This window comes from Chelon labrosus (genome assembly GCF_963514085.1).
Source record: "Chelon labrosus genome assembly, chromosome: 1".
NCBI lineage: Eukaryota > Metazoa > Chordata > Actinopteri > Mugiliformes > Mugilidae > Chelon > Chelon labrosus.
In genome coordinates, this window is record NC_140337.1 from 19,089,026 (window position 1) to 19,214,293 (window position 125,268).

A 125,268-nucleotide genomic window follows, 5' to 3' on the forward strand; every position below is an offset into this window, starting at 1 on the left:
GGAAATTAAATGCGCATCGACAAGTAATAGGATATTACTTTGGAAGATGTTTGCATTTCATTACAGTGCTGCCAGATTCAAAATGTTTCTCACTGTAATGTGTCACCTGCCAACAGTTTCCACATGTCTTATGTATACAGAGGTTTTTGCAGTGTTAAAGAAATTGGATTTGTGTTTCAGTGTGAACTGACAGTACAATCTGTAAAAATACTACATAAACCCAAACTGCAGCCAAAATGACTCATGCTTTTAATGATTAGTATTCCACCACTTCCTTCTTCTTATCGTTGCTAGCGTGAAGCAGGCGTTCCTGTCTCAGATGCCTCCACGTCCTCCAGCTTATCATCCACATACACAGTCACATTGGTGGAAACCATCTCAGCCCAACATGACCTTGGGTGGATGCGGCAGTCTGCACTCTTTGGTACAAATCTTGGATCAGGGTTTCCTCTTTCCCCTGAGTCCTTTACTTCCTCTTGCTGCGGTTCTTTCATCCATGGGCACAACCATGCTGTCCATTATGATGTCATTTAACACGCGCCATATCCCTTAAGGCTCAATAGGTAGAGTGGGTTATCAAAAAAACAGAGGGTTAGTGGCTCGATCCATGGTATATGAACCAAATGCAAAAGTGTAAATGTGACATTGCCAGGAGAACAGTGATCTGTTCAAGCTCCAGGATCTCAGATGTTGTTGCGTCCCCTGCAGAGAAGGGACTGTCGTGCCTTGGTATAACATGACTGACTTCTTCTCTGAAGCTTCTTCCTGTCAGCATCCAGGCCTTTGTGTCTCTGACAGGTAAATAAGCAGGAATCTAATGCTCTATAAGCATAAGCGGCCTCAGCATCATTTTCTGCAACACAGACTCGGTACACAACATTTTGAATCAGCTCACGGAGACACTTTGTTATGATCAAATGTGACATAAATAAGAAAATCGCCCTTTTACATCCACACGGATTACTATGGTAACCGTGTAGCTCTTCTTCTGAGACAGAGGAAGGTCTCATTTTTCAGGCTCCGTAATAAAGTGGTGGGTTTAGGAGAGGTTGAGTCTGAGAGAGTGATAAATAGTTTACAGATGTGTACAAGTAAATGACTGTGCAGTTACCAAAGCATCTCTGACAAGAACTCAGTGATGTTACTTCATGCTTCTTTTTCACTCCACTGACAAGAACTCAGTGATGTTACTTCATGCTTCTTTTTCACTCCACTGTACAAGGGGAAACATTATGAAGTTACTATAACTTAAGTTTGTGAATAAGACCATGCCCCATATCATTCTATTTCCTGCGCTTACCTATCTATGAAGGTGTGCCCTAACCCTCTCTGTCTCTTCATCTCAGTTCTCAACCCCCACCCTCCTCATCCGTCTTTTCTTTGCTTCCTCTTCCACCTTTCATTACTGGGACCAGGGGGACAAGGATCTGAAGCTTCCTGAGAAGTGCCCCCACCCTGAGTGTCACTCCCTGGGTTCCTCTACCATCATCCAGCTACACATTCCTCCCCCTTCATGTCTTTCCTTCAACTCTTCTCATCCCATCTCCTTGACCCTTTTCATCCCGTCTCCTTCGACCCTTTCATCCCATCCCCTCAACCCTTTTCATCTCATCCACTCAACCCTTTTCATCCGCTCCCCTTGACCATTCTTAACCCTTCATTTCCCTATAAACGTCTTTGCATCAGTTAAGGAGTGGTTTTTGTTAGTAAAGTACTTTTACTTCATCCTATCCCCTCAACCCTTTTCATCTCATCCATTCGACCCTTTTCATCCCATCACCTCCGACCCCTTTTCATCCCATCTCCTCGACCCGTTCATCCCATCACCTCAGACCTCTTTCATCCCTTCCCCTTGACCCTTTTCATCCCCTCCCCTTGACCATTCTTAACCCTCCATCATTTCCCTTACGCCCTGTCTACCTATAAACTTCTTTGCATCAATAAATGTGTGGTTTTGTTAGTAAAGTACTTCTGCTTCACTTCATTTGTGTCGATAATTACTTTTCAGATTTTACATGAACACAACAATCTGTGGGTTCGACTCTTTCACTTCCACTTTTTACTTTACATCAATTGTTCCACCTTTAATTAAAAAACACTGAGCGCAGCATTTAGTTTATTAAAGTTTCATAACGCCGGCTCGGCTCCGGTGTTCAGTATTGAATTGTTCTGTATCTTCACAGCAGACTGTCGCTGATTTCCACAGACAGCAGATCCCAACCTGTGATCTTCTGGCGCTCGGGGAGACATTAGCTCTCCTCATGTAAAACAGATGTTCCTCATTCCTCTGCTCTCGCTCCAGCTGCTGCTCCCCACCCGAAGAATACAGAATGGATAGTCTCTCCAGGATATTTATCATTAAGTAATTGCGCGTGAATCCAAGCGAGAGTCATTATGCTGAAAGTGGAAAATAATCTGGGTGATTTGACTCCCCTCCTTTCAGCCCTCCTCTGTCCTCTCTCGCTCATCGCTGGCCCCCTTTCCTCCACCTCTTCTTCATCTGCCACCCCATGCCCTCCTCCTTCACCCTTCTCTCCTCCCTCCACAATGACCAGATGCTGGCAATTTCACGACTGTTGACTTATTTCCATTTCTGCAATCATTGGGAATGCATGAATATTTATGACGCTGGGCTCTCGCTGTGGGGCATCTGCCTATACAGCCTGCTTATCTGGATGTATGCATGTATGTGTGTGCGTGCACATTATCCATGATATATAGTTGGATTGCGAGTATTCACCGATTGATTCTGAGTGTTCATCAGACATACATGTAAAGAAGATGTAAAAGCTTGTCATGGTGTGTGTTTGTGTGTGGTTCCCTGTAGTGCTCACAGATCCCTCGTCTTTCCTCTCTTTTGTGAAGGTGCACGAGCGTCGGGGAAAGACCAGATGAACAAAAGGCCGATCAATATTTTATGAGCGCTAAACCTTCGTGACACGTGCATTCTATCTTTTCTCTCCTGGAACACTGTTTAGAAATGGATTATTTTTGGAGAGCGGTAGTATGTTCAAGGAACGGACTAGAGTGTGTTTGAGGCTATAATAATGTCTGCTTGATAAACGATGGCGAGTACTTTTATGTCTTTAGAGCCTCTGTAATATTCTTTCCGTTATTACCTCATGCTATATTCATGTCTGCGTGTTTTGGTGCAAATGTTTTGTACCCGGGCTTTTCTCAGGCACGCTACGAAGGTGCCCTAGCATTTATTTAAAGATTTTAACCAACCCATGTTAATGTTTTCTGATAAGTGACTTCTTATGTCTCACAGTAAGTACTTTCTTCTGTCTGAAGCTATTGAAATGCAGTAGAAAGATATAATTTTTTTTAATCTTTTACTGGATTTGTTAACCAAAAAAAAAAAAAAAAAAACTCACACATGCAGGCTCCTTAAATCTGGGACCAGACTGCAGAGACCTTTCTTTCTGAATACATTTCTTAAAATTCCATGTTACGGCATCCATATGGGTCATTTTGGAAAAATAATAATAATCCAGTTAAATCAGAAGAAAGTTGACGACCGTGGGGGCCACAACAATTCTCAGTCTTTATCAAATTTCATTTATTTTGTCCACTCCTTAGTTTTTGTGTGCTTGTCCTGTGTTTAGGCTTCCTTTCTACACATCATAACAGGGTGTGGTTTAAATACCACTTTATAGGAGCCATTGCCATCATATAAAATCACTCTTAAGTGAAGTTTCTAGCAAGACGGGGGCCATGTTAACCTTGTGTTTTCTTTTTAACCATCTCTTTTTGCAACATTTTAATAGTTGGATTTTTACTCATGAAGCCAGATTTACGAACCCTAATCCAAGTTAATAACCCGTTAAGCCGGATTTACGAACCCTAGCCCTAGCCCTAACCCAAGTTTCTTACTCGTAAAGCCGGATTTACAAACCTTAACCCTAACCTGTCAGATGCTGCTATAATCTGCAGAATATAACCAGATCTGACACGGTGGTAAACCTCAACTCCATTCAATATAGGCACCAATAGATCGATCTGTCATAGGGAATGCATCTTGACATTTTTTTTGGTGGATGATTATAGGTGGTTTCTAGGTGCTAGCCCCCAGTAGTGGCTACATGAGTTCAGATTTTTTTAAGTTGACTATTATGTGATGAAAGTCAAGTCGATGCCAACTAGCCTCTGATGATGCCACTAATAAAAAACACAGTAATGCTTTACACCAACACAATCTATATTCTTTACCTGAAAACATATGGTGAGAACAGACAGCTCATGCGCTACATACTGTGCGCTGCAGATATGTATAGCCTGTATAACAACAGGCTGCAACTCAGCACCATCTGTAGCGTCTAATAGTACTTTCTGTGTACTGCAGCTAAAGGTCTAATAACTTTGACAATGGAATTCACCAGTGAATTGATGATTTGCAGCCTCATTCTATCCGTTACCGCAGGGCGTTTGGTTTTTCAAAACATGACAGGATTTTTTTTGCAAAACTGCTAATATGAAGGGATGGTTTTTACGTAAATTTGAATGCCTCCTTCAAGGAAACAGCGAGTGGATTTCAACATTTATAGTCGGTAAGATTTTCAAGAGAGTGTGTTTATTGACTTTTACATACTTTTGTATAAGCTCCACTGGGCTGAAGATGGATTTTCCTGCAGTGCAAATTTTGAATTGCCACTCATCACTTTTCTGCAGCATTGCACATGCAAACACAAATATATAGTTAAGTGAACTTTGTACTCCACCTTGATGGGGAAATTGTTGCTAATATTGTTATCTCTGTATATATATTGATTAGCAGAGGGAACAGAACTGTATTGCTTTGATTGGATTAGTATTGTATTTCATCCTCATCCAGTTCCACACTGTTACACATCTCAATAAAAGCTAAACACTATGTGTACATGTGTTTTAGAAAGTGAGAGTGAATAGTGAACTAGTCCTGTCCGGCGAGAGGGCAAGCGCGTCCTCACATGCAGTTCATGCTGTGATGTGATTTAAGACTCTGGTCACCCTCCATCCCCTCTCCAGCATAACTGATCACACACACACAACATGATATACAGACCCTTGCAGCCTGTTGCATGATAGAAACACATGCATCCCTATAGATCCAGTCGCGCACCTACACGCCACGGTAAATAACTCGAGGGGAGGCGCCAAAGTCAACAGAGGTTGACAGTGTGACCGCTCCCACTAGTCATTTGTTTGCTAACAAGCAGCAGATTGACAGGGGTCACCTGCCTCTTCTACCCTTTATTGCCCCTTCAATCACCAAGCTCCCAGCCCTTCCTCTAGCTCCCCATCAACTCCCCCTCAGCGGCTAAGGTTAACACATTATGACTCACAATAAGATGCATGATGTTCCTTTTAGTTTTTACTATAGAACATTATGGCAGCAGCTATGGAGGCCAAAGAATGCCGAATAAATTAAAATTAAAAAATGTGTTTGTCCACATGTGGTACATGGATTTATTTTTATTTTTTTAATAAACTATGATATGACTTAGCATTAAGAATTATTGCTATTTAATTAATACCAGTCTCAAGAAAATCACAGTGACACTGACTTTTCCGTTACAAATTAGCTTACGCATACATACTGGCATGGATTAAAGTAATTCACATACTAATCTAAAAGTCCAACTTTACAATTAATTTTCTGGCTTTGGTTAAACAATAAAAACTTAATTTCCCTGTCTGCCCTTGATATACGAATCACAATTTGTATCCGACTAATTTTCAATTTTTTTCATCATTTGTTTCGGGAGATACAAAATTTTTCAATGAACAAAATTTTCGTGTCAAACACATCTCCAATAAATTAGTGACATTATAATGTATTGGTGTATTTTTAAATATCTGGTTGTACTTTGCTGAACTTTGCATGTTTATGTAAGTTTGGGTGAGTTTCTTGATTTATTAACATTGAACCAAAACCAGAATCCTTCCAGTATACTTCTACTGTCTGAACCTGCCATACATGGGATGCGTACATCTCAAAAATGTATTTAACATACTTTTTCAAATTTGAATCATTATTATGCTCCACACATGTTACTCTTCTGCAATATAAGGACATACACAAGGAATATTGCAGCTTTAAATTTAATAATTTTTTTTTTTATATTGTAATGTTAGCAGCCTTGGACTTCCGTATATCCTGCTGAAACTTGCAGGGAAGCAACATCTACCTACCTGCACACTACTCACTCTCTAATAATACTCCGTACCTCCAGCCAGCCCATGTAGTTCTTCCTAAGCAACGCCCAGATTCTGAAATACACAGTGTATACACTTTATATTTCATCATCATCAGTGTCATCTTTCAGCCGTACTCCTTCTCTGCGGGAGCTTGACTGCCTCTGAGCTTTTCATCATCTCACCATCACAACCCCACCTGCACCTTCAATGGTTTTATTAGCAATATTACAGCCAGGGATTTGGGACTACAAACAAATAAATTAAGTAATTCATCTTAATTCCAAACAAATGAAGCTTTATCTATCGATCCTGAAGATGCTTCTGATCTTGGACTGAATCGGATCTCCAACCAGCCAAGCAACTTTTCCCGAGCTGCAGTTCGCCTCAGGCCACCACCCACACAGTCAGTGTTGTCTCGCAGGACCCAGATGATCAGCTGTCACTCATGCTATATAGAGGATTGTTCCCCCGGCTACTGCCATCAGATTTGTAATCCTCGGCGATAATGGCTAATCCAATTTAACAAATCCTCGCTGTCACAGACTCAACATACAGCGCCTCATCCGCCTCGGAACATATATATATACTGCATATAGAGCGCACATAGGATATCCTGCTGTGTTCCATCATACAGAAAAACAGAACTAATACCATCAAAGGCCGCTCTGCCGTCTCTCTTCATGTGCCAAGCAGGCTGGAATACACTAAACCACATCCTATAGGGCATGATGGGAGCATAGAGCGAAAGGAGAAGAAGAAGAAGAAGAAGAGGAGGCTTCACAGCAGGAAATGTCATAATTGTAGGGATTAGAAAATGAAGACGGGCTGGACAGCAGGGAGACACTTCCACATTTCTAAAAGGGTCTAATTTGCCCAGAGGATGGACTGAGAGGCGTTTCTACTTTGTGAAAGTAACCCAGGGGTGAGATTATGTAGCAGCGCTCTCTGAGGAAAAAACGGAGAGAAAGACAAAGGATGGGACGAAAAGAGGACAGGAATTGATGGAAAAATGGTTGAAAGAGAAAGAGTAGGGAGTGTTTATGTGTTGATACAGTACTTGCGAAATGAGGCCGCAACCAAAGTCCAATTGTGTGAGTAGAGAATGTAAAAAAAAAAAGAAGTTCAGCCCCTCCCAAACTATGAAAGCCGCTCTTCAGCTTTATCTCCGTCTCCCTCTCCATCCCTTGCTTCCTCCTCCATCCCTCTTTTCTCCTGTGTGGATCATGGCAGGCTAATCTCAATCTGTTTTGCTGTGATATCACACAACCCGCTCTGTGCTGCAGCCGTGCCAGCCTATTGGGCTCGCCGCTCTGCAAGCCGGCACCGGCTCGCAGCCCTGGCGCTCCCCACACTCCACAGTTTAGTGGGCCCTTCTTTCTTTTTTTTTTTTTTTGTTTTCCGGCGGCTGTGGCTCCAAACACTCGGCTCAGCGTCTCGCATTGTGCAGCCTGTAATGTCCCTCCCTTTTCCTCCTCCAGAACATTTTCCATGCTGTTCGTTCGTTCATTCAACGCTCCGTTTGGTGACTACTTTGAGAGCAACTAAGAAATCGAGCAGATGTGCAGGCCTTTAAATTTTATAGCTCCAGCCGACATACACCAATCAGCCACACCATTATGACCACTGACAGGTAAAGTTAATACCACTGACCATTTTGTGACAATTCAATGCTCTGCTGGGAAACCTTTGTTACTTAGACATGTAGCACCCACCTAGACCAGACCAGGCACCCCCACCCCATAGCAATGACACTCCTTGATGGCAGCAGCCATCCCCAGCTGGATGCAGCCTGACACAGGAACACACATAAAACTGGTTTATGGACAACTCAAAAAAACATGAAGAACAGCACAAGGTGTTGACCTGGCCTCCAAATTCACTAGATCCCAAACTGATCAAGTATCTGTGGGATGATCCACAGAGGCCCCTCCCCTCAACCCATAGGACCCAAAGCCCCCCACTAACAACATCCTGTAGCCAGACACCACAGGACACCCTCAGAAGGCCCATGTCCATTCTCTGATGAGTCACAACTGTTTTGGAGGCCCAAGGGAGACCTACACAATATTAGGAAGGTGGTCATAATGTTATGCCTGATCGGTGTATATCACCACCGAACCAGGTCTTGACGGGAGCTCCTCTGTGAACAATTTCATAAATGTTTTTAATTGAATGTTACAGTGTGTGTGTGTGCGTGTGTGTGTAACAGCTCCTCTGTTGGATTTCCCAGGTGAACACACCTTCAGTTCTTTCAGTTTTATTGCGCCTTTTTATTACTGTTGGAAGATGCAGACTGCTAATTACACATTAGAGCCTTTTTTTTTTTTTTTAAGGCCCATTAGAGCAAGATCACATCATTATCACGAGTTAATTATTAAAACCGGCCGAACAACTTTTAATATGTCTTATATTGACTTGCAAACAGTTTGGTCTACTGAGACGGCTGCTCCCTGTCCGTTTGTCTTGAGACTCCTTCCACATACGTCTAACATCCAGCATCCTTCTCCCTGGCTCTCTGTCCACAATGAGACACGCCACATGTCTAGATATTGATAGGATCGCTGCACCGTGCACCACCTTCCTTCCTTCCTTCTCACCCAGGAGAAGCCATCAAAAAGCTTTAATTAAAACTCTGGACGTAAAGCTCGTTTGCTTGGATGCGGTGATGTGTGTGTGTGTGTGTGCATGGTACGCAGCCCCACTTCTTTCCACTAGCCCTCAGAAGGGAGTAAAGAAACTTCTAATGAACAGAGCGAAGGCTGAGGAGGCGGTGGAGTCATCGGAGCTCAGTCTTGTGCTGCAGAGAGATTGTCCTCTTTGCTCGACTGGGTGTTGTATCTCCACAAGACAACGGGTCAGTTCTCTTCCTCCTTCCTCGGTCCACTGTGGCTCCTTAAGCATTTAGAGCTGCCAGTTTTTATCCCCCTTCCTCTCCTCTGTCTGTTTGAGTGGGCCTAATGCGCCGTCCCTTGTTGTCAGCTTCCACTCCTCGTCTCTTTGTTTTTTTCCACTCATGTTTTCTTCCCTTTCATCGACATATTCCTGTCAGTGGACATACATGTCAACATCTCTTCTTGTCTCCTTGCTTCTCGTTGCTTTCTGTTGTCTCGTCCTGTCCTGTCTCCTCAATAAAACGTCAATGGCCCCCTCCCCGTCCCCCCCTTCCCAGTTTTTAACCTCAGTTTATGAGTCTAGACTCCCTGTCTGTGTTTGTGCACACGCATGAATATTCATGGTGGCGTCTGCAAAAGAGACACAAGCAAAGTGACAGTGTTTGTGTGTGACTGGTTCACAGATGGAGCAACTGCTGTTCGGCTCAACGCTATTGGACGTACAGTACACTCAGCAGCAGGCGCACACAGCACCGCCGATGAGAGGGAAAGGGCTGTTCCTTGATCCGTGTATTGTTTCAGAGATTGCCAGAGAGTCTTCTGAACTGAGTCACTTTCATTCTGCCGTGAAAAGGGAGGGTTTTGTTGCAGCAGCGGCTGCCGGGATCCGGCCTTAATTGGCTTGATTCTCTGTGTACCTCAACCCCTTTTGTTCTTAAAAGTGTGCGTTTTTACAAGAGAGCAGATCCACAGAGGCGCCAGGATACAAGGCGCTGTCATTTCCTACATGCCCCCTGAACAAAGGCAAAAAGCTTAACTATGGAAACACAAAGTGGGCTCTCATCTACCTGGTTTTATGCACATTTGCACGAAAGTTCAAACACTAAAAAATGGGGAAAAAGGGAAATGTGGTGTTTCAGTCACGGCATAAAGAGGCAAAGTGAATTGAAAAGTACTTGACTTACCATGCGCAATAAAGATCCATTCAAACTTTGACTGAACTGGAGAGAAGGGAAATTGCAACAGATAAAAACTTCCCTGAAGTGTGGAGTGATGGAAACGACTTACTTTCTTTAAAGTGAAAGTTATTGATTTCCACATTGGTCTGTGGTTTAACTGGTGCTCTTTTGCAAAGTTTTAAGGGAAGTTTTCAGATGTACCTTCAACCCTGCCTTGGGCAAATGGCTCTAAGGTAGGATAGACCTCAGTTATGGACACTATAATCATAAACTCAACACAAGTAATTCAGTGAACTTCATCTTAAGGTACCGTTCAGACCTTGTACTATCCCATTGTCACTATAGACTGTATATAAATATGGACAACATCTCACCACTTCCTTGCATCGGCCAAACTGACGCTATTTTTCTGGTAATATGAACATGCATCACAATTATATTAAGTACCTAAAATGACAGAAACCATCTTTGAAAAACAAATGATTTGGCGTTTTTTTTTTAGTGTTTTAGTTTGGCCCAACTCCCATCCACTAACATGGAGGGGGTGGAGCTTATGACCTATACTGCAGCCAGCCACCAGGGGGAGCTCTACTTGCTTTGGCTTCACTTCTGAGGAGCAGTTCCGCTGTACATCTTGATACATTTTAAGAACAGAAAAAAGGTTCTCAGTACTCATGAATACACAACACTTACGGTGATTTTGTGACTTATTGACTTCCAGCTTTTGTGGAACCTACCTTGTAATTTGAAGCAGTTACTTCTGCTGCAACACTGTGATTCAGAGGAACGCTCTTTCTAGATCTCGGACTTCCTCTAAATCGTTAGCGCTGCACTGAATCAGTTCCCGTTAATCCCAGCAGGAGGACGTACCAAAAGAAAAATATTGTATTCAGTGAAGACAGCTGTTGTATCTGACAAAAGATTTTCCCCAACAGTGTCATCCTTTCATTCGCCCTTTGCATTTCCTGCATTAAGCAACCCGATCATTAGCTTGCTGTACAATTAGCCACAATGGCTTCTAGATCCTGAGTTTCTTAGCAGGGGTATTCTCATAAGTTATGGATGATGTTGCCACTTGAACGCCAAGCAGTTGGTGTACACTACTTTTTCACCCATAGCTGTTTAATCACATTTTCTGGTGAGGCTGAGCTGAACATCTAGCTCCAACCAGTCCAGGTAAAATGGTAACTGGTAAAAAGTGGTAGCTCCATTCGTCATTTTACTCTTTTCTTGGAAAAGAAACATCTCCAAAAAAACTATGTTTTATGAGGCAAAAATGTCCAAAAGTCAGATTCTGGCATAAATTTATCCGACTATTATACATTTACTGCATTTCAGCTTTTGAAGGGCAACGCAGGATTCTGTGCCATATTCCGGTGTTGTACTCAGAAATTAATTTCAATCTTTACTTTTCTTTAATGAGACAGGATGAGTAAGAACGCATGCACCGCACAGCTTTCAGCAGTTACAGGCCGGCATATTTATTGTCTTTAAACGAGAGCCAGCACTCTGTCAAGGCAAACAGATAAATACAAGTACAACGGCTATTTCCTGTGATGTGGACAAATCCTAACACAACTACAGACAGTGGAAGATGCATTCTGAAATACGACATTTCATTTCGCGTTCATTTCTTAAACTGAAAGTAATCTGTCACGGATAGCTTGGCCTTATTAAGGCTGCAGAACACGACGCGCCTGCAAGCCTCCCCAATACAGAATGGATTTTTAGTCACAGTTGTTGCTATAGTGTCTTAGTTCATGGTTATTTTTCTCATGTATATGAGTAGAGACAGATGGAGGATGCTGCTGTTTCACTGCTGAGTGATTAGGACCTGTTTCATTTAGCGTCGTGTCCTTTTTTTTTTAGGAAGGTCCTGTATCATTTAATAGCTCCTGTGTCCTGTCCTGTCCTGTGCTGCGTCCGTTCTGTCCTTTCCCTTTCATTCGTGTCTGCTTCCTGAATAACCCAATCACATTGGTAAAAATCCAATCCTTACATCTTGGACCTTAGAAAAGCAGCCTTAAAACATCTTCCATCCTTAGCCCTCATTGGCTTGTTGCGGGACTATTTGCCACAAGCAGAAAAAAAAAAAAAAACAACAACCTTGACCGGACGTCATTATGCCTTCATCTCACGGTAAATATACGGTGTCACAGATACAGACCAAGGCTCTGCTAAGATGAATGGTGACAGACGGAAGTGCAGTATTTATGACAAGAAAATAACTAACAAGTTCTGACAAACCTCAACCCTAATGAAGCTCTTAGTGGTGCACAACTGCCGGCAGTGCATGTCAAATAGTATTGGATCACTATTTCTTGTGTAACCATTCAGATTTTTGCCACAATCTCAATCAGCCAAACATGTTCTTGCTGTCAAGTTTAAATGAACTGCTGTGACCCTCCTCCACCACGTTCACCTCCAGTCTTCACATCCAGGATCTAGGTTTCATCCCATGCAGAGCTCCAGCTTTATCCTCTCACCACCACTGCTACCACTGTCCAGATCCAGGGTGGGTTACTTACACTATATCCAAAAAGCGTTTAAAAAAGGACTTGTAGAGTTTGTTTGAGAAGATGTTTCGCCACACATCAGTTCTAAGGGACTGATGGGAAGTTGAGGTTTAAATAGGAACATCAGCAGGTGTAGCCCATCACAAACTTGCTTGAATTGTTTCTGTTAATGACCAGAAACTGGCACGACTAAAAAAACTCTACAAGTTTAGTTGCCTTCTTTAAACACTTATGGATATACCATGACCTGGATGGCTGTGAACCTTCACAGACATTTCTTACAGTAGCACAAGGGTCGTGGGGGGTGCTGGAGCCTATCCCAGCTGTCCTCGGGCGAGAGGCGGGGTACACCCTGGACAGGTCGCCAGTCTATTGCAGGGCTAAGACAGAGAGACAGACAACCATTCACACTCACATGCACACCTACGCCCAATTCAGACCTAACCAGCATGTCTTTGGACAGTGGGAGGCCAGAGTACCCGGAGAGAACCCACGCAGACACAGGGAGAACATGCAAACTCCACACAGAAAGGCCCAGTCGGCACATGGGTTTGAACACGGAACCTTCTTGCTGTGATGCATCAGTGCTAACCAATTTAACAACATCTTTATAGTTCACTCATAACAAAGTGTCTCCGGATTGACATATTTTATGCATATATTACGTCATGTCTCTCTTTAGACGAAACTAAAGACACCTGCACTTGCGTTAATTGTCATTTTTTGTTCCAGGCTGTGACTCCAAGCTGAGTTTTTTAATGGAATCATTGATGTTTCTCTGTGCGCTTCAGTCTTGTTGCCTGTCTTGTAAATGCACACGGAGAAGGGATGCTTTACTGCACTCATGTAATCACTCTGTGCAGAGAACAAGGCTTTGAACGATACGGAAATAGACACACACAATCTATCCTTGTGTGACTTCTGCTCTGCACCTCGGTGTAATGTGGCGTTATTGCGCTGGTGGCACTGTGAAGCTGGCAAGCTTTGTCCTGGGTATGACAGCGAGGATCTGCTGCCCGTGCTGCCTCTGGCTAGCTGGTGGGGTCCAGGATAAGTAGTGCTTTAGCTGTCTGTTTGGCTGTTTGACCTCTGCTCAAATTGGTGTACGACAGGCATGGCAGTGGCCTCTCGTTAATGCAGTTTTCAGTCTTAAACCTTGCAGAAACAAAACCTCTTCTATGCTCACTTCCTACGGTATTTGCTGAAGTATTACTGTTTTGCAATGGAGCAATAAAATATTAAATAGTTTATAATCATTTAAAGTGATGATTTTAATGCCAGACAATCATCTGCTGACCAGTTTCAGTAATCAAACACTGAGTTAAATAAAATGTCTTAAGGTGCATTTAGGGTACTGCGGGAGATAGACGCCGTAACTTACGTACGTAGTCTACGCCTGTAACAACGCCACCCAAACACTATAGGCGCTGAAGACCCTACCTACCCTTACCCAGACCCTAGCGCCGCAACTGACGTGCACCTCCCCATAGGCGATGCTGCGACGCAGACCACGAGAGCTGTGATCGGTCGACTTGGTAGTAACATGTTTCCGCTTTAGTATTTCTGGCTGCATCTCCATCTCTTTACCTTTCTTCAATGAGACAGGATGAGTAAGAACGCATCCACCACGCAGCTTTTAGCGCAGTCACAATAAAATACATTCCCAAAACATATTTCACAATAAGATAAATGTTCCACCCTTGTTCACCAAAATAATCTCATAGCCTCCAGGCTGAGGATTACCGCTTTACAATATGATTCCTGGTAAATATACGAGGAATTGTCACCACATGTGTGAAGAGGAAGATCGAGTAGAACATGCAAACCAGAGATTAGCATCCTGGTCCAGTCTCCGTCGCTGTCGTGGAGAGTTTTATTTGCAGCGTCTAGGGAGGCCATAGTGACAGATACCTGCATTATGTGTTCATTAAAGTCCCCTGCAGAAAATCCCTCCATATCAATCCCAATTTGGGACCCATTTGTTTCAGTTAACAGGCACTAACTGACACAAAGCGCCGCCGCATTATTGCATTACTTGAGACAGCACGGTGCGCCGAGGCATAATTTACCAGCGTCTAATCCACAGCTGTATCTGGGGAATTTCGAGGTGGGGGGGGTAACACACCGACGGAGGAACTCCTGCAACCACACACACCAACGAACTCATGCACGGTTCATAAAGCACACGAATGATAAACACGCACTTTTCAGCGTCTCGCATCGGCGTTGACGCGGCTCCATTTGTGGCTTTATGGATGCACTGTGTGTGTTTTCTATCTTTATTGGGTATATTTATCTGTGACACTAAAGTCTCGGCAAGACGTAGGTTGAAATATGAAGTCATAATGCATTAGAGCCCTCAGTTCCCTCCATGCAATTGCTGATGTCGAGATGACAAATTCTGAGCTATATGTTGTCTTGATGTCTTTTTTTTCCCACCCTCTATAAGGTGTGGGTGCTTGAGCGCGATAAAGGGAATGCACTCATTCATTGTACATTTTTTACATCCCCAAATTCCCGTCTTCGCTTTCCCCTCCAACATCAGTTGTCTATCTTCATTTATGAATTAGCCCTGGGCTTCCTCTTCTCCATATATACATATACTATATATACAGTTTGTAGGTTGCATCCGCTCCCTCAGATCAGATTGCCCGTCCCAAGCTAATCTATATCACGCAAAGCTGCAGACTCCAACACTCTCCTTTGACTTCTTTCCACACACATCCACCACTCCTCCTCCTCCAGCAGCATGTGTTGTTTCACAGCAGGAGGAGAAAGGGAGTATAGCACGTACCCGTGCACGAATACTGCACATAAGACATGAATTGGTTACCATGAATTTTAATGCTTTTTGATGCTAAATTTACCGCATGCGTTGAACGCGTGTCCAAAACACCTGTGATTGTAACATTTCTGTAGCTGCTTGCCACACAGCAACATTTTACTTTTAGAAGCAGTCAGTTTCCTTGTGTGTGTTATTTTCTGACAATACTGAACAATAGTTCATAACCCCAGCTTGTCTGATGTCAGTCATTCTCGAATACATCTTCTAGGAAAGCTGTCCCACAAGCACTACGGCTAAAATGTATCCCTTGAGGAATCAGGCGTAACATTACGATCACCTTCCTAATGTTGTGTAGGTCTCCCTTGTGCCTCATCAGAGAATGGACATGGGCCTTCTGAGGGTGTCCTGTGGTGTCCGGCTAGAGAATGATGTTAGTGAGAGCCTTTGAGGGGAGGGTCCTCTGTGGATCATCCCACAGACACTTGATCAGTTTGTGATCTCGCGAATTTGGAGGCCGGGTCAACACCTTGTGCTGTTCTTCATGTTTTTTTGAGTTGTTCCTAAAGCGTTTTTGTGTGCTCAAGGAGTGTCATTCCTATGGGGTGGGGGGGCCTGGTCTGGTCTAGGTGGGTGCTACATGTCTAAGTAACATCCACATGAATGAATGCCAGGTCCAAAAGTTTCTCCAGCAGAACATTGAATCGTCACAAGATGGTCAATGTTACTCACTTCTCCTGTCAGTAGTTTCAATGTTATGACTGATCTGTGTAATATCCAATTGTGCACTCATGTGACGTTGAAACAATTAAATTAATGCGGATGCTTAGCCAAGTTGGAACCATTTTGCTAATCTTGCACAGAGCTGGCCGAGCCTTTGCTGTCATGCACGCTGAAACATGGTGGGTGTGAGTAACCCTAACCCAAACTTGGCAAATGTTGCAGCTTTGTCACATGCACGTTCATCTCTTGCAAGAGCCCAACATCATACTTTGGAACAGTATGTTTTTATGAGGCAGGTGCTTTGATGCATGCATGCTTACGTCCTGTATCTATAGGTTAAATCTGTATTTACTTGTACTACGATTGTGGGAGACACAGGCCAGTCTGTCTGATTGTGGAGTGAATGGTGCAAGGATAGTCAGAGGGATGGAAAAGGGGAAGTGGTGGGTGGGGTGGAGAGCAATGTTGTGGCTGCCCTATGGGTGACCTGGCCGGATCATAGCGTCACCCTCGGAGGCATTTACCGATGGAAACTGACTCGCTCAGAAAACAGATTTACGTCCAGCCACCCGTGGATGGCATTGGCACCGGCGCAAATGTGCACTCACGCAGACTCGCACCAAGCATGCTTGCACACACACAGATGTTGTGCCTGCTCGTACGGCCTCCTCTGTCCCTCTCTGTCGGTCTTTGTGTGTCTGTGTCTTGGCCGGCGTTTGTGTTTGTCTCCTTGGCGGTTCTGTTCTCCCTGCTGGCACTCTCTGCGCCGTGTCTTGGCCCCGTCTGTGCAGAATGATGTCTTCATCCCAATCCATCAGCGTCCGCATCTCTATAAACCCATAAACCAAAAATCTCCATACCAATTTCTATCCTCCGCTTGATTGTTGAGACTGTCCTTTAAGCTGCCAGGCCTTTTTCCCCTACCGCCCCGTGGACTGCCTGTCTCATTGCTGGCCCAGTGTGTGATTTAAAGGGTGAGGTTGGAGCTGAATATTGCAGGGGGAAACTTCCAAAACAGTGAGGGATGCCCTTGGACGGTGTGTTTGGGAAAGACAGCCATGGTGCAGTAACAGCAGAATACTGGAAGAGAGAGAGAGAGAGAGAGAGAGAGATAATTACGTTATTTAACAGCTCAGGAAACTGCAATACGGTAGTGATAGGTGTGTGTGTGTGTGTGTGTGTGGGAGGGGGGGAATCCTGCAGGGCTTTCTCTTCTCCTTCCCTACTAGGCCAGCAGAAACAGAGAGGGAGAGACCAGTGGCAGGTCTGCCTACAAATCACAGAATCCCGCTATCATTTTACATTTGCCCCCTCAGGGGAACGCCGAAGGCTGCGGGGGCTGACGGGACTCTTGCTTTGCTGTCATCGCAGTTTAACGCAAACCTTGTAAACAGGAAGGGAATTATTCTTTCCTCTTTTTTTTTTAGCCATTGTGGGCACTTTATCACGGGAACTCCCCTTCGTTGATTCTTCACCTTTAGGGTTTCTAACAGAATGGCTTCTTAATCTAAAACTGACTTTAGATGTTTTACCCTTGTCCTACAATCGGAATTAACTACTATTTTGTTTTCACTTCATTATTTGGCTAAGAATTGTCCCACTGATGTCTGTGTCTGTTAATAGTGAACCACTAGAAGAACATTCAAATTCTTCTGGTGGCATTTTTTTTTTATTCTTCCCAGTTGAAGATGTATTTTTATTTCCCAGCTGATTGGGATTTCTGAATTCCTAATTGTCATCAAATGCAGCATCTGCATCAGTAAACGTTTTGTGTGGCTTCTCCCATTTTCTAACACTGTGAATGAATGGACTTTTAACAACTCTGCAACTCAACCGTTTCAAATAAATAAAATGAGAGTCCGTCAGTAAAAATGTCATTTCTACTTCATTTAACTTTTTTAACAGTCGGTAAAGACGAGATAGCTATTGCTCACAGCCACTTTTCAGTGCCGGATGGATGGAAGGGAGATACATATACTGCACATTTGGCTTGATGCTATTCAATGACAAAGTTTCACAGTCGTGCTACAACTTTGGCCGGGAGAGTGATGCCATGCTGTCAGCTTATCACCGGTGGTATTCAGCCTGGGCATTGATGAATTCACCCTCTTTGACCAGAGTCTGGACTGTGGCCAAGAGAAAAGATATGGAGATGTCAGCCAAAGTCAAAGGCGATACCGGCGCTATCAGAAGATTAAATTTGCTGGTTAAACTCGATGCCGGCGTTGCCACTGGCGGTTCAGGCTCATGGAGTGTTTTACTTGTTGGTCTCCTGAGATTGAAAGTGTGTTTTCTTTTGTCAGTGTGAGATAGTCCTGTCTGAAATGGCAACACAATCACAGGATGTTACGTTAGACAGCACCCAGCTAACATCTGTTAAAAGAACTGTGTGTAATGTGCAATGAGGAGATACTGGTACCAAAACTTACTTTAACTTCACCTCTCTTGAATATGGAAGTTCTCCTGACATTTGCTTTTGGTTGGTCCCCAGCTTCACTTGTGAAATTAATTAATATTCCAAGAAGAAACTCTGAATTCCCAAGATTAAAGTTTTAAATTCATGAGGAAAACTTTTCGATATTGGCTGAGAAACATCCAACTCATCTCGTAACCCCCCCCCCCCAAAAAAACATCTCATCCACTCACTTTATGGTCTTTAACATTCCCTTATTGCTTTATCTGATGTAGTATGAAGTAAAATTTGATGATGTCATCCCCCTGACATATGTCACACATTGTCTTTGGTGTGATGAGGTTAATCGAAACCTGGAAAGTGAAGTTTAAATCAAATAAAGCGTTCTTAAATGCTGTTAAAAATGCAGTTAATAATTTTGTATTATTGAAAGGAATACAAAAAACATACCGGAAGTGGCCCTTTTCTTCATGACTTTATATAAAAAGGGGCGTGTCCGTGTTTGACTGACCACACCTGGACGACTAACGTCAGGTGAGGAAGCCAGAAAATGTAAGCAGAGTTTCACTCTGAGTAACATGAGCGGTGTAATGTGAGCAGAGTGAGCAGCACACCAGCTTCTAGACGGACATCTCCAGGTAAATTCGCGTTCCGGTTAGTGTGCTTCACCTGAGCGGCTAATTAGTTCGTTACGCACAAGGTAAAGCCGTTAGCTGCTAGCAGTGCAGGTTTACCCTGTTAGCGTTTGATTGGTGGCTCGGTTCAAGCAGGACAGGTGCGGGACAGGAGTGGGACGGCTGAGAAGGTGACTTTGACAGGTGAGCAAATGTTAGCTGTTGCTGTTGCAGTTGTGTGTTGAATATGAAAAGACGTGACTGAAAGAAAATACACGTTATATATGTATATACGCCGTCTAGCTGCGTAGATACGTGAGGTTATGCGACACTAGGGGCGCCATCTTGAAAAAATATTTACATTTTTCAAGATTTCCTCCACAAGGAGAAAAACCGTGTAACAAGTAAAGGTAGAAATGATTGAGGATGAGCAATACAGTTATTCCCCAAACTACCTCTTACACTATCCATTGCCATATGACATGTGCCAGTACATTAGGTACACTAGTGAAAATGTATGCACTAATAATAACTGTCCTACACTAAATTTTAGCTTCATGCATTCGTTCAAAAAATCGTGTTGTCATTTCAAGGCTGTGGTTTGTAGTACAGCTGAAGCATAGCCTATTGTGTTTTTTTTTAACAACACATGTTTCTATTATTATGGCAACCCCCATTTTAGCAAAAAAACAAAAAACAAAGAACACACTTTTGTGCAACAGCACCACAAATTACATCCTTTAAACTGACCGTAAAGTTGAGATATCACATTTTTATGCTCTCAGTGAAGTCATTAAGTGGTATGTGGTGCAGGCTTCTTATAGTAGAATGCATTTCTTAGTGTACCTAATATTTTGGATCAGTTTCTTTGATCAGATTAATCTTCTGTGCTTTATATAATGGTTCCTGTACACAATTTAACTGCTTAATTGAACAAAATCTGGCTGCGAACGCTGTTGTTTACAACCTGGCTGCAAGTGCTATGTTCACCCTTCATTGCATGTGCAGGGTGTATGAAGGAGTATACTTTCCATGTGGCAGTTCATTAGGTACACTAGTGAAAAATGTATGTAGTCTAATATAACCGTCCTGCACTAAATTTCATCTTCATGCCAGTATTTAGAGCTGTTGATTCAACTGTGTTTTCAAGGCTGAGGTTTGCAGTATTTTTGAATTTTACTGTGTTGGACCAACACCATGTTTCTATTATTCTGGCCACGCCATTTTTGGCCGGTGGGCTAGGCTAAATAACAGAAACACTTTTGTGTAACAGCACCATGAACTACATCCTCCAAAATGATCATACCGTTGAGTTATCGCCTTTCTTACGCTGTCATGCAATCATTAAGTGGTATGTGGTGCGGGCTTCTTATTCCTGTACAAAATTTTACCGTTTAATTAAACAAAATCTGGCTGCAAACGCCGTTGTTTACAACCTGGCCGCCACCGCTACGCTCACCCTTGGTTGTATGTGCAGGGTGTATGAAGGTTGTTATTCATGTATGCACGATGTGACGGCAGAGATTCTGACTGACTCAGACCGTGTCACAGCATCTATACGTCCTTGTCACAGCCGAGAACGCGCCACTGACAACCTGGCTTCGCGTGTCTCTTTAAGCCCACATCACTTCCTGGCGATGGAGTGGGCGGTGGGGGGTGAGGGGTGGGGGGTGGAGGGGGACACCCCGGCGCTGACCCGTCCCAGCTCGGCCTGGACCGGTACCGTGTATATATATATATATATATATATATTTATATTTATATATTTATATGTGAGAGGTGATAGGGTAGGCATGGGAGGAGGGATCTGAGTGACGGCAGGGGAGGAGGAAAGAGGGAGGAAGAAAGCAGAGCAAAGAGGAGGGTTTAGGGTAATAGATTTGAGAGGGAATGAGGGAGGGAGTGTGTTTGAGAGAGAGAGAGAGAGGGAGGGAGAGACATGTGAAGCACGCTGCCAGCACTCGCTCGGTAATGTACTGTGAACGGGGACAGGCGAGAGTCACACACACACACACACACACACGCCGCCTCTGTCTCACACACACCTTCACACACCACTCCTTTAACGTCTAAGAGGTGCCTTGTTCAGGAGACACTTTTTCGCTGTGCAGCTGGACTCAGCGGAACCAGACCGGACTGCTGTCACCCGCCGGTGGACTCTCGCATGAACGCCGGCAACTAATGTAAGGCACGGCAACCTGCTGGCACACACACACACACACACCTCCTCTTTCTCCCCCCTTCACTTCATGTACTCTCCCTCCCGTCCTCCCTCTCTCTCTCTCCGTCTCCCTCCATTCATTCATCCCTCGTTCCCCCTACTGCGAGGTGGCATGCGTGGCTGAAGGACACAGCGCTGCGCTCTGCTGTGGTGTAGCGCGTTTGCCGCTAGAGTTGGAGAGTCCGCTCCGATAGGGGGGATACATAGACTCACTGCTCTCTCTCTCTCTCTCTCTCTCTCTCTCTCTCTCTCTCTCTCTCTCTCTCTCTCTCTCTCTCTCTCTCTCTCTCTCTCTCTCTCTCTCTCTACACCTCCCTCCCTCCCTCCCTCTCCCCTCTTTCTTTCTGTGTCGCCGTCTGTCTCTCTTTCCCACCGCGCTCTCTCGTTCATGAATGTCACCTCTATCTCTGGGAAATGCTGGGATTTATCAAGCCTCTGTCTCTTTTTTCTTTTTTTTTTCTCCTTCTTCTCCCCCTTCTTCTCCTCAGGGCGCGAGTGAACGCGAAGGGTGATGCCGGGAGAGCTTGAAAGACAGCGAGGAGACAAGCCGCCCTCCGTCCAGCAGCGTCCGCATCCCTCCATCAGCTCGCGGAGCTGATACCTCAGGTCGGACGGTCCCTACTTCGTTCGCCTCCTACTTCCCGTGCGCTCGCTGACATTGTTTCGGATGGAGAGATTTCACAGGTGAGGGGCGGCGAGGAGGGGAGCCGCAGCGTGTCCCGGCAGTGTCACTCCTGTTGTTTCGGGTCGGGACGTTTCCTGTCCCACTGAATCGGATCTTCGGGACTGAGCAGGTTAAGAGGACTTGATGTGATATATATATATATATATATTTTTTTGTTTGTTTGTTTGGGTCCGGTTTCACAATGCGGCGAATGGTTCAGTTCCCTTTCGGACGGGGTAAAGCTGAACTTCACTGGAGCTAGGAGAACTCTCGGACCGGGACAGAGGCATCAGGAGGGTGATTCTGGGTGGATAACAATGACTTGTCCCAACAGCAACAGTGACATGTCAGAGCTAGAGCTGAACCTGACTCCCGACCAGACAACAAACAACCAGAGGGACATTTGAAAGCGAACCAGTCCCAACCTCCCGGAGCGGCAGCTGTCAGATTTGGGTGGGCTTTTTTTGAAGGATCCACCCCTCTTTCCTCCACCTCCTCCTCGCTTCGTCTCCCTTCCTCCCCTCCTCTCCCTGCCCTTCTCCCCGTCGCTCCGGTCCATCCTCAGAAGCCCCCGCCCTCCTCCGCTCTGCACCCCTCCCTCAGCGGTGCTCCGTCGCCCTGGGTGAGCGGGCAGGGGGGTGGCCCACGGTACCCCCCGACACCCGGGCGCCACCGAGCCGCCAGAGGCTGGTGAGGCGGCGGCAGGGTCAGCGCTGGGAAGATGGCCGCTCTCGCCAGCTCCCTTATTCGCCAGCGCAGGGAGGTCAAGGACCCCCAGGCAAACCGGCAGATCGCCAGCAAGCGCAAGCCCTGCCCGAAGAGCAACAAGTCGCTCTGCCAGAAGCAAATCCTTATATTAATATCGAAGGTTCGACTATGTGGCAGTCGAGGGAGAAAAATGGAAAAAAGGCCGGGTGAGTTTCAGAGGCCTTCCTTATTCAGATCTTTCTCTGGTTTTCCCCTTCCCTTCTACACTCTGTCCATCCCCTCTTCTTCTTCTTCTTTGCTCCGTTTTTTATGCCTGCACTGGATAACTGGATTTTTGATGGTTGACTTGCCAGACGGCTGATTAATCCTCAACTGTAAAGCCTCAATAGAGAACATCCGCAGCCTGTAATTTCAGAATTCAGGACTTAATCTGAATCTGGGAAACATCCCAGCCCCGTCTTCCCGGTAGCTGTACACAACATACCCCGTATTTGTGGCGCAGACGCACACACGGGAGTAAATTCCCGATTAACGCGCCCGGGCTCTTTTAACGCTGACCACGGGTACCACCTAGCCTGTTGCGACTGAAGTGATGACTTTGTCGAGGCGCGTGTCAACACGTCCGCTCGGTAATCTGCGAGCCCGCGGTGAACTTGGCTCGCACGCGCGGTGATTTACCGCGATATAAAAATGTCAAGAGGCGCCTCATTTGTGATTCTGGGGGCCATTACTCTCCCCCCCCTCCCCCCGAAGGCGAGTGAAACACAGTGTGGCCTAATTTGCCCTGTGCGTTTGCTTGTTAAATGGGCTTTCAGAATTATTCAGTGGGGGCTAAATGAGACAATGACACCTGATTTGTGCGATGAGCGTGTGACGGCGTGTGCGGTTTCTGAGGCCAAGATTAAATTTACAAGTATGTGGTTATTCAAAGGCTGTGTGTGTGTGTGTTTGTCCTCTTCCACCTCGTTCGGGGCTCTGTGCTGCTGCTGAAAACCTTTTTGGATCTATTAGGAAATACATTTCTAAATTTAGATAAGGAGAGGCAGGACAGAGCATTAAAAACACACACACACACACACACTGTGCTGTGGAGTTGGCCAGAGGTCCACTGACACAATGTGTTTTGGTAGGGCAGACCCATATGTTTTTGGATGACCTATGGAAGTTATAACCCTTTAAAATATTTTCTATATTGCACACGAAAGGCTTTAATGAAACATGTGCTCTTCTCCAACCACGTCTGCGTCCTCACCCCTCCATTGTGCACGTGTCCCCGTCGCCTCTGCGTGTCTTCACTAGCATGTCCAGGCTTCCTGCGTCCTCCTCCTCCTCCTCCTCGTTCAAGCGCGTTAGTGTGTGTGTGTGCGTCCGTTGGTATTTATTACCCCGGCGTGCCAAGTTCATCATGATAATTACGCAGGGAACCTCTAACGCGGGAAGCAGCATCTGCCACCGAAAGGCGGCAGCTCCCTATATTGTAATTACGGTTGTAAAATATGTCGGACAGGTCGCGGCGGTGCCAGTTCTCTTTTTGGAGGAGGGCACGTGTGCGGCGTGCCCGTTGTTTGGAGCCGTTTTCACCCTGATGGCTTCGCCGGTTCTCGCACTCTTATGGATTTATTATGGTAATAGCGGAGGCTGGGTATGGGGGCCGTGCTTCGCGACGCGTTACCGGGCCTCCTCGTTCCATGTTGTGATTTACAGGGGTCTGTGTTAAGTACTCCGGGCGGCAGTGTGCGTCTTCATCATTCCCTTAAGGGGTCTCCCGCACATGTGCCTGTGTGTGTGTTCAACATATGGAGGACGCCGTTGACCCCCCGGCCATTAGAGTGTGCGCTGGCTGGCTGGTGTATACGAGCGCGTCTCCTCATCATGCGTGAGCTTCTCCCTCCCTCTCTGAGCTCCAGCCTGAGGGCACAGTTGACCCCTGGCCAGAAATAAACGACTAGAATATTCTCGATCTGTGGCCTCCACCTCCTCCTCTTCTTCTTCTTCCTCCTCCTGGCAGGACTTCAGTGGCCTGCTTACAGCTCGCCTTCACTTTTCTTGCTTTGCATTGTTTCTGCTGGCTTCATTTGGCTTCTGTTGGCTTGTTCTTGCATCCTGTGGCTTATACTCATGTATTTCCATGTCTTTTGGTTGGTTCCCATTGTTTTCTCATGGCTGCTATTGTCTTACGTCCCCGTCCTTTGGCTCTGGTTAGCTTCTCTTGGCTTGTGTTGGATTTCGACATACACTGATCGTCACACTTTCTCCTAAAAATAAAATCAGGGATGATAAGACTCCAGGAATCACTTGAGGTTGATCTATCCACAGACATATAATTCATATTATACTATAATTTGTAATGTGATGCATCACAGGGACAGTTTGGAACTTAACCCATTCAGACCGGATCACGCATCTGTGCGTGTTTACCTTTAAGACCGGATCACGCATCTATGCGTAGTTACCATGAAGGCCGGCAAACGCGTCTGTGTCATTTTGAGCGTTGTCGTCTTTTTCGAGGCACATGGCCAATTATATGCACTGTGATTGGCTGAAATATTCTTGGGGTGAGTGACAGAGATGCTTAGGGATTTTTTTTTAAACTCATGTGACTAATAAAACGCTTTGTGATTGGTAGAAATAAGCCTACACGTGGAGTATGTTTTGGTCGAAAATTTTAAACACCGTGCTAGCGATCCGTCACGGCTGACTCAAGTGAAGGAAGTGATATTGACGAAGTAATTGAAAAAATAGATCTTTACTGATTTTCAAAATTTTAAAAATGTTTGGTGTTTATTGATTTTTTAAAAAAAATGCATTTGAAGATTATGCCCTAGCAAGTCAGTCAAGTTGAAAGCCAAAGAAGTAAGCTCTCAAATGCTTTTTATCTCATGTTTTTATCTGCTACAGAGCCTGAGAAATTAAGGTTTTAGTAAGCGTTGACATATTTAGACATATTGTTCTGAAGAACCTCAGGTTTTGAGAGGGGGTTTACAGAAGAGTATTTAGGCATAAAAAGGCCTTTTTTAGCAGGCGTTTTAGGCCTAAATGGGTTAAATATGAAATGAAATGTTAGACCGCACGTGCCAGTTCGCCTAAGTTCGGTATTTGTTTGCTGCAGTTTCGTGGCAGTCATACAATTCTTCAGGCAGCAAAGCTATTGTGGGTTTAATGCAAAAGTCAGACAATATATTCGGTAACCTCACAACCAGGCGTTGGTGTGCAGACCTTCATCTAACAGCTCACTGTGATTGTGCCTCCTTGTTCTCATTAATCTGTGCTTTATCTCAAACTGCAAAAAAACAGTTTTTTGTAGACACATTTTTGTCAAATGATAGTGGTTACTGCTCATCTCGCAGACTAAACACGTAGCATTTCAATTGACTTCTTCAATAAAAGAATTCAACTCATATTTTCAATTTAAATGCTGCAGCGGTAGGAAATGTTCAGCTCAGTTGACATTTTAATACGGTTTTATGACCATTTAGCCTTCTGCATTCATATCTGTTTATCGAGCTTCCCAGCAGCGGTAACTTAATACAGTGCAAAAGCTACTAATGAAAACATATAAAACCAAAACAAAACTTCATTGGGCTTCAGTGGGTACTTCAGTGAGTACTTGTTCTGGGTTAAGCACGCCTGACTGGAAAGAAGTCAAAGAAAATTTGCCCCTAAATTTATGCTGAGGTAGAGAAAGTACACTGAAAAGGAGAAGACGCTCTTCAACATTCATACTGTTTCTGCAGCTCTCCTCCATAAATCTCAAGAAGGGAATAACACTAAAAAAAAAACATGATAGGGTCAGGGCCGTACATGACTAGGTTCAAATCCAGTTGGGGATTCTTTGTTAAATGTCAACCCCCTTCACGAAAAAGGCAAAAAATACCACATCCTCCATGGAAGTAGAGAGCAAAATGAAATGTCCAGCGTAAGAGGGACTTGTGAAGCTAACTTAAATATATAAAAAACCAAAACAAAGAAAGTTAACACTCAGGTCAACTCGTCCTTAAAAACACTAAACGCGTGTCCTCATGTTGGGACAGTTTCCACAGAAAAACTGTTTCTCTCAGTGTGTGTGTAGATGTTATCATGCATCGAACACAGTCTGCCTGTTGTGACCGGATAGTTCGGGTTCCCTTTGTGCTGCTGAAGGCCATTTGACACTACTGTACGAGAGGAGGAGGTGTACTTAAAAACAAATATATGTGTGTGTGTTTCGTACCTGTTTGTAATTGACAAATGGCGTGAATGATGCGCGTTGGTGTCCCGGCCTGACCCTCATACCTTTCCCTTTAACTTCTCTCTTATAGTGTCATCCCCTATCCCTGCCCACTATGTCACCTCCTCACCTGTACTCACATAAACACACACACCAATACACACACACACACACATCCTCTAACCCTCACCTAACCCATACTAATGATGCCCCAGCACTACAGCCCACTCAGCTTATAACAAGGTCATCTTGCCTTGCACAAACACACTCTCACACGCCGGCCTGAGCAGATTTCAAGAGCACGCACCGACACGCGTATACATCGAGAATCACCGACGCGCCCGCGCACATTCACACGCTAATAAATAAATCGGCGCACACACGCACAGGAACAAACACAAACAAATGGTGAGATTTCGTGATAATTTCGATAGCGTGTGCAGTAGAGAGATAATTTCACCCCAGCTTTGTGTGTGTGTGCGTGCGGCTCTGATATGATCTAATGAGGATGTTAAGCCGCCTATTGGATATCAAAGCGAAACCAAAATAGCTTGTGTTGTCCTCCGACTGCCTGCTGGAGCTGCTGTGGAAGCCCTCCTCTCTTCTATTAACGGGATGGAATAACATTCAGAGTTGTTGCTGCAGCACAGAGGCCAAGCGTTCATCCAGCGACTGCAGATTGGTGTGTGTGTGTGTGTTTGTGTGTGCGGGAGAGGGAGAAAATAAGTGTGCGTTTATATAAAAGATAAATGACAGCGTGACCGTAGTCGGCAGCCACACTTCGGCCAGAGTCCCAGACTGTGTGTGTGTGTGTGTGTGTGTGTGTGAGGCTCATTGTTGTGTTGTGATTCATCAAGACACATCAGCTCCTCTCATTAACACACACTGATTTATCAATAAAGTGTGGCAGCGTTGGGAGAGCACACACTGAACCGGGCCGATTTACTGCCTCATAGACCGGACGCTCTGGACGGGCCACACCGGGAGGACTATATTTCTCTCTGTCTCTATGTTTGTCTCTTTTTTTTTTAATCAGCTTTCGCCCCCTCCTGCTTTTGTCTCAATCCATCAGCTTTCTCGCCTTCTCTATCTCGCCTCTCTTTCTCCCACAACCTCGATTGGCCCCTTTCCCCTCCTGCGCCGCACGCACGCACCTATCTTCTCAAGGACATCTGGCTTTCTTATAATTGTCTCTCGCTCCCTCTGTGTTTTCCCGTCTTTCGTCACTCGCTGTATTTCCCCCACACTGTCTAATCAACTTGTCTTTGGGCCAACCACTTAGTCACTAGACGCCACAATGGCGGAGCTACTGTAGTTATTGTGTTGCCCTGTTATGTAACTCTGAATCTGTTGTTAATGGATGCACATCTAATGCCAAGCCTGTCCCCTTAAAATGAAGCGTATATTTACAACTAGTAGGCAACAACAAACCAGATTTAGTTGTCCGCTAAAGTAATAAGAAAAAGGTTCTTGAGATACGTCTTTGGCAAGTCCAAATATATTGATATTGCACATCGGTTAATGTGTTGTGTTTGTCAGTCTGTGTATGATATCCACACACAATGTGGAAATGACTAAATGGAACCACAAACAGTCGTCTGGGTAAACCCTACATACTGGGGGAGAACTGTTTGCTTTGTGTGCCCACCATCCACCCCAACCACCTCTACGGTGGAACTCCGCAAGGTAAAATTACAGTTTTTGTCAATGGAGTCAGGTGGCTTTTCCCAGAGACCGTAGATCGATATAAAGGCATCAGTTCCCTGTCAGAAAGGGCTGTCTCACGGCAAATAAATACAGCGTACACTTAAACGGATATTGATTGCTTTAGGTGCGCCTTGTTTTAAGCGGTAAAATAAGTTTTGCTCCGACCCTGACCGCAGCAATTCCTTGCTCTTGGCTTCCATGCCGATTCTCCTATACCACAATGACTATGAATAAGTACCTCATATAACCCCATTACAGACCAGACAAACAGAACTGTAATACCTTTAAACTCAACTTCGCTGCCTCTGCATTGACTCCGTCGGGGCGGTGCAGCCAAAAAATATTGTAAAACGCATCTACTAGGAGCCAACAGTTGTTTAAAAGTGTGTCAGTAAATCAGTGTTTGAGGTCCAGCTTCTGCTCTGATTCTGACCCTTGAATGTCAAGAGAGTTTTTACTGAACCACTTTAAGACTTTTCCTGCTTTTGAAGTATTTTTGGCCAAAATAGGAACTGTTGTGTTGGCTAGTGCGCCACTGGAGATAATTTTCATTAAATGCTGTAGAAAATACCACACTTTTGATGTGTTACAGATAACCACAGATAACCAACCCTTCCGCCATCAATCACTAAAAATAAACACTGCCACGTGCTTTATGCTGCGCATTACCGGCAGAGGACGGGATCCATTGTTTTGTAACGGGCCTCTGCCCTCCCTCTCTCTCTCTCTCTCTCTCTCTGCCAGTGCGGCAGATGTTGTGCATGAAATGGTGCCCAGAATAAATGATTTGGAGATGCTAACATTTGGCCTGTGTGATGATCAATGTGGGCTTTCAGAGCCTCCCCCCTCCCAAACAATTGATTTATGGAGCCAACCACCATTTGTGTTGCCGCAGAGCTTTTTTGGATCGGCATCAATCATCATTATCAGGGAAAATAGAATATTTCTGGCAGATGTGTCCATGTCTGCGTGTGTTTCCTGTTGTCGCGTTTGCCTCTCTCTCTGAACTTGTGTGACTGTTGATGGGGACATGTTCGGTTTATGACAGTTGCAGTGCCCTGGTAGGAATGAGGTGAGCTGCTTGGACTCAGCGTGGCACATTCTTGGCACGGCGCGGCACAGCACGGCGCTGAGTTCACCAAAGTGTAATTGGAGCAGGGCGGTGAAAGCGAAGGGAGGCTTTGCTCTTCAAATGACCTCCAGCTGAGATTGAAGCACACAAGCTCACCTACAGTAAAACACGTCTTCTGCGCGGATGCAAATTTGTTTATTTACTCCAGCGCTCACCGCCTTACTCATCAGACAATTTCCACTCCGCTGGGATTCACGATCTTGAGAGCCCAAGTAACAAATGACAGGGTGCGTGTCGAGTCAGCACCTCGGAACCCCCCCCACCGCCACACACACAACCTTGCCTTCCTCAATGTCACAAATCCCCAAAGAAAGACCGCACTGTCCCTTTAATCAATGCCTGTAGTTTAAATCGCAATATTAACATGCTGAGGACAGTGAAGCCAGCATTAGCATTTTATATGCAATCAATTTGCCGCATGGTTTGTGTGCTGAGCTCGACGTGTGTCACTTGGAGATGCCAATTTAGTGATACAGGACGCACAACAGCGAGAAAACGCAGAGAGAAAGCCTTATGGCGAGATCAAGGCAGCTGAGAGAAACCAACAACTGCCCCAAACACCAACACACACACACACACACACTCGTCCTTGACACGCTTGGAGAATCTGATCTCTCTTTCAGCCCAACCACAGTGTCCCTGACCGAAGTGACACTGTCCAAAAGACAACTCATTCAATCATATGTCATTTTTATCCCCCTTTGTCTTTCATGTGTGTGTGTGCTTGTGTGTGTGTTCAAATTTCACACTCTCACACACACACACACACACACACACACACACACACCAAAGCTCATACTCATTCCTGTGAGTGATGCACAAGAATCAACCAGCCTTACGGGAAAAGTCTGTGTGTGCATGCTTTTCTGCTTGCGTCTGTATCTGATTACGTGTTAATTTACTTTGATCACAGGGACTGTGGCACCCAAGGGTGGTGTAGGATTTACTGACAGGTGCTCCGGACCACAACAGAGCAGCACACGGGACAGACCTTTGTCTGTGTCCATGTCTGTCACTGAATAGCCTAAAACATACACTTTGTATATCTATTATACAAAATACGGAGTAATAAAAAATTACATGAATTTAAATTCACAAATTCTGAAACGCCAGTAAAAAAACAAACAATGAAGATTATTAGCTTCTGAAAGCTGTAAAACTGGATGATTGGTTAGTTTTAATTAGAATAAAACTGCCCGACTTGTTTACTGTGCCACTGAAGTGGACATAATGTGTTTTATCAGACAAAGTCAGTTGTAATTTTTGAGCTAATTGTGTTTTTGTTGAATGAATAGATTGAACTCGGATTACAAAGAAACAAATTTTCTCACGTCTGTAGTACATTTCCTTTGACTGCTTTTTTAAGGAGAGCATTTCTGTGCTACAAACACCACAGATTAAATTCCTTAACCTTCCTTTATGATGGAATGGAGCAAGTGATCTCGGAGGAATCTCTAAAATGTTGGTTGAAGAAGCCGAATACGCACGACTAGATGAGGAATTTTAAGTAAAACGTGCTAATGTGCTTTCACATTTTACTTTAAATATTACGATATTACACCATATTAGCTCTTCTCTTGATAGTCTTTAACATTTGTCCACCTACGTGTTGAGATGTCGTTGCGTAGTTCTTCTTGAACTATACTGCGCTAATTCTGCTTGTCATGGGGAGTACTGTTTAGCATGGGAGGTTAATATCTACACCTCATGAGAGCCGTCTGAAGTCTGAGAAATTATTGATTGCAGTTATAACAGACAGGCAAGAGTGCGGTGTTTGAAACCCAGAAGCATTCACAAGACATGGAGGTTACTATTTGAAGATGATATTAAGATGCATCATGGGATCCAGCTTTTCAAGAGTCTGACCCAGCATCTCCACTAACGTTGCTTTGATTTCAACCCATCTCTCGCAAGCCTCTCAACCTTTTTGAATACTAGTACTAAATGATGATACTAATGGTTGTTTATATTGGGCAGCAACAAAGCATCAACTTAGTCAGTGATATCAATTTGGTTTGCATGCAAATGTGTACACAACAGCACAAGCGTCTCAACAGAGAAGCGCAAATTTACTAGTGTGTCCGGCGTTATGCGGCCAGAGAAACAAGCTCAGGTCAAAACACGAGGATCTTGCCTGTATTTAACACTTGTCATCCTCACCCCCTCAAAGACACGTGGAGCACTTATACATGCATGCTGCATTTACTGTACTTAAAAGGGCTGTTACCCAGCCAGTACATGAATAACACTGAATAATGTAACTTGCGTGCGCTTATAGACAGATAGCGGAAGCGAGCGGCTCCCCTATATAGACGGTTCATTGTGTTGCTGCGTAGATGTCGAACAGATGCGACATTTAAAGCGTTCACGTAACGGACGTGTACACAGTGAGTTAGTAGAAATGCAAACACGGCTGTATTGTTTTTGAAAGGAGTGTGGCAAATCACACGCGCTCGCACTCACACAGGGTGATGATAAAAGGGCTCTGATCTATACTGTAGCAGTCCCCTCCAGGCATGGTGTGTGCGGATGTTGAACAGGAACCTGCAGCACATACAGTGCATGCCTTCTATGTGTAGGGATTTGGCACGTGTTAAAAATATGCAACATATACGAGTCAGATACACTGTGCATTCCCACCTTGCTGATTGCAGCACCCTCTCTGCCAGCGTGCCGTTCTCCTGTGGTACACAAGCACAGGTGTGTGACGTGGCCTTCACTTTAATGTGCCATCAATCTGGAAAGCTGGAGGCAAGCCAGAGCACAACCTCCATAGCTCCACTGTGCGCACAGACAAATCCATACATGTAGGTACATTATATGAGAGAACTTTTATGTGCAAGATACACTGCCTGGCCATAAACAAAAAAAAAAAACAAGACAAAACAAAAAAGATTCTCAATGGGGTTACGGTATGTACTCTGTGGTGGCCAATCCATGTGTGAAGATGATGTCTCATGCTCCCTGAACCACTCTTTCACAATTTGAGCCTCATGAATCCTGGCATTGTCATCTTGGAATATGCCCGTGTCATCAGGGAAGAAGAAAAAAATCCATTGATGGAATAACCTGGTCATTCAGTATATTCAGGTAGTCAGCTGACCTCATTCTTTGGACAACATAATGTTGCTGAACCTAGACCTGAGAAACTGCAGCAACCCCAGATCATAGCACTGCCCCCACAGGCTTGTACAGTAGACACTAGGCATGATGGGTGCATCACTTCATCTGCCTCTCTTCTTACCCTGATGCCCCCATCACTCTGGAACAGGGTAAATCTGGACTCATCAGACCACATGACTTTCTTCCATTGCTCCAGAGTCCAGTCTTTATGCTCCCTAGCAAACTGACTATTGAATTCACTGATCAGTGGTTTTCTTAAGGCTACACAGCTGTTCAGTCCCAATCCCTTGAGTTCTCTTCACATTGTACGTGTAGAAATGCTCTTACTTTCACTATTAAACATAGCCCTGAGTTCTACTGTTGTTTTTCTTCCGCTTGATTTCACCGCCGATTTCATCGCCGATCACGGTCAACCAGGATTTTTCCAACCACATTTCTTCCTCAAAGACGGTGGTTCCCCACTATCCTTTCAGTTTTTAATAATGCCTTGGACAGTTCTTAACCCAATTTTAGTAATTTCTGCAATCTCCTTAGATGTTTTCTCTGCTTGATGCCAACAATTTGACTCTTTGGGAAGACGGGATGTATCTTTCGACATGGTTGTTTTTAGAAATGAGAAGCTACTCATTGCATCAGTTGGGGTTAAATAACTTGTTGCCAGCTGAAAGATAATCACCAATAAAGTGTTTATCCAATAGGAGGCTCGTACCTATTTGCTTAGTTAAATCCACGTTGCGACTTTTTTTTTGGCCAGGCAGTGTATATGAGAATTTCCTCCGTACCTGGGGTTTTCCCCCCTCATGATGGGATTCTTATTTTGCTGAGAGGGACAAAGTCAGAGGAGAGAGCACTTTCTGCCGTCCTTTAAGTCTGCACAGTGTTACAATTTTGTTAAGAAGAACTCCAAATTAAAGACTGATGAACCTTAATTAAGATAACTGTGACTTGCCGACCAACCAAATCGTTGTTGGGAGTCGACATGATCTAAAACCACAAGGTTGGGTTGGCAAGTCGGCTGTGGTCTGAATAGGGACAAACGATGAACCATCTTCAGTGTGATAGTGGATGCGTCTGACAAAGTTCTTCTGCTAAAGACCTGGTGACCGCACCACATCACATCACAAAATCACAGACGATCAGTGGTTTTTAATTGTTCTACAACGTACACAATTTAGCTGTAGTCACTGTCACATTGTTTTAATATGACTCCCTGACATGACGCCAGATGTGTTTGTTGTGTATATCATTCCCAACTCCGGTTCGCTGCTTCCTGCGAGTTGCACGTCTCGAGTCTCCATGGGTAATTGAATTTTCCTTGATATACAACGTAGATAAGTAAATTACAGGGTGCAGCTGCAACGAAATGAAATGCTGACAAAATACTGGCCATATGGGATTTGATATGATGAAAATCTTTTAAACCTTTATGTCTTGAGGTGTTTATTAAAAAAAATAATAATTTGTGGCCTGGAGACATACATTTACTAATCTCTGGTGGCTCAGATTTTTTTAAAGGGAGTTTCACTTTATGTTACTTATCCTGAAGATTAAATTCCTGTAGGTTTTTGGGCAGTCAGTTAAAATAATTTTCGTCTATTTAAGTCAAATTATGTAGCTCAGGGTTGGATGCTGGATTTGGGAATCACACCGGTACTCGCCGACTAAAAGGCAGCAGAGAGCGATAGAGAAAGAAAGAGAGCGGGGCGCTATTTGAAATCTTCGCAACGTTGTAAGCCCCTTAAGGCCGTTGGGCCATGAAGGACACCCATTCACAGATATTTATCATCATTATTTTGAAACCATTTCAGCTTTATTAGACGTTCTGAAGTGGTAAGTGACGGGATAAGGTGGCAGCCGGGTGCCGACATTCACTAAGGTCAGGAGACAAATTCAAACGCGTGATCCCGGCTACACTTCTCTTCCACTACCACGACTCTTATCTCCAACCATCTATCAGTCTCTCTTTTAATTCATGTTTCATGCATTAAAGGAGAAATGGACCTATGTATTTGTGATCGGTATGTTTCATGGGATCCATTTAAAAGGCAGGATGAGATGAAGGGGAGAAGCGCTCAATCCGTATAATGAAACCTGACGATATAACTTATTCAACTCAGTTTTCATCACAAATTCATGGCGCACTCTTAAATCAAGACTTGTCATTTCAACACGTCTTACTGCAGAAGATTTACTGTAATTCTAACCTTAAGAAACTGCTCACATCAGACTTTAAAGGTACATATTGCATACTTTAATGAAACTTATTCATATGAGCCATCATCTTATATGGAGGCTTGACAGAATTAGCTAAAAATATATGTGAAACTTGGTCAGATTCTTACTATAAGACAGAAGTAGACAGATAGTAATGAGATGACAGAGACATAGAAGTACTCAGTCGTTGAAATTGGATGTGACAGATAGCAAGGTGGAATCAGAATCACAATTAGACACATCCGTCACACGTTCATATATGCGTAGGTGGTTTCCTTTCTACTGTTCCGGACCAGTTCAAGTTGCAGCAACGTGTACACTCTGTACCTCATCACACCAGGCAGTTGTTGGCCTCGGCCAGCGCCTTGGCAGCTCGCTCTAGAGAACATGGACTCTGTGGCAGGATGCCATCTTGGTACGGTGACAGGGAGCGAGAGAGTTGGATGATGCGTTCATCCATCAGTCTGTATGTACCTTTGGATTGTTTACCGCATGGCCTGTACATCACTTACCTCTACATTATTATCTTCTCCCAATATGTTTGAAGTAAATTGGTTGAGTTGACAATAATTGCAAGAATAATTTGGAATTTGGAGATTGAAAGGAAGGTGGAATGGAAGGTTTTCCAGTTGGAGAAAGGTCCATTTAGTAGAGGTTTCAACTCCCTACTAAGCTATGAAGTCATAGCTATCTATCATAGCCATCGACCTATTTTCAGTGAAAATAGCAATACGGTAATGGCCAGAAAAATGACATGTGACTGACGCAGCTGTATAGATTAGCTCCACAACGACATGTTAATGTAATCAATTATGTTGATAAAGAAAATATGTCCATTTACATGAAATGTTTAGAGACAGTTTTAACATCCAACCCAAGTAGTCCCCAGTAAAGTGAGTTGAAAAGGCTTGTGGGAATCCTTTGAACGCTTTTCAGAAATGAACTGGCCCACTGGAGCAGCACAACCGCTATGTGCACAAGCACCTCATCAGAGAAGATCAACTGGTTGAATGACCTAAAAAATAATACGACTACAGAGTTTTTCTTTTGGTTTGTTGTCAGAAGTTGTTTAGGAGTTGTTATTGTGTCCTCATCAGTTTTTCAGACAGCAACTCAAAGGCTCCCTAGAGCAGATGATAATGGATATTAAAGCAGTGCTGCTTTCCAGTGCATCTTCAAAACTAAACAACTTGGATTTCCCATTAATGTTACATTCATTGGGTTTAAACTAATTTTGCCAATGAATAATACAGGCGCGTCTCCAATTACAATCTGCACACGTCATTGAAGTTAAGTCCTATGTAAGCGACACTATCGGTGCTAATAAATAGCTGAATATAGTAAAGAGCATCGTCCCTAATTAGGCTTACTTAATGCAAAATTCGTACTTTTTGTGATGATCAAAATACATTTACATTATCATTAGGTAAAAGATTAAAATGCTTTCTTTCATGTTAAAATACTAAATGTTTTTATGAGAAAATGTTAGAGAGATTTTTTTAAAGTAAACTGTTTAAAGTCAATCTGAATATTTCTAATGTACATGAGAGAAATCGGCTAACCTTTTCAGGTAAACAAAGTATCGGACTGAATGAATAATAAAACAACACGGATCTTCAAGTCTTGTCAGGTTGCCACGGCCTGTGTGTTGCAGCTGCTAGACAGATAGAGGCGTCTCACAGCAGCTTTCCTTTGAAAAATTAAGATTTGCATAAAAAAACAACCTCCACACGGGCCCATTTACACAAATATTGGCTTTTCTTTTTTTCAAAGTGTGAATTAAAGAAGCCAGAGATTTTATTTTAGCGCGTGGATGTAAATAATTCACAAAGCACTTTTTGAGACGAATGTGTGTCGTGAAGTGAAGCATCCACTCCCTCGCTCTCTCTCTCTCTCTCTCTCTCTCGCTCTCTCGCTCTCGCTCTCTGAGACTAAAAGTGAATTGGGAGATGGTGTGATTAGAACAGACAAGGACAGACTGAAGTCTGACCTCTAGCTAAGGATAACCGAGAGAAAGGATGAGGAGGGGGAGGATGGAGGGAAAAACAGAGATATTTGTGGGATGCCAGAAGTCAGAAAGTCTAGGGAAGAGGAACATATAATTGACATGATATCATGCTTGTTGTGTTTTTATTGGAATGAGAAGTACGTCCTTTCTTTCCGGTACAGTTTTGAGGAGGCAGTTTTATTTGAGGATTGCCTGACTGAACATGAATTCGATGAAGAAGAATGTCTGTTACAGCTTGCCATGTCTAGATTTTACAGGTGTCTGTTACACAGTGGGAGCTTGTTGGAGGGTATTGACTTGTTGTCAGCTCTTGTCGAACCAGAACAATTTTTGAGTGCTTTAACTTCATACTATTGTGATATGTGAAGATCTCTATTTGGGCTTGGAGAGCCAAATCCGCCTTGAACTTACCTCCTGAATGTTTGGTAACACGTGGTCATTTTAGATGCTGCACTGGGAAACGGGAGGTACACTGAAAACGACGAGTGTCAGGTTCTAGTGTTAGAACGTGGACATATGGTATTGTTGGACGACTGGACGAATGTATCGGCTATCATTCATCTTCTGTAACCGCTTGTTCCTGTGAAGGGTCGCGGGGTCTGCTGGAGCCTATCCCAGCTGTCATCGGGCAAGAGGCGGGGTACACCCTGGACAGGTTGCCAGTCTATCGCAGGACTAACACAGAGAGGCAGACAACCTTTCACACTCATATGCACACCTACGGTCAACTTAGAATCACCAGTGAACCTAACGAGCATGTCTTTGGACGGTGGGAGGAAGCTGGAGTACCCGGAGAGACACAGGGAGAACATGCCGGGACCTTCTTGCTGTGAGGCATCAGTGCTAACCACCTCGCCACTGTGCCGCCCTTCTGGTATTTCATTTTGCTAATTTAAGTATTGGCCTACTTGATAATGGAACACTCGAAAATGGGGTTATGGGGTTAACCTGTGAAATGTCAAAGCCAGCGGAAACCAGAATTGGCAGATACCTTTGCCAAACCCTTGCTGTTTGGTCGATTGGGACTGAAAAGCAACACAGATTCGTAATGTATATCAAATTCATATTTGGAAATGAACCCCAATCTTTTGACGACTGTCAAAAACTGTTGGACAGCTGTTCAACCTGTCCTCAAAGCTTGTTGCTTATCGAATATCTCCAAGTGACTATTCAAGCTGTCACGTGGATAAGGTGAAAGCACATTTCAAATTCAAACTAAATAAAGATTTGGTGACCAAAAATCACAGAATAGTCCGAAGGCAATGGACGATCATTACCTATGACCTAACCATTTAATATGTTGCGCACAACCTTCTCAAATGAACCTGCAAAGTCTGCTTGTTGGGCTGATAGTCTTGAGAAATGTCCTTTGGACAAATGGTTGGTGTTCCATTGTTGAATTATGACACACTGAAGCTGTTCTTCGGGAACATAGTGGTCGAACACCTTACTAGGACACTGCGTTGGTATTTCCTGTCTCAATCATCTGTGCCTGTCTATTCTTTATGTTGCATATACTGTATGTGGGCATCATATTTTGAGCGCTTGGACTTGGCCACGATTGTTTCCTTAAAATGCTAATCTAATTAATTTGTATAGCGTCCGACTGACCAGTATGAAAATACATCTTAAGCCGCATGGATTTATGTTCTGGGGAAGCTGAGGAGATAAGAGGGGTAAGGAGGCAAGGAAGATATATCTTGGAAAGCCAGAGAGAGAGATGGGCAGATAGGGAAGAGGAAGCTAGAACTAAAAGCAGCTCTAAAATGTCGAGGAAGAGATGGTGTGATAGAGAGATAGAAGGATAGAGTGGAGAGGTAGGTAGGTGGGTGGACTCAAGGAGGGAGGTAAGAGTGGTGAGGAGAGATGGAGCAGGAGATAGGGAGAAGACTGAGGAGGCAGAGGAAGAAGGAGGGAATGAATACAAAGATGGCGGGAGAAAGATAACGGGGGGGGGGTAAAGAGGCACGGGGAGGATGATGGAGGAGATAAAGGCGGGCTTGAGAAAGATGAAGAGGGGAAGTGAAGACGAAGAATGAAGCCGAAGTCAATTATGACTCTCATAGGACCTTAAATCAGATAATTTAGTCAGTGATTCAGCGTGTGTGTTTGCAGTGATTTAAGCGCCGGGCAGGAAAGACACACATGTATAAGTCATGGAGTGTGTGAGAAGGGTTTTATGTAAATATGTACATACTGTGTGTGTGTGTGTGTGTGTGTGTGTGTGTGTGTGTGTGTGCGTAGCTAAGCTGAGATTGGAGTCTGGGGGCAGCGCCGGTGCTTTAGGAGAAGATAAGCAGACCTAATTAAGAGGCCATTAATAAATTTGTTAATGAGCACTCCATGTAACAGTGAGAAGGCGGAGAGCGAGATCATGTGTCATCGTGTGCGAGGGATGGGGGGTGGTGAGTGGGGGGTTAGGGAGGCGCGCCCCGCTCTGTGTTCGCCTCTCATACTCCATATCAGGCGTATCTGCTGGCCGAGATAAGTTATCATTATGAGATATGTCCTGCCCGTGACACATACACACTGTCATCTCTGCCCCATTTGCATAAAGAGGGCTTTTAGCGATGCCCTTGTCCCCTCAATGACAGTATCTCTGCATTAGTCAATGCATGCACACGCTCGCGCCTCTCACACGGGCGCCCTCACACATACACATTATGTATTAATTGCTGACCGTATACAGAGTTTATACCAAGAAAGCTAGAGCAAAGGCAACTGGAGCTTTGGTTTAAGGTTAGATTATATTCTTAAAATGATTTTTCCTCAATAAATATGCTGCAGTAGAACAATAACTATAGAAGATATACATGTATTCTCAAATGCTGCATCGTAAAAAAAATGTAAAATACTCAGTTGCAAAAACCTGCGTGTAAAATGTTGAGTATAATTAGAAAAATGGACTGTATAAAATATTAGAAATACTAAATTAATCATGCATGAGCATCCGAGGTTTCGCTAGACTTTTTCGTTGTCTGTCATTTTGACTGACAGGATCATAAAAATACCGTCATAATCTATTTTTACCCGTCACTTTAATTTTTTTTTTTTTTAAATGATAATAAAGACACATTCAATAGCATTTAATTTTCATTAAAGTTTCATTAACTTTAAGTACTTTTTTCAGAACAGTATTTACTTTAAAAAAATAAAAAAATTTCGGCTGCCGACACGTCTTGTCCGTACGGGACTGTTAGCGTAAACAGCTCTTAGACGGTACTGTAGGGTTGAAGTGCTTCGGTGGTATGCAAATTCCATTTTGGTAGCCGTCGTAGACATATGTCTATGGTCTATGGTTAGCCGAGCTCTGACGTGTGCATCAGTATAATCGGTGTACCAGGAAACTGACAAAAGTTCCGCAATGTTTGGCATGAAAACTGCGATGAGAGACAAGAGCCAATTAATAAGGTCACCCGCCACCAAGTGGTCAGAGGTGTGAACTGCAATCTGTCAAAATGACGGATGGCATTCAGATTTTTCCGTAACATTTAAAAAAACAAAAAAAAAAACAAAAAAAAAACAGTCAATGATGGAAAATATTCAGTTAACACGACGCCTGATGAGCATACAACCTTGATTGGACTGATTTGGCACGTCGAGCCCATTTTTGACGTCTTTGTCTAGGACCCCAAATTATAATTTTTTTAAAGATAGGCTGGTTATTACTTTGAAAAATAGTCTAAAATGTGAGGTTGTTTGTTAATATATGAATTAAAATATAAAGCAATAGAGGTAAAGGCTCTTTTAGGTAGACTGGGTCTGAAGGCAATAACCTATATAGCAAAATAAAGTTCCACGACAACATTGATATCTAAGAAATATTATGAATAAAGCAGACAGGTACAGAAAATGAAAATTTTATGGTAAATGTGGGTTGAACAAAAGTCCTTGGTGCCATTTCGGAATAATTTCAAAATAAAAGTCGGTTGTCCGAGCAGCTAGAATCACTATCAGTTTTAAAAAATTGCATATACAGACATATCTCTGTTCCCACAAGCTGGATCCTAATGGGTTGTGTCACATAAAATAAAGCTGCATCACAGCCACACCATTATACAGCAATATAAGCTGGGTGTAGCTTATACAGATAGAGCAGTCCTCCTCCGCCTACATGTCAAGGTAAAGTGAACACTCGAGCCTTAGACGCACCAGCTTCAAATATTAACCACCTCTCACACACACACACACACACACACTGCCCGAGGCTTATGTTGTGTGGCTTTCACAGGAAATGTTAGATTACTGTCAGTCAGGGAGCTGGGGAGTGCTTATGTCGGAGAGGGATGTGACACAGGAAGTTGAGGTGCGTGCGCGCATACGGATCACGGTTTTTACGTTTGAACATGTGTGAAGTTCAGGGAGTGCATCGCCGGGGCAGAGATTGCGTGCGGTGAGTCGCCCTGGGAAACATTAACTGGGTAATAAAGAAACAAGAGTTTGCGGCGGTGGATTTATTCTCCCTATATGGAGAGGGATTGATCCTAGCTGGGTTGCTGGACTTGAGGCACGTGCACCGAGGACCTCAAACACGTGTTTGAAAATGAAATAAAATGTGTTGAAAGCTGGTTCGTTCGGTGCAATCCCTTTAAAAAGGACTGGCGTTCAATTTAAGAATGCTCACAGGTAATACTTATAGCCTCGGACACTTGGGCAACTGCTTTCTTGAAGTCTGAATCTGCGGCGCCCAGACTGTAATCTGAAATGTCAGCATGATGTACAGCCCGCAGGTTGGCTACTGACAATGACTTTGTGGACTCACACAATGTTTGTCCGAATTTATACATCCAAACAGGCTTTTCGCCGTGGTATTGTAATCGGTCCAAGAGCAGGAGTGCTTTTCATCGCCTGCTGAACGCTGCCAGAGTCCTCCTGTCCTGTCCTGTCCTGTCCTGTCCTGTCCTGTCCTGGGCCCAGCTGAGTCCAATGAATAAATGTACTCTGATCATGCTAAATGTGTCTGGGCAACCAACCTACCTCCAAATCCGTTATTTACGTTCTTCTACTCAATTGTCAGAATTGTTTAAGAAATGAGATGATTGTTTTGTGCTGTGCCTAGCAAATAAAGATTTCTTCTCACGCCTTATAGCAACAGTCAATATGTGGTGAGACAGCACTATTGAGTTTAATACAGCTGAAATGGAGATGGTTAAAGGAACACTGTTGTTTAGGTAAAACTGAGGCTCTATTTTTTTTATCTGTAATAATAAGTTCTATTAATTATGATTACGCTGTATCCACAAAGCTTTTTGCAGAGATTATTGAACTATATATCATTGGTACAAGTAAGTCCAAAGTATTTTGGTTACAGATGCAAGGTTTAGCCAAATTTACTATTTTATTCAAAGCACAACTATAATGCAAAACCTTTTCTGTTTGTATAATATTACCCAACAAACAAGTCATTAGCTTTTTGCTTTTTGCATTAGCTTTTTGGACTGTAGCATTTGCAGTAACTAACGGGCTCCATGACCGTAACCCACCACGATAGAACAAATACAATTTGTAATGTTTGCAGTGCCAGCAGGCGGCACAGTGGAGTGGTGGTTAGCACTGATGCCTCACAGCAAGAAGGTTCTGGGTTTGAATCCATGGGCCGACTGAGCCTTTCTGTGTGGAGTTTGAAATGTTCTCTCCGTACTCCAGCTTCCTCCCACCCTCCAAAGACATGCTGGTTAGGTTAATTGGTGATTCTAAATTGGTCGTAGGTGTAAGCGTGAATGGTTGTCTGTCTCTCTGTGTTAGCCCTGCGATGGACTGGCAACCTGTCCAGGGTGTACCCCGCCTCTCGCCCGATGACAGCTGGGATAGGCTTCAGCCCCCCGCGACCCTTCACAGGACAAGCGGTTACAGAAGATGAATGAATGAATGCAATGCCAGCCATAAGGATTTTCTGAAGACTGCATGTAGGTTTGATGCTAGTGCTAGCTACTGTAGACAGAACAGTTGATATTGTGGCTCAGTATCTGCGACCAACATGCTAGGACTTCTTTGAAAGGTTTCTCTTCCACTAAAATACAATTTGTTTTCTTATTTGTGTATAAAGTGGCCGTTAGAGGTTCTTCCATCTTGATTTTGGGTGCAATCTCAAATTTACGCTGGTATATTAACATGTTGGCTAGTTCCCCAGGCGTTAGCTATGTTCAGGTAAAATAAGTGACTCATTAACTTAACACTTTTACTTAGTTAACAGTATTATTATTATTATTAGATATGTACATTTAGGGGGCGGCACAGTGGCGTGGTAGTTAGCACTGATGCCTCATAGCAAGATGGTTCTGGGTTCGAATCCAGGCGGACTAGGGCCTTTCTGTGTGGAGCTCCCTGTGTGTTCGTGGGTTCTCTCCGGGGAACGCTGACTTCCTCCCACCGTCCAAAGACATGCTCCTTGGGTTAATTGGTGATTCTAGCTGGGATAGTCTACAGAACATGAATGAGTGTACATTTAGGGCTGTGTTACAAATGATTCCCTTTTTACCTACAGTGAGCTACATTTACTGTCCTCCCTTTTAATTGAGGCACTGAAATTCTGACAAAAATGGAGCCTCTATGGTATGTGCTTCATGCTGCCTTTACATGTGGTTGTGTTCAACAGGTTCATCAGTAGAGTCTATATTGTGTTGGTCACATCCTTGTAACTGGGAATTTTTGAGATGTGTTTGCTGACTTTTTCATGAATGGCTGTTGTGAGTTTTCTACGTAATTATATGATATGTCATTAAGCTTTTGCTATTTCCACATGACTTCACCCGGTCATTAGCGAGCTAAGCTGTGATTTTAGACAGATCGGTTGCCTAGCAGCACTGTTCTCACAACTTGTGAGCAGTGTCACCGCTTGAGCACCAAGTATTTTGTGTCCACGACTTACTATATCATTACCACAAGCTCCCAAGTTCCATCTGAAGGTAGCATTACTGCCTCACAGCATTTTTTGAATAGCCCATGACTCAACACCTATCAATTGTTATGCAAAATGCTAATAATAAGTCGTCTGAAACCTTAAATTATGACCAACCAGCTCATTATTTAGTCTCTTTAGTCTTTTACAGAGGGTCACACCAGAGGTCGTTACCTTTATGGAGCATTGGGGTTTGCTATGTGAGTTTTGACAGTGCTGCAAAGCTTTTATTTGCCTTTAATTTGAAGCGTTTAATTTCCTTCCCCACTCCCCATCCTCTCTGCTCTCGGTCCTCTGGCAGCCTGAAGGGGCTTTGACTTAAATATAATTACAGAAACTCCCACACTCGCAGCAATTAGATAGACAAAATGGCTGAGGATTCCCTCCACCGCAGCCCCCTGCTCGCCTCACCATGCCTCCAATTAAACCATTGAAAGAGAGAGAAAATGAGGAGTAAAGCTACGCAGGGTAGCTGATCACCTTATTGAAAACCTGCCTCTCAGTCCCGCCCCCCCTCTCCTCACCCCTCTGCTCGCTACCCATCCAGTAGCCATCATTTATGTACAGTAAATCTCCCAGGACCTGAGAAGGAAGCAATTAGTCCTGTTTGGATTCCTGTTGCATGCCAGTAATGATTGGCCTGACGATAGTCATTATGGCATTACATGTTGTGTGAGTCTGCGGGTTGGTTGCCAGATCCTTTACATACTCCTCCTTACTGCAAACAGCAATTGAGTTGTCCGCTAAAGAATCTGCAGCCCTGGAGGATTTTGGAAGATGATCTTAAGTAAGCTGCAGCTAAGCCACCCTGCCGTGGAGGATGTGCTCTACTGAAGTGTCCTTGAGAGTCCTTCAGGATGACAGAAACACGCTGCTTCTTCCAGAGATGGCCCATGGTGGTGACCTTAACCTCTGACTTCCTGGTAGACGGGGGCGAGATGAAAGAGAATTTCTGCCATGTTTATCCATCTTTATGTTTATTTCTGGTAATAGCGCAGTGTTGAGGTGATGAAAACTCACAAATGGAGTAAATATTAGGCTCCGAAACATCTGTGAAAATCATTTGAAAAGTCCATTAAAAATGTGTGCAGCATATGTACTATATACACCGATCAGCCACAACGTTACGACCACTGACAGGAGAAGTGAATAACATGTTGTGACAATTCAATGTTCTGCTGGGAAACTTTTGGACCTGACATTCATTCATGTGGATGTTACTTAGACATGTAGCACCCACCTAGACCAGACCAGGCACCCCCACCCCATAGCAATGACACTCCTTGATGGCAGCAGCCATCCCCAGCACAATGCAGCCTGACACGCGTTATAAATCAATTTTATTATAAAAACAAATTTCAGAAAAGCTCAAACTCAAAAACAAAAAGGGGGTAGGAGTGGGTATTGCTACCGGTTTTATGAACCCATTTGATTCCGATTCACAAGGTCCTGATTTATTTCGAGATCGTTATGAAAGATTTATTTTTTTCAAAAATAATGCCAACCAAATATTTCAGAAATTTGTGGTGTTTCTACAGTATTTCACCTCTAGCATGTACAGCTTTGCTTTTGTCCAGCTCTTCTCTCTCGTCACACATTTTAGATCTAAAATGCTGCCACACATGAGCTTTCAGGCCTGATCTGGTGACTTCTGTCATGTTTTGGATCTCCCTCACGCGTGGACTGATCTCTTGTGAGACTAGTCGTGTTAAACCAGTTTCTTAGGACTGAAGTGAGATAGGAAATGTTTGAAATCAATCCAAAGGTTTCATGAATAGATACCAGACCTTTCAAAGGAACATCAATTCATCCTATAGAACCAAAAACTGTACACGCGTCTTAAATCTGTCGCTTCCGTATTATTGTGATTATGTTGTTGTTACACGGGGGTCAAATGCGAAATGAAATATTTTGATGCGTTTTCTGATTCTTGTCTGCCGCGCGCATCGGCCCGTGACTAACTGCCCCAGCCGAGCGCGCTCAGACATTATGTAGATCGGTGGCGGTGGCGAGCCCGGTTGATTGTCAGACTTCACTTCATCACAGAGGCAATGAAGTGTGTGCATGCGTGAGTGGCTTTATTGTTTTATTTTCGTGCGAGCGGGAGTCCCGTTTTATACCCGCATGTATCATGAGACAATGCGGCGCGGACAGAATTTAATTTGAACCCTGGCTAAATCTTGTTGTGAACCTGAACGCCTCATTAGCTCGGCTCTTCAGCGAGCGTACGCCGTCGCGTTCATCATGTCAGATAAACCCAACAGAAGCTGCGCGTGCCGAGCTTCATCACGTGACTCTGTACGCTTGCAGTGCTGCAGCATAATGGAGACACGTTCAGTAGCAGCGAGCCAGACGGGCTGACCTACCGACAGAAGGGTAGAAGAGAGGTAGTGAAAGGACGGCTGGAAGAAGAAGAACGACGTATAGATGTAAGAGGAGATCACCTGGCTGACTGGAGATGATGGGGTTGCCCGGATGGCTTTTAAAGGGGAGGCCTGTGTCTGTGACGCATAAAGGGAATTATCCACGTCCAGTTCAATAAAGCAGCTTGTATAATTACAGTGCGGTTTACTAGCTGCAGGGAAATTGAATCCCTCAGAACTGGGGTGAGAGCGGTGAGAGAAAGCGGCAGATAAGCAGGTGAAATTCTAAAGAGCAGGAAAGAGAGAGCGTTTTCTGTTATCTCCGTGCGGCAAATTAGACTCGGAGGCACAGGAGCTACTGTACAAACTGCGTGTGCTTTCTCTTTTTGTTTGGTTTGATTAGCCGCAGCAGGTTTTTAAAAAAAAAAATAAAAAAATTAAACCTGCTGCTCCATGAGGATAACCCCATCCAGCCGCTTTAATTTCAGCTGACAAATGAGCTGCGTGAACAACGGCCGGTGACAAGCTCCCTCCTCCGCGCGGCCCGAGGTGTCATTTCACCCTGGGTGGCTGTTTATTGTCGAGTCGCCGCCGCTTGGTGTCACGAATCAAAGAGCCATTGTACTGGATGGGGGACATGTGCTTCAGTGAGATCAGGAAATAATTAGGAGTAACATTTCGTGAACTGCGTGGCATTTCGGTTGATTGCAGCGGCGCCAACGAGAACATAGGGGGCTGAGGATGTGTGTGTGTGCGAGTGTGTGTGCGCCCGTTTTTGGTACGGGGGCATGAATGAATTGAGGACAGACTGGAGGAGAGAGTCTCCGCAAATCAGTTTAATTAAAGAGTACCGATGCATGAGATTAGATTGGGAGCCTATGGTGTAAAGGATATGATTACACAGGGAGAGAGACACAGATTGGAGATAGTGAAAGGGAGTTAAAGAGTGAGTGAATAATGGTGGAAGATTTAGGGGGGTTGGCGGGGGGGGGGGGGGGGGGGGGGCACAACCACACTGCAGCGGACTCCCGTGTTAGTTGTTGCCCGTGGTGATAACCAGCATGCTGGTCCCACGGTCCTGCTTAGGTTACCACGGCATCCAGGGTGTTTCCCGTCTTGGCGGTGGGTGAAGCATCTCCGGCTGTGCGGCCTGTCTGTCGCTGAGAGCCTAATTAGTGGTGTCACACAGAAGCTGGTGACAAGATGCAGCACAACCGCTGCAGGATACACGTGCACACAAACGCACACGAACACACACACACACACTTACGCCCAGTGTCCTTGCTCACGACAACACGTGCACGCTCTCCGAGGACGAAAACTCTCAGAAACCCCGGGCGACTCTTTTAATGTCAAGGAATAAAAAGCGTTTGCTGCATGGCCAGTTTATATTCGAGTCATTTATAGTCAATCATGCTACAGTGTTTCCAACAGCCTTTGAAATTGGATTTACAATTACCGGTGTCCGTGTTTGCGTTAACTCGCACGGAGCGCCAGTCAGAGCAGCAGCCAGTCCAGATCAGAGTAAATATTTTTAATATTGATTCGTGAGGAAGTTTTCTTTGTTTTGGCAGTTATTTTTTTAGAGCTGAAATCTATTAACATTTCACCAACATGGCATCATTAAAGTCATCCCAATATGAGCCCTTAGCGGTTCCTGTTTGCTGTGTGGATGCACAGACAACAAGATTATTGAGGAAAAACTAAAAAAATGCTCATTCTCTCACTTTTCCTAATATTCTTAAGCATTTTTCTGAACCTCAATGTGTTCAGATTTGAGTTGTAACTCACAAAATAGCACTCATTTTTTTGTATCTCCCTCATGCATCGCGTTGCCTTTAAGCAGAAACTTGATACCCACCCACATAGTGTCACCAGAGATTATTCCCCCTTTCATTTCCACCATATTTCGGAAGGTCTCTGGTTGCCACACTGTGTCATCCATCATTTTCCATAGACTATAAAGATGGACCCCGGAACTGCTTCTCAAAAGTGAAGCCAAAGCAAGTAGAGCTCCCCCTGGTGTCTGGCTGCAGTATAGGTCATAAGCTCCACCCTCTCCATGTCAACGGGTGGGACTTGGGCCAAACTAAAACACTAAAATACACGTCAAATATATTTTTTTCAAGGATGGTTTCTGTCATTTTTGGTAGTTAATATAATGTTGATGAATGTTCAAGTGTCAATTTTTTGGATTAGTTAAATTTTCGTTAGTTATTTGACTTAATGACATAATGGCGACAACCAGTTGCCATGCCAACTGCTCCGTAAAGTGTTTTTTTTTTTTTCCCTTGTAACTTGTGGAGGTAGAACAGAGCGTAGTATTAATTAAACGAAAACGTGAGTGAGTCTGGAGGAAGTGTGGTCGGGTCAACGATATCGCAGCTCCACGTGGCTCCACTGTCAGAAAATGGCATCAGTTTAGCCAATGCAAGGAAGTGGGGATGCATTGTCCATATTTATATACAGTCTATATACAGTCAGCAGCTACTAAGCATGAAGACCAGAAGCTGGTTAAAAAAGGAAATAACCATACTTTCCAATGTGTTGAATTCTTCTTTATAAGGATATGCAAAGCTGTTGAAAGCAATTCCTCCCTTGCTAGACTTTCTCAATTGTTTCAAACAGCTGAGGTTCATTTTGCCGTTTTATCAGTGCTCGTTCTGTTCCAGACACAGTCAGTTTTTGCCAGTTAGATCTGCCAGCACATTAGACATTTTAATGCGCAGTGTATGGCTTAACCCTACAGGGACCTGTACATTAAAAGCTTTACTGTTCCTCAAAAACGTCAAGGTTGCCTTTAAAAGTGCACTTACATCATACTGGCACGGCTCCGTCAAACCCCAGCTGACGCCTTGAGGCTTGGCCGTGGAATTAGTTTAGTTTCCAAACGGTGCGCTGCGAGGAAATTTGGGAATAAGGTGTACGGTAGCACAGTCGGGGAGAGTGGTGTTGATCCTGATGTAATGTAATCACAAACACTGTCCCAAAAGTGCTTCGTATTAGATTGATTACCATTTAGATGCTTTTGTCAGCTACAGTAGGAGAAATGGCGTGGCAATCAGCACTTTGATAAGTGAATTTCTGTAAGAGACGGGAGCCAATTAACAAAGCTGCAAGGAGGCCAGAAACCAATTCCAGGCCCTGAAGTGAAGATTAGCAAAATGATTTAATACTATTTACTATGTATCAGGCAGAACGGTGTCAGAAGTCATGACAGCTAAGCCAGTTACCACCAACTTTATCAGGAAACCTGCGTGACCTAGCTTTGCGGAAGGACTCGGGATGGGTATTAGATGATTTTAAAGTAAAATTCAAAGTAAAAAGTGTTGACTAGCCTCAAAACCAGAATCGGCTGCTATGCTGATTCAGTTCACTTTTGTTTTGTCTGACTTTTGGTTTCTTATAAGCTCACTTCCTTGGGGAAAGTCTTGCATTGTCCTTTGTTCTGTCCCAGCTAATGGTTCCCAAATGGTGTGTTGAAATGCATTGTGCAGACTTTTACTATTTACGTGAGACTATTCTCGCCGCCATTTTTCGGATGGTGGTTTTCATAGCTATGGTTTACCCATTCCTAATTCCATGAAAATGAAATCAATGAAATCAATGAAAAACCAGATGACATGCTCAATCAGAAGCCTGGAACCAAGTTCTGACCTTAACAAGATATTGTTTCTCCACGATTTCGCTTGCAACAACACAATTGGTGTTGTCTTTGCAGATGGGAAATATATCACAGTGAGGAGGAACAAAGCGAGGAAGTGAAAGGGCGAGGCAAAGTTGGTTTCCTTCCGATGACTTCTGACGCTCATTACCCCGGCTTTTCTACCTCCTCTGTGTGCAAGCGAGTGAGGTGTTTGAGGGCCTGATTAGCATTGTGCTCCATGTTCCACTGCTGCGACTCTGAAAGAGAGAGGGATTGATGGAAGGAGAGAGAGAGAGAGAGAAAGCATGAGGGGAGAAGGAGAGGGACGGAGGAGCAGAAGCGCTGGCTCAGCACTGTGCCAAAGGAAGGAGGACGAGAAGAAGAAGAAGAGGGAGGAAAGAGAGGAGGAAGGAAACGAGAAGTGTTTGTTCCGTATGTTTAGAGATGAGTGAGAGCAGAAAACACTGTTGGGAAGAAAAAACAATTAACTCAAGGAGGTGTCTCATCCCCTTTTTCTCTACTCATAGACGCATTAATTCGAGTCTGTTTCTTTTTTTTATTCACTCTAATGTAATTGGACAAATTATCATAAATTCACCAATCAGCCACAACATTAAAACCACTGACAAGACAAGTAAATAACTTTGACAATCTAGTGACAATTCAGTGTTCTGCTGGGAAATTTTTGGACCTGGCATTCATGTGGATGTTATTTAGACATGTAGCACCCACCTAGACCAGACCAAGCACCCCCACCCCATAGCAATGACTTGATGGCAGCAGATATCTCCAGCAGGATGCAGCCTGACACAGACACACACACAAAAACGGTTTTACAACAACTCAAAAAACATGAAGAACAGCACAAGGTGTTGACCTGGCCTCCAAATTCACTAGATCCCAAACTGATCACGTATTTGTGGGATGATCCACACCACAGAGGCCACTCCCCTCAACCCATAGGACCCAAAGGCCCCCCACTAACAACATTGTGTTGCCAGACACCACAGGACACCCTCAGACATGTCCATTCTCTGATGAGTCCCAGCTGTTTTGGAGGCACAAGAGAGACCTACACAATATTAGGAATATATCAGTATATATCTCTATATACGAGCTGTTCTCCACAGGTTGGTCGTAGTGTCATCTCACAGTTTTAAAATTGTTCTGGTTTCTTTATAGTTGGTTTTTGGTATGGTCTAATCTGGTCTTTCTAAACTCGAGGCTTAGGAAATGTTTTGCATCTCGTGGTGAATCCTCTGTGTTTGCCTATACCTGCCGGAGAGTGTTGTTCACTTGGCTGCATGTTGTAAGAGGTTTTTCTTCACCCTGGGGCTAGTTAGCTGTATCGAGCTCCTCTGTGCGCTTAAAACTCTGGCCATTGGAACTCCATGATGGAACAAATAAACGCTGAACAGCAGTTACTGCAACAGAAAAGAAAGAAGGTGGTAGAGTGGGAGAACGAGGGTTTTCCTGTTTGTCTGTTGTTGTCAGTTGTTGTCGTCTGTGTCTCCACAATGTGTACTTACGTTTCTCCTGCTATAGGGTATGGAACTACGACGTGGGTGAGACGCAGGGGCTTAAATCTAGCTTAACGATGGCCTGTTTAACCTCCACTGAGAGCTCCTTAGGACATATTTGATTTTCTATGCTTTGGATAGAGTTGCCTTTAGAAATACATCCATAATCCATGTCACGAGTTTAGTGTTATTTTTAAAAATAGCTCAGTAGGTGCAAATAGTACGTTTTAATAGCAACTATTTCCAGCTGTGAATCAAAAGCACCTATAATGTGTGTTCATGGTAAAGAGAGAACATGTCACCCAGCCTGTGTGACTCAGTGACAGTTTTTGAAAACAATAACGAGAAAAATATAGCTTGTTAAAAACCATATTCTTTAACAAATCTAAAAATGTTCAACTCATATATGTGTATAATGAGATTTAAGGTTTAACAACCGTGTTAATATATTTCAAATCACGCCACGGCGGTTGATATTTTTCTGATTAACTGTCACACTCTATGAGCCTGACCCTAACATCAAGAAATCACGGTTAATTTGCTAATGATACTCTGATGTTTAAAACCACCACACGTAGAGCCGTGAAGTCGCTCTGATAATGTGAAAGCAAATTGATTTGTCCTCTTTCTCTCAGCGATTCTGGACGCGAGCCAAGTGAAGAATTGAGCAAAGAGTCCTTCTGGGTTGTTTAAATTCGTCAAGTCATTGTTGATTCACCCTTCCCTGCAGCCCATTACCCATCTGCTCCTGCACACTCGCGGTGTTCGCTACTCGAGGATGAAAAACATACCTGTGTGTGTGTGTGTGTGTGTGTGTGTGTGTGTGTGTGTGTGTGTGTTTGGGGGTATTTGCAGAAAGACAGCAATTGGTCATTAACTAATGCACGGTGGGAGAGCGTGTCCACCGCTGCCGGCCTCGCCGAGGTCAGAGGTGGCTGACGCAAAAGCGCACCAGTCCCTTGCAGGGTCGACTGTGCCTCATCCATCTCTGTCAGAGTCTGTGCCAAGAGCACACACACACGCACACACACAAACAAGCACAGATGCACAGGGACACACGTGCAGGTATTCTCAGGTGAATACGCAAACATGCGAGCTCTCATGTCAGGCGGCACACAGGCGTACACCACACCAGTAGGCTTGCACCGCACATACAAAAACATGCACACAGATGGAGCACCCTCGGAGCATCTGGCATCACTTCCACATGCATTTTATTTCCACTTTCACGGGAGGCAATTGAGAGAGAGTGACAGCAGAGACGTGGCATGACCTTTGTGTGTGTGTGTGTGTGTGGACTTCTCTCATCTGGTCTTATAAACAACCGAAGAGTAGCGGAGTCTTCATCTGCGCACGTCCGTAAACAAAGCTAAGAGGAGCATGCATAATACATGCCTGATGAGAGTTGGGAGATTAAGCAGCGCTGCCACCCCACGTTCTACTTTTCCCTCAACCCAAACACTTTAAAAGTCTGACGAACATTTTTTTCCCCTTTAGACGGAATGGGCAAGGAACATTTGCCCAAAAGCCAAGTGCGCAAAATGTTGCTCTGTGTATTATCACACGCACAAGCCAGGGTTGAGGAAATCAGGAAGTGGTGCAGAAGCAGTGCCAGGGATAGCAAGCGTAAACCAACAGACAGAGACAAGTAAAAGGGTCCCCTGAATGGAAAGCTCAGCCCCAAAGTCCAACCGAACCGCCAGTGGACTTCCCGGTAATACCTGCTACTACACAGCCGATGCAGAGACGGACCACGTCCAACTGCCTGCAATGTAGATGCAGCATCTCTGAGCGTGCAGTACTGTCCCATTGAGGTTATTTCACACACATTTGAATGCACCGCGCATATTTGTCCACTCCCGTGTTTATAAGAGTATAAAACCTTGAAAAATATCCCTTTAAGGTGCATTTAAAACAGATCAAAAGTCATTCATTTGCAATTAATCATACGTTAACTGCGGAAATCACGCCATTAATCGTGATTAAAGATTAGAGTCGCTTTGCAGGCCCAGTTCAGTCTGCATCCTTCAGTTCAAGGTGACTTTGCGTTAAGTGAATCCATCCTTCAGCTGTTGTTTGTCTTCCCTCTTGAGTTGTCCTTGTTTGTCCTCTGCACCTGCTCTGTGTTCTCTTATTTACCTGACGCGTTGACCTCTTGGCTTCCCGTTCATGGGCAGGTATATTGCAAAAAAAATAAGAAAATGTAATTTCCGAACAAATATTAGTTGAGCAAATTGAGTGTTTAGGCTTCAACAAAAACTACAAGGACTTGGTCCTCCTGCGTACAGATACATGGTAGGGATCCACAACTATCCAGTATGTTCTCAGATCTAATTTATGTCATTATAATTATTAATTATAATGGTTGTCTTCACATCCACATACGTGTTATTTTACACAGGCTAATTTACAATTACACGTTTAGCAATTATTTATGAATGTCGCGCTGCAAGGTCGTATCGACCCTGATTGGAGCCCCTAGCGTTTTTTACGGATTGTGGGAATACAAGACAGGGATATGATAATTAACACATTGGTCTGTTGTTATATTATTGTTTAATAAGTCTTACATTATTGTGGCCAGACCCTGGCTCCGACATATCTCACACTGCTTTCAATAGTTCCTTGCAAATATATTTTAGACAGAAGATACATCATCTTACCCTCGGCAGACTTCTACTGATTCCCGGAATCCTTCTCGAGACTAAATGGCTCGACACTTTTACACTCTTATTGGTGAGAGTTGTAAACGTCGAGTCTTTTCGGGTATTTCCTTCATATGCGATATTTATTTCTTCCACTTGTGCACTGCTGAGTTATGGCATAATATGCTTTAAGTGTCATCTATAGACTGGGAATTGGCTTGTATTTGCCTGTAATGGCTCTTAAGGGAATATTCCTATTTATCTCTGTGTAGGTCAGCACTTACCAGAGAGGGCAGAAATATAGCACGGCGTTAGAAAGAAGGCTGAGAGATGTAAGGTGTTGTTAACTGAGCGGGGAGGACGGAAGCAATAAACTGAGCGGGAGAGGGAAAAAAAAAAAAAAAAAAAAGGGAGGGGAGGGTTTTTCTGGAGAAGGAAAAAAGAGAGGTATTGGTGATGAAGAGAGAACCAAGTGTGTGGGTGGAAAGTTTGGTTCCTGGCCATTGACTCTTTTCAATGTTACAACACCAGGGCCATTGGTGATTGATCTCTCCGCTCGCCTCCCACCCTTCTCTCTCCCTCTGTGATCGCCCTCCTTGCTCCTTTGTCTCTTGCTGATTCACTCGCTCGCTTCCATCCCCTCCCTCTGAAAATGTTTTCGTGCCGTTTATCTCAAACCTTCTTCCTCCATTTACCCCCTTCTTTTTTTTTTCCACCGGTCCTCCTTCCCCTCCGTTGTTGTTCCCTTCTTTCCCCAATCGCTTGTTTCCTTTTCATTTTTTCTACCTTTCCTTTTCCTCACCCATCCTTCCTAGCGCACTTACCCTTCTTCTGTCTTCTGTCCTTTGATTTCCACTGCAGTTCCTCGCCTTTCATTTGCATTCCTTTCTTTTTCTACCTCCTCTTTCACTCTACATCGTCCTTCTTTTCTTTTATCCTTTCAACCTCCCATGTCCCTTCTTGTTTTTCCATCCTAACTCCTTCACTCCCCTCTGCGGTTTCTCTCGCGCTCTAAACACTCCACGCATCAATGCATCAATCAGTCTCATTCCCTTTTCTCTCGATCCTTTCCCCCCCTCCTCCTTCCCAACTTGCATTCACAGCTCGCTCAATTTCTCCTTCCGGTCCCCTCCTTCGTCCTCATCGCTTTTGTCCTTCCCTTCCTCCCTCCCCCTCAGGTGATATCGGGTCCTGGCCTGGTTCGTGCACTGGGTGGGCAGGGTCTCCCCGCTGATCGTTACTGTAATTAACATCAGTAGAGAAGGGTCCTGGGATACTGAAAACCCCTGCACCGTCGGCCTTGCGCTGCTCTCTGTCTCTGTCTTTTGCTCCGTCGGCCAGGCCTCTGCAGTGTTCTAACTCTAACTCATTCCAGTCCGACGTTTTAACACGTTTTTCTTTAGCAGCTGCAAGCTTTGTTTCGGTCGTGCATTACTTTAGGGTTATGTCTGTGAAGGTTCTCAGTCAACCCGGTCATGATATATCCAAAAAGCGTTTAAGAAAGGCAACCGGACATTTTGCCACTCATCTGAGTAGCTTCTTCATTTCTAAGGGACTGGTGGGAGGTTGAGGTTGGAGACATCTGACTGATAATGGGTCGTTAGAGCACAGTTCATAGGGAAATAGGGACAAACAGTCCCCCCTCAACGACGGGTAAGTAAATAGCTGTTATTGGACACCAGTTGTGCCAGTTTCTGGTCGTTAACACAAACAAGTCAAGCAAGTTTCTGATGGGTTATACCCACAGAGTCTCCTATTTAAACATCAACTTCCCACCAGTCCCTTAGAACTGAAGAAGCTTCTCGTTTGAGTGGCGAAACGTCTTCTCAAAGAAACTCTACAAGTCCAGTTGCCTTTCTTAAATGCTTTCTGCATACTTTAGGGCTAGTTGATGTTCTCCCAGCTTCCCGTAACTCGTTCATTCTTTCATTAATCTTTCTGAAGACATGAATATTGTTTGTTGGATTTTCCAAGCTTGCCACCAAACAAAAAGAACCATACTTGATCATTTATGAAAACTCCTACCACCATTTTTTTTAAATTCTGGCTTTATACTATAAGGTTACAAAATTATTGTCTGATGTGCTCTTCCTTTCTGCTTCACGCTTCACATCATCCATAATGCCGTCTACATTGGCTCTGGAAGTCGAGCTTGAGGCGCAGACATGTAATTCTAGAGATACTGGACTACTTGCTAGAGTGTCTGTTCTTTCTGTGTCCTAGTGTCTCTTCCACCAAGTACATTTTCCTATGCTGTACTACCACCGCAGCGTTCGGTTAGCACGGTTAAAGTGAATAGAGAGAACCAGAGAGTCAAAAATTTAGGGCTCCATCATAAAAGCCGCATGATCTGCAAGTACCTACTTAGAGCCCAATCTGCTTTGTCCTTATTAGCAGCTTGTGAATGTTCAACTTTTAAGCACGTAACAGAAATAAAGGTATTAAGGTGCTAAAATTAGATTTTCACACTCTAGTTTTAGTACCTTTAAGATGGGACCTCAAGATCAGGTAATAAAACAAGAACCACCTCTAAGCCTGTTAAGTTGTCACGGTGCTTTAAATGCCTCCTCTTGCCTCTGTTGGCGCGTCTTGAGTCCTGGTACACTTTGCAAAGATGATAATCAGCCTTACGCAGGATTTACTATCTGTAAAGACTCTTCTATTTAAATTGTTAGTAGATTTCTGTACTTTGCTTATCTAAAAAAAACATTGCCATGCGACCCAGACTGTCTGTTCCTGCAGCTTTCCACTCAACTCATTTCAGGTGAATAATAATTTTCAGGTGAAATGCTGTAAACTATTTCTGAACTCCCTGTAGTAGTAATACACACATGCCTCCAGAAAGTCTTACAAGTTTAACTGGGCCAGCTAAGCACTAACTAACTGACTGACTCACTATAAATAGACTGAAACTGTACACTGTTTGGCAGTGTTAACACTTAAACTCTATGTAGAAGACCGGATGCCAGTTTCACAAAGACTGATGCTAGACTGATCTGTTTATGGTGTTGGATAAGTGTTAATATTTTTATAGATTAGTCTAACACAAGATAGACAGATGTAAATGCTGACTTATTGTAAGCCAAAGAAATTACCCACAGTATCCGCCATAGAAAAGCCGTAATTTATCTATAATTGATAGCAGATAGGTCCTACTTAAGACAATGTTGTACAACAGATATATTTAAATGTTTGACTTGGGTTGATTTGTTGGACCTTTTTCGTCAAAGTTTGCCTGAATTACTGTTAAACGCTAAGTTCAAAAAATGATATCAGTCATTTTAAGCCCATAATTGTTTAGTCCTCAAACGTAAGATGAGTAACACAAAACCCTATCTCATCAAATATTTTATCAATCTCATGTTCAGAGACAAAGTTGGAGGTAGCGTAGCGTGTTATGAATTCCAAAACATGAGGAAACACGGAGAACATTGGGAAACACAGCATGTGGGAATTACTTTTGTGCCAAAGAGGGTGCTTTGTATCATGGATCGACAAGATGACCTGAAAGGTTTCAACCACTGGAACAGCAAATAATAAATAGTAAACAAAAGTAAGAACAAAACACAAAACTGGGTAACGACATGTAATCACACACAGCCTAGCATCATGGTTATTGTATCGACAGATAGGGACACATCACCTTCAAGTTACCAGAGCGTCTTCAACTTCACAGTTCTTTAAGAGTACAAGAAAGGGACTCCAGATGTCTTTGAATTTGACTGATTTATTTTTTATTTTGTATGTTAACTTTTCAACAACAAGGCATGCTGATAGTTCTTTCAGCCGGCGACCAACCGAAGGGCTCTTGACGTCTTTCCAGCAAAGAGAACTCAAGCGTCTAGCTTGTACTAAACATAAGTCGGTAATTTTCTTCTCTTTGCTGTTTAGCATGCAGTCCTTTGGATACAAATTATAACTTTTATAACTTCATTCCAGAACTTTTGACTCTCAGGACAGTCCCACAGGTGTATGTGTCGTTCTGAACCAATGGGCTATGTATGATGGAAGACATCGATGAGGGACGGTTGCTCTTTGGGTGCCAACATTGCTGCTGACCACCCTACGGTTGGGCCGTCATGTGCGGTCAAGTGTTTGGGTTTTTGTCTTTTTGTAATGACAGAAAATTGTCTGTTTTCTTCCAGAAGACGTTTTACCAAGATGTCTGTGAAGGTTCTCAGTCATCCAGGTCATGGTATAACCAAAAAGGCGTTTAAAAAAGGCAACTGGACTTTTTCAAGAAGATGTTTCACCACTCGTCCGAGTAGCCTCTCAGATGAGTGGTGAAACGTCTTCTCAAAAAAATGCTTTTTTTGGATTTTTAGCAAGATTACAGCAGGTTTCAGGGCTTCTTTTCTTTTCTTCTGGAACAGGATCTATCATTTCAGATGGTTTCGTCTCTGGTCCGTGTTAGGCCTGTCTCACCGTTGCCTCTGCTCGTCTTCAATTAGTTTGTCCTTTGGTCTCCACATCCTTGTCTGTTTTACCGCAAAACACAACAAACCCCCAAGGGTGTCTTTCTTTTTTGCTTTGCTAAAGTGTTGGCTCACTCTCTCGCTCCTTGTCTTTCGTCTTCCCCATTATGTGCGCCGTCTTTGTCCCTCTCTTTCTCCCTGTCATCCCATTTTCAATCTTGTTCTCTATCCCCTCTCCTTATCTTCCTCTCCGTATACTCACTCATTTTCTGAGACGGCGGCTTTTGTTTCTGTCTCCCTCCCTCTCTCTCTCTCCGACTTAATCATTAGGCCATTCATTTAAGCTTGAAATCATTAAGCTTTAGAGCGCAGTCTGAAAAAGTTCGCCCGTTGCTTTTCTAATTAATCCACAACGTCTCACTCTCCCTGACCTACAAGCATGTGCGTGTCTTGTGTCACCTATTGCTCAAGCGGTTCATGGTTCCCGGTGGACATATTTCTCGGTGTGTGCTTGTGGCTCGGCGTGTGCTTGCCCAGGTGTGGTTTCTTCGTCACCGTAGTGAGTCACTTTTTTTTTAATTACTGAAGTACTCGGCGCAGTATTGAGTAATTATATTAGCATCGGACAATCCTGCAGGGCACATTTTTAACCTAGCGCCAATGTTCGCTGTGACATATTTTTGTCAAAATGATTCATGCTTGCTCATAATTTCCCGTAAGAAAGTTATTTTCGGCTGAATATTTAAAAAATGTAAGCATGCTTTATTCTACCACTTTTGACTTTTTCATGATCAGGCATAACATTATGACCACCTTCCTTATATTGTGTAGGTGCCTCCAAAACAGTTGTGACTCATCAGAGAATGGACATGGGTCTTCTGAGGGTGTCCTGTGGTGTCTTTCAACTGAATGTTGTTAGTGGGGGGCCTTTGGGTCCTATGGGTTTAGGGGAGGGGCCTCTTTGGATCATCCGACGGATACTTGATCAGTTCGGGATCTAGCGAATTTTGTGGCCAGGTCAACACCTTGTGCTGTTTGTTATGCTATTTTCCTGCTAGCTCTCAACCCAGGTCCAAAATCAGTACAAAGACATCGGGAAAGACATGGTACTTGTTTTAACAGTTTTAAAGTCTGAGTGTGTAAAGATGTTTAAAACAATCAGTTGCAAGTAAGAGCCGTCGCGTCACAAATATTTTGCAGAAGTAACGTCGCCCTGTAGTGAATGTGGCATACACTGAAGATGATGCACCCCTACATGCCCATACAAGATGTCTTTGATTAACAAAAAATGTAAATGCAACCGGTTTGTTGTTATACCAAAAATACTTTCTGAATCTTGTTTTGTCTTTTGTTAATGCAGAAAGAAAAAAAAAAGTCATGAATCTAAGCCCATAATGCTGAAAAACCATAGGGAGATTTCATTTTTTATTTTTATTTTTTGCATTAAATTCCAGTGTTCCCCTGTCTATAATTCTTAATGGCCGTCTACCCATAGTGAAGACATAATGTAAGAAATTGCTCAAATTGAATGGAAAACCAGTTTTACAGCCTGCTGACATTCCATTCTCCTCGGCTCTGTACTCTTTACAGCCGCCGTTTGTGTGGGGGCATTGATCTCTTTTCTGGAATAGAGAGCCTGACACCTCAGAATCACATTTTCTCATGTGTCAACTCGACCCTCCCTGACTGAACAGTTATTTTGCCAGGAGAGCCGTCTGCTCTTCTTTGGCTACTTGTCCTCCCACCTCCTCCTCCACCTCCTCCACCGCTCACAGTGTATTCTCAAAGTAAATGTTGTCATTTTAACCACACTGCATTTATTAACCTTAATTACGCTTGGTAAAGTTTCAGCAGTCTTGCGCTCCATCACGTTGGTCAGCATTGATTTTCCTAAAAGCTGAATTGGGACTGCAGTGACAGAGAGAGAGAGAGAGCGAGAGAGAGAGATCGAATAAGAAAGAGGGAGCAGCAGTTTGTTTTGAAGGCGTCCCGCCCCTTTCTCTCCCTCCATCCTATGAGGGATGAGGCTGCTGGCGGTTTGGAGATGATTGATAGTCCTTGTAAATATGGCCATTACCATATAGGCTCTCCCCGCCTTTATTCCCATTATTCTGTGAGGCCCCTTATTTTATGAAATTTAGCGGTGCACTTAATGTGAACAGTGAAATATGAAAAAAAAAAGTGACGCGCATCCTCGTCTTGAATCCGGATGCTTTTGAGCTTTTTTTAGGAGGCGTGTAAACAGGAAAAAAAATAACACGCCTTTTATTGTGATTTGAAAAAAAAATAAAAAATCTACATCTCATACTCCGCTCGCTCTCATTTCAATATGTTATTGCTTTTGTGGCTGCCGTCGAACGCTCACCGTTGGCTGCAGTAAATGCCGGGAGATGAAATACTAGCAGTTGTAAAATCCATATGTCCATGGATTAATAGCTTCAGGCTCTCATGCTAGTGGTGAGGAAGATAATATTAGAGTCAGTGGGGAGTAACAAGCTTATTAACTGAGGAGGAAGCTGAGAAGTGAGTCTGGAACCAGTGTGCAGAAGCATGGCACGTTAAGTACCAGCATCCGAGTACGAATTGGCCCGCAGAGCTGATAGAAGAGAATCATGTTGAAATGACCTTTGTCCACTGGCAACGACGGTCTGAAACAAATGTTGATTTTTGGGGAGTAGACGCGCGCAAAACCGCAAGTGCGAGTGGCCCGATTTGTGCGTGCCCATGTGTTATGCAGTAGCAACGGTGCAGGAAAGATTCCACTCTCTTTCTGCACGAACAGCATGCAGCTGTAAATTACTGCTGCTCGGCTGCTCAGCCTCGAGGAGTAATTACTTGAGAAATTCAACTGTGCTTTGTTTCCACCTGTCACGCAGCGCAGAGAACAATCTGTCAGCCAGTTGACTGAGTTACAGTAGTTGATTCAGGTACAATATGACTGTTCAGTTCCACTCGGCGGCTTAAGGAATGGATAGCTCACGACGCAGGCGTTCGTGGCGGCACCTCCTTTTGATTGTCTTTTGACAAAATGTTCGCAGTTTTCCATGTGGTTTGCGTTGCTTTTGGTCTCGTTCTCGTCCGAGGAATGCACGGTTTTATTGTATGGCTTGGTGTTGTTTACATCTATCACAGGTGCAGTGAAAAAGACGTCTCTCTGAAGTGCTGTACAACACACTGACTCTCTTCAATAGATCCAGTTAGAGCTTTTCAAACTCTTCTCATGTAACAACACACTGGAGCAACCGTAATTACCGCAATGCCTCTAGTCTCAGAGGAGAGACACTGTCCTTCTCACATAATAATGGTACCTTAGGTTGCTAATGAAGCCAGCTCATTATGAACCATAGTTCTAGTTTTACCATTAGGCAAAATCTCGCAATTGTGCAAGACGAAAGCATGACCAATAGAACCAACAGATGAGACGCATACTGTACATGAGTGGTAGTCATGTATGGTATGTCAAGCAACCAGATTAACTTCTGAAAGAGAAAGGATAGAACAATTTCAGTTTTTGATGGGCATCTGTATCTTGGTTAGGATGCTCATCGGCTTTGCGGTACGATGCTCACATGGAACACAAAGGGATCCAGTTTGGTCACATTCTTCTTTTCGACTGACCTGGACTGAGTTTCTCCACTGTATGTGTTGGAAAATTGGCGTCCAATTGCTGGATTACCAAAGACTTGAGTAGGTCTTCGTTTTGGTGCTGTTTACCTTCTAAATTTTTCTTAGACTTGCTCCAAAATTAAGACTTGCTGAGCTTCTTTGTGCCTTTCATGTTGCTTGGCATAAGCCATGCGTCTTTGGATTCTTGTCAGTTGTCGTAAACCAGGATAAGATGTACTGTATGTATGGTATGTATAGCACAGATGCAACTGTATCCCAGTGACTTTCTGACCAGCCCATCTAGTTTGACCAGGTTTCTCAAAACCGGGATATGGCCTTCAGGTTTCTGAACAACCGGGATACTCATGTTCACATAAATCGACTCATGGCTGCATCTACATTTTACGCAAGGACCAACAAGTAATTGAGATATTAGCACGCTTACTTGAAGCAAATCACACGGGTAATCGGCAGCTTCTTTCACACACTTGCACCAGAGTGAGATGGGCTTTCAACATTTTGTTTCCCCACAGCCAAAGCTTCCTTTAGGTTGGAACATATGAAAGGTGATATTGCAATGAGAAGAAACAGAGTCTGTTTCCCGATTTTGTTTATTACAGTACACTTGTTTTAGAAGAAATTCACCCTGTTGGCTTTAGTTTGTTAGGTAAACCTATAGCCCTGACTATGTCTGCTGTTTAACAGAACAGTCCTGCCATACAGTATGTCCCAGCACAATCATAACAAATGTATTACTAGCATTAATGTAAATACACCGTGTTCCAAATTATTATGCAAATTACATTTTTCTCAGATTTTCCTAAATAGTTGATGCAAATGACAGTCAGTATAATTTTTAAATCATCAACCCTTAGAGTATAATTCAAATTTTATTGAACAAACCTCCAAAAGATAACAGTATTTTTTTCAAAAATAAAAAACTAAAAATGCACTGTTCCAAATTATTCTGCACAACTGAGTTGAAAGACATATTATAAGTTTTAAAGAACTAAAAATGGTCATTTGTTGAATTTGCTTCATTAGGAGGTCCTATGAATAGAAATCAAAAGTTATTTTAATCAAAAAAATCTTAACAGGTCAAGTTACATGTTAACGTAGGACCCCTTCATTGAGATCACCTTAACAATTCTTGCATCCATTGAACTTGTGAGTTCTTGGAGAGTTTCTGCTTTAATATCCTGGCAGGATGTCAGAATAGCCTCCCAGAGCTGCTGCTTGGATGAGAACTGCCTCCCACCCTCATAGATCTTTTGCTTAATGATGCCCCAAAGGTTCTCAATAGGGTTGAGGTCAGGGGAAGATGGGGACCACACCATGAGTTTCTCCCCTTTTATGCCCATAGCAGCCAATGATGCAGAGGTGTTCTTTGCAGCATGAGATGGTGCATTGTCATGCATAAAAATGATCTTACTACGAAAGGCACGGTTCTTCTTTTTGTACCATGGAAGAAAGTGGTCTGTCAGAAACTCTACGTACTTTTCCGAGGTCATTTTTACACCATCAGGGACCCTAAAGGGGCCTACCAGCTCTCGCGCCATGCTTCCGGCCCAAAACATGACTCCGCCACCTCCTTGCTGACGTCTCAGCCTTTTTGGGACATGGTGGCCATTCATCAACCATCCACTACTCCATCCATCCGGGCCATCTAGGGTTGCACGGCACTCATCCGTGAACAGAACTGTTTGAAAATTAGTCTTCATATATTCTTTAGCCCACTGCATACGTTTCTGCTTGTGAGCATTGTTTAGGGGTGGCAGAATAGTTGGTTTATGCACACTTGCAAAGTTTTTGAGGATCCTACCTTGACGTTCGCGGGACTCCAGAGGCACCAGCGGCTTCAAATACATGTTTGCTACTTTGCAATGGCATTTTAACAGCTGCCCTTTTTATCCTATGAATTTGTCTTGCAGAAATCTTCCTTATTGTGCCTTTGTCTGCACGAACCCGCCTGTGCTCTGAATCAGCGACAAACTTCTTCACTGTACGATGATCACGCTTAAGTTTTCTTGAAATATCCAATGTTTTCATACCTTGTCCAAGGTAGCGTACAATGTCACGCTTTTCAGCAGCAGAGAGATCCTTTTTCTTGCCCATTTTTGCTTGAAATCTGTGGCATGCTTAATAATGTGGAACATCCTTCTTCAGTAGTTTTCCTTTAATTGGGCTCACCTGACAAACTAATTATCACAGGTGTCTGAGATTGATTTCGATGATCCAAAGAGCCCTGAGACACAATACCATCCATGAGTTTAATTGAAAAACAAAAAAATAAATGTTTATGACACTTAAATCCAATTTGCATAATAATTTGGAACACGGTGTAGAATATGTCAGCGGCCCATTTACATGTCTGATTTTTGTCAATTCAGAATTCTCTCTCTAAGTCATAATAGAGAATAGATAATCCCGACAAACCCAGAAACAGTTACTGAACTACAATGGCCATAATTCACCAGTGATGTTGCACATCTGTGCTCCCTGGAGGCTAACTGCGCCCGCTGCTGACACAGACTGAACAGAGAGCTTTTAAGAAGACGTCTCGGCAAACAGATGGAAGTGTAATAATCGTCGTATCGCCGCGGTGCCATCAGCTTCAAGTGGTCTGACAGATTTTAGTGTCTGGAAGAAAAAAAAAACGTATCACCGCATTCGCTAAATGAATTCAAATCGTCAAGAGTATCCCACTGCTGCCGAAGTGAACTGAGCACCTGTGGGGAAACGCATTCAAAAGCGCACAATCATTGACATTTACTTTCATCTCCCGCTCTCTTTCTTTTTTCCTCGCCGCGTCTGCTTTTAACTCTAACTCCTCTCTCGGCTTTCTCTTTTCCTGAGTGGCAGTCTGTCATTCAGCAGTCTCCGCTCCTTCCTCCTATTCTCACCGCGTCAGTCGTTCGCTATTTCAAAAAGAGCCAAAGTAAGGGCTTCCCTGAAGATTGGGTATGCAGTTCCCGGGATAAGATCGGAGGAAATAACCAAAGAGGCAGCAAAGAAAGCGGAGAAGAGAGGAGGAAATGAAGGGACCAAAGAAAGAAGGGAAGCGGAGGGAAAGGGGAGGAAGAAGGCAGCGAAAGGAAATCAAAACAGGAGATGGAGATGTATGAATGAGAGCAGAATAAAAGTACCTGTGAAGTATTTGATCGCGACTGGTACTAGAAAAAAGTTCTGATTCACACAGCAGCTGTGAAGAAGAAGACGACTGCCAGCTAGCAAACCATAAATAACGATCGGTGCTATGTTTGTTAACATCTCCAGAATTCAAATGCCTCTCCGCCGCCTTAGCCTCATTTAACTTCCGTCTTGCAACATATAGGATACACTTTCCTTTACACATGAACACCGACACTAGCCGTAAATCTTACAGTTGACTAATATTGATACAGATCCTCGGGTCGTAAATAGGGAAAGGACATTTGAGAGGAGGTAGACGCAGAGAAGGGGACGCAAATATTTCTACTATGCGTGTGTCTGTCTGATGACGGACAGACAAGGTCCTTGGCAGAACATCTCTGCTTCTTCGGCCAAGTCCATTCTGTAGAAAGTGTCCAACACGCACGCACACTCACACACTCTAAGAATTGCAACGTGTAATGGGGGTGCAAATAACGCTAGCTGCTGCCCAGCTGTCATCTGACTTGAGGCATCGGGCAGCCGAAGGGTTCAGGGTGACTCCAATGGTTGAGATTCTTAATAAGTGAAATTAATCCAAGTCTTTATTAAGGTCACTCCATAATTGGCATTGAATGTCTGCGGGATTATGAGCACAGATCCGTCGCAAATGAACGCCGCCACCGCACGCTTGTGCTGTAGGATTTGAGGCACGGATTTTATTATCTGTTGAATAATGCCGTGATGTTCCCAGGATACATTCTAATGTGACAGTGTGATTTCTGTCCGCACGAGCAATTTGGTTTAGTCCCAGGGTCTCGGCGGCATTTAAGACGCTTTTCCACGCTGCCAAGAATAAAACTCAGGGAAAGTCTGCGTAGCTGTAATTTTGGGAAACATTTTAAGCATAAATACGGCATAAATTGTTAACCTTGATCCCAGTCTTAATAAAATTTTAACAAGCATTAACCCTAAGCTGGATTCAAGCGTTAAGGGACCCAGTGATTTGGCCCCAAGCAATTGGACACGGTCTCCAAAAACATGTCTGGGACTACAGATATTTACGATGCTGTGTGTGAGTTGCTGTTTAAAGAGGCACTGCGCTATTTTACGCGTCAAGGTCAGCTTGTCGAATAGAACTCGGCCAATGAAGACAACTATTCTCTGTTTTCTTTGGTGCTGCCAAAAGGTGCCGTCTCTCTAATGTGGGTGGGATAAATAAATCAAGATTGGAACCTAAAAAGAATGAAGTGAGGAGAACAGTGCTGCAAGGATGCTGTTAGCTTCTAGGAGCTGCCAAGACTAATGTTTTATCACACTAACGGTCAAGTAACTCAGTGTAGGAAAGACAAAGACATATTGATAGAATGAGGCTGTTGGGAATATGAAAACGTCCTCAAATATACGATAACATTATGACTCTATATGACTAAACTGTAATTTTAGTAACCCATCATCCACCCGAGCCATTTCCGAAAACATCAACCAACATCTCACAACTCGTGAACTTGGACCTTGTGAACATTTATATGGACTTTTCTCATTCACATTTAATTCAGTCACATCTGAAGACAGCAGAAGAGGCTATCGTGTTGTATTGGTGTTGAGCCATACTAGGCTACAATGCGACAATCAGTCATAACATTATGACCACTGACAGGAGAAGTAAATCACATGTCCTGCTGGGAAACCTTTGGACTTGGTATTTGTGTGCATGTCACTTAGACATGTAGCACCCACCTAGACCAGACCAGGCACCCCCACCCCATAGCAATGACACACACAGCAGGATGCAACCTGACACAGGCACACACACAAAAACTGTTTAGGAACAACTAAAAAAAAAATCATGAAGAACAGCACAAGGTGTTGACCTGGCCTCCAAATTCCCTAGAACCTAAAGTGAGCAAGTATCTGTGGGATGTACTGGAACAAGCCTGATCCACAGAGGCCCCTCCCCTCCCCTCAACCCATATGACCCAAAGTCCCATGTCCATTCTCTGATGAGTCACAACTGTTTTGGAGGGACAAGTGAGACCTAGACAACATTAGGAAGGTTGACCACCTTGGTCAACCTTCCTAATGTTATGCCTGATAGGTGTAGCTTTGGTCCAGATCAAATGAATCAAAGTGTCATCTTAAAATGTCCTAATGCTAAAAACACATCGTGGCATGTCATATGAAGGACGTCAGTTACCTCCCTTTGTCAGCACCTACTAGTTCTTCCGGAAGAATTTTCATGGCTGCTCAGATCCTCTGAGAGCTCTCTCAAAGGGCAGAGTCTTTTCCACAAAATCAAATTGTGCAATTTCCATTTTTCCTGTCTCCTGCTGAACTAAAACTGACTTTACTGAGCCATCTCAGTATGCATATAGCACACAAGTTTTCACTTCTGCCCAGTTCTAGGTTTACGGGCAGAACTAGAACCCAATGTAACAGATTTAAATCGTTCAATGTTCCCCTGAAGTCACATCTCTTAGCTGTAACACATTGCTGGATCAACTCTTTGGTCCATGACCAAACTAAATGTTTGAGTGCTGAAATTGTTTGCAGAAGAGATCCATTGTGTATAGAGACTGAATCTTTGGTGGAGTGTCAAGCTTTGACGAGTTGTACTACAACAGGGCTACGACCCATAGAAATAATGACTTCAGTGAAGCTAAAGCATACCAGTGTTTTGTTTCAGGTTGCATGCTACATCCAGCTCATTGTCACTGCAGACTTTGTGTTTGTGTCTGACTGCATTTAAGTCCTTGGTTTAACCAACATTCAGCCTCAGGTATGACTCCAGGCAGTTTCTCCTGCTTTTGGCTTAAGAGATGGTCTATGTATTTGTTTTGCATGTCTCAGCTGCATTAAATACACCGCTAGGTCTCACATGTCCTCGTGTGCAAGCCGCATATCCTCTGTTTCGGATCACAGCCTCATTACAAAACACATCTGCACGGAAGCGGAGTCACGCTAAAGGTCAACGCCAGCCTCCAATCTGTGCGTTCGTTGCTCGTCTCGGCTCGGCTCTGCACCGCGGCAGATGTGTTAAACTGCACATGGCCCCGTGTGTGGTCTGAAGGCTTAATTTGGGATTAACACTCAGGATATTACAGATTACCACACTCAACGACTGACCTTCTGTGTCTAGTCAGCCAGCGATGGACGGATGAGCTTTTTTATATTTTAGTAGTCACAGCGACTCAGTCTCGCTGCCAAGGCCAGAGCCTCCAATGAAAAGCTTCCAAACATGTTGTGTCACACCGTCGACAGAAAATTGAGGATTACACATAAGATTTCATTTGACTAATTCATGAGTTATACTGTTAATCAGCTTCAATTCAGCTTTTCCTGAGGTCCACTGAATGATGTGTCAGCTTTGCAGTGGAAATAAAGTAAATCATTAACTTTTTAGCTAAGTTTAGGCTATGAAATTCAATGTCACCGTCTCCTTTGATATACTGAAAGTAATCTGATGAGATTAGGGTTGGCAATATGGCCACAAAATGTAATCTTATTGGGTTTTTTGTTCAGCAGAATGCTCTCCACTATGATGTCTTTCATAAAAAGTGTGTTTTAGTTCACTGAGCAACACCACTTAAAGTTAATATTCTTCTTCTACAATAAAGTCCCGCTGCTGAGCAGGAGCATACTATAAGAACAGGATAACATAAGAACAGCATCACCTACAGTGCTTGTCAGTACAATGAACAGTAAAGCCACACATGCAGCTGCATTGTTGGAGTCATGTTTCAGTGTACATACGGGGTAATGCTAGGTTCACGCTTGCAGCAGATTGTTTTCGACAGTTTCTTCGAACGTGCAAATGAGTAAAATTCTAGTGCTGTGATGTCCTTCTGTCTGTGCACCGTCAGGTCAGATGAGGCAGCTAAGGTTTTCTGCTTTCTAGCTGTGGTTTTGGAGCTGCATCAGGATCTGGCGTCAGAATCTCCAAGACACACATTTGTATTCAGGTGCTGTTACTTTAGTTTTAAAAGACTTTCTACAAACTGTTCACAGCACCGTTATCAGGTCCACATCGCGAAACCGAACCATTTCCATATCAGTGAAGTAACGTGACCACCCTTACTTGGTCGCACTCGGCGGCTGCCGTTCCTCCAGCAAACGCGCTGTGAATTGGCAAAACTCAGACGCCCCAAGACTCGAAGGAAACGTCACTTCATCACTACAGAGAACTGGCAAGCATTGATTTTGGCCGCGGGATTTTGCCCCCCCCCCCATAATGCAAACATGTCGCAGCGCATCAAGAATGCACTGTTGGGTTGCACTCAAGCTGCAACCTCCGGGGTGGTAAAATAAAAAAGCAAAACAGGAGTGCCAAAAGCTGCAGGTCATCGGATGGCCACTTGCGGCTGGATCCAAAAGCGAGTCCGTCCGTCCGTCCGTCCGTCCGTCCACACATGTTGAAATAATACCAGGGCTAAAAGTTCAACACAATAAAGGGCATTGATGCTTTAAATGACAAGTGGGCGCCTTTATAGGCCACTAACTTTTTTTTGCCTAGGTAACACTAGCCCACCTCATCTCCTCTCACTCATCACCTCTTAGTTCATTTAGGTGGAGCCAAAATGGCATATGCCGGAGCCACCCCACTGAGCTTCACATCCACTCCTCAGGAAACCTATGTGTGATGGAGAGTTTGTCCATCTTTACATACAGTGAAAAAATGCTTGCAATATGTGCAAGTGCAGATGTTTTGTGAGTCCTCTAACTTTATGGATGCGCTCTGTTAGAAGAAACTGAAGAGACTTATTTACATTATATTATCCCTTTCCATGTACTTCATGGACACTTTAAATGAGCGAGCCTCTGTCAGTCTCTCTCTCTCACACACACACACCCCTGCCGTCAACCGAGGGCCAACTGCCAGCTGCCCCCGTACTTCTCTGTCCTCATCCATATTTGATGCGTCTCATTAAAACTTGATTGTGGAAACACTTCAGCATTCTGACATTCCTTCTGATCCACTATTTAGTCTCCCTCAGCACCTCGCGGGGGAAAGAGCCCCCTCAGTCATGCATGAGCGGCCTTCTCGAGGAAAGAAACACAACGCACGAGGTTAGATAAGACGCTCCAGCTTTATCTCTAGAGCGGCGGTGTTGGAGGGAAGCGTGCGGGACTGGCTCGCTGAAAGAAAACAAGGAAATGGCCACAGTTGGTCAAATACCGTTGGTATTTGAGACAGTGTGGAAAAAAATTCCATGTGAATTGAACTTTCTGCTTTTGCTTTGTCCCAACAAGCCATTGTATGAGGTTTGTGTTTTTTTTAGTTAATATGTCACGATAGCTGCCACAAAGGCTAACATTTTTAATAAAAATGACCTTGTGACTTATTTGTGAGGACAGATCTCCCTTTGGGATAATAAAGATTATTGAGATTATCTATTTAAGCTCGAGCTTGTTCACTTCCACACTTCAATAACCAATGACGCGTAGCCCTGAAGAAAAATACAGTACGTAAAATCTATACTCAGCAATTTGCAGTAGCAGTAAAACTACATATGTATGATTGTATCTCACAAACTAGAAACAGCTAAGGCAGCTACAGTCAATTACTTTATCAATTGATTAATCAATCAGTATTAATCTTTTGGTGAACTTACTACTAAATAATAACTATAACTGTTACCATTGACATTTTCTGCATTATTATTCTGCATGTAACTGGCCTAGATGGTGTTAACTATGATTTAACTGAAGGTTAATGGAAGTCATTTGGTTTTCATTGTGTATATACACAGGAACAAACTGTTCCAACTTGTAAATGCCCTGGAAAGCGGCGTTGCCATTCTAGCCATTGGCATCTGCTCTAAAGAGTCTTCACTGGGTTCTGAAAACAAAACAGATAAGGGCGCAGCTGTGGCTCCCAGACGCCGAACACCAACAAACCGACTGACAAAACTCAGTGTAATAGTCCAAATACTGAAACCTCTGCCTGGTATTGTTGCTGTCATCCAGCAAACATCTTGTAGGGTCTGTTTTTAATGAATTCCTGTCTTTTTCTGTCATTTTCCAACATGTCTGGTGGAGCGCGCTTCCATAAAAATAAAAGACTGAATACTCCGGTTTAACCAGAAGTCAGGAATTGAGGCCTGAGAATGTAAAGTGCTCGTAAGCAATCGTTACATCCAATGGTTCTACTTTAATACACCAAGAATATTTGACTTACAGTCCATTTTCAGCCCTTGAAGTAGCTTGGTGGTAGAATAAGTAGCATAGAATATAGAAAACATGACCATGTAATATAAGAAAAGTGAAAAATGTGCCTTCATCTGAGAACACCGTAGCTCTCCTGCTCACCGCAGGGTCTGTTTGACTTGAAATCCAGCTTCAGCCCCTCGCCCTTTGTCATCCATGTTTCACTTGCATGATGGCCGATACTACCGGTACATTTAATTAACAGCCTATAAAGGAAGGAACTCTGGCGGCTAGCAAAAAAGGTCCACTCTAATTAATTCAAATCTGGTAGGGAAGAGGTGTAAAAAAAAAAAAAAGAGAGAAAAAAAGAAAAAGTAAAAATTAGGTAGGCTCTCCTTGAAAATTCCCCAAACGACTGACCTCCTTAGTTGTAACATATTTCTGCACGGTTGAAGTGTTCGCCTCCTAGGAGAGTGACAGACAGCTGCTGCAAGCGTCCACTCACACAAGCATAGCTGTAAATACACACACACACACACACACACACACACACAATGAAACAGCTTGCCTGCCTCACTTGAACTTGTCTGTGAAAGATGCTTCTTTTAGCCGACACCGAGGTCCCATCAATCCTTCTGAAGGCCACAGCTACACACACACACACACACACGTTGAAGCACACACACTTCACTGTTTGACTATTTCACAGGGTAAATATTAAGACCTGCCTCTTGTTTAGTCAGTGTGCACGCTCTTAGGCAGGTGCGTGCATTAATATATGTCGCCTGACAAGTGTGTGCGTGCGCTCCCGGACGCTAACGTGTGTTTAACGCTGTGTTTGCTCTGCAGAGCCCCAGCTGAAGGGCATCGTCACGCGGCTCTACTGCAGGCACGGCTTCTACCTCCAGATGCTGCCGGATGGCACCATGGAAGGCACAAAGGACGAAAGCAGCTCCTTCTGTAAGTGAAGACTGTTGTTGTTGTTGTTGTTGTTGTTGTTGCCGTCAAAGGTGTCTAGTTCATGTCTCGGTCAGTACGTGCATCGCTGGGAGTTCGCCCCCCGGCTTCCAAGCGTTGGGACATTTAAAATTGGATATCCTGGCAGGACACTTGTGTATGTGAACATCCTGGTAACACGTGAAGGCATGACAGCACCGCCGTGCTCTCTGCTTTGATTTACAGTGGGACATTTCAGCCTGAAAATGTATGCACACTCTGCGAGATGTCCCGGGTGAACTGCAGTTTTGAATCTTGCATCATCAAGCATCGTCAATCAACGCTTACAATCGTTCTGACCTTTAACTTACAAGCCTTGTGTGTCTGTGCATAAATCATCTAATCATCTAAAATGGTGCTGTGACACCCCAGCACTAGCTAATGGCGACCGTACGCAATTAGCCTTTAAGTGTAGTGTTTTAAAATGACTTAATGGCACCAAGGAGTCCTCTGAGAAACTGACTCAAGACTTGGGCTGTTTTCTCATCTATCATTCGTCTGCTCTGGTCCAAATCAGTTGAGGAGTTTGTAAGCTAGGAGTATTTTCTTCTTTCTTTGCTTTTCTTTTCTTTTCCCGCACAGAAAAGTCCAAGCCAACCCAAATGCATCACTACCAACCAACATGGAACAACGGCAAGGAAACCGTCTTAAAAATACTAGAGTGCCTTCGGACTGCTGTGTGAAACAAGTGAAACAAATGAGCTAATGGCTGCAGGAGTGGTTTAGCTCCGACTTGCAGCAGATGGCTGGTAGTGTTGCATCAAGGTTGGATAATGCTCCCACCAGAAAACAAATTACTGCAGAGTTTGATTGGCAATTTGACCGAGCGCACGCCCTTTCGAAAGTCTCAGTGAGGTTTTTTTCATACCTGCCAAGCGCGCCCCGGTTGGAACAAGCGTATAAAATGCTTCATTTGTGAAAGCCAAATCAGTCTTCAGCTGCTGAGTCTCCAGATGTGCGCACACACACACACACACATACTGCCGCCAACAGCGCACAAGCACTTACCCTGTGAGGGGTCGTCACCTGGGTGATTACCGACCAAAAACATCATATCCCATGATCCCCCAGAGTCCCTGGACTCGCTCCAGCCTTCCCAAAGAGATCAATACCATATTATAAGATATCCCTGATGTGGCAACACAGCAGTTCGGATGGAAAACATGAAGTTAGCACAATTTTGGATTTACAGTCTACAGGGAGGAGAGGGGAGGAAAATCACACTTCTCAGTTGTGGTTCCCCTCCGTAAAGTTTATATTTCAGCATTTTATTAAGAAGTCAGAATAGTTGTGACAGCAGCAGTGTTATTACGAGGCTGGAATAACCTGGATCTGACCTTGAGGTGTTTATTGTGAGGTTTTCCCCTGACGTTTGGCCTTACGTGCACTGGCATTGGCTGGATTTAGTTTGCTGATCAGAACCTCGTAGCAGAATTTGTGCAAAGTGTTCAGATTATGAAAAGTAAAAGCTTTCAAGACAGCAGTGAGTAGAGAAAAGAATTCCGGGATTACTGGTAAAACTTGTGTGAGAGAACGCCAGCGTGGCGCCAGGGGAGTCCTCCGGTAAAACACCTCCAAAGAGCTCCACCGTCTGATTCTCACCTCTCGCGCTTATGTAACAGCACACCTACGCCGAGGCAAACATGGACGCACGCCGAACCTTAAACATTCTCCGTGTCCGATCTGAAATATTCAGCGCGTAATACCGCGGGGCACATCCGAAGGCGATCGGGGGCTCGTTTCCAGACGGATGTAAAGATTGCTGTTGTGTAACGGCGCTCCTGGTGCGTCAGGGTATTAAACATCAGTCAGCGGAGGTCACCCCGCGAAGAGTTTGCGTGGGTCTGACTTACGGTTCGTTTTATAACAACTATAATTCTATCAATCTCAGGATCCTGGTTTAAAGCTATCCTGTGCTCTTTCTGCTCCCAGGCAACTGCTTGTGTGTGTGTGTGTGTGTGTGTAGCAGGCTTGACAGGTAAGTCTCATAAAACTCATAAATCTTACACTTTCTATCCGAGTCACATTATTTATTCATTCAAGCGGGAATTGTTGGGTGATTGACATCATTGGAGCCGAGTATCAATCAGAAACACTGTCGTCTACCTGGCTGCACAGGACATTGAATTGGTAGAAAATGCTGTGTGAGCATGTTCTTTGACACACTTGTGTGGGTACATCTGCATGAGAGTGTGTGCACACTTTTGCTATAAAATACAAACCGGCCTGCAACCAGACAACTTTCAGTTTCCTCCCATTTCAATTGCAGACACAATCCAGTCTTGTATTTCTTTCACTTTCAGCAACCAGCAGAGGTGATGTACTAACTGTATCCACCAAGTGGCACTTGAACATTTTAAGCTACTTGCGGATCCTTGACCACTATTAACCCCTTGGGTTCCTTCCCTCACTGTTCACATTATCCATTATTCCTGGCTATCTTGGTGTGCGGTAATTTGATTTAGGAATATGCAACTTGTCAGCAGCATCTCAGCTTGAATGAAGGCCTAAAACTCTGTTTTGACACTTGCCTTGCTCTTCAACACAAGGTCTCAAGATCTGTCACTAAAGACCCTTATGTCAGTTAATGTTATCCTTAAGTGCTGCCAATGAGGTTACCGTGAATAAAATGACCAATGGTGAATCTTTAGGGGCGGCACAGTGGCGAGGTGGTTAGCACTGATGCCTCACAGCGAGAAGGTCCCAGGTTCGAATCAATGGGTCGATTGGGCCTTTCTATGTGGAGTTGGCGTGTTCTTCCTGTGTTCTCCCTGTGTCTGCATGGGTTCTCTCCGGCTCTCACTATTGAGCCTTTAAAGCTCATTAATTAATAACAGAACTAATAATTAGTTCTGTTATTAATTATGGTTACGCTGTACCCACAAAGCTTTTTGCTGAGATTATTGAACTATATATTACTGCTACAAGTAGGTCCAAAGTGAACGAAGCTCAAGTATTTTGGTTACATATGCAAGGTGTAGCCAAATTTACTACTTTATTCGAAGCACAACTATAATACAAAAACACATACCCAACAAGCAAGTCAGTAGCTTTTTGCTAACATATGATTATCCAAGTAGCTAACTACCTAGTGGACGGTAGCATTTGCAACTAATGGGCTCCGTGACTGTAACCCACCACGATAGAACAAATAAAATTTGTAATGTTTGCAATGCCAGCGAGCAGCACAGTGGAGTGGTGGTTCGCACTGATTCAAGAAGGCTCATTAGGTTCATTGGTGATTCTAAATTGGCCGTAGGTGTGAGTGTGAATGGTTGTCTCTGTGTTAGCCCTGCGATAGACTGGTGACCTGTCCAGGGTGTACCCCGCCTGACAGCTGGGATAGGCTCCAGCAGACCCCACGACCCTTAACAGGAACAAGTGAGTACAGAAGGTGAATCTGGGGAGCTTGCTGAACCCCTGAGGCTGTGACCTAGCCTCGCGTGTTTCATGTTTTCTCCAAACTGTGACACAAAAAATTATTAGTATTTACTTGTTATTGGTATCTGAATCTCTCGTATCAGACATCATTTTATTTGCTTGTGGCAACCTTTGTACAAATTCCTGTCATTGCTACAACAGTAGTTTACCCAGATGAATTAGGCCAGTTTTATTTTTATTTTTTGTTGGTAAAACTGAATGTGAGCTCACCCAAAAACCTCAAAACATTTCATTACTCATGAAAATTGATTAAGTAGCATATCATGAAGTGTCGGTCCATAATTGAGTTTGATTAGTATTAGGGTGACATAACAGTGGCTTTCAGACACATGAATAAAGTCAAACATGCTTTTCTAATCAACAACTACTGTACATCCATTTCTCTATGTTTGACTCTGAGACAAGTATTCATATTTTGACCATGCTCAGTGACCTATGCAGTCCATTTCTCTAACCCTAACCCTAACCCTGGGTTTGGACTTTTGAAATTTGCTAAATGGCAGTTTATGTAAAAATCCAATTCAAAATCCAACCAAGATCATTTCGGATCTATGACATTTTACAAACATGTAATTAAGCCACTGTCCACTCTACCTTCATATCCAACTTCCACCCAGTGTAGTAGTAGTCCGTCCCACTGCGGTGTATGCCAAGCACACATATCAGAGGTCAGTGGCCTGACAGAAAACTGTGGTACTGATTGACTCATCTTCAAAGATAAAAACTCCCTTGACCCGCCGTAGTGACACCGAGCCAACAACCTCCAAAGGGCAGAAAGGAGCTTGACCAATTTGTGGCTTTTGAGCGGTTGCCTTAACCAGCTCGTTGTCTTGGACCAAAATGTTTCAGGAAGGCAGGACATCGTGGGGAAAGCCAGGTGGAGGGAAGAAGAGAAAAGTTGGAAAGATATGCCGAAGCCCTGAGGGGATGTAATGGAACAAAATGTGACAAGAGTGGCTTTTGTATGGCCTTATACTTTTATGACTTTTTTTTTTTTTTTTTTTTTACCAAGTTCCCTCAGGGCTCCCATAACTGGGTGATAGAGAGAGCAGCGAGTGACTGTATATTAAAGCCCAAAGTGTGAAAAGATGGAAACAAAGAATAAGAGGATCAGAGAGGAAGGGAACAAATAGAAGGAGGACAAGCCAGAGAAAAGCGAGCCAACCAGACAAGATGGGTTGGCAGAAGAAGAGAGGGGGGATTGAGAGAGGGGAGAAAAACTTGAGGATAACAGAAAGGGAGGAAGAGGGAGAACGAGAGGAGGGAGCGATGGGGCGCAGGAGGAGCATCTGGCATGCAGCTGATGGCTCCTCAATCACTGTGTCTCCCACCTCTGGTGGGAGGTCAGAGGAGCTACCCCGCCTGCTCCTCCTCTCCTCTCTCCTTCCCTGTTCTTGGCTCATCCAGACGGTTATGTAATAAAGCTGGAAGAGGAATGAAGGGAGAAAAGAGGAGTGTGGAGAGTGAGTTTAAGATTTATTATGTGTTTAGAAGAAGAAGGTGGCGTTAAAGGACTACACCGCTGGTTTTTGCATGTCTTTGCCGCTTTATAACAAATCACTTCAACTCAACAGTTTGTCAACCGTTTTTTTTTTTTTCTCCAGCACTATGTGTTCCCAGCTGCCATCCTGCATTAAATAATCAAGACTAGATAAGCAACAATCAGCTTTAAGTTACTCTCAGGGATCCCACTTAAGTGTACCCGAACAATGTACTAAAAAAGTCCTTGTCAGACTGTTGGGTTGTTCCCTAATTGATCCCAAAACAATGAGTACTTGGACGTGAGTCCCAAAATTGTTCCTTTGGCGGCTGCTCTACCACCATTGTTGTGTAAGTGTGTGTGAATGAGGAACATTGTAAAGTCCAGCTTCATCATCCATGTAGACGTCCACATATTTTAATCGACGCCGCAGATAAGACAAGCGAAGCTACCCAGCGTCTCCAGTCACATTGTGATTCTAGTGTTGCTAATCGCTGATTGGTGCACGGAAAGATCGCCTGCTCTTTAAGCCAGTGAATAGAGCAAACAAATCCTGCAGTTCATTGTGAGATGATCCAGAAAACAGATTTTGCGTCACCGTGATTTGGTCAAATAAAAAAGAGTTATCAGCAGCAAGACAGGCAACATGATCCGAAGGAAGACTTAAAAAAAAAATACACAGAAGAATGAAGGGAGATAATCCATTTACTGAGTGAGTGATGAGGTATGGAGCTCCTGGGCTGTTAAAGGATTTGGATTCTTTCCGTGGAGGAGGAAAGCAAAAGACGTTCAGTTTGATGGACAAAGAGAGCAGAGTAAAAACTGGAGGAAATACGAAGAAGTCAAATGAAAGCTATTGATTCTCAGTGTGTACCTCAGAAAGCCATAAAGACAAACTTGATAATCTCACTTTTATCCGCTGCAGTTACCATCTCCCACTGTTGGAGGGAAATTTTCCTTATCTCTCCCTGCACTCTGGAACAAGTCTGCTCTTTTTTCTAACTTCGCCCCGGTGCTCGATAATGCTCCATCGCAGAGGGCAGAGAGGGGGAAAAAAAAACTCCAAGACATGAAAGGCAGATGAGGGGAAGCGCTGGGTTAGAGCTGGAGCATTCAAGGAGGAGCAAAAAATGTGAACATAGAAAGCAAAAGCTTGGTACAGCAGACGGGGCGAAAGGTAAAAGATTAGAAGAAGAGCACGGAGGGTACCAAACGAGGAGAAGTGAAGGCAAAGACAAGAGGAGAGAGGGTTGAGGGTAAAATAGGACGAAGATGAATGGACACGGATGTAAAAGTATTGGTTTCAGGGGACGGAGAGAATGACAGCGGGCGGCGGGGGAGCTGAAAGGGAACAAATAAGAGAGAAAAATTGAGAGACGTGCAAAAAAAAAAAAAAAAAAAAAAACACGGAGTGAGATAAGAAAAAGAATGTTAATTCGCGACAAGGAGTCCCGAAACGACACCGGGGAAAGGGAGGAGACGAGAAGAAAAGGGGAAGACAGATGGAAGTGAAAGGAAGGCAGATAAAGGCACAGACAAATCAGTTACAAAGAGGAAAGCCTGAGGGGGGGGAGAGCGGTGGAAGTTAAATAACAGGAGGGTGAAGGTAGTTGTCTTGTCATCAGAGTCATCAACCACGGGGGAAATCAGCCGTGACGCTCGGCTAAAACTCATTTAACCTACTATTGAGCCTTTAAAGCTCATTTCTTTACAGCGCAGATGACAACGTGTGAACGGAATGAAGCCGTTTTCATTTGTCGCCAATGCAAATCACTTTGTTTTCCGCATCTTTATTAGTTCGCGTGTCGTTTTTAAGGATCCCACCGCAGCGAGCTGTCAGGTGAAGGCTTCATTTGAAAGTTCTCCCGACTGTACCCGTCCTTGTGCAGTAACAGAGTGTGGTATGGTAACCCACCAACCTCCGAACGATTGTGTTGGGTATTGGCAGTCTCAAAGGGCGATGGCAGGATGATGCGACATCAGAGATTGCCAAACCCTAATGTATTGGTTAAACCCATTACACCCTTTAATACAGTGTTGACATGAGCCATTGCTCCGTTCAACTCCACGTTGCCAGAGGTTACTCCTGCCAGTTTGTGGCTTGTAAATATAGTTCATGCCAAAGAAAGTTAGCACCCACAATAGTGACTGTTAATTTACTTTCTGGGTGTTAGTCTGATTGTTTTTAACATCACAAATTTGCCAGTCGCAGTGCTGATTTGTGATTGGCCTCTTCACTGATCAGCCATAACATAGGAGAAGTAAATAACATTGACCATCTTGTGACAGTTCAATGTTCTGCTGGGAAACTTTTGGATCTGGCATTCATTCATGTGGATGTTACTTAGACATGTAGCACCCACCTAGACCAGACCAGGCCACCTATGGGGTGGGGGTGACCTGGTGAAGAACACCACAAGGTGTTGACCTGGCCTCCAAATTCACTATATCCCAAACTGATCAAGTGTCTGTGGGATGATCCACAGAGGCCCCTCCCCTCAACCCATTGGACCCAAAGGCCCAAACTAACAGCACCCTGTTGCCAGACACCACAGGTGTCTTTGTTCTCACTGCACAGTAATTGCTCCAGGGGGGCTGAGACCCCCCTCTCCAAATGGTCTCAGCTCGGTTGATTTGTTCCCGGTTTCAGAACAAGGAACTAGGTGTGAAAGCACCCCATAACTCAAAAAAAGTAAAATATTAAAGTAAAAACTGTTACAGCTTCATCTCCAGTAAGTTCATTTTAGATGCCCGAGCATGCCTGACTACCCAGTCAACCTCGATCATTCAGGAAACAGAATAAAAGAACAGCCGCTGTCTGTCCAGAAACTCTAAGTGACTTCTAACAGATGACTATAATCGGCTTCTCATTCCAGTAGAGACCAACTGTGCTGCACAATACACCACCGCAGAGCAGCAGAGCAGCGCACAGGCCGATAGATGCCCTCTGCACAGCTTAACTCTGTCCCGTTACTGCTTCCCCAAGCTCAGCCAACCCCTCCCCTCCCCTCCCCTCCCCTCCCTCATCCCGTCTCCACTTTCTCCTTGTTTATTTATTGTGTAGATGATCTCAAGCCTCAAATTGACTTGCAGGATTGATTTGGCAACACCTTCCCCTTTTATTTCCCTCCGCCTCCTCTCCCTTTCCCTCCCTCAAAAGACTTTTGATTAATCTAGCGGTCTCCTCTGCGCTGCTGGGGGGAAAAAAACGAGGGGGGGGGGGAGTTCAAATGTAAGGACAAAGAGAGAGAGAGGGATGAGGGAGAAGAGAAGTGAGATGCCTCCATTATCCACGCAGACAGTTGTGTGATCCATGTGATAAGAAAAGCTCCTTTTGATGGAGGATGAGAATGGAAGACAACTCTCTCTCTTGTATGGGGGGAGTATATGCAGAAAGAGAGAGAGTGAAGGAGAGACACATGGAAACAGTGACAGAGACAGAGAGAGAGAGTGATAAACGAGAAGTAATTGACTGTTTGCTAATCCCTTCTTCTGCTGCTACACTGCTCAATATTTCTGTTTAGGATGCAATGATATCAAGGGGATACAAGCTCAAAATGAGTTATTTTTGAAAGAATATGGGTCTATGATTTCAGACATGGTACACTAGGTGAAAACAAGCTGCGGATTTGTATGCAGTATCATCCGTTTTGGAAGCTGAAACAGCTGTTATCAGATTTTGTCATCTGTAGCTAGCTAGCTGTTAAAGCTTAGCCTGGTGTAGCCAAACTCAGTTCTTATCAGAATACAAATCTGGTAATACTTATTACATCATGGGGCATGTTTCAACCCATACAGAGAAAAAATATCTTTGCACACAATTGGATAGTCGTACAACCAGTCAGAATAACAAAGAATATGAAGCGATGAAGGCATTCTCTGGAATCACTCTTCGTTATTACGCGATAAGATAGCTAGCTGCTGAAGGCAACCATTTCATTCGGCTCCAAGGTGGTCAGGTGATGTGTATGACTACGTCGCTGTTACTCTTCTGTCCATCGCCGCGTAAAGCCCGGCCCAAACAATTTGATTGAGCTTGTAGATCTTTTTTTGCCAACGTTCTGCACAAACAAAATTGTTGGGCTTCCAGGCTAATTTAAACCCTCATCTGGAATTGGTTGGAAAAACCAAATTACACCCATTGGCGTGGTGAAGCGTCAACCAAATGGGTTTGTGTCTGCAGTTAACCATTAAACGGATGACAGCAGCCGCTTGGGCACACTTCAACGGCAACTTTGAGAATGCGGCATTGCCATTTCTGCCCTCTAGATATCTGCAATTTTGCTCTGAATGACTCTGCTAGCGAAGGCATCTTTAACATAGTGGTGGATTACATACCGTGTTTTTTTGGACCCTGCAGACCACATTTGACCTGAGAATGTTGCCTTGATCTTCCCTGATTGGCTGGGTGAAAACCACATGCTTCTAGACTTCACTGAGAGGCACCGGGACACAACTTAAAATGTGTGTGTGGAAGTTACCAAATATGGTGCTATTTAACGAAATTGCATGTTTTGATGGAAATAATCTATATCCTTTTCCAAATGATCTTAGCCCACTTTAAATCAGTGAAAAGCAGATGAAGTACCAAAAAACAAACATGTAGTTCACTGTAGGCTAGCATGTCCAGCAAACAACAGCTAGCTAGACATGCTAATGATTGCAGCTTAGAACTTATAAACAGGGTGTTTAATCCTTTCCTTACACCTCTGATGTGTGGTCCATGACACTTGCACTCTATTTCTATTTTAATTTTCCCTTGTATCACTGAGGGCAGTACAGTGCTGCTCAATGTGTGGTGGTAGTTTTCCTCTGCAGCAGGTGATGTGGGGTCATTGACACCACAGCAAGATCACTAATGTATGTAAGAGTAGGAGGGAAAGGGCGACGGCAAGCAGGAGAGAGGAGATATGCGTATGCCCTGCTCTATTTGTCATCCCGGCCGTGTTCTTTGGTGACACCTTGTTCATTTGCGAAACCGACTGTAAGAGATGCAGGGATCGATCGAGCAAATAGAAGCAAGCCCCTGAAGATAGAGCGAGGTGAGGGAAGGAGTCGGGGTTGGATGTATGTTCAGCTTTCGTTTCCGACATTTGCACCTTCAGACTTTGCATACAAAGCTATCTTTACTGACATTATTCCTGTTTAATGTGAGATCACAGAACAACCTGATTGCACACTTTGAAGTTTCCTGTAAGAACTTTTTGTTGGAAGTTGGAATAGAAGCTTGTATGTTTTCCTCAACCACTGGTGGAAGAACTTGTTAGAAAAGGAAAGTTGTTCCGTCTAGTTGTCTTGCTAAAAAGAAAAGCTAAAACAGTCCCTTACATGTCAGAGCTCAATCTTTGTCAAACATAGTACTTTGGTTTTTAATCATGGCCAACATTGACTTTCTGACACCATCTGATAACTTAACTTCCATCCATTATGTTGGCAGAACTTCTGATTTGAAATTGATTTGTCTAATAGCAGCTAATGGCTCCATGGATCTAAACTGCCCCCAAGACTTAATTTTTCATCTGTACAAGAAATGTGTCACTTTGAAAACCAGGCTGTCAAATCATAACGTGCGCTTGTAATTTGTCAGACAGAGCAAACACTCACATATGCCACGAACCACAATTCAGTAATACTACTTTTGGTTTTCCTGACCAGAATTTTAACAAAAAATCTGAGCTGCCTCATCTGCTATCCCTTTAAAACACCACTGTTTGTGAGAGAGTCATGCACGTATGCAAGATGAACTTGGGTGTTTCTAAAATAGAAACAAAAAAAAAGGTGAAAGTTTGATGAAAAGATTGATACCAATTCAAAATATGAAGCTACAAAGTAGAAAATTAGTTTAGCTTAGCATAACTCATGAAAATATGGGTACAGCTTTGGTTCTATCCAAAGGCACCTATGAAAATCACCTTTTTGTTGTGATTTTTAAAATTTTCCCATAGACATCCAGAGGAGGTCCCTAGAAATCATTTGTTCATTTGATGGGTTTTCCGTTCAAATGGGCTTAATGCTGAATGCTGAGAGTTTGATTCAAGCTGCAGACGTAATTTTAATATGGCCAATTTTACCAATACAACCTATAATATCAATACATTTGACCCTCTTCTCAGTGGGTGAGGGTACACTGGGCATTGATTACAGGCTTATCCCAACCAAGGATGTCTGTTGAAACCAAATGTCATTTCAGTGTTACTACTTAGTTGAACAAGCTTCCTATCCCGGTCAGTGACCTGTCCTAGCTCTGTGATACTTCTAGTCCATGGTAAGACTACGTTTTGTCAGTCCAGTCTGGCAAAATAGCATTAAGCCTTGGAATCGTAACCATAAAACCAACTAGCCAGGCTTACTAGCATTTCTGTTTGCAGTCTTTATACCAAGCTAAGCTAAGCTCCTTCATATTTTAGCTTACAGGTGTGACAGTGGTGTCCTTGTCTGAACCAAAATAGTGGTTTATCCCAGGGGTTCCCAAACTTTTCCATGCCAAGGCCCTCCAAACAGCATTAGCTTCTGGCCGAGGACCCCCTTTGCAAACCCACAGACAATGCTACAAAATATGTAAAGAAACGTCAACTTTTAGAATGTTTTTTCTTACTTTTATTTACTATTCAATAACTATTACATTTGTTTAGTATAACTGCTGCCTCATATCTTCTGATTTTAGTTGGCCAGGAGTTCATAGTTTTTTTTTTGCAGCAAAGTCCTCCACGGCAGGGTTGTTGGTCTGTTCCTTCGGTCTCTTTCTTGTCAAAAACCTGTCCATTTTGCGCTAGCTACACGCTAGCTTGAGCAGCAAAGCAGCTTGATAAATGGCGCAAACCGCCAGGTCTACACAGATTATGAGGTCATGAACGATGTTTTGACATCCAGGGGGCCGCGTTCCCCACTTTGAAAACCACTGTTTTAGGCGAATAGTTAGATTTTTGTTTAAGTGTCCAATTCAAGTGTCTCAGGGACTCAGGGAATCTAAATTATTTTGGGAGCGTTTGAACACCACGGCAACGTAACCAGAGAGCAGCTGGCAGCCAGAGGATGTTCTGTCAGTATCACTAAACTTAAACCATGTCAGATCCTATAACTCTCTTTTATATGGCACACAGTCAAGAGTACTGGACAGAATATACATGTGCACACAGCGAGGCACGTGCATGGTCATAAATTGTACATATGACACTGATGTATTAACCTCCGTAAGTTCTCAAACACGTTGCGGTGTACACATGCGGTGAGAACGCTGTGCGAGTGCTGCTCTTGTGGCTGGGTTAAAGGCACTTTATATGGAGAGCTATGCACATAAGGAATCCAAGGTTTCACAGGAGAGAATTCAGCAGCCTGCATTACAAAGTGTGGTTTACTGTGTCCGGACAGAGGGAATGAATTGAAAGCAGGCCCGGGAGATGTCGCTGTCTAATGTACTGTATTCTTAAAGCTCCCTACTCCAGCAGGGGTATTCTCTTTACTGCCACGTTTGTATGACCTCTGTTGTTCCCATATTCCTGCTCAATCTCCCTCTCCCACCCTCCCTTCGTGCTTTCCCTTTTTTCTTTTTCTTCCTATTCCCACCACTGCCAGATAAACTGCACCGCGGGGAAGGATGAGATATGAGACGTATGGAAAGCAATTGTATTTTCATGCCACAGAAAAGAGTGTTTGAGAGAAAGAACGGCCGCTCTAACATCACTCTTCCCTCTCTCTGTGTCTTGCAGTGCAGTTCAACTTGATTCCTGTGGGGCTCAGGATAGTGGCCATCCAGAGCACCAAAACAGGGCTCTACGTTGCCATGAACAGCGAGGGCTACCTCTACACTTCGGTACGGTCAGCACTTACTTCACTGTGATGCCTCGCGCCTTTAAAAGACCCGATATGTGATTTCATTATAGCGGTCCTGGTTGAGAAACGGCCGCCCCACTGCTGGCTTTGTGTTTGCTTGTACTTTAGTTGATTAAACACAGTGAAGGCCATGTGTGAGAGTAACACTACGCTTCTGTTGTTCTACAGTTTGCTCAGATAGAGGTAATACTGATACAGATGTCCAGAGTTTCATGTGGCCACCAAGGCTTTTCAAGTCGGACTGTGTCGCAACAAAACAGACGTCCACATATATTATTTATTCTTATATTAGCGCTTTAATCTGTACCTCAAACTGCAGCAAAAGCTAATCTTGCAAAATCTAAATGCATACAATGTGTATATGCAACTGTGCCTCGCCTGTTTTGTCCTTTCCCAGTACGATATAAACCAGTCAAATTGATCAACATTTGAAAACAGCAGATTAACCTTCTTCGTTAGCAATATATGTGCTGTGTTCACGATAATTGACGATAACAGATGAGGTATATTAACTATGTGTTAGTGCGAGACGCTTTGCAGGTGCCAGGTTTTTGTCCCTGGCCGCCGGAGATGGTATGTGATACGTTAGCTATTGGCGAGAAGAATAAAATAATATCCAGGAAATGTTCAAGAAAAGTTTACTTTTTATATCTGCTGCTCCAGATAAAAAAGTAGAGAATCTAAAAAGAAGACAGGATCGACAATGACGGATTGCCGTTGGTGTGGTTTTTCTTTTTGTGTTTTTTTGAGTGGAGGGCGCTGAAAGAAGCACCGATCATCCAAAATATTAAAACCACTAGTGAAGTGAATAACGTTATTATACTGATTTTATTACAATGCAATATTCTGCTAGGAAAACTTCATAGCAACATTACTGCTGAACTGCAGCACCCACCCCAAGCAGGACACTGCTGCATACCACAACACAAACACTGGTTAATAACGGCTAAAAAAAAAAAAAGCAAAAGAAAGCCTCCACCCATAGGTCCCAAAGGCTCCCACTACCAATGTCTTGGTGCCAGCCACCACAGGACACCCTCAGAAGGCCTGAGTCTGTTCCCCAATGAGCCAGAACTGTTTTGGAGACACATGGACTTACACAGTATTGGACAGCTGGTTGGTTTGGCTCTAAAGTCCCCTCTGTGTATGAAGCACTTTGCTCGTTGTAGCTAGCAGTTGGTTGCCGGAACGGTGGCCGTTCAAGGCTCTGGTTGCCTGGGTTACGGGCTAGCACTTCTTCTGTCAGCACTCTCTTTGAAAAGAAAATACCATCAATGGCTCCACCGCACAATGCTATTGGCATGCTGAATTCAATGGTAGGACCCAAAGGCATGTACTGAGTTTCCTTGTGGATAACATCTTGGGTTGCTCCAGTTGCTCCAATGGGTTGGCGCCTCAGTTCCGTTGCCTCAAAGCTGAGATTAGTTCAACTCTACCTACATTGCATTGTCAGATAAGTGTTTTTCACCTATCATTGCTGCAACTCCTTGAACTTCATCAACACTCCATGCTCTCTGGTCACCACATCGCTGCTAGTCTATGTAAAGATGTCACTTGTCTCCTGAGTGGTAGTGTAGACATTGCCTTGTATGACAGGGGTGCAGTTATATCTTAAAAACATAAATAAAACTGGTTGAATATCGTATCTGTTCAAAACATCATCAGGACAAATGGTGCAACCAACATGTCTCAGGGTATGAAGGCCAAGTGATTGCAGCAGTGCAGCCATCGTGTCTTTTCCTAGAGACAGAACAAAACTGAAGAAGAAGCTGCAAATGTATTGTTCCTAACAAAAGACTGTTTTGAAGACATCCTGTCCTGTCGTGTTGAGCAGCTTGACCTGGAAATAATGTCTCTAGCGTACACATAACAGCCCAACATGAGACAATGTGAATTATGAGACAGGCTTGTCACCCTAACCTGGCTGCCTCGTAGTCACTCTTTGACAAGCTGAGGTGAATCTAAGGTAGGTGTATATATCTGTGCATCAAACAGTTCACTGCTCGCGGTCACAGCAGCACTTGTACATTGAAGCTTGTGAAACAGTTCACACGGTGCTTCCAGAGAGTTGTCTCGCATTGATGAACAGAGAAAAGTGGCAGAGCCGAGCCACAGATTTGAGAGCTAGATGGAAGAACAGATGATCAGAGTGCACTCCATCAGGATGCCGAGAAAAGCCCTTTTTTCAGCATTTTTTTTTTTCACCCCCTCTTGGCACGCTTGCAAAGTGTGTGAGATCTTGTTTGAAGTGCATCGGTGCGCTCACTTCAAAGTCCATCCGACGCTGCCAGCGTGCACACTGCCAGAGACGATGAGAGGAGAGGCAGGGATTCTGTCAGGTGCAACAATGCAAGAAGTGGCCAGGAAAGAAGACACGTACACAAAATGCTCCCTTGTGCTGCTGCACACATGTGAACACCATTCTCTCATGCTGGGACGTAAACATTGACTTACGTCTCTGCTTAGTTCTGGCAGCTCCTTACTTTACAAACCACAAATTGCAATAAGACTGAAGAGAATTCTTGAAAGTCTGAAGCTTGTCTTGGTCCAAAAATCCCTATGCAGGTAGTAAATTAGTGTTTGATGAGGAAAATGTCCCGTTAGTGACAATAGAATAGAATTTTTAATAAAGATGCAACCCAGGAGCTTTCACCTTAGAAAGAGGAATCCAGTACTTCAAACCTAGATCTTTTTCTTATTATTGTGATCATTCTCAGCTGTCAGCTTTGCACTAATTCAAAATTATTATTTTAAATGGAAAGTTCAAAGCAAAATTGAAATGTTATGTGCATTTCTATCTTATTGCATAGGGACTTACGTACACCTGAGCCAAAATTGCATTTTTTGGCATTTTGTTCTCAAAAAGTCCTGAGTTGCGTAGCACTAACTGCTACTGTAACATCCATATTTTAACCCGAGCCTAACCCTACTGAAACCCCATCCTCCCCCCCAAAAAAACTATACTTTTCCCCTTTTGAGACCCAGAAAATGGTCCTTGAGCGACTTTTCCAGGTCTTGGAACCCCCCCTAGACAATAAAAACCTTGGACGCACACACTGAAACTCACACTCACCGTGATACCGAGGTTATACTTACCCAGGCATCCTCTTGACAGAAGAAAGGTGACCCATTTTCACTAAGGGAAATAACCACGGGGAAAGTGAGAGAGAGATAGAGAGAGAGAGAGAGAGAGGTAAGAAGGAACATTTGAGAAAATCCCTTTGAGATGAGAACGGTGTGAGGACAAAGGAGAGGAGGAGGATTTCCCCCCCTCTCACGTTAAACCACCTTCTCTGCTATTGTTCTGTGCGAACGTGTGCACCGGAGAAAGAGAGTGAGATGGAGAAGTACAGAAATAGAGGAGGAAGGCACATTTTGACGCTTGTTGCCTTCAGGGTGCAGAGAAAGGCAGCCTTAACATCCTGTTATGCAATCGTTAGCATGTGCAGGGAACAAGGCCCATCTGTCTTCCCCTGTAGCGTTTTAAGAAGCGGTTAAAGAAGTAACCTCAATGTGAGAATTTTATGCCGTCGTCTAGAAATGTATATGCAGCCTTGGGTGATGGGCCCAAGCAATTCCTTATGTTAGAGACATTTGGACTCATTTTGGTTTACACACCACAACTGTCTTCAGCAAAAAGAAAAAAAATGCTTGACCTCGTTTCGTCAGTTGTCAATTTCAAAGACAAATTTTGCAATTTAAGTAAGTCACGGTTAGTCATAACACTCTTGAAGTTTGATGCTGTATTCATAGCACCAGCAGCAACAATTCCAAAGCGCTACATTGCCGGCAGGTCACCCTTGATTTTGTTGGTGGTGCCATCTGTTTAAAAGCTAATCGGACCGTCAAGAAAGTTGAAGCCAGCCCAAATAGGATATGTAGCACAACAAGTCTTTCACATAAAGAAGTGTCAGCCGTCTGTTTGAAAATTCTACTGTATGGTTTTTTTAGTGACTAGCTAATGAACACAGTGGAGCATTTAGCATTAAGCTAGGAGTTGGTGGAGAATAGGGGCTGTACCAACAAGTCAACTAGTCAGTTTGTCGATGCCTTAGGCGTCATGTCGACAAGTCACGAGATCACATGACAATAACAACATGGACACCTCTGAGAAGATGGGTGAGGAGCCCAACTAGCAGTGGTTCATCAAGGCATCCGCTAACGCTAACGGAGGAACAATCTAAATCCTCTCGCCAGCAGTCAATTAACAACTTCACCAAATGTACTGAGGTAACAAAAAGAAGGCGGCTGCACATCAACAACTATCAACTATCCCATGTTACAACACGCTGTGGGGTACTATTACATGCTATAGATGGTGTTGAGTTGCAGTTTTTATACAGGCTATACATGTCTGCAGTGTACAGTAATTATGAAGCGCATGAGCTGTCTGTTCTCAGCGTATGTGTTCAGGTCAAGAATATAGATTTCATTTTTGCGAAGCATTACTTTCCATTGCGTCTTTATTAGTGACGTCATCAGCAACTAGTTGCAACACCAGCTAGTTGACTTTCATCACATAATAGTCGACTTTAAAAACTCGTTCAGCCCCGAGTGGAGAATAACAGAACAGAAACGGAGATGGAATATGCTTGCTCTGTAACTACAAGATGTAAATATTTAAGCATTTGCCAACATGTTAGCTGTAAAAGCTGATCATACTTCAGATGTTTAGAAAACGGTTGCCCACCTTTACAATCTTGTCTCCAACGCGTCATTGCCAGATACATTTGTGAGCTATCTACATTGTCAGTGTCAACATTTTATGATTTATGATTCATTAAATGATGCATTTGTTCTTGTAAATTAGTAATATGTGAACATGGTTTCTAGACTTATAGTTACATCATTGGTTTTCTTTCTCTAAGCTCAGTTGTCTTCATCATTTATATAAGTATTGTTAATGTTTGTTCGTAGAATTCTCTCAAGCAGCATCGGCGTAAACGCGTAACCAAGGTGGAGAGGTGTTTCCTTCCCTACCTTTTTTGTAGAAATAACACAGGCTCACATCGGCTGCGGCAATGTTCCAGAGGCTACTCAGCATTAATCTTTCATGGGCCTCCGTGGCAGACGTGTTGCCCTCTGCAAGCGCGCACACACGAGCAGATAATTACAACACTTATTTAAAGGATCTGGAAATGAAGCCGCCTCCTCCCAGCCGTGCATTTGCCAGTAATGGCCCAGGGAAAAAGGAAAAGTAGTTTTCTGGCTTGGCTCCGCTTTGCCTCATCATTTATCTTTATTCATCAGTTGCATCATTCTCATTCGGAGCCCATTTGTTGCAGTTTCCGTCAGTATTTTCTGTTTGGCCTCTTCTCATTTTTACTCTGTACTCCTCCGCTGCCGCAACTCGTTTTCCCCACGAGGATCAGTGGAATTTCATTTAATCATCCGATCTAATTTAATGACGACACCTTTAAAGTACTTCAAACATTTGTGGTGCCATCAGATTAGCTTGCAAACTAATTAAACAGCATGAAACAGACTTTATTTATTAATTAAATGTGCTTGATCACACATTCCACTTTTGTTTTGTTGTTTCTGCTCATAGGATATGTGAGAAAGTAGTCAATAAATGTGGCCTCGTGAAAGAAAGGAAGGAGGGAAAAAAAAGAAGTGATTAGAGGATGACAGAGGCCCTTAAGCAATTTGCGGTCAAGGTCAACGATGCCCTTAGAGAAACATTTCCTTCCCCGTCTTCTCCGTAGGGAGATCAAAGGTCAGGGGGAGCTACAGAGGTATAGATTTTGTTTCTCACTCAATGACACAGCATGATTTTGAAGTATGGTGCACTGGTAGAAATCCACATTTTAAACAGTGTCCTAGATCAGTATATCTTCTCAGTGTTTGTATTGACCGATGTCTGCACTGGTTTTGTCTGGTGGTTTTCACAGTCTGGTCAGTTGCCACCAGAACAACAAGACCCGAGATGTAGGCCCTGATTAGACCTGGTATTAACACACGTCCCGGCTGATCCAATCACAAGTGGGCAGCTTAAAGTACAGCTGTGGACACTTCCAAAATGCATTTGAGATCTGATTGCTCAGACCGTATTTGATTGCTATGACCGTTACGCTAGTCACGGTTCTGAATCGGCCGCGACAGCTATTTGCACACTATTCTACAACGATCAGGTCACAGGTGGTCACCAGAGAGGCACGTGGACATGCATTTTGCCTGCATCTCTTTTGCATCATTCATTCATTCATCTTCTGTAACCGCTTATTCCTGTTAAGGGTCGCAGGGTCTGCTGGAGCCTATCCCAGCTGTCATTGGGCGAGAGGCGGGGTACACCCTGGACAGGTCTCCAGTCTATCTCAGGGCTAACAGAGAGAGACAGACAACCATTCACACTCACACCTACGGCCAATTTAGAATCACCAATTAACCTAATGAGCATGTCTTTGGACGGTGGGAGGAAGCTGGAGAACCTGGAGAGAACCCACGCAGACACAGGGAGAGCATGCAAACTCCACACAGAAAGGCCCAGTCGGTCCATGGATTTTTGTTTGATTATCAAAAGCAAGTGTTGACAGTCACTTAAGAGTCTCTGGTCTAGGGTTCCGCTGGTCCTTATGACCCATGGGTCTCTGATTAACAATCGTCCCATCGACACAACACTGAGTGTGCAGGAGCTCAACAGGGCTACCAGGTAGTTAGTGTAAGTGTTAACTGGATAGGCTAACTAGCTTACTTTCTAAGTGGAATCCAAACATATCAGCATCTAACTTGTCTGCCTTTATAAACACATTAACGCACACTTGGCAGTGAGGCTTACCATTGTGGGCAAATTTGGGTTCAGTGTCTTGCCCAAGGACACGTGTAGAGGGAACAGCCAGTGGACGAGATACTTGACCTAATTCACTAATAGGCGGTTTAGACTTCTGCACCAATTTGACGCCGAATTGATTGTTTTGGATTTGGTTTTGAAAAGACACAGCGCCAACTAGCGTTTGGGAGGTGTTTTTACAGAGCGAGCCAGACTGACGAGCGCACAAGTATAAATGACTCGCACCGGCGTAGGCTACATGCGTAAGTTATGGCGTCTAGGTCCCGCAGTACTTTAAATGAGCCTTAAATCTTCATAGTTTATTCTTTGGGTTGTTGAATAATGCCATTTTTTGGTCAGTATTGTAGCACAAAGATTGAAAATTCCAAAGTTCCAGTTCCAGTGTCCCAACAACGCCAGCTCACAGATGACACTCATGGAAAAACAGCACAGAGACCGAATGTTAACACAGCGTTTGCAAATATGTCTAATATCTTTCATAAAGAAAAGAACAAGCCCCGTTATACACGATGCTGATTGCTCCAGCTGCCAAGGTGGTGTTTCCCCCTGCAAACACACATCATGAATAATTGATCACGTAGCACACAGAACGCCCCCAAACCGCTCTCTGTGGTTTTGTTTAACCACACGTTCTCACACAATCAGACGCATTTGCATATCAGCAGTGAAAACAGCTCTGAGGCAGGAAAATAAATAGGAATTACTTCACTGAGGAGGGCTTTCTCTCTCTTGAGCGACAATTTACCTGCCTCAGCAAAGATACAGGCAGCCCTCAGAGATATTCAGAGATCACCCAAACAACACTATGAGGCTTTTTAGCAGTCAGCAGAGAAAGGGAAAGTGTTACACTTATAAGTTACTGCAAAGTAATCTACTGTAAACAAAAATAACACATTTGCGACGCCTTGAACGGCAGACTTAGGAGTTGTTGTGCACAAGATAAACAACGGAGTGGGAGTGACAGGCTAAATGATGGAGCCAGTGTCCTTTTGTCCTTACATGAGCCTCTTGTTTCGGGCGGATAAAACGAGATGATAATAGAGGTGAGGAGGAGAACGGAGGAGTGAGTCACTGCAAAGCATCGGCTTTTCTGCATTTACATAAAAATGTGCAGGGAGGAAACGGAGTCTTGTTTGACGCCGGCTCGCACCAAATCTCCAAAAGAGATTAAAACTGAATGAAACGCATTCTCACACGTGCAATGTGAATTTTTCCCCGATGTGCAACCATACAACACGTGTGATTTTTACATTCGAGGGCCCGCGCTCCTCAGACTGAATAAGGGGTCTGGATCTTAGCACGAGTGATAACAAACGGGCGTGATGGTTGTCACCGGCTTGAAAGGAGAGAAGACGGAAAGATGGGAAGTCGCTGGGAGAAGAGAGGGAGAGAGGGATGGTCTGACAGGCCCAGACTCCGAGCGAACATAACGTCCCCTCTGGGAGCAACAACCGCCACCGCGCTCATCTTTCTTCCCTCTCCCCCCCGTCTCCCTTTACCCCCCTCCCTTCCATCTCACTTGTACAGCTTTTACTCGCCTGTCAGTCTGTCTTGCTCCCTGTCCGACCATTTGTGTCTGTTGGCGTCTCTTGCGGTTTGCCTTTTCCACTCCCCCCTCCGCCATCACTTTCTTTTTTGTCACCCCATGAACCTCTTCTATTCAGAATATACCCCCACCCCTTGTCTCCATGTGTCCCTTATCTGCAGTCCTTGTCCTAGCTCTGTCCTCTACCTCTCTGTTCTCCTTTCCCCTTTCTCCATTTGTCCTTCTCATCCTGAAACCTTTCTCTTCTGTCAACGCCCCCCTCTCGCATCCCCCCCACTTTTTTTCACTGCTCCTTCAACTACAGAAAAAATGTTGACTAAACTAAAATGATCTTGTAGGAAATATGTCAAAATTGCATTAAAATTGGGCCCGTTCTAAGTTGATTTGTGTAAATATAAATGTACTTTAGCTTAAAATGAAGCGTCTCCACTCTTACCAGTTCATGCCAGCCATGGTAAAAGCAAAATTGTCATGGTGCCAAAATGAAAAAAGACAGCTGTCCCAGGTGAACATTAATTGTAAGGGCAACAGCCAGCAAGCTGGCACATGCTGGTGTATTTAGTCATCTAAAGGTATGGCTTACATAGTAATTAGAAATATGAACAACGGAACAATCAGTGGTGGAGAAGACATTTAAATCTTTCACTTAAGTAAAATTAAAGTGTCACAATGTAAAAATACCAATCTACAAGTTAAATTATTACATTATATATCCATAACATATGTGTGATGTATATGAGAAGTCAACTATAGCGCTCAATACACAGACAATTGCTCGGAACTGTGCAATTCCAACCCCAAAGCAAACACCTAACAGAGAGCCTTAAAGGGAAACTACTGTTACAACCTGGACCTTATTTCTGGCATAAAATAGGATGATTTACTCTCCCATATAACTTTGGTGTCATTTGGAGTCGTTCGTCAGATGTTTACATCCACATATATCCATATAGTGGGAGTGACTGGGGCACCGAAACACAGCCTCTAAATAACGCATTATCTGCCTCGAAATTCGTTCATTTCACCAATATTTTGTTATGATACGCTAGTGCTATTCTCCGTTGAGTCCGGAATTACCTGTGCAGCAGTTTGTTGTTCTTTGGCCAGCTGTTCCTCTCTCTGCCTCCGCATCCTCCTTTCAACAAGCTCCTCATCCGTATACTCTGGCTCAAAACGGTAAGGACATCCATCATAAACAAAGTCGTCGTCTACAACCTCAGAATCAGAAAAATATTCAGCCATGTTGCAAAAAACTAGCAGTAGCAAGGGGTGTGCACGGCGCTCACAGTTGACATCATCCAGGTCAGAGGTTAGTAGGTCAATGTACAGACCCCGGGTGACAACAGGTAACTCCGAACTCAATGGGGGAATAGCACTAGCGTATCATAACAAAATATTGGTGAAATGAACGAGTTTCGCAGCAGATAATGTGTTATTTAGAGGCTGCGTTTCGGTGCCCCATTCACTCCCACTATATGGATATATGTGGATCTAAATATCGTACGAACAACTCCAAATGACACCAAAGTTATATGGGTGAGTAAACGATTTTATTTTATGCCAGAAATAAGGTCCAGGTTGTAACAAACAGTAGTTCCCCTATAAGCTTGTTACATAGTCCGCGAGAAGCGAGAAATTTGTTCTCAGGGGAAGTCCTCATTAGGCCCCTCCCACTGCAGTATCCGTCACACGCGCTAAGCATCGTGGGAGATTTTTCGGATGTCGGCCAGTCATTTTGACGACCGTGTCAGATCACTCCGTTCACTCAGCATGCGCCCACTCACAGTATGCCGATCTCTACCCAGGAGAGATTAGCGGTCACACTGCGAATATTAGCATCTGGGAGCTCATAGGGCATTTCTGCTACAATTTCTGACTAATCACATAATAGTAACCCGCACGAGAAAAAAAAGTTCTTCTTCTTCTACGATATGACACCATATCCATTCAAGTTAAATAGATAAATAAAGGGTTGAAAACAATGTGAAAATAGTGGATGTAAACATGACACCTGTGAGTTTCATCTATCTGCTTTTGCACAAGTGATAATCTAATGATTACAGTATGCGAAATGGGCAAGGTCCAATCAAATAATTGTGACCAGGGATTAAGTATATAAAAAAAAGAATATAATTGCACCTAAATATTTGTACTAAATCATTACCAAGGATGGCCAATTATTGGTTTTTGCTTGGAGCTTGTGAAAGTGGAGCTACGTATGCTATCATGCATATAGCAATAGCACGTTAACAGTACGTGTTGTCTCCATAAAAAAGTACAATACTCCCAGCGCGTCGTGTACTTCCTTCACAAGTGAGCTCCAATTTAAATACCGTCTAATTGCCTTGCGAAAGAAACAGAAACTTTTTCATGCCAGAGCCAAATAGTCCATCTGTAAGAAGAAGAAAGAGGCCAGATGGGCCGCGTGTATCCATCTGTCTTTACACATCCCTAGCAATACACACTTCCCCTTCATCACTCTCTTGTCACTTTCACCTCTGCGGTACCGTTATTCATCTGGTCACCATACATCTCTTTTTATTTCTCCACCTCCACCTAGCGCCGGTCTTTCCAGTATGTCACATCCTTGCCCATCTTAAATCGTGCATATGGATAAAACGCTTCAGAGCAAACAGTTGATGCTAATGCACGGACAAGAAGCAGGTCTACGCAGTGCTTAGCCGGTGCTCATTTAGAACCAGGGCATGTGGGAGTAGCTCAGCAGAGGTCAACAGCAGGGGGAAACTCCTTGTCATGGTTCTATTGTCTGAGGCGTCTGGGACCCTCTTACCTGTGGGCACCTCCCGAAAATTGCTTTCTGATAAAAATAGTGCTCAGCCGCGGACCTGCCCCACTTTATTTGCCGTGTGCTCTGGAAAAGCCTCCCGGGTGGAGAGATGGCAGCGGAGCGGGAGGGAAGGAGGAGCGATGGTGGGGGGGGAGGTTGGTGTGGTGTTTTTGAGATGTAGTCAAAGCCACACACACACACACGCGCACTGCAAAAAAAAAGAAAATGGACCGGTGCGCTAACACACTCACACACACTCACACTTTTCACACACACTTACCCCTCGTGCAATTTCACCACCCTCCACATCTCCGCAAACACACATGTGCAGCCAGGTATAAACAATCTGACAGAGGCTGGCAGACATAATTGGGCCGGACTCCGTTACCCAGGACCAGCTCTGGACAAACTCTCCGCAGTTAACAGGGGAAAGTTGGCCAAAGTAAAAACTTTACTCGAATGACATTGTAGCTCCGCACTGAAAGAGTAGGCGAACGCAGCCCTACTTCTGACCCAATACTGACAATTAAAGCCATTCATTAAAACCTACACCCTGCCTCTTTTCACATGCGAGACAAAACGTTTGTGTAACGGTTTGACAACTTTGTTAATTTCGTGAAACCCTGGCGTTCATTTATTTATTTTTTGGGGTGGGTGTGAGGGGGTTGTATACTGTCTTAATAAAAAAACTCTAATTATGATACTATCCCACCTATGAAAAATGATTCATACAGTATATGGAATGTCTTCGCATAGAATAAGAGCATGCCTTTTTTGTTTTATCATTCCGTCATGAAATTACCGTAATGATGCTAATATTGGATTTAGTGACAATTAGTGTGCAGCATACATGAATACTAAACATAATGCTGTTGAGACTAGGGGTTGAACGACCTTGGAAGTCGAATAATATGTGGTTAACGTCGAGTTGACTTCGACTAGTCGATGACGTCACACATAAAAACTCAGTAGAAAGTAATGCTTTGCAACAACAACTACGGAGGCTTTTCTGCAAGGTAACTGAACCTTGAACACAAACTACTGTCGGCCGCAGCCCACGTCAACACCATAAACACCGTCAGTCTGACACTTTCTAAAATGTCAGCTCTTGCTCTGTAAAACAACAACAAAAAAACCACAGCAACAATGTCAACTAATAGAACACAACAGAACTGAACATAAAAGCATGACCTTATCAATACTGTGCACTGGAGATATGTTTAGCCTATATGAAATCGTCAGTAGCATTTAATAGTACTTCGCAGTGTAGCCAGGATAAAAAATAAATAAATACATATGCGTTTTTATCTCCGAAGCCTTTTCCGTGTATAGCAGCTAAAGGTCTAATAACTTTAGAAAATGAAATTCGCCAACAAATTGTTGATGGGCAGCCTCTTTCTCTCTGTACCACTGGACGTTCAGTGAAGTTGTTAACTGACTGCTGCTGAGAGGTTTTGGATCGTTCCTCTGCTAGCGTTAGCAGGTGCCTATTCAGATGAGTGTGCATTACAGTAGTATTTTTGTTGTATCTCAGGACTGACTTACATATTCTGCATGTCACGACAGTGTGGGCTTCTTCTTTAATGAAGTATTTTAAGACACTTGATGAACCGCTGCTAGTTTGATCCTCACCTGTCTTCTAGGAGGCGTCCGCATTGTTATGTCACATGATCGGCGTCATGGCACGGCAGTAAAGTCAACTAGTCTGTACAGCCCCTAGTTGAGACGTGGCTTTCTATGGACACATATATATAGCGAATATAGTATTAGCGAATTTAACTGTGCTAGCTAGCTCTTTTAAAGGTAAGCTTGTTCACGTTATGTCTGCAGTCGTTTCCTCCAAGTCTTAACCAGCTCTCTTAAAAGGATTTTAAATCTCTGTGGTCGAAAAATCAAGAGCACAAATGCCGGATTTTAAAAGGTAGCGGTAACACAGATAGCTTCACATGCTACATGAGTCGCGGTTTTGGGGACGGGTAGGAGGGAGAGATGCTTTCTGGACTGATTGAACTTTTTGTCCTGTTAGCAGCCAAGCTAACAAGCTAGCGTCCTAGCATGCTAGTGGTTAGCTGCCAGCTGCAGTGGTTTACCTTGTAGCCACGAGTTAACGTATGTGAGCTGCAGTATCTGATGACTCTTCTCCACTTCTTACATCATGGCATGATAAAAAGGTTTGCTAGTATTTACTGGCATACTTGCAGTTTATTTTTCCTCTTTTCTCTAAAATAGCAGATTCCCACTCCCTTATTGTCCATGGTCTTGTTTTCTTCTACTGTTCCTATGTTTATCTACCAACCTGAAATGGTTTTATTATTACCTGAAATTACACCGCTGCTCGCAGGCTTTGTAACAAAGTGCTACCATCCCTCATACCAGTCCAGCCATAACTCTTACTCGCTTGCTGTTCAGTCTCCCCTCCCTGTATGTGCCCTCCCCTCCCCTCCTTGCCGGCTCTCTGTTCGTGGCCTCCTCTGAGCCCTCCACGGGGGAATTCTTTAGAGATGCACGGAGGTACCGGTCGCTAAATGGGGAACACCACACCGCTGCTCACATGAGCAACACTAGGAGAGGAGGTAAAGAGGCAAGGTGGAGGAATGAGAAAAGGATCTGGCATGGGAGTTGTTCATACTCACCTAAAAAATGATGCTGTCAGAGCCGACACAGAAGCCTTGCTGCAGTTTGATCTGCACTCATATCAGAACTAACAAGCTGTAAACACATACTGAGGGTCACAAGAAGACAGGTGTACGTGTACATACGTTTTAATTAACAATTTATAGGATGCCAAACATAACTGGGAAGAAAGGGTTCAAGTACACAAGCTTTTTGCCACTAATTAAAGCCTATGAGTGGACTTTTCTTTACAAATTTCACACTGTGGCATTTTGCTGCCATGTCTCACAAAACCAGTTAATTGGGATGGATGGTCTTAGGTGATATAGAGAGTTACCACATCCATCACCGCACTGTGTTCTGTAGCAACGAGCAGCTCCTTTCTCTGTAGAGACTGTAGCTGAGAGGAAGTATAAGCGAGGGAGGGAGGGAGATGTGTGTGTGTGTGTGAGAGAGAGAGGATGGCCTCTTCAGGATATTTAGTTCACTTGGTTTTCCTGCAGAGCCGTGGTGAAGAGTAGGTCACTGGATTCATGCAGGGATGAGTATGCAAGAATAACTTTTTAGCTTAAAGAGCAGGAACAAAATCCTTTTTATCAGCGCTTGCTCACCGTTGGCTGTATCCTGATGTTTCAGAAATTCCGCGTTTAACTAATTCCAGGATGCAGGCTGACGCAGGCACACACACGAAAATGGTTTAGGAACAACAAAAAAAAAAAAAGAAAAAACATGAAGAACAGCTCAAGGTGTTGACCTGGCCTCCAAATTCACTAGATCCCAAACTGATCAAGTATCTGTGGGATGATCCACAGAGGCCCCTCCCCTCAACACACAGGACACCACGGACACCCTCAGAAGACCCATGTCCATTCTCCGATGAGTCACAACTGTTTTGGAGGCACAAGGGAGACCTACACAATATTAGGAAGGTGGTCATAATGTTATGCCTGATCGATGTATATAAGTTGGTTGATCCATAGCTTCTTGCTGCGCCAGGATCAGCACCTTGGACAGCGCCTCAGAGCACTTACAGTCACCAGTAGTAGTTCGTACAATAATGTTTCTACTCATTGATTCTCACCAGTATGTGCATGCATACTTGAGGACTTACAAATAGCTAATGAGTTTACTTCCTTCCTTTTTTTTTTTTTCTCTAGTATCTCGTGCTGGCAAATTGTTGCAAATTGTTGCTTGGCTGCGGTACAGATTGCGGTTATTGTAGTCAGCAGGACTGTGTGTTGCATCACTCGTGAGCTGCAGGGCTCATGGATGCATCCATCGCCAGGGAGCGTAAGATACAAACACACCAGGACGCTACTTATTGAAGTGCTCTTTCTTCTTACCGCTTTACTTCTTAGGCCCCTTGCTCCTTGAAGGAGCGTCCCGGTGTGTTCCTCCACCCTGATGTTCCTCCACCTCGTCCTGTTCTGTTCCAGCCTCTCCAGGTCTTCCCATCTGTGTCCCGCTCTTTCTGTCTCGGCCCGTGACACTCCTCCTCCAGGTGTTTCTTGGCCTCCCGCTACCGTCCCGTGGGTTCCACTGCAGGGCTCGGCGTGTGATGGAATGTTTCAGTTTACGCAATGTGTGCCCAATCCGTCCCCATTTTCATTTCTTTATGTCCACTACTATTGCAGGTTGCTTTGTTCCTTATTTTGTCAGGCCATCTGATGATACCAGTACATCTGAGGCAGTAGTTGGTTGGACTTGCAGCTTGTTCAGGAGGTTCTTTGTTGATTTCCAAGTCTCGGCTCCGTAGAGGAGTATGGTTTTTATACTTTTATACTTGAATAGGCATATTTTGGTCTTGAGTGTGATGTTACATGCTCTCCAAATGCCCCCCATCATGCCAAATACAGCCCTTGCCCTAACTATTCTCCTCTATACATCCCCCTCTGATTCACCATCACTCACTACTTCACTTCCCAGGCAAAGGAAGGAGTTGACCTCTTCTAGTGTTTGGTGGTTAGCCGTCAAGCTGGCCAGTGTCTCGGTACTGGCCTTCAGCACTTTGGTCTTCTGTGTGCTAATGCGGAGACCTGTTTCAGCTGCCTTCTCTTCTACTTCTCTCAAATTTTCTCACACTTATTGATGGTATTGCTCTTTAGCACCACATAAATCTGGAAACTGCATCTTCTAAAAAGTCCAGTTGACCTTGTTTCCCACTTTTTTGACGGCTGGGATCCTTCACAGACACATACAGCAGAAGGTTTGCTCTCATTGTTCGGCCGTTCAGTCTCCCACTTTACCGTTTTGGTTCTCCCTTACACTGTGTTGTTATAGCTCCGTTTCTGAGCGATTTAGTTCAATTCAGCAGAAAGCCACTGTTGCAGGTGCACGCTCAGGAGTTCCCCGTAGAGTTAGTACAAACCAGGAAAAAACACACACAAACACACAACAACAACAGGAAAACATGATCATTAATAATGCATCTGCCGGACGGAAAACTTTCCTCTAAATAAAAGATGGGGTTTGCTCCGAAGCTTCGAGTGATTGCACAGTGTGTCACTGTTGTGTCCACAACTTGTTTCCACTGCCCCCAAGAGGCCAGTTCAGCTAAATGAAAATAACAACACAGGTAAAAGGAAAAAAAGGAAAAAACACACATTAAATAAATATTATTATGAGTAGTTCATATAGAAAATGAAGCTTAAAAGAAGAAGATGTTACCAATTTCTGACTCAAAAGCAGCCTCTTCTGCAAAAAATGCACAGTAGCTGTCATCGCTTATTTTATGCATAAGTATGACTCAAGTCTCATGAATAATTTTGCCCGCAGCTGAAATGCCTTCAGTCATTTCACGGACTGCCAGATGTACCAGACTGTGCACGTACAGTACGAGTTAGTATGTTAGTCGCCCACAAAAACGCCCACATTTCCACAACAGATGATCCTGACAGGTGGCAAACCGGCAATTAGTCGGCTCCCTCAACAAAGTCTTCTCACGGTGTGACCTGAGAGGACCGAGCCGCCTGCGTGCACACACACCCGCTCCTCCCTCCCCCCCCGCACCCTCCTACTCCTCTCTACCCTGACCTTCCTCACCCGCCCATCGAATCCGAAAACGCTTGTCGCTTTTTCTTTGAGTCAGCACTCTTGTTTCTTTTCCTCTGCTCCCCTTCCTCTCTCTCTCTCTCTCTCTCTCTCCTCACCCCCTACCCTCCTCCTCCTCCTCACGCATCCTCCTCTGATGTGGCAGCAAAGGTGTGCGGGCGGGCACATGTGGCCTTGAGGGAAAGAGGAAGAAGGCGGAGAGGATGCTGATATAAAGAGGGGATGGTGACGCTAGAAAGTGAAAGGAAGATGAGAGAGAGGGGGGGAGGAGAGGTGAGAGAGGAAGTGTAGAGGTAAGGCAGGTTATCTCTGGTTCCCTTTGGAAAATCCCCAAACGCACAGCGAGGGTCTGGCAGTCAAGGTGAGAAGCAGAGGACATCCCTCCCTCCCTCCCTCTCTGCTTCTTCCCCCTTGTGCACCCGTCTGCACCCTCTCCAGCTGTTCTCATTACACTGTGTGTGTGTGTATGTGTGTTACCTACTCATTTGTCTGTGTGTGTTTTCGGGTTTCCGGCTCCACATCTTGTTTATTCATCCTTTTGTGCAGGCAGATCTCATGAATGTGTGTTTACATATGGGTTCCCGTGTTCCTGTGAGATGCTTCTTGACGTTGATGTGCGCTCCTCTTTCTCTCTCTCTCTCTCTCACCCTCTCTCACTGTGTGTGTGCTGTCTGGATAGCCGTGAGCCCATCAGGCCTGGTCGAGCTCCAGCGCTCCTCATGGCGTCCCTGTAAATGCCAGAATGTTGGCACGGGCGAGGACCCCTCTCCGCCTGAAGGGCTGAAAACTTTCTCCTCTTTGGCGGACGTCTGCTCATGAGGGTTTCGAAAGAGCAGGGAGAGGCTGAAAGGTTGTAGTCAGACGGCAAGAGGCAGAGATGCAGTTTGGCTGTGATAAGTCCTGGTTGTCTTGACCAATCATACAATAACTGCTGTTCCATGTGGAGAAAATCAAAGTCCAAGGTCAGCTGGAAGCTATTCTTTGGTCTAATGAGCCCAAAATTAAGCACTTTTTTGGCTGCCAGACTAGATATTATAATTGGCAGACACTAAACACTGCACATCAACACAAAAACGCACCATAAAGCACGGTGGTGGCAGCACCATGCTTCATCAGGGCCTGATTCTCAACAGCAGGCCCTGAACGGCTAATAAAGGTAGATATAAAAGGATAGATAAATAGAAGAAAATCCTCGAGGACTTATGAGAACTATGATTAGGGCGAAGATTGATTTTTCTGCCATACAGCAACCTGAAGCATAAAGCGAGAGATAAACCACGATTTAAAGGTGACAAAGTTCCCAGAGTCAAAGCCCACACCTCAATCCAGCAGAGAATCCGTAGCTCAACTTAAAAAATGCTGTTGACACCCGAGTTTGAACAGTTTTGCAAAGACTCACTGCTGTTTTTGCAGCAGACAATCTGACACGAGGGTGAACACCTTTGCCTTCACTTATGTGCCATTACCTTGAAGTAATCTCAGACAGTTTTAAGTTCTTCGCCTCGTGTTAATTTGCCTGTAGAACACGCTGCCTGTCCACCTGGGAGGGGCCACAGAGGTACTCTGTGGCCCCTCCATGGGATGTACCGGATTAGCCATGGGCTCTATGTGCATGCAACCTTTTCACACATTAGTCTCCCAACCCTCCGGCCCTAGGATCGCCAAAAGCAGTACAGCTGAATGTCACATCTCTGCCTGTTTGCCTGAGAAATTGTGGTACTGCTTTTCATAAGGTAAAGCAGTGCTCACGCCAACCATACAACTCCTCTGAGGTTTAAAGCCAATTCTTGAGCTTGGTGCTATAGTCTTTCAGCTCATTGTTTTGGTTTAAAGGCCCAAAACTCAAATCTTTTGAGAAATTCTGATCCTTGTACACACAATACCACACAGAATAAGTTGAAATATTAAAGAAATTATGCAGATGGTAAGGATTTATACTGAAATTGACGTATTATTTACTAACTTTTAAAAGAAATTAGTTTGAAGACACAGTCTGTGATGTACATGCCTTTCCCAACACCAAAATCCTAAACCAGTTTGGAGCCCTTTTATGCAACGACATCTGCCATTCCCAATACCAAATAGAGGTATACATTTTGGATAACAATCATTAAAATCAAAATCTGTTGCACTTAAAATGCAAATACAAAAAAAAAACTGATGCACCCTTTAAAATCTGCTAACAAGCAGTATATCTTTTACTTATTTTTTTTGCAGCCAGCTGTCCTGCTGTAATAGAGCAGACTCACACACAGCTACAGTGAAGATGACACATCCCTTTTTTTTTCAGAGTGAAGCATCTTTTTGTCTGTGAAAAAAAAAAAAAAAAAAAAAAGACCCGACAGCCCCGTGTGCAGTCGTAGCGCAAGTCAACCAGAAAAATGTTCCTTTTAAATCTCAAACAGCCTCGTCGCTGGTCCTTCCGTGGGGCTTGACAAAGTTCCTTTTAATGTCAGGGGTTGTTTTTCACTTAGCGCTCGGAGATGTTGATGTTTTTTAACACTTGAGCCGGTTACTTTATCCGCCAGAGAAAACTGTGGCTGGCTTGGAAATGCACGTTTTTGTGTGTGTTTGTGTGTTTGTGTGTGAGGTGGGGGGGTCTTCCCTAAATGCTGAGTGATGGTTTAAACGCACCGTTTGAAAGAACACCGCTGATGATGGTGATGATGATGCAGAAAACAATACCGGCAGGGCCGCATGTTGTCCGCGCATAAATTAATAAATGATAATTAACGCCTATCTTTAGAGGATTGTTTTTGCGAGCTCCTGTGGTGCTTCCTCAGCTGTTTGTCCTCAATTAAAGTTGTTTTTCTGCTCATTTGCTCTGATAATAATCAGCTTTGCCGGTAAACAAGCCTTTGTGAGGCTAACCTTGTTCTGCGTGCTTACTGTGCTGATACTTATCCTCCTGACAAGAGTTGCATCTGAAGGTAAATATTCATCGTTCATTATGAAGAGAAAAAGTTGTCCTACTTCGACCGGAATCCCATATTCCCATGGCTTCATCTGCTCTGATTCATCTTTTTAGATTGCGGCTTTAATACCCAGTCGTTTAAAGAATAACTTGTAAAGCAGAAACACCCGCCGACGCGCCGTACGGACGTAACAAAACATCTCCCAATTCATGATCAGTCCAGTATCTTTTTATAACCCGGCCGCTCCTTTAAACTTTTTCCTCCCCGCAGGATATTTTTTATGACACTTTCTTTTTTTATTGGATTGTGAAGCGAAGGGACAGGAGGGACAGGACGGAGAGACGGTGTCTGAAGATGTGAGCTGACAGACAGTCGGTTGACAGATTTAAAGGTGGGGCGCCGGAGTTGGCCTTTTGACCCGATGCACTTGAACAACTTCCCGAAACGTTTGCAAGTTTCTCTTTGCCAAAAGACGAATGAAAGTTATGTTTTAGTGCTTCCTTTAAAGCTGAATTATTCAGAAAATCATATTTTATGCGTTTTCTTTTCCTCCTGGTGCTTTGGCTTCCCTAATTGCTAAATCTAAATTGGCCGTAGGTGTGAACGTGGTTGTAAATGGTTGTTTGTCCTTCAGTGTTAACCCTGTGACAGACTGGTGACCCGTCCAATGACAGCTGGGATAGGCTCCCTCTAGAGGATAAGCAGTAACAGATGATGACTGAATGAATATCAATCAAATTTACTATGTGTAACATGAAAGGGCTAAAACCAGTGAAGAATTATCAGCAACTGTGCAGTTTTCCTTCAGCTCTGGTAGTAGGCATTCTTGGTATAACAAGCAGACTCTTCGTTTGCTGGCTTTATTTTGTCTTTATTTGTCTTTATTTGCTCACAATGTGTTTATTCCTTCATTTTCTGTAACCGCTTGTCCTCTGGAGGGTCTTGTGGGGGCTGGAGCCTGTCCCAGCTGTCATTGGGCGAGAGGCGGGGTCGTCAGTCTATCACAGGGAGACAGACAACCATTCACACTCACACCATTGACACCATACCAATATACGTGACTCACAGCTTGTGTCTGCTGACCCCAAGAGGCCAAAAAAATGTTGCACCGGGCGCAGACTAATCTCAAACGTGCACACACTACAAGATTTGAAAACAACGGCGAATCTACACATTGCAAAATTAGGATTATCTTGGCGGAAATAGCGCTTGGGAAGCAGTGCGCCCCCTCAAATGAGATCATGGGGAAGCAGACGGTGGTGCAACAAACAATTTTAGTAGTAAGAAAAGGTAGAAGACCAAACAAGTCTGGATGAGAAGATGTTTGGGGAGGCTAGATCGTTTATTGTTGACTTTAAAACTCAAGCATTTTTACTTGTGCTAGTTTGACAAAGTCCTGTCTGTCATTTATTATTGTGTAAGTTCTGATGCAATCATTGAATTTTAACCCGCTATTATTTTAACCCCTAGATGTACCTTCATTTATCATGCAGGCTGTACAAGAGTCTTCTGTACAAGATGCCGAATGTCGCTCCTCCAGTCTCTGTGCTGTCTGAATGAGGCTGCATTAATGTAAAGGTCACCTGTGTCTAGATGACAAAGCCATCACTTTAGCTGCTTAATGAAGCTGAATATTACTTTAGGACTTTATTGGGCCTTTTTGTCATTGTGTTAAAACCAGGGCACCTCTGAAGAAGCTACTTGGATGAGTGGCGAAATGTTTTCATGGAACCCAACAAGTCCAGTTTCCCTTGTCTCAGCTTGTTTTTTTTGTTTTTTTTTGGATATACAGTAAACCGATCAGGCGTAACATTATAACCTCCTTCCTAGGTGTCCCTTGTGCCACCAAAACATCAGAGAATGGACATGGGCCTTCTATGAATGGCCCATGTCTATCTTTCTATCTTTCTATCTTCTATCTTTAATGTTGTGGTTGCCTTCTATAAAGGCCCATGTCCAAACAAAATGCCCAATCGGTTGAGGAGAGGAGCCTCTCTGGATCATCCCACAGATACTTGATCAGTTTGAGATCTAGTGAATTTGGAGGCCAGGTCAACACCTTGTGCTGTTCTTCATGTTTTTTTTTTTTAGTTGTTCCTAAAGCGTTTTTGTGTGTGTACCTGTGTCAGGCTGCATCCTGCTGGGGATGGCTGCTGCCATCAAGGAGTGTCATTGCCATGGGGTGGGGGTGCCTGGTCTGGTCTAGGTGGGTGCTACATGTCTAAGTAACATCTACATGAATGATGCCAGACTCCACAGTTATAACTGGAGTCCTGCAAAACCACGACTTTCTCACAATTTGGAGCTTTCAGCTTAAATACTACCCACCGTGGATACTCTTGTCGGCTCACAAAAGCCCAAACAGTTCAGTTACAACTGTGACAAGGAAGCCGGTATTGATTTGTTGTAGTTGCTGACACATGAAACTGAAAGCTGTGAAAAAAGTACAGTATATATTTCCTCCTCAGTCATGCACAGCAGAAACGTGGGCAAACACACGCACGCGCCTGCTCACACGTGTCTTATCGATGGCGGGAAATATATTTGTCCTCTGGGACGCGGTCGATAGGAGTCTACGACTTAAAGCCCCTGGATTAACCTGCGGTTGCCTGATTGTAAGTCGTTTTAAGTTCTTCACGCTCAGTTGCGTCGCCTTGTCGCGCGTCCAATCAAAGCTTAATCCGGGTTTTTTTCTGCCCCGACGCCTATTGACTTTTCACAGAGGTCTTACATAGAATCAATGACCCAGCTGAGTGCACTGGGGGCTCATCGGTTAATGGCGGCCGTGTGCCAGGAAAAGGGGCCGAACCATGCCTTCAGGTGTCAACGGGTGGAAGTAAGACGAGGCGTTGTGTGTCATTACCGCGGAGTAATCTCACTGTACCTTCCCCGCCGTTTCATCTTTCTTCTCTCTCTCCACCTCTTCTCTTTCATCTCCTCTTTTCCCGTGCCACTCCCCGTCTTTCTCGCCATCCCTCTCTTTTTCCCCCTCTCACCTCTGTCTCGGGGAGTGAGTGATGAGGGAGTGAACCGGTCCATCCGTCTTTGTTGGTGTCGTTAGACTGCGTTTGTACGCGTGTGTCTGTACCCATGTCATCTGGCGTCGGCCGGCCTCCCACCGATGTAAGAGGGATCCGTCATGTCTCTCTGTCACAACAGCAGACACGGATGAGTGGACGTACACACACACAAACACACACACAAACACGTTCCTACTTTTCTGTCATACATTATGAAGCTGTCGATATGTGTGATGGACAAATTAGAGTTTTCAGGTGCTTAAAATTTTTTCAAAAAATCATTCATTCATTGATTCATCTTCTGTAACCGCTTGTCCTCTGGAGTCCTGCGGGGTGGGCTGGAGCCTATCCCAGCTGTCATTGGGCGAGAGGCGGGGTACACCCTGGACAGGTCTCCAGTCTATCGCAGGGCTCACACAGACAGAGTACCCGGAGAGAAACCCACACAGACACAGTTAGAACATGCAAACTCCACACAGAAAGGCCCCAGTCGGCCTGGATTCGAACCCGGAACCTTCATGCTGTGAGGCATCAGTTCTAACCACCACTCCACTGTGCCGCCCTTTTTCGAAAAAATATCCTAAGGCTGCCAATAAGCTCTGTGGATGTGCAAGTCAGTAATATATTCATGCATTTTTGGTTCGGTTTATATCTGCTTCTGCATTCGGAGCAATACAATACTTAATGCTGCTTAAACTGTAGTGGATAAAAAGCTGCACAGAAAGAAACCTCGTGTGGATTTTGGGCTGCTCTCTGACTCGAGCTGTGTTTTTTTCCCGCATGCTAAAAGAGGTCCTTTGGGGAGAGCTGAGTGTTACGGAGTGGCAAGTAGACACCAGTTAATCCTGGAGCATCAAGAGCAGCAGCAGTAGCAGCGGTGGCGGCGGGTATAAGAGCTCTTTACTGGCTGCGTGTTTGGAGCAGCCCCTGCTGAACACAAGAGGAACTGCACCGGTGATATTGAAAGCCTGGCTTGTCATCTGTTGGGGAGGGAGAGAAATGAGGGTTATTGGACTCAGGTGACAGATTGTTTTCACGGTTTTTATTAGACAGAAGCTGTAGCTCATTTGGCGTTCTGGTTGAAGCGGTGTGAGGAAGTCGGCCCTTTCCTCGGCTTTTGATGAAGAGGAAATGATCAGTCAGAAATCAGCCTCCTCAGAGTAAACTGTGCAGACAGATGTGCGTCTGTCCCTTGTGTGTCTGCTGGGTGAATAATGTGTCTCTACAAATGGCTGCCTAATAGTGTGTTATCCTATAAAGTAGCATTGCTGCTGGCACATTGTGCGTGTCTGCGCTTAAGTACGTGAAGCTGGCTTATGGCCAAGACAAAAGGCTTTATTTGATTAAATATCAAATTATTATGATATATTGTTTGACAGAATTTTTCCGCACAGATGGAAAAAAGTCCTGTGTTGTTTGTATGAAATCATACAGACAACATAGGACTTTTTGTGTTCCTGCCATAGACTGTAAAAAAAGTGGACACCATGAAGTGAAGCCAAAGCAAGTAGAGCTCCCCCTGGTGGCTGGCTGCAGTATAGGTCATAAGCTCCACCCCCTCCATGCTAGTGGATGAGACTTAGGCCAAACTAAAACACTACTTTTTTAAGTACTTTTTTATTTATTTTTTTCAAGGATGGTTTCTGTCATGTTGGGTAGTAAATATAATAATGATGTATGTTCAATTGACGCTATAGAAACACGATGTGACATCAAGATGATTGACAGTTGCCATTGACAACCGTTCAGTGAAGCATTTAGTCTCGTACGTGTTTCTTATCAATGGTATGGTGTAGTATTTCCATTAAATGTAAAGTTGGAGGCAAAATATTAACGGACAGATAACACAGACTATTAACTCTAAATTGGATTAAAGGAAAATTCCAGTTCAGCCTGAGGTATTTCCCATCAATGTTACTATTATGGCTCTATAGCTCTATAACGCTGCACTCTCCACCTCTGCTGCAAAGATTTTGGTGAGTTGGTGAGTCCCCAAAAACGGTTCCCTGCAGAAAAAATCATTTTCAAGTTCAGTTTTCAAGGCGGATATTTTGTTTGTTACTACCTACAAGCACGTAAACATGCTGAACAGAAAGCTATATCAACAGCCTCACACACCTAAACACACCAGCAGGAATGAATATGCATGGAGATAAGGTCAGCCTGAAGGCATCCCTGGATTTTGATTACTAGGTCAGTTAGCAAAATGGCCTTTAGGGGCGACAAATTTTTTGTAATTTTTGTTTAATTTTAGACTTTTTAGTCTCAAACACAAACAAAAAGCGCAGTTATTCAGAACCAGCATTATGCAAATACACTTCTTTTCAACAACTGGTCCCTCCACTGCGGCCTGTCCTGTTAGAAACTGCAACCAAACTTCCACTTTCCCACTCTTGCTCTTGCATACGGTGGTCTCTGCGAATCAAAAAAACCCTCCTTTGTACAAGGTTGGTGAGAACACATCCTCAACACACACTTACACATACCCTACACATTACTCCCATGACCGGATTCTGTTTCATTTGCGTAATTAATCCATTAAGGAACTTGAGCGCGCCTGTCTGGAGGGTGTGCGTGTGCTGGTGATCAGGCTCTTACAAAGCAGACTTTAATCCCGTACATTTCCCTCCGTGTACGCACGCGGGCTGCAGAGAAGGCGCGTCACGCTGCAGTGCAAACACAGTTAATGATAGCAATCTGATTGCACCCTCCAAGACACTCCAGACCTTTGGATTTCACTCAGCGCTAATAGAGCTAAGGTAATGGGTGGGCGCGGAAATGAATGGCTGCCTAAGTGAATGGATGTGTAATTAAAGAATGGGCGATACAGTCAATGTAATTAGCTTGTTTATGTGTGGTACAGTGGATATGGGAAGGCGTTAAAGGCCCCGTGCCTGCTGTGGCAGACAAGCAGAGAGAGAGGGGGAGAGAGAGAAGAGATGGAAGACGGGGTGAAGGAGTGAGTGAGAGGAGGAGGAAAGGGAATGAGATACAGAAAGAGAGAGAGCAAACTCCTTATTCAGGCCTTTTCTGCTCACCCGTCACATCAAGGCTCCAAATCAATCCTGCAAATTGGTTTGTTCCTCGACAAGGTTACCAAATGACGGAGGGATGGAGGGAACGGAGTGGAGAAGGAGAGGAAGAATGTGAGATAGAGAAGGAATAGGTGAGAGCTGTAACAAGAGGGAGATAGAGGTGTGTGAGGGGACGAGGGCGGGGGATGTCCCGCCGTTGACGTATCGTCTAAAACAGAGCCGCCGCCCCACGTCTGTGCATGTGTGTGAGCTGAAGGCCGGCAGTGGGGCCCGTAAACCGTGAAGGGGGTGAAGGATCCGGGTGATTGTTGTTTGTTGCAGGTAAACCGAACCGGCTGAGTTATGGCTCACAAACTGCTTCATTCATGTGGCGATGCGGGCGCGTGCACACGTTGGACCGAGTGTGCGCGCGGGCTGACGCACCCGACAGATGCTGGTGTAACCCTGTCACGATGAAATGTGGAGCCCATTTCCTCCCATTCCCAGCTGAGCCAGTGGGATTGCAGAGTAAATATATAAATAATAGACGAGGTAACTGACGTGTGTGTGTGTGTGTGTATGTGTGTGTCTTTCAGGAACACTTCACGCCTGAGTGTAAGTTTAAGGAGTGTGTGTTCGAGAACTACTACGTCACCTACTCGTCCATCCTGTACAGACAGACCCAGTCTGGGAGGGCCTGGTACATCGGCATCAACCGGGACGGCCAAGTCATGAAGGGAAACCGTGTCAAGAAGACCAAGGGAGCTGCTCACTTCCTGCCCAAACTAATTGAAGGTACTACTCTGAGTGTATGCTGTGCACGCTGCCCTAAAGCCAAGACTGTGCAAGAAAAGGCATTTATATTTTTCTCCATCGTAAACACTTCTTAGATGTTCTACAGCGTAAGTTGTAGGTAGCACCCTTTTTAGCTATTATAGCAGGTGTCAAAGTTTGTGCTTCCATAATAATTTACCCCAAACATACTGGAAATGTAAAACACAGCAAATAATTATATTACCAGAATTTTTTGTGAACTTTGACTGATGAATACAGTGTGTTATAAGAAACAAAAATGCGAGGAACTAAGTGGACCTTGACCTGTGCCTTGTGGAACATCACTTCAGACCCAGCAGACTTAACCAGACATGACAGGGAAACATTGTAATTGCTTATTTCTTAAGATTACTCTACTCTATTCATACTCTATTCAAATAAATGCATTGATCTCTACAATAAGTAGTGGTGCACACAAAGGGTGCACAGAATATCACAACCATCTTTAGGATGCATGAATGAATGTCATTTCTAGGTATGTTGTTCAGATATGATCATATGTTTAAGAAGGGACAACATATTAGATACAGAAGAGGGAAATGAGAGATGATTCAAGTCCCGAATCCACCAAAATTTAGATTGATTTAAATTAGAATAGGCTTTATTGGCCATTGTGTATTATTAGTGGCTCTCCGGGAGAACTGACATAAGACATGTTTATTAATCCCACGTATGGGAAATTTCCTCGTCACTAGACATTTTAATGGCAGTGATAATGCTATTAATGGACAATCAGCCTCAAAGCAATCTGAGCATGAGTTGGTTTTCCAACCACCAATCAAACCAAAAGAGGAAGAACAACAACGACTCGTAGAAGCTTTAAAGTGTGGTTAAGGAAATGGTTTGAAGTTGGAGTCAACACAAAGTGCCAAGGTGACTGTTCTTCAGAGAGTTCTAGAGGTGAGTGCAACAGTATCGTGCTAGTTGATGCTAATCTTAGACCTTGTCAACTGCTCCGTGTCCTTCTATACTTGCTTCTTTTATAGTTTTGATGTAATCATCCACATTTGGAATCTCATTGTCAAACTGGTTTGATATTAATCAGGATGGTCCCAATGAGTCCCTAGTAAACCCTAGTACGACCAGATAATCTCATCTGAACCATAGTACAGACTGGGCTCAGGATTTCTCAGACTCAGTTTTTGGCCCTTTGGAAACAACATAATTACCTGCAAACAAATACTCTAGTACCGTGTAAAGCTGTTTTCACATCCTGCAGACAGTCAGCGACATTAGCATCCCTTCACAAATGTGTTTCTCTCTACCTAATGTGCTCAAGTAAAATATTTACGCTCCTCTTACTGATTAAAAGTTGGCTTGTGAGCATTATTTGCTGAGAACAGCAGCATGCTCCATTTGGCAATAAGGCAAATCGGAGCACACCACTGAAAAAGACATTGTTCCTGTGCATGTTAGACACATTAGGGCAAACATTAGATAATGTGATGAGTTTCCAGCGGGGACGGATGCACCGTGGTAGTAAAACAACCAGCTGTTCAAGCTCGTGTTTGTAGAGATGAAGCCAGAGGCGCTGTGGACACAGCATTTGAAAATGTGGACCCATCTTGGTCCTCCTTTTCCTGTGAATGAATTCAGCGTTGTCTGTGAAGCTGGGCGAAAAAACATCTTCCTCTGTTGTATTTCTTGCAGATTTGACAACAGGCTGCGTGTCTTCGTCCACGCCGTAAAGATTTATTGTATTGGGGGCATGCAAACATATCAGATCATTTTATGTCCACGCGTCCATGCAAACAGTTTGCACTGGAACGTCTAATCAGAATAATTTAATTTAGTTTGGAGAAACGTTGCCCGTGGGGACGGCGGCTACGAGATCTAAAGATGCCGCTAATGTTCCCATTAGCATCTTCATCAACCCGGGACCATGTCTGAGCGCCGCGCGACTTCATTCTTTGCAGCTTAAACACGAGAACTGTACACTCCTGTCGGGCACGGTCGAGCGCACGCAAACAGTCTCCTGAAGTCGCTGCCTCGTAATTAATGCGGCACAAGGCTGGCGTGCCGGGCGTCTCACTGATGTGTTGATCTGTCTGGCAGAAAGTCCATGGGTCGAGGCGTGCCCCCGCATAAGACGGAGAGCTGATTAGACGATGCAAAAAACAGATGTGCCAATCAAACTACCCTGGCACTGCTCCTCTGTAGCGGAGCAAAGCCACACCCCTGCTACTAGCTGCTAATGGGGCATTAAATGGTCGTATTTCCAAATAATCCAACATATAACTCTTGGTTTATCTTCTCCTTTCACAGTGGCCATGTACAGGGAGCCCTCTTTACATGACGTTGCCGAACAGAGTCCGCCCAGGAAAACGCCCAAGACCTCCAGTGACTCGCCCGTGCTCCACAACGGCAAGAAAGACCCTCAATCTAAAACCAAAACCTCCTCCTCCTAGCGCTCAGAGACACAAGAGGAGACGAGGGGTGGACGACATGGGGGAAACTGGGCGCCGAGCGGACACCTGAGCAAGGTTGTTAGGGCTACTCCCACCTGCTGCCTGTAATACTGACCCCACAGTGCGCTGGTGTGACGTTGGAGAAAAGGAGCAGGTCCGGGGGCGGAGTGGAGCCGGCCAACGGGAAGCCCCTTTTGTCTTCACAGACCTGCATCCACACCAGCTCCTCCACCTTCTTATTTACTAACCTCTGCGATTAGCAGAGCCTGGGATGTAAAAGCAATAACTCCATGAAGTGGTGAACAGTGGCCTAGCATTGTATAGCATGTCACTGCAGCGCGTTTAACCAGCTGGAAGGGAATCCCTCACGCCTTCCGGCCATCATCAGCGACATCCTTCCAGTCAACCAAATATCAGAGCAAAGTCTTCCTGGTTGTACCACAGCGGGCGCAGGCGGGCAGATCCGTCCCTCTGCGGCACATTCTTTACAAATGGGTTGTATTTTTATTTCCCCGAGGGGGCTTCTCGCTAATGTTAGCTTGACACAGAGCCATGTTAACGCAGGGCTGTCACAGAGACCCTCGCAGACTTTCGTTCTGCAGCCATCTGCTCAGTCCGCGTCTTCTGTTTGTGTCAGCAACTTTGGGAGATGGCCCCGAATACTTGTCAGCCTTGTTTGTGCGTGTGTGTGTGCGTGTGTGTGCACGCGTGTGTGTTCACTTCTTCTTCCATTCACCTTTGGCACGATTTGATTAGTTTGTGACACGGACTCAATTTTCCACTCTGCGGCACAAGAAAACCCCTCCCCTCCTCTCCGGCTCCGTTAATGGAGTCTGGGGCTGATCAGAATCTTTCGACCCTTAAACGAGGGGCCACGAGCTCCCTCGGCGCACCGCCTAAACACACACACACACACGCACTTATACACTTATACACTGACATTTACGTACGTGCACAGAGGTGTGCGTTCTGCGTGCACACACTTTAGCGCCCTGATGTCGATGAGCGACGGCCGCAGCAAACGATCTCTCGACTTAACGCACTTAACGCAACGACACGCATTAACACACACACACACACACACACTTATGTATGCACACATACGTGCCGACACAGCGGCGAGTGTGTGCGCAGGTTCAGGGAGATGATGAGGATATCATCAGTGAGATGGGATAGTGATGGAGCCTGACTGTGTAGCTTATGATTGCACTGCAATAGCTTCTTTTTTTTTTTTGTGTCGCTGTGGCTGCCCATGCATTGCACAAACCCTCAAGGCCCACACAGTTTCTGCAGACCCTCGTTTTGTCCTCTAAAAATATACAGAAAAACTTTTTGTTTTTGCTTAATTATTGCATCTGCATTGATCTACCATTTTATCTTGAAACTATTTCTGCAGATTACTTGATGCCCCGTCATGCCAGAAAATATTCTTTGTGCAATATTATTCCTTTGATTTTTGGAGTGCAGTGTTGACTCATAGTAAGGTCATGGAAAACAGCTGTTTAATGTCCCTAATCTAATTTAACCTGACAAATTTAAAACTCAGATCTGACCCGCTAGCAACTTATTTATCACACTGTCTACACTGTTGTGGCCTGGGAGCCCGCCAAGAGTTCCCCCGCAAATAATATCTCAGTGGGGGAATTTCAGTCGCTCCTTTCGAGATTCATTATAACGTTCGGGTGGGCTTTGTGCGATGATGGACAGAAGAGTAACCGAGGCGCAGGCATGCACGTCGCCTGAGCTACCTTAGAGTTGATTATTTTTCTTATAACAAACGGCTACCGACTCAGAACAGCGATGTATAGATTCCGGTATCGCGTGTGTTGTGAAGAACTTTTAAAGAACGAACATCATATGAGTTGTTGCTGTGATTGCTTGTAGTACTATGTAGTTGTGTGCAAAGGATTCAAGCATACCAGCAAAAGCAAAAATACCAGTATGTCTACTAAAAACCACTCAATTTTAAGTGTCCTGCTCCTACACTAATAGTGAACAGTGATGAAACACCTCCGTGAACACCCTCAAAAACAAAGCCTTGTTAAAGGCACGTAGATTTATCTTCGAGAAGAACTAATTGATCGGCACATGTGCAATTTCCTGTTGGTATAAAAGTAGCTACATTACTTGCTTGTGTAGTATATGATTACTATATGGTAGAGAATTGGGGTATGGCTATTCTATTAGACTCATAATAATAATTATACTGCTCTATTTATATAGAACCTTTACAAAAAAAAAAATTCCCCAAATGATGCAGCAGAACCAGAGATAATGTCTTTTCTATTCCAAACTTAACTCTCCTTTATCAAAATTCTGTTGCCTACATCACCCATGATGCAATTCAATAGTATGTTTTGCATTTAAGGTGTTATTCTTGAAGCTCCTCTCCAATAAAAATTTTAATTAAGCTTTACACCTCATGTCAGGTGGCAGAACTGAATCTGAAAGATGGAGTTTACTGGACAAGTGTGATCGAATTAAAGATGCTATCAAATTGCATTATGGGAAGTGTAGGATCTAGTGTTTTGTTGCACTGGACGCAAAATAAGGGCATAAAAATGCGGATATCTCAACTTCTGCTTCGTCAATTTTGACAATTGTTGTTTTAAATCAGTTTTCCCGAGCCCCCGGACTTTATGAACCTGCAATGCTAAATCACCGGAGGGGGTCCTTTAAGTCCTCCTCAACGCCATGGCTGCACGCGTTTATCTAGAAGCCACGAGTTTCTACAGGTGTTTGTTTATTTGTGTCTTCTTGTGTGTAACCACAAATCTCTCCTGGAGATTCTGGTTTTGATGCAAAGAGGAACTGAAGCCGTCTTTACCGATCAAGTCGTGCACTGTTAAGTTCATCGGTTATAATCACATGACATGACTGTTTTGTTCAGAGGACACATAGAAAACCAAAGTTATATATAGCTAATGTAGAGTGTATGATAATTCTTAAGAAGGAAACAGACTGATAAATGTGTTGCTTAGATCACATTAATGTCATTTATGTCATTTAGTAGACTCTCCTGGCAAAGAAAGTCACTGGCAGTTTTATTATTTGCTTTTTCCCTCTTTCCTTTTTTTTTTTTTTTCCTTGCAATTCCATTTGTCGTTTTCATTTGGCCCAAAAAAGCAATCATTTTTCATATCAAACCTTCCTGGTACAATATGCCAGGCAGGGTAATTGTTTCCGCCTAATGTTTATGTATTGTGAGTAGCTAAGGAGTCCTGTGTGTTGAGGAGGTAGCGGCGCGGCGAGATTGATGATCAGGGCGGCGGAGAAAAAGAAAAAAGGGGCCGACCAAAGACGAGGAGGGGGATTTTGGGGAGAATAATTAGCGATGATGAGCAGAACAGAAAGAGATTTTAGAGGGAGTTATGGTAACGTGGACCGCATTAGATAGATAGATGTATAATCCAGTGCTCCTCTGTGACCTGTGGTTGTAAATAATAACAACTGATAGCCTGATCAGGAGATGAAGCAAACTCCTGAAGACTGAGGAAGGAATGGAAAGAGCGATGGCTTAAATGAAAGGAGTAAAGCATAATAAAGAAGATGATTTATTTTTTTAATATAATTTAATCAATCCAGGCTTCTATTAAAACCTCACAATCATGCTAAAGACCTTAATTAAACTCTTTAATAACCCTTCAGGTTGGCGCGTCTGACCAGCCGCCCCCTATGGATCTTCAAATCCAGAACACAGGGTTATTCACAATTATTTCGCAAAGTAATTACACAAATGTTTAATTAAATGAAGCCCCATGCCGGCCCCTGGATTAGAATTAAGACTCTCTGAGACTAGATACTGTGAGATGGGAGGAGAGGAGGAATCCAGTACACATGACTTTCGTGACACTTACTCTGCTGTATTTTAAGGGCTGGGACATCTACGTTGCAATATTCATTTTTTATGCATGTGTCACGACGTGTTGTTTGGAGTATTTGATCGGAAAAAGAGCTCTAAGGGCTAACGTTTAGTTTGTGTAATTAAAGCGGTATATCTGAATCATGAGGACGTTTATTTTTTAGCCGTATTAGGAAGCTTAGATGAGATAAAGATGTAAAATGAGAAGTTCCTTCTGTGTGCCCCTTGAACGTTGCTGTTTTCTTCTATAGTTTCATCACTGTGCACTGGTTCTCTATGCCAAACAGCCAATCGGAGCGACGGACTCCACTCTCTTTTTTCTCCTCTATGCAAGGTTAATGCTAGCATAAAATAATGCCACTGTTTAAATTATCTTTATTTATTTATTTTTTGCTCAAGCTAAGACATCTTCATTGCACTTAGTCAAATATTGTGTTATTTTTAGGGCTGTCGATAGAGTAAAATATTTAATCGCGATTAATCGCATGATTTCCGCAGTTAATGCAAATTAATCGCACTATTTTTTTTATTAAAACAGAGAACTTTTCAAGAAAACCATCTGGCAGGACTTTGAAGATTAACTTGTTGTCACTTTTCTTTGTCAATTTCTGCTCTTTAGCTTCTGCTGACTTCTTTCTTCTTCTACTTTTGTGATTTTTGTTAGTTTTGACACCACAGGGCGCTTTACTGCCCTTTGCAGGGTTTTCCACAGTGCTACTGCTGCTTTTATCGCTTCTGATTTTTCATTTGCTGGGCCAAGGTCATAATAACAGAACAAAATCATGCATTAATAAAATTACCAATGTTAGAAGGACGTTATTAAATACCTATATTATTTTTTTATCGACTAAATCGGTCGCTGATTATCTTAACTTTGCTTCTTGTTCTGCCTGAACACATCTTAACCAACCCTGATGAAGTCCTGATTTCCAGGCATTTTGACAGAAAACCCAATAACAAAGTGAAGTTGTGGGTTTTGAAATAAGCGAGTATTTAAGAAAAACCTGGAGGACGTAACGAAAGGTATCACATTATGCAGAAGTGAAGGATCGAGCCATTGGAGCTCATCTCACACCAGAGATTTAAAGAGAGGATATCCTGGCCTCTGCTGCTTCAATTCTGACCGGATTTCTTTTAATCAGCCTCTTGTGAGTCTGCCAAGTTTGTAGAAGTGCAATAAAAGAAAAAAGTGGAAGGCTCCTTTAACCTTCAGAGTGAAAACAGCATTTTCTGTCGAGGCATCGATGCATATTCTAGGGCTGCAGTCATTTCTTTTTTTGCCTCTAACTGTGCGTTCACGCGGCTTTGAGTTAACCAATCCATCAGGAGCTCTTTTCACTTGTCATGGCCTCTTGTCAGTCAAAGCCGAACAATGAGCGATGGATTCACATCTCACCTCGCCGCTGAGATGCTCATACCGCATCGGTGTGTGCGTGGATTCAGCAATTAAATGCAATCCATTGGAAGCGACCCGTCAGCCGCTTAAAGTCGCATCAGCGTCTCACTGTGGAATGTGCAGACGAGTTAGCCCTTTCCTCCAGTTTGCAGACTGTTACTCGAACAGATATTTTCTATTTTTAGCCACGTATTCTGTTTTTTTGCAGAAACTTAGCGGATGTTTTAATTTCAGAGGTAGATTTATCGTGTAAAGTGTTATAACCTGTTGTTCTTGGACAGTTTTCAAGCGCAGGCAAAGGTCTAAACAAAAAAACAAACAAAAAAAAAGTGTGGAAATGTGTGCGCCGCTCCGTTTGCTGTGCTATTGATTTCACTTTTACGTACGGTCGCGGAAAGAGTAGAGTTAACGAATCATTTATCGGGGAGTGGGAAGTTTGCATGATTGCATGAGTGTGTATCACAAGAGTTTGTGTGTGTGTTTTTGCTGTGTTCATACCCCCCCCTCCCCTCCTTCTCTCTCTCGCTCTCGCTCTGCTGTATTTCCTTTGTGAAGCCTGAAATCAGCTCCTCTGTTCCGGCCTGTCTGCCCTCCAGCCTTCGGGCTTCACTTCAGAATGATTCTGCGTGAATTACAGGATGTAAAGTTTGCCATTTATCTGGGCGTCCGTCTGCGCGAGCACATGTTTGATTAATGACGCCCCCACACACACACACATACACACACACGCACCAATGGCTGAATTTACCGCCTTTAACTCGCTGATGAATGCCTCTGGATGGGGCTCTAAATGTTAAATATCGGCCCTTTGGAGAGTCTGGCGTCGCTATTTCTTTATATCTGAAAAGCTGCCGCGAGTGTGTGGACGTCGGAGGGAGTTAAATGATGTATATCCGATTCAGCTTCACACACACACACACACACACATGCACGCTCCTCTCTCCCCGGGGACTCCCTTCCCTCCCATTTCTCCCGAGTCAGGGCCGTCCCTGCTTACCGAGCGAATTACAACCGCAAAGGGAGAGGGAGGGAGGGAGATGGAGAGAGAGGGGTCATCCGGGGTGGTGAAGGACTCGGAGAGAGAAAGGGAGAGGCATGTGTCACACAGAGTAGTGTAGCTAACTGGTGCCCTCACGGCCTCCCTTTGAAGTTTCACTTCCTCTCTGCGAACACAACTTCCCTTTAACCTGGAGGCAGAGCACGTGAATGTGTGCGGATATACAACATCACGCTCCTCAGCTTTGGTCTTTGTATGTAGTCGTCGTGCAACTGTGTCTGAATATATTTGTGTGTCCATGATGTGTACCTAAAAGAAAAAAAAAGATGAAAATAATAATAAAAAAAAAGTATAGGGAAAGAGGAAGGGAGAGAAAATAGATTATAAATCAGAGGCCAAATCAATGAGCATGAGTCCTTGGGCAGAAAGCAATAAACTCCATTAACAAGGTGCAGCCACATTATCTGGGAGGGTGTGGAGAAAACAAAAAAAAAGCATTAATATTGATACAGAAACCAACTGCGTGTTTTATTAGAGCTTTTATTTTTTATTTTTTTTTAACGGTTTGCCCTTTTATCGCGCTGGCTTGCTGTCTAAGTGTGCGCGCGTGCGTTACTTTGAGGTGGAGTCCCTTCACCACATCTGCAATGCAGCAGAAAACACAAAAAAGAGAGGGAGAGGAAGAGAGGGGCTCACGTGCTCCGACAAAAGAGCGACGCCTTCCTTCTGTCCTCGGACGGATTATTATAATTTTTTTTTGGTCTTTTCGGCCGCCCCGCGTTAAAAGCGCTTTTATTGCGGGAGCCCGGACTCCGCTCAACGTCACGTCCTAGTGTCGCGGCAGATTAACTTCATGTGTCTTGGTTTATTTTTAAAGGACGCGCCCGCGGTTTTCCCGGACACATCTGCATTGCACACACACACGCGGCACCCTGCAGCAAGCCAGCGCAGATGTGGCTAAACGGGGGTGACCTTTACAAGCAGATCATGGAGGGACTTCACCTCTTACAAGCTAATGTGCCACATGTTTCAGTGGTGACTTTGCTCTGTAGTTTATTTCTTTACCCCTCCCTCATTTCCCCCCTCCGAGTGTGTTTTGTTTCTACTGTGAATTGTAATGAACTCATATGAGGTACTCTGTGCTGGTATCCACTGTTGGTCTGGTCTGGTTTGCTGTGTTTTTTTTTTTTGGTTTTCTAAATGCATATCTCTTCTTCTCATGCTGTGGGACATTGAGTGAAAAAGCTACAAAGAGAGGAGAGGCGTCGGGTCTCAGACCTCCTGATCCCCCAGAATCCACCACGGACCGAACCACTGACCTCCGACCTCCTTCGATCCCTCGGCAGGATTTTAATCGGCCCGTCTGCAGCGCGTGGACTGCTCGTTCACCGTCCCTCAAACACACACACGCGCGCACACACACGTCTTCTACATGTGTCTGTGTGGTTCTGTGATCGGTCCTCCGAGGAATTTTCTCGACTTTCTTTTTTTCTTTTCTTTGTACTGCATGGGCGATCCAACCTATTGTGAGTCTTCCAGAAAGATTTTAAGGAAATCACCATACTCCTACTTTACTTCCTGTCTTCCAAATGCAAAAAGAGTGCTTCCAGTTATCAAAGCCACAATGACACTATTTTTGTATTCAAATGGGGCAAAAAAATAAATATATCTATATATCTCTATATATAAATATATCCATGCAAACGTGGTTGGGGTGCAGTAACTCCCCTCCGTTGCTGGCATAGGTGGAATAACACGACTGCTGTACGCCATCCAAACCCATGGATCACTTGGAGGAAGGAGCTGAGAAGGACTATAGAGAACCCCGAGACAGGTTGAAACTCCTGGGTTGAGGTAGAGGATCACAGACGGGCGGGACTACAAAGCATGCATGCGCCAATCATTTACTGGACACCTTCGAAGAAACAGTCTTTACCCAGTATTTACTCTTCCACCCCTTTAAACCCCATAACCCCCTCTCCTCCTCCTCTTCCTCCTCCCGCTCCTCCTCCTCCTCCTCCTCCCTCTCCTCAACACTCCTAATACCCCAAACTCTTGTCTCTGCATTTGCAATATGATCTGTATTTATTTCTATAATAACTTACACAAGTCAAGGGAGACGTATTATTGGATATAATTGAATAAAACAAACTAATATATTTGTATGATTGTAATGCTGGTCTCCTGAGAGTTCCTTTTTTTGGCGGGGGGAGGCGTTGGATCTGTGCTATCACTACACATGTTCTGGTTTAAGTGTACTTTTTCATGACGCACAGTTGTGACTCCCTACGTCAGGCCTTGAATCTAACCTTTCTGTTCCACTGACTGCTGTAAAATGCCACAATCAGGCTGGGAGTACACAGCACACCAATGAGCCGAACAATGAACCCAACACTGAAGCTCCGAAAACCACAGTTCCTCAAATGACCACTTCAGGTTCGCTTAAAAAGTGAGTTGATCCCTACAGACCTCCCTGTTTTACTTGCTACAGCTAGCTTGACCTGTTTAAGAACTGAACTTAAGGTTTTTTTTTTTTTTTTTACATAACTCGGCTCTTTAAATTGTATTATGACTTGCGCAATGTTTACATGACTTTTAGCCCTTTAGCGAAAAACAAGCTAGCTACAAGTCTTTTTCAATGGATGCCGTCGATATAATGTTACAAAGTGGCATCCAACAAATTGCAGTTGAGCTGGCTCCACTTTTTCCCATGAGCCAGTGGTGCTGTGTTGTGTAAAACTATCCTGTATTTTTTTTTTTCACCAGCTAATGATCAGCGACATCCGCCAACATCACACCGGCGATTGACCAAACCTTCATTGGTGACTTGCAGGAAGTGTATCTTGGTAGTGCTTAGTCATGCATTTTGAGGGGTTATCAAGGTTGCTAGCTCCCTGCCGAGGTGTTACTCACCCTCCTTATCTCGACTTACACTCCACTTCTTTGTCTATTTGTGAATTAGCCAGAAGTTAGCTGGGAGTTAGAAGGGGCCAATATGGTGACGGCCAAAGCCAACAGCCTGAGCTTCAAAAACACTCTTCGGGATTCCTATAGGGGATTTCACCGATGTTTCTTCTGTCTTTAAGTACAGTACAGTCAATGATTAGAAGCAGTTGTGTTTTGGGCTCGGCTCCTTTGGTTGCTTTCACACATGTAAAGTTTGGACCAGAACTTTTCAAAGTCCAACTACATCTCAAAGAAAAAAAACTCTTTCTGATAAGACACTTCTTATGAAGGCTTTATACGCTGTAATCATTGAATCTCTTTTGCAGTTAATTCATCATTTATTCATGCTGTACAGATGATCAACTATTAATAATAACTTACACCAGATTATGAACAAATCTCATCCACCAAAGCACTTACGTCAAGCAAAGAGATACTTCTCCAATGGATTGTTTCACTTCTTATCTTCCATAAAAGGCCCGCAGGACATCTGGACCAAAATCCATTTAAGTGCTCATTAATATTTACAACTGCAGACTTGGTAGATTGTAGAAAGCAACTCTTACTCATATTTATAACTACAAGAGAAAGCTTTTATTGATGCCTCCCTGGAGAATCAGAAATCCTTTGTCATAAAAACATTTATACCTGGACATCTGATAGACTGTTAGAAAGTATGAAACGGAACGTTCTCTCATAGGAGTGCCACAAAAATCAGCAAAACATTCATTCATTCATTCATTTTCTGTAACTGTTTGTCCTCTGGATGGTTGCGGCGGGGTTGGAGCCTATCCCAGGTGTCATTGGGCGAGAGGCGGGGTGCATCCTGGACAGTTCGCCAGTCTATCGTAGTGTTAACACCTATGACCAATTTGCAATCACCAGTTAACCCAACGAGAGTACCTGGAGGGGGAGAACATGCAAACTCCATGTAGAAAGGCCCCAGTTGGCCAATGGATTCAAACCCATCCTTGCTGTGAGACATCAGTGCTAACCACCACACCACTGTGCCACCTTCTTGTTTTTAAAGTGTGCTTTTATTCATTGTTTTCAGGTAAACTCTCTGAACACACACTTTTAATTTGAAAACCAGAGAAGTCATTGGGTGATTTGGATGACAACAAGCAAAGAGTGATTACTCTAATGCCTTTTTAATATAATTAAAGAAGAAAACAAACCGAGAACTCTGACTCCATCTTGGAACAAAAAATAATGAGCATCACTACACAATTATATTGAAGCGAAAGCACCAATTTTCAGTCTAATCTGATTACCATAAGACTGTGTGATCACCTGTTACCCGTGACAATAAACATTCATCACTGGTAAACAATCTAATTCAAGTTAACTACTTACCTCTTAATTAACTTCTCATCTTAAACGGTTCCCTGTATTTGAGTGTCTGCCAACAGGAGCTTTATACACTCCCTCCCTCCCGACCACCGGCGTAATGTGTGACTTGACACTTGCTGCTAGCTGTTAATAGTTAGCTTCTATGGTAATTAAATTGGCGCCGGGCCAAATGGCAGTGACAGTGAGTCATGAATTAGGGTGGCGTGGATGGCCGACGGATGTGTGTGAGAGCAGAGTGGCATGAAGAGATGAGTGGGGTGGGTGGGGTGGGGAGCTTTGGAAAATACAGCAGCGTCTGGCAGTTAAACACTGATCAGCGTAGTGTCCTACCATGACAGTGACGGCAGCTGTATCACCTTAATATTCTTGTTAGTCGTCTTTATTTTTGCATGCTGTCAAACCAAAAATGAAATGCGCCAGAATTCAGAATACGCATGACTTTGAAGCGTTTTGGCTCCTTGACTTTCAGGGACAGGACATGTGGGTCGGTCAGCATTTGATGAAGTATACTATATATCCAGCAGTACGTTTTGACTACTCCACATCAAATAACCAGGTTTAATCAGGTTTCTGAACACTGGATATGAAGTTTGCATGCACAAACACAAAATCAGGAT

General features: G+C 43.9%; 1 protein-coding gene across 1 annotated transcript; it reads left to right on the forward strand.

The window, feature by feature from the left end:
• Positions 1-22,624: 22,624 nt before the first annotated feature.
• Positions 22,625-114,097, forward strand: fgf11a (fibroblast growth factor 11a; the record flags this gene model as incomplete). Its single annotated transcript, XM_084544888.1, has 5 exons — positions 22,625-22,817; positions 72,221-72,331; positions 84,995-85,098; positions 111,452-111,650; positions 113,955-114,097. The coding sequence occupies 5 exons, from the start codon at positions 22,625-22,627 to the stop codon at positions 114,095-114,097; spliced, it is 750 nt and encodes a 249-aa protein (XP_084401014.1).
• Between the last annotated feature and the right edge of the window lie 11,171 nt (positions 114,098-125,268).